Source organism: Arctopsyche grandis, chromosome 4, assembly GCF_051622035.1.
Source record: "Arctopsyche grandis isolate Sample6627 chromosome 4, ASM5162203v2, whole genome shotgun sequence".
Taxonomy (NCBI): domain Eukaryota; kingdom Metazoa; phylum Arthropoda; class Insecta; order Trichoptera; family Hydropsychidae; genus Arctopsyche; species Arctopsyche grandis.
The window spans coordinates 23,061,452-23,205,014 of record NC_135358.1 but is presented as its reverse complement, the minus strand read 5'-3'; the positions used below and the strand labels follow the sequence as shown (position 1 = coordinate 23,205,014).

General features: G+C 33.7%; 17 protein-coding genes across 28 annotated transcripts in view; 7 read left to right on the top strand and 10 right to left on the bottom strand.

Annotated features, from left to right (window-relative positions):
* Positions 1–5,309, bottom strand: part of wdb (serine/threonine-protein phosphatase regulatory subunit widerborst) — a 5,910-nt gene extending 601 nt beyond the window's left edge. Inside the window, exons 1-8 of one of the 2 annotated variants that reach the window (XM_077430135.1) lie at positions 4,737–5,260; positions 4,198–4,682; positions 1,260–1,456; positions 981–1,175; positions 705–895; positions 401–614; positions 211–330; positions 1–125 (exon numbers count right to left, since the gene is read on the bottom strand). The exon at positions 1–125 is cut by the window's left edge and continues 105 nt beyond it. In XM_077430135.1, the coding sequence (XP_077286261.1) occupies positions 1–125; positions 211–330; positions 401–614; positions 705–895; positions 981–1,175; positions 1,260–1,456; positions 4,198–4,348 (1,193 nt within the window). In that variant the 5' untranslated portion in view covers positions 4,349–4,682; positions 4,737–5,260. Of the gene's footprint in view, positions 126–210; positions 331–400; positions 615–704; positions 896–980; positions 1,176–1,259; positions 1,457–4,197 lie in introns of both variants that reach the window. The other variant, XM_077430134.1, reaches the window with a different exon arrangement.
* Positions 5,310–33,441: 28,132 nt separating this feature from the next.
* Positions 33,442–47,431, bottom strand: LOC143910898 (cyclin-dependent kinase-like 1). Its single transcript, XM_077429524.1, has 9 exons — positions 47,205–47,431; positions 35,801–35,990; positions 35,604–35,723; positions 35,325–35,490; positions 35,149–35,256; positions 34,233–34,375; positions 34,061–34,156; positions 33,843–33,980; positions 33,442–33,768 (listed from the first exon to the last, which is right to left on the bottom strand). Exons 1-9 carry the CDS (start codon positions 47,270–47,272, stop codon positions 33,646–33,648), a joined length of 1,152 nt encoding a protein of 383 aa, XP_077285650.1. The 5' UTR covers positions 47,273–47,431; the 3' UTR covers positions 33,442–33,645.
* A 1,307-nt stretch (positions 47,432–48,738) lies between these two features.
* Positions 48,739–70,074, top strand: LOC143910897 (cell growth regulator with RING finger domain protein 1-like). The gene is made up of 8 exons (XM_077429523.1): positions 48,739–50,795; positions 51,065–51,634; positions 54,350–54,507; positions 65,498–65,660; positions 66,762–66,909; positions 67,009–67,116; positions 68,563–68,707; positions 68,789–70,074. Exons 2-8 carry the CDS (start codon positions 51,540–51,542, stop codon positions 68,953–68,955), a joined length of 984 nt encoding a protein of 327 aa, XP_077285649.1. The 5' UTR covers positions 48,739–50,795; positions 51,065–51,539; the 3' UTR covers positions 68,956–70,074.
* Positions 70,075–71,343: 1,269 nt separating this feature from the next.
* HSPBAP1 (HSPB1 associated protein 1) lies at positions 71,344–76,046 on the top strand. Of its 2 annotated transcripts, XM_077429520.1 has the most exons (7): positions 71,344–71,727; positions 73,964–74,100; positions 74,207–74,331; positions 74,409–74,533; positions 74,610–74,723; positions 75,023–75,250; positions 75,966–76,046. In XM_077429520.1, exons 1-7 carry the CDS (start codon positions 71,413–71,415, stop codon positions 76,023–76,025), a joined length of 1,104 nt encoding a protein of 367 aa, XP_077285646.1. In that variant the 5' UTR covers positions 71,344–71,412; the 3' UTR covers positions 76,026–76,046. The 2 variants fall into 2 exon arrangements, with proteins under 2 accessions (XP_077285646.1, XP_077285645.1); XM_077429519.1 differs by lacking the exon at positions 75,966–76,046 and having other exon boundaries at positions 75,023–75,427.
* LOC143910896 (very long chain fatty acid elongase 7-like) lies at positions 75,461–78,352 on the bottom strand. The gene is made up of 6 exons (XM_077429521.1): positions 78,222–78,352; positions 77,832–78,022; positions 77,262–77,402; positions 77,003–77,108; positions 75,745–75,881; positions 75,461–75,642 (listed from the first exon to the last, which is right to left on the bottom strand). Exons 1-6 carry the CDS (start codon positions 78,280–78,282, stop codon positions 75,475–75,477), a joined length of 804 nt encoding a protein of 267 aa, XP_077285647.1. The 5' UTR covers positions 78,283–78,352; the 3' UTR covers positions 75,461–75,474.
* Positions 78,353–80,637: 2,285 nt separating this feature from the next.
* Positions 80,638–88,542, bottom strand: LOC143910893 (1,5-anhydro-D-fructose reductase-like). 2 transcript variants are annotated; one of them, XM_077429516.1, is made up of 6 exons: positions 88,219–88,542; positions 83,169–83,349; positions 82,894–83,081; positions 81,973–82,220; positions 81,416–81,566; positions 80,638–81,336 (listed from the first exon to the last, which is right to left on the bottom strand). In XM_077429516.1, the coding sequence occupies exons 1-6, from the start codon at positions 88,285–88,287 to the stop codon at positions 81,199–81,201; spliced, it is 975 nt and encodes a 324-aa protein (XP_077285642.1). In that variant the 5' UTR covers positions 88,288–88,542; the 3' UTR covers positions 80,638–81,198. The 2 variants fall into 2 exon arrangements, with proteins under 2 accessions (XP_077285642.1, XP_077285643.1); XM_077429517.1 differs by having other exon boundaries at positions 80,644–81,336; positions 81,979–82,220; positions 88,219–88,346.
* Positions 88,247–93,775, top strand: LOC143910891 (N-acetylneuraminate lyase-like). 6 transcript variants are annotated; one of them, XM_077429513.1, is made up of 7 exons: positions 88,247–88,404; positions 91,325–91,454; positions 92,167–92,312; positions 92,386–92,554; positions 92,627–92,772; positions 92,877–93,054; positions 93,140–93,720. In XM_077429513.1, exons 2-7 carry the CDS (start codon positions 91,325–91,327, stop codon positions 93,289–93,291), a joined length of 921 nt encoding a protein of 306 aa, XP_077285639.1. In that variant the 5' UTR covers positions 88,247–88,404; the 3' UTR covers positions 93,292–93,720. The 6 variants fall into 6 exon arrangements, with proteins under 6 accessions (XP_077285639.1, XP_077285635.1, XP_077285636.1 ...); XM_077429509.1 differs by having other exon boundaries at positions 88,353–88,601; XM_077429510.1 differs by lacking the exon at positions 88,247–88,404 and adding an exon at positions 90,365–90,488.
* Positions 93,776–94,423: 648 nt separating this feature from the next.
* Rab8 (RAS oncogene family member Rab8) lies at positions 94,424–100,826 on the bottom strand. Its single transcript, XM_077429518.1, has 5 exons — positions 100,557–100,826; positions 98,788–98,848; positions 98,514–98,718; positions 98,171–98,311; positions 94,424–95,780 (listed from the first exon to the last, which is right to left on the bottom strand). Exons 1-5 carry the CDS (start codon positions 100,678–100,680, stop codon positions 95,673–95,675), a joined length of 639 nt encoding a protein of 212 aa, XP_077285644.1. The 5' UTR covers positions 100,681–100,826; the 3' UTR covers positions 94,424–95,672.
* A 737-nt stretch (positions 100,827–101,563) lies between these two features.
* LOC143910890 (uncharacterized) lies at positions 101,564–104,565 on the bottom strand. The gene has a single exon (XM_077429508.1). The coding sequence runs from the start codon at positions 104,495–104,497 to the stop codon at positions 103,493–103,495; it is 1,005 nt and encodes a 334-aa protein (XP_077285634.1). The 5' UTR covers positions 104,498–104,565; the 3' UTR covers positions 101,564–103,492.
* LOC143910801 (uncharacterized) lies at positions 104,559–108,696 on the bottom strand. The gene is made up of 3 exons (XM_077429397.1): positions 106,593–108,696; positions 104,667–106,551; positions 104,559–104,625 (listed from the first exon to the last, which is right to left on the bottom strand). The coding sequence occupies exons 1-3, from the start codon at positions 108,694–108,696 to the stop codon at positions 104,559–104,561; spliced, it is 4,056 nt and encodes a 1,351-aa protein (XP_077285523.1).
* Positions 108,697–109,821: 1,125 nt separating this feature from the next.
* On the top strand, positions 109,822–113,313 carry prel (preli-like). Its single transcript, XM_077429316.1, has 5 exons — positions 109,822–110,198; positions 112,366–112,473; positions 112,549–112,654; positions 112,783–112,932; positions 113,047–113,313. The coding sequence occupies exons 1-5, from the start codon at positions 110,107–110,109 to the stop codon at positions 113,218–113,220; spliced, it is 630 nt and encodes a 209-aa protein (XP_077285442.1). The 5' UTR covers positions 109,822–110,106; the 3' UTR covers positions 113,221–113,313.
* Positions 113,314–115,350: 2,037 nt separating this feature from the next.
* LOC143910380 (aldo-keto reductase family 1 member B7-like) lies at positions 115,351–117,881 on the bottom strand. Its single transcript, XM_077428825.1, has 6 exons — positions 117,805–117,881; positions 117,113–117,580; positions 116,869–117,036; positions 116,595–116,798; positions 115,798–116,048; positions 115,351–115,719 (listed from the first exon to the last, which is right to left on the bottom strand). Exons 2-6 carry the CDS (start codon positions 117,176–117,178, stop codon positions 115,428–115,430), a joined length of 981 nt encoding a protein of 326 aa, XP_077284951.1. The 5' UTR covers positions 117,179–117,580; positions 117,805–117,881; the 3' UTR covers positions 115,351–115,427.
* A 1,728-nt stretch (positions 117,882–119,609) lies between these two features.
* Positions 119,610–127,188, bottom strand: LOC143910379 (UPF0587 protein CG4646). 3 transcript variants are annotated; one of them, XM_077428822.1, is made up of 4 exons: positions 126,307–126,940; positions 126,119–126,238; positions 125,968–126,042; positions 119,610–120,268 (listed from the first exon to the last, which is right to left on the bottom strand). In XM_077428822.1, exons 1-4 carry the CDS (start codon positions 126,554–126,556, stop codon positions 120,066–120,068), a joined length of 648 nt encoding a protein of 215 aa, XP_077284948.1. In that variant the 5' UTR covers positions 126,557–126,940; the 3' UTR covers positions 119,610–120,065. The 3 variants fall into 3 exon arrangements, with proteins under 3 accessions (XP_077284948.1, XP_077284949.1, XP_077284950.1); XM_077428823.1 differs by having other exon boundaries at positions 119,627–120,268; positions 125,972–126,042; XM_077428824.1 differs by lacking the exon at positions 119,610–120,268 and having other exon boundaries at positions 124,970–126,042; positions 126,307–127,188.
* Positions 120,413–125,783, top strand: Ndfip (Nedd4 family interacting protein). Its single transcript, XM_077428651.1, has 8 exons — positions 120,413–120,451; positions 120,506–120,567; positions 120,665–120,830; positions 122,272–122,413; positions 122,484–122,614; positions 123,763–123,889; positions 123,964–124,149; positions 124,227–125,783. Exons 1-8 carry the CDS (start codon positions 120,413–120,415, stop codon positions 124,328–124,330), a joined length of 957 nt encoding a protein of 318 aa, XP_077284777.1. The 3' UTR covers positions 124,331–125,783.
* LOC143910800 (uncharacterized) lies at positions 126,628–129,607 on the top strand. The gene is made up of 4 exons (XM_077429396.1): positions 126,628–126,693; positions 127,323–127,353; positions 127,397–127,473; positions 127,550–129,607. The coding sequence occupies exons 1-4, from the start codon at positions 126,628–126,630 to the stop codon at positions 127,715–127,717; spliced, it is 342 nt and encodes a 113-aa protein (XP_077285522.1). The 3' UTR covers positions 127,718–129,607.
* A 1,994-nt stretch (positions 129,608–131,601) lies between these two features.
* Acsf3 (Acyl-CoA synthetase family member 3) lies at positions 131,602–135,340 on the bottom strand. Its single transcript, XM_077429504.1, has 14 exons — positions 134,976–135,340; positions 134,763–134,900; positions 134,595–134,687; positions 134,309–134,521; positions 133,812–133,907; positions 133,538–133,728; positions 133,315–133,457; positions 133,131–133,238; positions 132,877–133,054; positions 132,709–132,804; positions 132,482–132,629; positions 132,228–132,406; positions 132,038–132,156; positions 131,602–131,764 (listed from the first exon to the last, which is right to left on the bottom strand). Exons 1-14 carry the CDS (start codon positions 135,094–135,096, stop codon positions 131,689–131,691), a joined length of 1,899 nt encoding a protein of 632 aa, XP_077285630.1. The 5' UTR covers positions 135,097–135,340; the 3' UTR covers positions 131,602–131,688.
* Positions 135,341–139,070: 3,730 nt separating this feature from the next.
* On the top strand, positions 139,071–142,031 carry LOC143910889 (alpha- and gamma-adaptin-binding protein p34). 2 transcript variants are annotated; one of them, XM_077429506.1, is made up of 4 exons: positions 139,071–139,450; positions 139,568–139,758; positions 139,835–140,168; positions 141,081–142,031. In XM_077429506.1, the coding sequence occupies exons 1-4, from the start codon at positions 139,381–139,383 to the stop codon at positions 141,254–141,256; spliced, it is 771 nt and encodes a 256-aa protein (XP_077285632.1). In that variant the 5' UTR covers positions 139,071–139,380; the 3' UTR covers positions 141,257–142,031. The 2 variants fall into 2 exon arrangements, with proteins under 2 accessions (XP_077285632.1, XP_077285633.1); XM_077429507.1 differs by having other exon boundaries at positions 139,154–139,450; positions 139,835–140,057; positions 141,081–141,815.
* Positions 142,032–143,563: the final 1,532 nt, after the last annotated feature.

Genomic DNA, 143,563 nt, shown 5'->3' with positions numbered 1-143,563 from the left:
TTCCAATGCTCTTTGCTGATACGATAAAGTGCCGGGAACATTATTGGCATAATCACATGATTATTTTCTTCGATTAATGACATAATATATTCATTATTCCAAAAATATAGGGCACGTTCGGCTACCTGTAATGTCAATGCACATTGCACACTTGTATCAAAACATTCATTAAAATTTTAACATTGACCCATTCAAGCTTTTGAATGTTACCTGAAAATGAGGACTTGAAACACATCGAGATATTTGTCGGAATAAAGATTCTTGAATTTTTACAAATTGTTGAGGCTCAATAACGTCTAATATTTCCTCTATTTCACCGAGGAACATAACCTGAAAATTTTATTATTATAACAAGGAATTATATCAAAATTTAATAAGGAAATCATTAAAATCTATGTACCTCTTTTTGTGAGCATGTCTTTGGCCAAAATTTGAGTAGACCTCGAACTACTGCTTCAGTGAGGGTGGAATCCTTTTCGAGAAATTGAACTACACAGTAAGCTAGCTGTGCATGGTATAAAGATAAACATTTTACTTTATGTAATGGCAGTAATACTTTCACGAGGAACTGTTTATGTTCCGTTTTCAGCGGTAATGCAAATCCATTTATAATACTGAAATGAAGATTGTAATAAATTTAATCACACGTCATAAAAGCATATACACAATTTAACGAAAGCAATGAATAATCATAAAAATCCAACCTGCCGAGAATTTCCAGCAGTTCCCCAACACCGTTGAAATGCTCCGTTTCATACACGAAACGCAAGAAGATATTGTTTATCTGCTTACGAATAAAAGCTCTCAGTCCCAGAAACTTACCGTAAATACGGTGCAAAACAGTCTTGAGAAAGTCGCGTTCTCTCGGGTCTTCAGAATCAAATAAATCTAGCAACTGCGATTTTACAATAAAAAAAATCGTTTAAAAATTGGTTCCTAGTCACTTGCACCACATGCAAGTGCGAATGGTGTGTACTTACTTGCAATACAAATTTTTGGTCGATTACTCTTTTACCAATGGTAGGTTGAAAATCAGACGACTCTAGAAAACGAAGGAAGAACTCATAGACTAGTTGAAGATGAGGCCAGGAAGCCTCTAAAGTTGGATCATCTTCTTCAGGATCAAAATCGGGATTTTCACTTGGCGGCAACGTACGAAATAGATTCGCAGATATCTGCAAATTAATACAAATATTAGACAGGAATATACGATTAAACGTAAGGCATACGTATGTAATATGCTAAGTGAACGTTCGAACCATTTTAATAATTTCTGGATAAACAGGATCAGTGAGAACTCCTCTCCCACCAGTAATATGCTCCACGAGTTCATTTAGCGAAGCTCGTTTAATTTCTTTGCCTTTTAAGTCGGCCACCGGATCCATAAAATCGAATGCAGTACAGCATTGTCGAAGCTTGCGTATAAACAGTTCTTCCTGTTCACCGCTAGACACATCTGAAAATATACAATAATACATTCTAATTAAATAATCTGCAATAGCTTACTGTGAAATCATATTTATTTATTTGCACATAGGATAATGACAATTTTAGGATAAGTTTTTCATTCTAAGACATGGCACGAGGTAAATATTCATGAACATTGTAATACTGAATAAAGGATAATTGTACCGTTTTATATTTTTCAATATTGAAATAAAAGATACAAATACGAAAAAATAAGAGATAGAAAATTGTTTTATTCGCTCTCTGAATAACTGCTTCCGAATGATTTTTGCATATGTTTAAATGTAAATTATTTCAAGGCCTATAGAGAAACATTTACTGTGACAATCCATTTGTAATTACATTAAGTAGTTTGTTAAAAATCAAGAATAATATTTCTAAATTGTTGTTTGAATATACATTAGTATATGGATTAATAATATGAATGTATATGGATTTTACGAATGTTAAAAATTCATAAATTTGTTCAATAAACTCTTTTTATACAACAAAAATGACTCTTATGTCCCGAAAATTTTATAAATACATTTCTAAAAAATATTTGCAATGATAATGACGATGAGCAATATAACAAATAAATAAGATAACTTTGATTTGGATTATCTTGTGAATATATAATCAAAATGAAACTTCGCAGATATATCGAAGACATTCCAATTTGGATTATTTGAATATTTTGATGTTTCTTTTTTCAAATGATTTAGTTAGTCATTGAAGTTACCTCCAAAAATTTCAATATAAAATTATTTGTTTAGGAGCACAATCATCAAGTTAATGAACTTGAATGATACAGACAATTTCATAACTGTGATCACTTGGATAACTTTATCGATTTGATTTCAATTATCGAACAAGTGCAATTTTATTGAAACAGTTAAAAGGTAAAAGCCATATAGGCTTATTGTAATATTCGACTAGAACATAATAAATCATAATAAAAAAAATAGAAATGACTGATGGGATTTGTATAAATTATTTAACATTAAATTGACTGATTTAAATAATTGATCAAATTTCAAGTATCAATGTATCAAATACATATCATAAATTGTTATCACAGTTATAAGCAATCAATGTGAGTATGAGTCACAGTTTCTTGTATTAAACATCACTATAAAACATCCACATTTTTGAAAAATACATTTATACATGTGTATAATATAATAAATACTGGATTGAAAATTGATTTTGGATTCTATATAAATAAATAGATTGGAGAGAGAGAATATTCTTAGCCCAACATAGTTGGCCAAAACATGAATAAATAAATCATGAAAAAGATAACTCGATCATAATGATATATGAAGAGTATTAAGTTTGGATGCAATCCTAATTTTAGATTATTCAGAATAATGAATAGAAAAATTCAACGTATTCTAGCTTTGTGGTTTTATTTCAACATATTTTATTTGGCAAGCCCTCAACCTGATCATAAGAAAAGGAATACTGAAATTGCACAACTCGTCAAAATGTCAGTATTCGAATAAAATATGAAAATCAATTAGCGATTTTCTAACAGTCAATACAAGCTTGAGGATTACATTAATTTTTCTCGATAAAGGTTGTAACAGAGATCAGACATTATACAGTTTTGCTGAAGCTACTATAATTATCAAAATTTGAGAAACAATAAGAACTGAGTTTAAGCTATGTTGAATAAATATTAAACAAACATTGAAAATACTAAAAGATTAATATACAGTATATCTTTCTACAACTCTCGTGTGGTATAAAGATGTTTAGATTGGGGTTTCTTCTTAAATGATGACAACCAATATAACACTGAAATTGTAGAACAGACTTTAGATTAGTAAATAAAACAGAATGCACGTAATCAAAATTAGGTATAAATAACATATTTAACTCAATTTTAACATACATATAGCTCTATAGGTTTTCATTTATAGAAATGTTGATTTATAATTTCCAGAACCATCTTTCAAAAGTATTTCTGTCATCGTCAATTTTCAGATTGTTCCATTTCAGTTTTTTAATGATAAATAAAGCTTCACCATGCACTAATACTGAAAACCGCTAGTGTGAAAGAATAAATAGGATTAAACATAAAAAAAAAAAAAACCAACCGGCCGTTTTGTAAAACCTCAAGATGATAATTTCAATATTGAACAATCGTGTTCAATATATTATTTAAATAAGAAAATTGCACCGAAACTGAACATATATAGCATTACAATTTTACAAAAAAAATTGACGTTTAAGATAACAGCCTCGATGATTTAATTTCGATATAGTATGATCATCATATTTACCTCAAAATTGATTAGAAGCAAGTTGGATCGAAACGAAATTGTCACAGATGTCAAAAAAAAAAAAGGCGCGTGGGTTAGTTCCGTTAGGCGGAACCTGGTGTAATTGTACAATAGTTGATCGTTATGAAATATTTATAATTTGAATAAATATTCATTTGTTTTTCATCGGAAGGTGACATTAGCGGCGAGGGGGAGGGGAGCGGGGCACGAAAATTGTGCAGTCGCGAAGTGACGCGCGGAGAGGTTAGGTGCGGGGGTGGGGGCGAAGCGAGGGCAGAGGCGCTCCTCGCGCGGCTATAATTAGAACGCGGGGGCGAATTGCGGCAAGGGGAGGCGGACGCTATTTCGGGAAACGTCAGTGGGGCGGGCGGGCGGGCGGGGCTCGGATGGTGGGGAGGGGAGGGGAGGGGAGGGGAGGGGAGCGGGGGGAGGGGGTGCGGGAGCGGCGGCGGCGGCGTACCTTTGAGCAGAGGCAGCGGCTGCAGCTCGACGTCTTGGTTGTTGCGGTAGCGCGAGGAGCCCTGCGACTTCTTCGTCTTCTTCTTGGAGGCGCGCTTCGAGTAGGGGTCTATCCGGTCGACGATGGTCTGCCGGCCGTCCACGGACGACATGTTGGCGGCGGCGGGCGGGGGGGCGCGGGGCGCGGGCCGGACCGGAGCCGCTCAGCGGGGGCGCATCGCCGTTACGCTTACGTAAGGCGCGACACGACCCACGACCCACGACCGACCGACCGACCGACCGACCGACCGACCGACCGACCGACGACCACGATTCGGTGAGCGACTCCGCACTACCACGACCACGACCACGACCACGACCACGACCACGACCACGACCGACACCCGGCGACTCCGACTCTGACGCGAGGTGCGGGGAGGGGTGGGGCGGGGCGGTTCGCTGACGGATGTGTTCTGCCCCGCGCGCGTATTCACACTCGCACTCGCGCTCGCACACGCACACGCACACGCACACGCACACGCACTCGCCTAGCACTGGCACGCGCGCACTCGCACGCACTCAATCCTAGTGGGCTGACGCGTGCCGAGGGGTCGGCGGAGGCGGGGGTGGGGGCTGCGGCGCGAGGCGGAGAGGGGTGCGGGTGTGGCAGCGGCTGTGGACGTATATGTGGGCGTTTGCGGGCGAAGCGCAGCAGCCCATGCCAACGCCAATGGCAACAGCGGTGGCGGGCGGGTGCAGAGGTGCAGAGGTGTGGAGGAGTGTAGACCGTACAATGTAGAGGTGTAGAGGTGCGGACGTGCGCCGCGCCGACTCCTCGAATCGCCTCACTCCCCCGTCCCGTCCCTTCCCGTCTCTCCCCTTCCCGCGGGCCGTCTTTCGCGAGGGCTGCGAGGCGCCCCCGAATTCGTTCGATCTCCCCGCGGCCTTCGATCGAACCCGACCCCACCGACGACACCGACACCGACACCGACGAAACTCCCCGCATATATCGGACCGAAAAATCTCCAAAAACGCTCCCCGCTATTTCCGCCACCGATTGCGATCGGATCCACGCTCAAAATCTCGACGACCGCACGTCGGATTCGATCCGACCGCCAAAAATTTATCGAATCCGAATTGAACGGGTAATTTTTCGTTTTATCGACGCCGTTTCGACTTTTTTTTTCGAATCGTGAACGACGGTGTTTAGGCCAACGCTCGTCCGCTCGCTAGCTGCGCGATTCGCTATCCGCCCGCTATTCGAGTCTCACTTGCGACAACATCCTTTCATCCGGCTTTCGTTTCAAAAGTGAAATCGAAATTTGAGGATTCCCAAACGGAGAAAATTAATAGAAAAATAAATAAAAAAAAAACAATTTAAAGTACTCTTCTGTGGTTTATGTCAGCTACGTACAAGCATGACAAAAATTATTCTATTTTGGTTCGGTGATTATTACGCAAAAAGCGATCTTGCGCACGTCACTAAAATCTCAATCACGGAGCATCTGGCACACAAAAACTCACATCAATCGAAAGTTATGCACGCGAAATATTGTGAGAATTCGAATGCCAAATATTTCGTATTTGCGGTTTTTATGGCAATGATTGTCGTGCGCGCGATCGCAATTTGCGCAATAATCCGTTTACCCTTTAATTTAGGATTCCAACATCTGTGCAATAATGCGCCGCCACTACTCTCAAACTTAATACACACGCCATAACTACATATTAAACGATATATTATACTATATGTATGTACATACTTCGATATGATAAATTCAAATCGAACAATTTATAATATAATTATTTAAGTAAATTCGGCTCTCAATAAAAAAATGCGTAAAACAAATACAAACACCTCATCTACCGAGGACTTAATTTGGCATCCCCCCCAGTTTTATAACAAACAACCACACATTGTCCAATTTTTACCCCCACCCCTTCCCCTGGAAATAGTTAAATAAATAAAAAATGTGTATTATGCCCTTGTCCACTCTCTGCTTATCTATGGAATTATAGGTTGGGGAGGATCCTACAAAAGCAATCTAAATTCAGTAAAAGTTTCGCAAAAAATTATTATAAAAGTAATACTTAAAAAAAACTCTACTTTCTCGACAAAATCGCTTTTTAAACTATTTCCAGTACCAAATATCGATGACATATTTAAGCAAGCTTCCATTATAAAAATGTGTAAAGAAAAAAATAACAAAGAATATCAAGAATTTTATAAACTAATGAGAAATGGAAACCAATTTATTACACCAAATTTTAAAACAACACAAATGCAAAACCATTATATTTTCCAAGCCATAAATAACTATAATAATCTCCCTTCTGAATTGCGCTGTATTGTTAACCAAACAGAACAAGTAAAAAAAATTAAACACTTCTTCAAAAAAAACTTGCACTGAAAAATTTTAATGTAATTTTTATATAAAAAATATTATAATAGATTTTAAGGATTTATAATAGAATCGTAGCTCCCTTATCAGGCACAAGAGCTACTCTTATCTGATAAGGAATACATGTCCAACTTTGAAATAAACATTATATCCTGTAAATATATGTATATGAATAAATAAAAAAAAAATAAAAAAATGACATCCCTGTAGCATATCGAACGGAAAATTGCGACCGTTCCTATTTTTCGAGCTTCTGTTAGTTGTTAATAGTGTTTGGTGCTTCGCGTGGTCAGTTTCTATCAAAACCTAAGACAATTTACCGTGCCAAAACACACATGATGCATTTTATGATTACAAAATGCATACGGCATTTTTGCTGAAGCCGAACAGCGATAGTGTATCAAAAGCATACCTACCCTGAAATCTAAAAAATTTAAATTTAATACTATCTTTTGTGCAAATTATAAACGGCACTGAATAGTAACAACGGATATATTTATATATTTATATATTTTTCAATATTCTAAGCGTTTGTATTCTGTGGTAAATAAAAATCGTTTTAAACAATTAACTCAAATTTATTTAAGACAAATTTAATTAACTCATTAATGAGGACATTGTAAAAACCCGAATTGATTAATGTTTAAGTATTGATTCTCAACTTTGTCATAATATCCTTTACTAATTCTTATTTTCGCATAAGTAAGCAATTTGATGTTACGTATTATATAGCCTTATAGCATAGGATCATTTGGTGATGAAATGATTTCTAATACTCCAACTTTCGTAAACATGAAAATATTTTCTCTTTATTTAATTAATTGTCGTTAATTTTACAAATATATACCTTGTATTCAGCTGATTTTTTTTTTCTAAAATTGATATATAATTAATTGTATTAGTTGTGATCAATTGATAATATATCTTAAAAAATAAATAGAGAAGTGATGGTTTTTTTTCGACATATGTACGAGTAATGGTCAAACATTGGCGTGTTAAGTCTTGGCGCACACGTCATCTGCCGCAGCGGCGTGCGTACGTTTATGAATGAAAATAGTTTTTTCAGCCTTTTATGTCGTCAGATTATATAAACAATTTTTACTGTAAATGCTCTGAGTAAACCTGTAGTTTAACGTGATCGACATTTATCGCATATAAATGTTTAATTTATTTTACGAAGCATAACCTATAAAAGATCAAAACACGTTTAAACTAGCGATCGTCAAACTTTTTATGATAACAATGGATTTACTTATTACTACACAACGAAAAAAACTTTAGTTTAAACAATGCAAATGCACTATTTGAACAATATGCGTTCATTTAAATGCTTGTTTTATTTTGAGATTGAGTGCTTTTGAGCCATCTGATGATAACATTTTAGAATTTGCATTCCACTCACGAGGAAACAACTGAAGTCGCCTATGCCGGAGTCCCTATCGTGAAATGTTTGTGTTTCTCCAAATTATACACACTCGTAGGCAGCTTCTCAATTTGGAATTTCACATTTATCGACCGACGTGCAATAAAAGTAAAGCTCAATTTAAATATAGGTAGGCTATGCAATGCGTGACCTCGAAATAACTGGACGAACATGTGTATTTTATTACGCATTTCAGCGACGTATCTGAATTACATCAGGGGTAGATAAATTATTTTTTTCAAAATTGATTTCAGATTATAGTGTTGTTTGAAGGTTTTTTTAAAGTTGTAGTTTGACTTAAATTACGTTTCCAATGCATTATAAAATCTAAATACTTACTCCATTACTCTCGATTAAGAATGCAAGGTTGGGAAAATTTTCCCAGTTTTTCCTGTCACATCGAAATTATCGTTTTTTTTTTTTGCATCTCCATTCTGGAGGTTTCAATCTTTCAATAATTAATGTAGTTTAAATTCAACACTCATTCTAAAAAAGAGAAGTTGGAAATTAAAAATGTAATCATATGGAAAATTATTTTTATTTCACACTACATTTTTTTTGTGTATCCACTAACTATAGTAGTTACAAGAGTGAGAGATAATATTATACAATATGTATTTAAATTCAACATAGTGTGTGCATTATTATTTAACGACAACTTACAAACTATTGTCGTGACCTACAACACCGAAATACAGTGTGCCAGCGAGCGCAACACAATTTAACATACATATTTCTAAAAATGAATCTCGACGTTGTGTAAACATGCAGTCGATTGATCCATCCATCAGATGAAGGTCGACTCGATTATTTAGTCGCTAAAAGAAAAATGCAAGACGAAGAGCAGAAAAAGTAAAAACTGATTCTCCACTTAAAAATATATATATTATAAATAATATTTGAATTGCATTGCTTGAAAATCATCACTGACGTTGAGCTCGTCAATGACCTAAATAAACTACTCGTACAATATTCAAGAAATAAATGTGTCGATAATCTTTCAGATTGTTAAGATCTACATATATTTTGTGTTAGATATTTAATTTAGTAAATAAATATAAACATTTATTATATTGATCGATATTTGAGAGTTTTGGGAACGTCGACAAGTATGATTTCGAATTAATTTCAATGTGTGCAGAAACCTTGGATCAGTCTCTCAATTGAAATATTGCGAAATTAAAATTGAAACATGCAGTTGTTGGAAATTACGTTAATATGTGATATTGCACAATACTTTGAGATGGTGCAATATCTTATCTAAATAACTTTATATACGCTCAGCTCAATATAAAATTCTCCACATAAGTAACAAGTGTATAATTAAATTATGTATAACCACAAAATAGATTCTCAAGTCATGGATTCCAATATTCTTAAAAGAAAATACTTAATATTACATATACATATGTATGTACATACATACATATATCAATAGGGAATTTTAACATTTTTAAATCTCTGCTTTACATACACAACATTGTCTTTTTACACCATACAATTCACAAGTGAATCAAGTCAAAATCAAAATGGAAAAAAATATGTATGTAGTTTACAAAAAATAAAATCATATGAGACTCCAACAAGATTTTTTTCATCGTTATTCTTAATAATCAGAAAAATAAAAAATGCAATCAAAAACTCAATAAAATTTAAAAATTTGGAAAATTTTCAAGTACAAACTACATCGTCGATCCTCAACCATTTTTGAGTTCCGACCCCTGAGAATCAACTCCCTATACAGTAAACATCAATTATCTTAAAAAAATACTGATTGCTTTTGTATGAAGATGAAAACCTAACGCTAATACAGAATAATCTTGAAATATCCTTTTAGAAGTTGAATTTGCACAATAATTCCTAATTAGACGTTTTATGCACATACATAGACACATACACGCACATATCACGGATCGCACTTATTGTTAGACAAAAAAAGAATACAATGTCCAACAATGGCACTGTGCGGCGAACGAATCGATGGAGACGGCGAAAGCGTTGTCGGTTCTGGTGTTTGGAATGGGTTGTTGTTGTTGTTGTTGTTATTGTTGTTGTTGTCACGCGTGCTGCGGCACTTGCCTAGCACTCTTGATCTCCTTGCGCGTCTTGAATCCCCTGAATCCAGCTTGAATCTTGGTGGCGGCTTCCTTGGCGAGCCGCTGCTGCTTTCTGACCAGGTACCCACGTACTCCAGCCTGTATCTTGGCTGCGCTCCGGTCCTCGACCGTCTCATCTTGCTGTTGCTGGTTCTGCTTCTTCTGGTGCTCCATGTCGTGTGGTGTTGGGTCGACGTCCGCTGATGCAGTGCCGAAGCGACGACCGCGGCCCCCCCAAACCTGACGTCACCACGCCACCTGCTTGGAACCATACCAACTATACTTGCTGTTCAGGGTTGCTGCGCTCGTCGACATTAATCTGAAATTAACCAGAAACATTAAGTCAGACAAAACTTCAATTGCTTAGGATCTCTGCGACTGCACCTGCGCAGTAATTTTTCCCTCGTTCCCGGACCATTTTTTTTAATTACATACATCCAGGGGGTATGACAGCTAAATAAACTTGTCATAATATTGGGCCAACATACCACCCCCCCAGAATGCTTATAATGAACAAATTGTTGCAGTTGAAAATGGTTTAGAACAAGGAAATATTTATTGTGCGATTGAGACTGGGCGCTTATTTATTTATTTACATTTTTTTGCTATGAAAATGACTTTACATATATACATTCTAAGCCCGCTTTAAAGGTCAAGGAATTTTACCCTTAAAGCCCTCAACATGAGGCCACCACCCCCCTAACGAATACAGTCTAAGAGACCCTTTCGTCGGAGAACGAGACGGTTGTTCATGAATATCGCACAAGAACAACCGCACATCACTGTTCTAATAAAAAAACCACACTGTACATAACCAAGTACAAAATAAAAAACAACGCATGAACACATAAAGCGCGCATGCGTTAGAAAATAATACCTGAAATGTGCCTACATAAAAGTAAGTACGTGATATGTTAAAAAAATGAATAATTAAAAAATCATCTTTGGTTTTTTTAACCCTTTGAATGCTGACCAAGCCGATCGGCGTTTTGCCAACAAGTCCACGAGCCTGAAATACGCCGATAGGCGTTGTACTTTGAGTATGTAAAAAATAAACAAGAATACTACCCGCTAAGCCTTTCCAGGTAGCATTGAAAAAAATGCATTGAACATGGGTCGTGTAATCCGTGTCAATGTTTATTTTTGTTTATTTTATATTGTTACAAGATATTGACTTCTTTTGTTTATTTTATATTGTTACAAGATATATTTTAGAGTTTAAACACACCTTTACAAAACTCGAAATCCTCGGCGGTAGCTATTTATGGTAGTGATCTAGGGTTTGTTTGGATTAGCTACACTTTTTATACCTGTTTTCTATGGGATTTCTAAATAATTATATTTGGAAATTTTGGCACTTTTTGGGCTTTCAACAGAAAAAACGTCAGTACTCAAAGGGTTAAGGGCTCAAAATAAGTTTCAGCTTGCTGAAAGAAACTCGTCACAATATTTAAACACGTTGGCATTTAGGGAAAATCACTTTTTACGTGTTGCTTCTGTGTATATCAAACTTCAGACAACAAGTAAATATTATGTTTGCAGATACGTGTTCTAATTTCGATAGCAACATTTTTTTTTTTCATAACCATAGCCAATATTTTTCAATATGTTGCACACTTGTTGCCCCTGTATGGCCCAAGCTCAATGTTTGCAAAGAGAATAATAGATTAAGACAGATGGTTACAAGAATAATCGTGCTTACTGAATCTAAGCACATATTGACCAATATACATATATTGCGTTGCAATCATTGTACATATGTATGTATGTACAGCGGTTTCTTCAGAATTAATTAAATTGACTAGTAGATATATTCATACGTTATTAGTGTACATCGATTTCATGAGCAACGCAATATACATATGTATACGCAATATGTGCTTAGATTCAGTAAGCACAATTATTCTTGTAACCTTCTGTCTTAATCTATTATTCTCTTATATGTTCATCTCTATCTCTAATACACGATTCTCTTAATCTATCATTCTCGTATACACTAAAAGATCAGGACTGGCTTTCTGTCATTTTGTACGAACCTTCGATACCTACCTAATAAAGGATGACAATTTGCTATTCTTTACTAATTATAGCTTAATTCTAACTACGCTTCAATCATCATTTACACTAATTATAATATGAGATCTTGAATTGATAATTTAAGACTTCAAAATAAATAATGATAATGTCTATAGAAAATTAATGATGTCTTAGGTTAACGATAGCTTTATGGCTTCGATGAGAGGAAATTAATCTAATCCAATTGTTTACCAGGTAAATTTATACTTATTGTGTACATCATTGTCAAGATAAAAATGCTTGTTTTGAGCCACCTGTATGACGATGCTTAATAATTACTTATGGCGCGTTAATATACAATATACGGTTGGGTGATTATTCCGCAAAAAGCGATCTCGTGCAAATGACTAAAATCTCGATTGACATTTTTACACAATGTCAAAAGCTACAGTATTACGCCTCACTAATTATAACTCCAACGGAAAATTTGTTTGTTTATATCGCTTTTATGGACAATTTTAATTTTACGAACGTTTTCATCGACGCCATGTCCCTCGTAGACACAAAACAATAATATAAAAGCAACAACCTTGATGATCCAACCGAGCCAACCGGCAAATGGGAAACGTCAAGCTCGCCTACGGAACGCCTATCATCATCGATCAAATCTCGTTGTTACCATTCTTGGACAGCGACGGATATTGCTATATGGCGTACATTAATCGAAAATAATACAAATGTACTATTAAGTATATAGAAAATAATCCACTCTACTATTATTCGAAAATTTCGCATTGTAACGAAAATTGATGAGTAAAGAAATTTACACGTGCACAATGTCGTCAGTGCAATGTTAACATAGCTGATGTAGTATTTTTTAAATGTATAAAATAATGACATAAAAAGTTATTCTAAACCGTCAATATGGTCATATAGACATACATACATACATATGTACATTATATCACAAAATAATGTTCTCCGGTTTTTCGGCGATTTCTTATAAATTTAAAAATTAATAATATCAATACGGTTACTATAGTTGCTTACGATTGTTACTACATAGTGGGCTGGAAGTATTGAGCTATTTTCATTGATTAAGATAGGACTAATTATCTAAAGAAATCACAAAAACAATTATACACATACAATAATGTAGTGTGTTTTAATAAATAAAAAAGTATATATTATATTATATGTATGTATGTATTTATGTTATCAATTGTAACTATCTTCTTCTTCAAACATACTCACAATTCCTTTTAAGTCACTCTAATTGGTACCCATACAGCTCTCAGAATTTTTCTTCTATTTTTAAGCCAGAAAGTGATCACCCAGTATGTTAACAAAATTATTTTAGCGATGAAATCGATAAAATAAGTTTAGTTTAGTTTAGTAAGTTTAGTTTTGGGTAGTCAAAATTGATGCATGTATTATTTCAAGAATATCATCAATCAATCACCGATTGCATACTTTCTTTCTCTTTTTTTTTTACATATATACCAGAAAGGCCTTACAGGTAACCCCAATGCGCCTTCCTGGCCAATTACAAACATTGCAGCATTTTTTTTATTATTATGTAAGTCGTTGAATTACGAGACACTGAAAAACTCGCAAATTAACGAGACATCTATGAATTGTACATAAATTTTAGTGTACATTAGTCAATCTCAAATAGTGGTGACAGTAGGTAGGAAGGATATTTAGCCAATTTTACCGGGAACCGTTTCATCAATGAAATCAGAGAAAATTGGCTAACTCTGATAGGAAACGATCGACCTGGAGTCACAAATATCCAGGTCTGACCAGCAGCACTACAGATATACTCAGAAAAATTCTTTTCAATCGAGGTCAGCTCATGGGATCGAACCCGGCGCCTCTCGACGTTAAGCAGAAGCTTAACGACCGAGCTATACTGATGATTAATGTCTGCATTATAAGAATAATGGTGAAAATAGACTGCTTTTGTGGTGATATGTGTATCATTAAATAAAGATACAATTTAAATTTAAATTAAACTAAGCGAATGCAAACCCTAAATAGTTAAGAATCGTTTTTTTGTATGTTGACGCTTTCCAACAGAATAACAATACTGCGATGCATTCAATGGTTAATTTTAGACGAAATCGTTCAATGTCACCATATTTTCTGTGGGTTTATTGAATCCCCTTTGTCCGGTAATCGGGTGAAAATCCTCATCAAAGCAACGTTCCTTCAGGATGGAAACTTTTCTAAAAATAAGTCCCTCTTAACATTTTTAATAAACTGCACATTTCGAATGTGGCAGACGATACGTCTGGCAATAAAAGTCATAAACGAATACCACAATTCTATTCGAAGATGTTTTTGGCCTATATGTAAAAAAGGTTATAAAAAATAAACAGAAATATTTTCTTGATATTATTACTAGGAGACCAAGAGTTATATTTCACGTTAATCGATGCACTTGGTTAGTAAAATACATATGTATGTTAACCTTTCCTATAAGTAAATAAAATAATAATGGATTATTAATTTATACATAGTTTAGTCCCAAAGTCAAGTCCGACAAGTTTTCCGATTAGAATGTACAAAAAACTTCACAAGGAGCGATATGCTTCGAATGTTTTTTTTTTAATTTCAAATAAAACAAATTCGTTTTCTATTATAATTTCTTATGAAATGAATATTTGACATCACTATAGTTGTAATTTTGAAAAACTTGGCATAATATCAAACGCGTGAAAAGTATATGTTCATATAATTGACTACAAGAATGTGACAATGGAAAATAGTGCAAGGGTAAATAATAAAAAGTATGTATGCAATGCAGTTTCCGTATATTCCGATATACATATGTACATATACACATGTATGTATGTATGTGTCAACAATATTTAATCTTCCTTATATTGAAATCGATACTATTATAGATAATAGTTTATTTATCAGTCTACTGTCAGATAACATCCTCGTGATTGTTTTTATGTTGTCAGTCGCCTATTTATAGCCATGCACTTGGAATTTTTTTCTGGTATATTCAGTACACGTGTCGAACGAGTTAACCACTTAACAACAATCGATTTGTAAATTTAAAAGACACGTTCAATTTATACCAATTTGAATTTCATTTGAAAACGAATTTTAAACTAAATATACTATTTTATTGAATATTAATCAGATAACCATCTATTATAGCACCAGGACCTATGCAGAGTACGCTAAAAAATAAATCTAATACATAATTTCGAAAGAGACTTTGTATGTAAGTATCTTTGGTTGGGAACTTCGTAAACAAAACAAAGTTTCTGTACCGACAATTCAATTGGTTGAATATTATATTTTTTTCGATTCAAATAAATTTAATAAAAAAAAAACAAATGAATATTTACTATTAGATTCGCCATGTTTACGCTGTTCATAATCAAATGTAGGCCATTGTGGCGCATTAGGTTTTTCCTGTGAAGCCACAATGGTCCAAAAGTACTATAAATAAATAAATAAATTACAAATACTGGGCGAAGCCGGGTGAAACAACTGCATAGTACATAATAAAGCAATGTACATATTGATCACTATCAGTGGCGGAGCAAGTAAATATATACAAACCAGTTTAATCTAAAAATTAAACCAACATCAAATTAAAAATTATATGAAATATTGATATATGTTGTATTTACCAATTCCTTCAATTTGGTTTTTTATTTTGTACATACATATGTATAGGTCAATTTCAGCGCTCTGTGGGTAAACTTAATCTTGTCTTTAACTGCAAAGTTTTCACCCGTCAAATTGCTTTCAATTGATTAATTAATCGTCATAATTACACGTCACCAGTTTCTATTAATACAACACAAATTTTTAATCGGCGCCATTGAAGAATGTATACGAAAAACACATTAATTATCTTCTCAGACAAAAAACTTCTAAACAATTCCGAACCATTAGCTATTGTTAGTAGTTTTACTTGATTTTTTTTTCTCTTACGACATGACAACGGTACATTAAGCGAGTGGGTGATATTTATTGATAAACCATTTCCCGTTGAATTCAGCAAAAATTTCGACAACTAATTTTTTGGTTCTGTGAATACATCCCAAATGTTACATCGCTACTTGTATAACCGCCGCCACGAAAATCGCTCGCGCAGGTCTCCTGTCATACGAAAATTCGTCGTAAAGGAAAATGGCGGTACAGAAAACGTAGCGGTGGTTATACTGGTAGCGATTCATATTTGGGATGTAACCCGTTTACCAATTTTTTTTTTATATAATCTGTGCAATCATCTTAAGAGTAATTTTCTGATGCTAGCCCCGGAAAACAATGCTTATCCTGAAAGTGGACGTATGATTTATGCGCTTTCTGACATGGTCCGCTCTAAATTTAAATCGAGTTGACCTAATTATTTTCAAGTGTGTTAACGGCGTATATTGACGCTAACTAAGCATCCTACAACTGTTACTTTGGAAGGAGATACAAAAATAAGTGTATTTAAATTTAAAAAAAAGATCGCGACAAAAATTCTTCCAAAAATTGATGCGTCAATTAATTGAATACCATTTCCAATATAAATGTCGTTTTTAAAATAGGGACTAATACGTGAAACAAATATTCCCATACTATGTATTCATAAAAATAGCTTTAAAATAGGAGAATTTACTACAAGGTGACTGTGAAAAAATAACGTACATAAAAAATATGGAAGCTGTTTATTGTGTCGTCCAGGAAAGAAGTAAAGTGGAATCCAACAACATGGTCGAATCGATCCCAACTAAGGTTTCTGATTTCCCGAAATTTTTAAACTCCCGGGAAATGGGATGGAGCTCGGGGTTGTTCCGGGGATTCTCGGGATCCCGGGACATATTTATGAAGTTTTTTTTTTCAATTTAATTTATTTTTTTATAATGGCCAAAATAATGGATAGGTAGACAAAATAAGAGATAGAATGGTACCCGGTAAAAGAAAGTCTGTAGGGAAGATGTGTAGACGAAATTAGGAATATGTGTGGGGTGAGTTGGATGAGAGCTGCGCAAAACAGAGACGATTGGAAGCGTGTTGGAGAGGCCTTCATCCAGCAGTCGATGGTGAATGGCACTTTAATCGGTTTGTGATGTGAAAAGCTATTGTTCGAAGTCTAAAATTACTAAAGTTTGGTTCATTAAAAGTTCCATTCATCGCTTTAATTATGATGAATGGTGAATCAATAAAATAAAAATGAAAAAAAGAGCTTTTTTCTGGGAAATTTTTAGATTCTCGAGGGAAGTCTTCTCATTCAATCTTTTATGGAAAGTCTTGACAAATATTGCTGAATAAAATTTTTAAAAAAGATTACCAATAACATCCATATTTACAATGTACGTAGGCATTAAAACGTAAATTCGCGAGCCACAGGTTTTCAATTGCTCTTTCATATGCCTCGATTGGTTGATGACGTCTGTTCGTCCGAGTTTTCTTTGCCGACTAACGTCAATGATTTACGTCGGAAAGAAATGATCATTAGATGATTGAAAATTGCGAGAAGTCTTAGTCGATTTGCATATAAATCGATTGAAGGGCATACTAGTGCAAAATTAAAGTTTTCATGACTTAATTTTTAAAGGGTCAATGTTAAAACATTAGGCACTGATACATTATTTCAAAATAAGTAATATAGTTCATGCTACTATAAAAATACTATAAGTTTTGCGTTTCGTTGCAACCAAATCAAAATGAAATAAAAGAAGCAAAGTTACAAATAAAGTTATTATGCGAAATGCTATTATGCCATAAAGAAAACATAGACTATTAATGTAATGTAGAGTAATTTTTTTTATATGGAGAAAGATGAAATAAATTATTTTTGGTGTTTCAAAACATAAAAATATTTAGTTATACAAAAGTATACGTGCTGAACTATGAATAATTCTAATAGTGCATTCAAAATTTAATTATGATTTCAAAAACAAATTTTACACTGCAATGTCGAGGTACCACAATTATTTTGTAGTACGCGCCCATTGTTTCTTTTTACACGTGTGTTTTGCCGCTTTGATTTTTTAAACAGTGCTGACAACGTGAAACTATATACTTATGTACATGATAAAAAATTATACAGATGGGTGAAAGCAAAACAAATAACAAAAATTAGGAGAGGAAATAAATAAAAAGATAATGCTCGCAATCACCTCTTATTGTAACGATCCAGTGACGTGCGATGACCACTTTTTCTAACTCCGTAATGAAGGTAAATTACTTCTACTTCCAAATAAGAAACAGTAGCAAAACGGCATCGAATTCTAAAATCAACAAAATACATTTGTTTTTTGTTCTATCCATTAAAATGAAAAGAAAACGACAGATGAACGATAGCATGATGGAATGTGAACTGTGGCAGAAGCAAGCCTACAAATATGTGCTCCATAATGGTAATGAAGTGAGATTGAATACATAAAAAATGTTTAAAAAGCAATACATATCCGTTTTTTTACAATAAGTAACTACTTAATATGTACATAAAAAAGTACACCAATTGGTATGTATTCTAAAGACAGATAAACGTTACTGATACATATGTAATATAAGCTTTACATTTCACATACTTTATAACCTGATATAAGTACAATATATGAAATTAATTATCAAATAAAAAAAATATTATTTTCCCACAATATTATTAAACATATTGTATTGGTCCTTTAAAAGAAAATCACACACTACTTTTAGGTATATGTATATAATGTATGACTGCTAAAATAATGTAATGGGATTATGTTTGAGTTTATAAAATATAATGGTACACTCGTCCAACCTTCTTGACCTCGTATTATATTTATAAAATGTGTTGATAGTACATATACATATATGCACATATAAGATATATCTACCACTTTATCTTGAGAATCGTTGCGAGTAATATCGTCATACTCCACCTGTGGCGTTTTTGAGAAAAATAAAAACCTATTGTATTTTTCAGACATATGTATGGATGGGGTCTACGTGACGAGCCAGAATGTTAAATTACAGAAAACACAAATATCGGAAGGCAAAGATCGAAAATCGAAAGATCTTAAGTCGAAATATCAAAAAAAAGGGTGTAGATGGAACTGAAACTGCAATATCACACATTTAGTCGTAGACGGAACTGAAACTGCAATATCATCGTCGAAGTCTGAAACTAATAGATTTACTACATCTTCCTTGTAAATCCGTTCTATGTATGTATAACATCTACTATTATTTTCATTATTTAATATATTTTTTCCTGGATAAAGCACTGGGTCGTACCAGTGTTTTCAGAAGATAAAATTAATGAGAGGAATGTGATAAATGCAGCGAATATGTTTTGTTGATTGCCGGTAAAAGTGATAATTTACTGATAGATTACCGAGCTACTTTTCGGGTCATTTACTTCCTAGTACCTACCTATATATGTACTTATTTAATAGTGGAACTGCATATCACCTTACATTGTTTAATGTAACATAATTAATTTGATAAATATGTTATTAATTAATTGATGAAAATAAATGGTTAGAGAAATATTATATCATCACGCGATTGTACTATATTATACTTAGTTTCGCAAATAACAATTCTAGATTTACCGCTACGAAATTATCGGAATACCGGTTTGAAAAAACCCACTTACAGGTTTTTTTAGCGATTAAAATGTTAATTTATTCGGACGAGGATATAAAAATAAATAATAAGAAAAACCTTGTTCGTCGCGTCGTTTAAACTTTTGAACTTTTTAAAACGATCTCGTTCGCAATTCATCTATTATATGTACATATATTGCAAGGAGCAATAAGGTCATATCAATTGAAGGATCACGGTCTGATAATGATGACGTATTATATTTCTTCGATAAAATATACCAAATATGTACATGTACGTAGGTACGTATATGCCTATTTTTTTTTGTATCATTCCATTATCAGTCGACTGCCTGTGATTCACTTTATCTTTAAATAAAAATCGACGCTTCTTTCATAAGAATGATTAGATGCGATTGTACATAAACTTGCTGTTTAATGTACAAACACCCACTATAAAATTTATTTTGACCACCAAAATAACCAATCAGGACTACTGTACGATATTGCATACAAAGCTTTATACGAGGTTGATGTCCTATTGACCAAATAAGTTTCATATTTAGTGACAACCGAATATCTTACTATAAAGTAGCATATAAATTTACAAAAGACGTCACTTGACACTTTGTGTGTCAGTGTATAGTAATTATAGGCAAAGAAAGACAGAAGGGGAAAGAAAGAAAAGAACATTGGCCACGAATGCATGTATACATACTAAATATATATGTATGTACATTTATACTCTCCTCGACGCAAACAAGAAACGATCATCTAAATTTATGGCGCAGCCCAGAAGAACACAAGCCAAAATCGGATCGTGAATCACTAATAAGTACGTAAAAATTGTATTTTGTATTTGTGCGTGAGTGTGTGTGTAGATAATCTTGAGAAAAGAAGCGGATGGCTGCCGAAACGTAAATCTCGACGTTTTAACTTCAACGTGTCTGTATAACATTTCGAATCGGAAACGCTATAAATCTGTAAGCGAAAAGTTCCGGCACATCTAAAACACATATATTAAATTCCAGCAACAAAAAATAAAATTACAAAATAGTAACAGACCGTCATGTCGCATTGACTTTGTATTTGAAGCATTTTTCGATATTTGTTAAATAAATGCATTATTTTCGTTTGTTATTAATATTTGCATATCACCAATGAAAGAAAACTAATGGTATACATACTTTATTATGTACTTATGTAGGAGAACATACCTTAAAGCTTTTCAATTTTAATCAAGAATAACGACTATTGCTAAACAGATCAAGTGAAAATATATGCAAAAGAGTGTTTACTACGTTAATATAATATCATATATCATGCTTTGTCTAAGTTTCATATAATATTATCATCGGAAAAAAAGTTCGTGACAATAAACAAAAGAAAATATATCACATTTAACCACACCACACTATTTTTACATACCTCCTTTACGTTTTTTATTATCCTATGTAAGTGTGACTGTATGACATTTCTGATTCTTCTCCTTGAATTGTTGCGATTACCAATGTACATATTTACATTGTGCAATGACATGCCTATTCACATATGCAACATATCACATCACAAATACAATGCAATCGCTTACGATTATATGTATATGGTGTGTGACAGTGGGGTCTACCTCACGAGCCCGAATGTGAAACGCCCGAAAACGCAAATATCGGAAGGCAAAGTCGAAAGATAAAAAAAGGGTGCATGGTAAACGGTACATACTCACTTAATTTGCGCGAGCAATTTTTTATCTTTCGACTTAAGATCTTTCGATTTTCAATCTTTGCCTTCCGATATTTGCGTTTTCGGACGTTTCACATTCGGGCTCGTGACGGAGACCGGTGACAGTGGTGTGCCGCGGAAATCTCCATGTTTCTATCGCACATCCTCACTTACGCATGCAAGGGGACTCGGTACGACGTCACCTAGTCCCCTTGTATCGTGCTCGCGCACACGTACATAAATAAGGCTGTGGAATAAAAACAGGGATATATCCACGGCACACCGCTGGTATGTACAAACTATTCCATGTTCATTTATTACTATTCCATTGTGTTTATTTCAACAAAATAGACATAAACCGACTTTTATTTTTAGGCAAAGCATTTTAGGCAACACATTTTTGGGCAACGTATTTTGTGCTAAATATCTACATACATACATCATTTGTGATGTGATACACGACATATGCGAATAGGCATGTCATTGCACAAAGTAAATATGTACATATTGGAAATCGCAACAATTCAAGCAGAAGAATCGGAATTGTCATACAGTCACACTTAGGATAATAAAAAATAGCGGTTTTGTCGCTCGCTTAGATATAAGAATATCAGGTGTGGTTATATATGATATTGTTTCTTTTGTATGTACACAGAGCCGTTAAGAGAAAATCCGGGCCTTGGTGTAGCATCTTAATTACTGACCCAAAAAAGGGTATATCTGTAGTGCTACTGGTCAGACTTGGATATTTGGATTGCAGGACTGTCTGTACATAATATAAAGTTGTACTTTACATTTTTTGTTAATAAACTTTACATACAAATTACGTATTGAAATATTTCAATTCTGTGCAAATTTACACATGCTACCGATCAGTGGCGCATCCAGTATAATTTGGTGGGGGAGGGGGGGCTAAACATAATTAATTGTGAATTCAATAAAATTCTTTAACTTTCAATGTTTTTTAATATTTCCTTTCTTGAGGAGAAGGGGGGGGGTAATTAAGGCTCCCTGGGAACGCCAATGATACTGGTGATAACAGAATGTGACTGACATTACATACAGAAAAAAAACCATCGCTGTTATGACAGCAGTAGATGATTTGATCTTTAACTACTTTTCTGAAATTGAGATATCCTTTTAACATTATCTATGTGCATATTAACTGTTTTATGCTGAATTAATCCATTAACTAAATCCTTAATTGACGTTGAATTTGAAAATGTTGTTGAAAATGACGTTGAATTTGAATTCGTTTTTATTCAAATTGCCTTGTTTCACTTAAATTATATTGTATTTTATAAGTTACATTTCTACAAAGGCATGAATCTTACATATTATATATATCGAATTAAAATTTAGAGGCAGATTTAGATGATTTCCTAATTCCTAATTACGCCACTATAAGTATATGCATATGTATCATATTGAGAGAAAAATAAAATTGAACTCTTCATAAGTGAAAAAAAATTTAATAGGATTCGTTTTATAGTTAAAAGTTTCAGAGTGTACTTAATACTATATTATTTATTATTATTAGACTTATTTATTATTATTTATTTATTATAATTATTATTATTATTATATATTATTATTATTATTTATTATTATTATTATTTATTATCAGTAATATTTATATATTTACTTATGTATTTATTTATTTATTTTTTGTTTACTATTTTTCAATACTTTTTTTTATTATCTATATATTATTTATATGGGCGTTGGGGATTGCACTATTCTCCTCATCGTCTGGAATAAAAGCTATTATTATTATTATTATTATTATTATACTTATTTGATATTATTTTGGTTTTGATCTTTTATGTAGAACCGAGGGTTCCACTTCATTTACAAACATTACTGGTATTATACAGTGGTGTCACCCTAATGGTTTCCATAGGTTTCCGGAAACCCGTTGTTAAAAATCAAAAGATTTTGGAAACGCGTTATTTAATCTAAAAATCCATATAATTCTTGTCAAAAATGTTAATGTAATAGTGCGTTGGACGAAAACAAAATGTACTCGTATATATAAAAGAATTTGGAAACCCGTTGTTCCAAAATTGGGGTGACACCACTGTACATATGTATATATACATACATATGTACATATGTGCATGTATAACAATCAAGTACATATATATGTAAAAGCGTGAATCGCTATTGAATCTAAAATAAAACGATAACCTTTGATAAGCGATGTTGATAAATCGGTGTTCAGTATTAAAGCGACACGAGCGCCACCGAAAACACGTGTCGAAAATCGACAAACTTTCAACAGTGCAGTGTAGGCAACTTAAGAAGCCCTCTGGTATATACATACAAAATGGCCACTCGACATTAATATGTATGAGCCGAAACACGACGACTGTGAATATTATTTGACGGCTACAGGTTTAACGTATTCAAATTAACACATTACGTTCTGAATAATATGTGTCCATAGCTCGCAACGCGTCAGCGCTCGTTTGTTGGTAAACCACGGTCGAATCATTCATAAATTATTATTTGTACCCTGTGAGCTGTGAGTGCGGCATATTAACATGCTAATTCTACATCACCTAAAAATAATTCACGTAATTTTTATGCATATGTGAAATAAATGTTGAGAATCGATGAGCACAGATTTGAGACAAAAAATCTTACTGTTGAAAAAAATATATTGCTTTATAAAAACTCTATATTATAAGTATGAATGTAATGAATTATCCGTATTATAACTGCACTACCTTAAATAAATAGTGTATTATATATTCGTTAAATGGTTAAATTGAATGGTGGCTACATATAACAGACTTACTTACTAATATGTATTTCCATTATTTTACAATAGCACACAGTATTTTTCTCCAAGAGGGTATATATGTATGTGTTTATGAATTTGTTTCAACTAATGCTAGAATAATTGGTATTAAATTTCTGGTAGATGTCGGAAAATTAAGCTAGTTGCTATGATCTATTTATTTAAAGGAACTTTAAATGTGTCTCTAAAAATTTGAAACTTTATGACTAAATAATTCCGATACATATCTTATTTCCAACATGAAATTAACCCGTCATAAGTTTTCAAATTATTATAAATATAATCTCAAAGGACGTCACGAAGTGTCTCCGTCACATACTGCCATAATAAGAACATGAAGATATATTTTTTGACAGATTGCCAAAGAGGAAAACTAAATACTGAGAATTTCACATTATATTATCTTCACAATTATATCGACATCATTACTGGTACCAAAAATACCACGCACAATATCCTAGTGTATGTATGTATGTATATGTATCATTGATGAATATGAAATGATAGTCAACTGAAATCACAATACGTACCTTTGGCTATGCTCGTAGACTTTCTTGTGATTTTGGTAGGTAATACGACAGTATCGTGGAACTCCCCAGAATGCATTAAACCTTTATTCTGTTCAGATTCGACAATTAACGAATTAGTTTCTTTGACAATTAACGAAGAATTCAAATTTCGATCATTACGCTTTTTAGGAGAAGATTCCAGAAATACTTCATCGTCTTCTTCGTCCAATACTTGCTTTTCGTCTTTTATGTTTTCATTTTGAACATCTACAGTTTCATTTCGTCGATCTGAAGGTTCAGACGATACGGGTCTACTGAGTCTTATTGGTCCGACAATCACGTCACTGTCATCAGATTGAATGCTTTCATTTTTGAAAATCCTTGGTATGATTTCACGTGTTAATGTAATTTCATCGTCTTTTTCTGTCAATACATGTATATTATTTTCACTATCTTCCACTGTGTTTATACCTTCTTCAGCTGCTATCTAAAAGTTTAAAATATTTTGAGACATATTGCATTACATTTATCTAAACAATTTATGAGAATTCAAAAGAAACAAAAATATAGTATTTTAAGTGCTCAGTGACATCAAATAAAAGCTTAAGGAATCCATAGTACACATTATTTTCAATAAATATAATTTTTAAAATGAAATCTAATTACAAATTGCATTGTATGTATAAAAAAACGAACAAATTGAAATATTCTAGCAATGAAACCAAACTAAACGGTGAAATAAAAAATCATATTCATAATTATTTTTACTTTATTAAGTGTGAAAATCATAGTTAATCACAGTCAAAAATATTGTATTTCAACTTACCGTAACGGAGTCTTCCAATGTGCTTTCTTTCATATTTGTATCAATCATCTGAATCTGCTCTGTAAAATCTTTTTGCACATTGACATTTGTATTAATTTCTGAAATCTGTTGCTCTAGAGTCTGTTCTTTAGAATCTTTTTCTATATTTTCATGTGTATTAATTCCTGCAACTTTTTCTTTGGAACCTTTTTCAATATTAACAATTGTATCAATTTCTTTAATCGGTTCTACAGATTCAGTTTGTATTTCAGAATCGTTTTCAATATTTACATTTATTACAGTATCTCCAATCGATATTTTAAAATCATTTTTTAAGTTCTCATTTGTGTTGGCTTCTTTAGGTTGTATTTCAGAATCGTTTTCAAGATTTACATCTATAACAATTTCTTCAGTATGAACTTCAGAATTCTTTTCAAGGTTTATATTTATGTCATTTTCTCCAACTTGAATTGGGTTCTCAAGATTGACAGTTGTAACAGTCTTCTCAGTCTGTATATCAGAATCGTTTTCAATATTTACATTAATTACAGGTTTTTCTATCGATATTTTAAAATCATTTTTTAAGTTTTCATTTGTGTCAGCTTCTTTGGCTTGTATTTCAGAATCGTTTTCAAGATTTACGTCTGTATCAATTTCTTCAGTATGAACTTCAGAATTATTTTCAAGGTTTATATTTATGTCATTTTCTCCAATCTGAATTGAGTTCTCAAGATTGAGAGTTGTATCGGTCTTCTCAGTCTGTATATCAGAATCGTTTTCAATATTTACATTAATTACAGTTTCATCATGTTGTATTTTAGAATCACCCTCAAGATTTACATTTACATTAACTTCTTCAGTTGGTGTTTTTGAATTGTTTCCAATATTTATATTTGTATTGGTTTCTTCGGTTTCAGTTTTAGATCCATTTTCTTTGTCTGTGTGCATTTCAGAATCGATTTCAAGATATACAATTGAATCAACTTCTTCAGTCTGAATTGCATTCTCAAGATTTACATTTGTATCAGCTCCTTTACTTTGTATTTCAGAATCGTTTTCAAGATTTACATTTGTATCAGCTTCTTCGCTTTGTGTTTCAGAACCGTTTTCATGGTTTATATTTGTATCAGTTTCTTCACTTTGTATTTCTGAATTGTTTTCAAGATTTACATTTTTAGGAGTTTCTTTTGTAAGTAATTCAGAATTTACAATTGAATCAACTTCTAAAGTCTGTATTTGAAAATCTTTGTCAAAATTTGCATTTGTTGTAACTTCACTAGTCAGTTTTTCAGAATCATTTTTCATATCATCTTCTTCAGAATCCTTTTCAACGTTTATTTCATTCGACAGCTGACTTTGTATGATCTCAACAACAGGTTCATAGGAATTTGACACAATTTCAGTAATTATGCTTTGAGCTAAATCTCCAATAGGCTCTTCATCTTCACTGACCTTCTGTGGACTTTCCCTTACGTTTGAGGTCTCTTCGCTACTATACGGAGAATGTAGTTGAATGGCATCTTCCCTCTTAAGACGTTTCCTAACTCTAATACCAGAAGGATCATCCCCATCTCTGGATGTGTCAAATGATTCTAAATTATTACTATCAAACTGTTCAAAGTGTTCCAACTGTTCGGCCAAAATGGTTGATGAGGCAACAATAATTTGGTTCACTGTATCATCTGTGCTGATATGTGATTCAAGAATATTTCCCAGTTCGTCTAAAGATTTACTATCTTCGCCTATGGAAGGTGCTGTTGTATCCGAGGAGTTATTTGTTCTGTTACGTTGAAAATACTTCCTTGTTAAATAGCCTCGTACTCCGGCTTGAATTTTTGTAGCAGCGCTTGAAAATGTCGATGATTCTTCTTCTGTTGAATCTGCAGAGTCATTATTCCTCTCCTCTGATAATGTATATAATGCGGGTTCAATGTTTGCATGAATTGTGTGAATCTCTTGTTCGACATCTTCTGAATCTAAAGAGTTATCCTAAAACATTTAAATTGATTACATAATGAATTTGATATTGTAATAGAATTATAATACGGAAAGCTTACATTTTTTAAATCGTCATCATGTGGTGTTTGACGCTTTAAAATTTTTCTTCTATCTTTCAGCACATCTGACATTTTTTTACGAACGATAAATCCTTTAAAAACACTTTGTATCAAAATTGCAGCTTTTTCAAAAGCATGTTTTTTGGCAATTTCACTATCTTCAACCAAAACTCTTGGTTCAAAAGAGATTTCACTTTCACGAACAGCCACATGATTTAATGCCTCAATTTCATTATCTTTATCAACTTCAAGTTTTTCAATTTCAATAATTTCTGCATTATTGTCATTGGATGCTTCATCTTGCTTATCGCTAATCAAAGGTGATTCTTCTATAATTTCTGTATCTGTTACTACAAGAAATAATTCCTTTATTTTATTTTCATCAGCGTTTAACACATTTTCAATCGCAATATTATCCACAATATCCAATTCCACTAGTTTTTCACCATTTTCATTTTGATCTTCAATTTTCATGTCAGAACTTAGCTCAATTGATCTTTCTTTGTTCAGATTTTCTATATTTTCAGATTTTATCAAATTATCAACGATTTCTTCAACACCATTTTCAATTTGTACAATTGTCTCAACTTTATTTAGTTTAATTTCTTCGATAAAATGTGAATCCAAATTATTTTTTACTTCTTCATTTTTATTTAATTCAGATTTTTGAGTTACCTCATTGATTACAGTTTCTGTAGATAAATCTATTAAGTTTTTGCCTGCTTCCAATTCATTCAAACTTTTATCAATGCTGCTTTCGTTTTCACTATTAATATCATATACTTTTTTTTCAACATGATTATCTTTAGATATTACAATTGGTTCTGATATTTCCGTAACATTATTATCATTCCCCTCAGTATAATTGGATTTGTTCAAACTGTCGTTTAATAATTCATCACATTGTTCACCTTCTTTTATTTGAATTGTACTTTCTTGACCAATTTCCTCAAGATAAGTATCAGCATTCAGTTCTTGTTGGTTTTCCTCAGAATTTTGAATTAAAAAAATTTCACTGCTGTTAATATTTTCGATTTCATCTACTAACACACCATCAATTTTTTGAATTTCATCAATTTTAGATTCCGACTCTGAAATATTTTTATCAATGTCCAGATTGATTCTTATATTACATTCCAAATTATTTATAACTTTATCGGGAGATTCAATTATTTGGTTTTCATTTTTTGACTCCAAAGATTTTTCTTCATTGTTAATAATTTCTATAGGATTAGAAATAATTGTTTTAGATGATTCAATTTTTTTTAAATTTTCAGCTGTTTCTACTTCAACCTCTTTAGTAGTATTTCCATCATCTTTTTGAATATCAGAATGAATTAAATCATTTGATTTTTCATGACACACTACAGTATTATCAAAATCATTTTCTGATTCAATAGTTTGTACATTATTTTCATCCCTTTTTATATTTGTATTGCCTTCTAATGCATTAGCTACGTCTTCTTCTTCGATATTTTCCACATTTAGAGGACTTTCAGTAAATTCTTGATTTTGATTCGCTGTATGGTGTAATTGAGTGTTATTTTTTTCCAACACTGGCTCAACTTCATTTTTTTTCTCCTTCGATATATTCCCATTATATTCATAATTGTTGTTGTATTTAAAAATGCAATTATTGATATCCTTATCCTCACCTAAAATTGGAAACATTTATAATAATATTCAGCAGACCTATGTATGTATGTATGTACATAGTAATAAAAATATTCAATCAATATTTTCTTACCAAAATTTGCATTATTTCGTATTTCGATTAATGTTTCAAAATATTCAGCAGCAAAGGCAAATATATCTTTGGGATTCTTCATTAAAACTTCTCTAACGAGACCTTCCATAGCTGCATTCAAACCCTTGGGAGGTGTTAATCCACCGGGGGGTAAAATTCCAAACTGAGCAGAATCCATGATCGGGTTACTTGTCGAACGCTTGATAAAAAACATTTAACTGAATTAAATTGAGAAAAAATTATCGATCCCCCAATTTGTGGAAACATATTTTAAGATGTGCATAGCAAAATGTAAATTTATTTATCACTTTATACTTGGTTAGTACAATAATAAATTCTACGTACCAATTTCGAGATGTTGTACTGGTGGGTTTACGAAGGTGAATAAGCCAAAATCTTATGGATTATTTTAACACATTTTCACACATTCATTCCTGAGGTCATTGATTGTTTTGAATATAGTTGCCTTAGATACCATGTGCGTGTCTAGCAATCTGATCTGAAATGGAGGTTTTCAATATCTGAATGACTTGCAAATATATTGTATGTATTATATTATACATAAGTACGTATGTATGTGCGTACGTTTTATCATTGGTTGTGAAATTATGTTGAAGGTAATAAATATTGAATTCATTTTAAGTTCATTGTTTAAACTTCATAATTATGTATGTATGTATGTATATGGTCTATCTCATTTTAAAAAAAAGTAACGAAACTTGCTTCTTGTCAAGTTTTTTACTATAAAAAATAATATTCAAATATCATTTAAATAAAATTTAGAGCAGCTTTTCCTATTTTATAGTACTCAAAAACGCCAATATTTCGAATCCATTCATACTTCATCTGGTTCAATAATATCATATTTTATCATTTTGACGAATTATATAAATATGGATTGACATTATTTCGTTTGATTGCTTTTAAAACATTAAAAACACCATGTAAACAGGTGCCAGAGCGCCTTATTCGACAAAAAAGCCCTGGTCTTATTTATAAATATTGCATTCGAATTTTTTAAGTAAATCAAGAACAAACATACAAAACCTTCCAACTTACCAGTATTGTTAGTTAATAAAAATCCCGAAAAATTAATTTCCGATAGCAACAGCAAAATAATCTAATGATATACCAAAAACTGAATATTTAATGGGCAATCGAACTTATAAATATGATATCCATGCATTTTCTAATAAATTCAATTTGTTTGAATGCTTTGTGGGGACCCTACGACATGGTCGAACCTGTGCTGCCATCTTGCGAGTAGGCACTGATTTGGGTATGTTGGTGGATCCACTTAACTTCCTCCCCGCCCGTCATATTAGTAGTCCATTAACAACAATATCGTTAATTCACTTCAAACGGCCTCCCCCCCCCCCCCTTATAGCTTATTAAATGATATAATATTATGTTTGCATATTAGATGAGTAAGGGGAACAGTACAGTTTTTAAACATTGGAAATATAATATACTAGCTGAACCCGGCATGCGTTGCAATGCCACAATAAGAGTGCGATGTAGGCGTGGCGCGATTATTGCCACACTCGCGGCGTGATGCGTGAAGGCGGGATAGCTTCACTTTCGCGTCAGTAAAATCGTAATTACGAATATTATTACTAAGAGGTTTTTTCCCGTTTATTTTTTACAGTAATTTTCCCGTACATGCATACAACAAATCCTGAAAGTTCCATCGTAATCGATTCAGTGGTTTAGGAGCCTATTCGAGACACACATGCAGACATTCAATTTTATATACATGTATATAGATATAGATACATATATTCAGAAAAGTTGGTGTGTGAAATAATTATTGTTCGCAATTACTATTTACGGAAAAGTAAAAAAAATCGTTCATTGTTATTTATTAGTATTTATCGAGATCTCCAGTGGCGTGCGGTGGAAATTTCTCTGTTTCTATAGCACAACTTTGATTAAATTTGCGCGAGTAGGATAAATGAGGATGCTGTGACGTCATACGGTATCCTCTTGTGTCCTGCTCGCACACACGTAAGTAAGGTTGTGCGACGAAAACAGGGGGAATTTCACCACACGCCACTATTATCTACGTGTTTGCAGCGGTTTTTTTTTCAGAAAAAATACATGCTAGTAATTAATCTGATGAATTGCTCGTTTTTGCTTAATTTGTGTGCAAATTGATCGGGGGAGATTTTTTAACCTTGTAAATACTGTAAGCTTGAAGAAAAAGATCTTCGATCAATGTGTTTTGCCAGTGACGTATGGATGTGAAACTTGGACACTGAACGCCAAGATGCTACAAAAAATCCAATGCACTCAAAGAAGTATGGAACGCTGTATTCTTGGCATTATGAGGAAAGACAGAAAGCGGAACACGTGGGTGAGAAGTATGACAAGGGTAGTGGACATAGTGGATAGAGTGAAGAGATTGAAATGGCAATGGGCGGGTCATGTGGCTAGAAGGATGGACGAAAGGTGGACAAAAGAGGTACTTGAATGGTAACCGAGAGAATGCAAAAGGGTAAAAGGAAGATGGGTGGACGAAATTAGGAAAATGTGCGGTGTGAGATGGATGAGAGTTGCGTAAAACAGAGATGAATGGAAGCGTGTTGGAGAGGCCTTCATCCAGCAATGGATGGCGAATGGCTGTAAATGATGATGATGATGATGAAATACTGTAAATAGTTATTCCTTTAAAACATTATTGGGTATTAGACAATTTACGAGCTTTTACGACCATAGCCTAATCAAGGTTATGTAAACGTCAAATATAAATGTCACTTGATCGCTATGTCGAATATCAGGAATTTCTTTAATCGAAATATGATCATAATAGTCATGGGTGGAATCATCGTTGGTTCTCATTTGGCTTGGTATAATCTACAATTCATGGATGTTCTTGTACCTTCTGAAAACCGAGAAGATATGGCAATTATAAAAGTAAGCATACTCAAACTAAAAGAGATACATAGAGGTGAAGCGGTATTATACGGGCGATATATTGAGTAAAGTTTATTTTAATACCCAGCAGACCAACCTTAACCGGAGGGCCGCATCCAGAATAATAAATACAATAAAATAAAATTATTAGAAGGGTATTCGTAATTAGTTTGCCAAATTCTTCAAAAGTTAAATAGTCTTAAGTAACAAAAATTAAAGCTTGTAAACGTTTTTATTGGAACAAAAGACAAACTATAATAGTTGTGTATTTCATTTTAATAAGAAATCTATGGTTGTTCGGCTTAGTTTTAGTTTTAATATTAGTTTTTACAGTGGATTATTTAAATTATTATTTAATTTGGAAGGTTTCCTATTCCCCCAGATGCGCCACTATTTAAAATATTAAAAATTTCATTGAGTTGAATTATTAGAGTGATAACTTATTTACTATTGTATTCTATTGTTTTTTTTTACTTTTCAGGGACGAGTAGTGAAGTCAATTAAGGAAAAACTGGATATTGAATAATCAGTTGATGTTCAGCCTGTTCAATAATATTTGGTTTTAAAAATACTGTGTAAATATGCTAATTATGAGTCTACCTCACGGGACCGAAAGTGAAAAGGTCGAAAAAGCAAATATCGGAAGGCAAAGATCTAAAATCAAAAGATCTTAAGTCGAAAGATCAAAAAAAAAGGGTGCATGGTAAACGGTACTATGTATAATATATATCAGTGGCATGCGGTGAAATTATCTCTCTTTTTTTTTGTCATACAGCCTTGTTTAATGTGCGCGCGCCGGATACGGGAGGAAAAGCCTGTACCTCTTGTTCCTGTTGTATCCTGCTCGCGCAAATTAAGTGAGGATGTACGACGGGGGGAGAGAGACTTTTACCGCACGCCACTGATATATATATATATATATATATATATATATATATATATATATATATATATATATATATATATGTATACTAACCGTTTTTCATATGTATGCATGAAAAACGAATATTTTCGACTTTTTCACTTCGACTCTTTCACCGTCACCCGCTAATTATATATCTAAGTTTTATTTTAGAAAATGTCGTTAATTTGGAAAGCATTTTTATTTCAATTTATGTACACATATTTGAATAAAAGTTAAATGAAATCTAGTCTTTATTATTTATTTTGTACTTATGTACATTATTGTAACATTAAATAAATAAAACATTTATTTATACACTCTCTTTATTATCTTATTTCAATCAATTGTACACATACATACATACATACTTATCTTTATTTACATTTATTTTAAAATTAATAAAATAAATCATATTGATCCATGCATCTATTTGTGTTATTTTATATACATACATAAAATCTGTAATCTATTAAAAAACTTATTTGAGGATCTTCGGATGTGATCCATAAACGTGAAGTCATATGGTCGGTAAATGATCCATTTTATTTTGATTTCGTTTATTTTTTGCCACATGCAATCTATTTTCCTGATTTGGCAGTTGAAGTTGTGGTAAAGATGTTGTATTAATTTGTAACGATCCCTAAAACAATTTTTTTTCTAAATTAAATGTTTTCTATATTTTATAACTACATAAGTTTTAGGTGACATGTGTACTTTAGATTTATCTCTTTTAATTTTTTCAAACTCTTCTAATTCCGAATCAGGTAGTCTGTAATAGAAATTGTGAAAAATTGGGTGACGTAACAATTGTTCACAAGTCCATCTTTTTATCGGATCCTTATCGAGACATTTCTGAAAGAAGCATTCAGTTAATAGAATTCGTATGTTTCGTTTGTTTTATAATTATTAATCCATGTGTGAATATATTATACCTCCATAAAATCTAATACGTTTCTATCATTTGCATATCGCTGTGGTATCTTCTTTGAAAGTGGTTCGATGCTAGAGGGCTCAGGTAAAGTCATTCCCTTTACAAATAAATATATACAGATAGTATTCAACATATTTATATGAGATGTATTTATACACAATTATATATGAAACCTGAAAAAAGTCATTCTGAGAGAATATCAGCATGTGACGAGCCAATAAATCCCCTAGCGTTCTCCTAATTAAGTACAGTTGATCCATATCACTTTTTCCTGGCCATAAGGCTTCTCCCGATATCAATTCGGCAAAAACGCATCCTAAACAAAATATTTAAATTGATATGAATTATGATTAATGCACATATGTATGTATCCGTGACGGGCCGGAATGTGAAATTACCGAAAACGCAAATATCGGAAGGCAAAGATCGAAAATCGAAAGATCTTAAGTCGAAAGATAAAAAAAGGGTGCATGGTAAACGGTACATACTCGCTTAATTTGCGCGAGCAGGATACAACAGGAACAAGAGGAACAGGCTTTTCCTCCCATATTCTGCGCGCGCACATTAATACGGGAGGAAAAGCCTGTTCCTCTTGTTCCTGTTGTATCCTGCTCGCGCAAATTAAGTGAGTATGTACCGTTTACCATGCACCCTTTTTTTTGATCTTTCGATTTTCGATCTTTGCCTTCCGATATTTGCGTTTTCGGTAATTTCACATTCCGGCCCGTGAGGTAGACCCATAGGCTAGCTATGTATGCTAGTATTATTACTACTTGTAAGAAGTGTTTATTTATTTATATACTATGAACAAATTAAGCATATTCAATGACGACGTTTATTCTTATCAGTTTGTGATATCAGAATTTCCAATAAATATGTACATATGTACTTTGAATGAAATTTTATAATATAGCTCCCCAAGTTATCAACAAGGTCGTGTTGTTTTAAAATTGTTTTTCCTTTACTGTAATTTTAAAAAATGGCACAATTTAAGTTATAAAATTCTATATCGTTGTTTAGTTACACTTTCTGAAATGTGTTAATCGCTTCCATTTATTAAACTTAATACATTAGAGAAAATTTAGTTACCTATAGCCCATACGTCGACTGGTGTACTGTACATCGTATCCCCAACTAATAATTCAGGTGCTCTGTACCATCGGGTGGCTACATAGTCTGTATAATTTTCGCCTGGACCTATGTACATGTGTAATAATTACTAAAACAATTTATATACGCTTTATTCTAAAAAAAATTGTACATACTAATCATCCTCGCAAAGCCAAAATCGCATAATTTGACGACACCTTGCGCTGTAAGCAAAATATTTTCCGGCTTAACATCTCTATGAATGCAATTGTGTTGGTGGCAGTAAGCTACACCTTGAAGTGTCTGCCAAGTTATTTGCTTTGTCAGTAATTCAGGACATCCCTAAAAAAAATTCAACACAATTAGTATAAAATTTGATATTTTTATTTAGGAGTCAGACAATTGACACTACGTTTATTAAGTACATATCAATAAAAAAATTATTAAGTAGATACCTGAGGGTATTTTTCAAGTTCATGCAGAACGGTGTGATCACAAAATTCAAAAACTAAATGAAGTTTCCGTTTTCTTCTGAATACTTCAATGAGATTTACCAAATTAGGGTGTTTCAAATTCTACAAATGATTAATAAAAATTACACAATGCTGATATACATTCATATTATCATACTGCAATAAAAAACATTACATACTTTTAACATTCTAATTTCACGTAGAGCAATCTTTCTTATGAGGGGATCATCTTCATTTTCTACGAATTTTTTTATGGCCACTATTTCTCCCGTGTCTCGGTTTTTGCATTTGTACACGAGCCCATAAGAGCCCTCTCCCAACTTCGAAATCTTCTCATATCTTTCCATTAGGCGGCTGCTGGCTCTTGATCTGTTGGGTTGAATTCATTTTCAATATATCACATGCTTATTCAATCGAAACTATTATACATATGTATGTATGTGTGTATATGAAGTGTTATAAAGTACCATACTCATACTTGTATTCACAAGGTCATCAAATTCTATTAGATTTTTATCAAAGACCATTGTAAATGTACGTATATATAGTACAAGAATAGCATAACATTATTGATTGATTACCTTAAAAAATAAACACATTTATGGATAAGTCACACTATCGAGACCAACGTTTTTCAATCGACTTTTATTATATGTATTTGATGATATATAAATGTATGGTATGCTGTACTTTTGTATACCTATTAAAATATATATTTTTAATAGCTACAGTTTATATTATATTATATTATAGTTTAAATAAGAAAAGCTTAATTTGACAAAATATGTTTAAAAAAGTGAAAATATTATATATATTTTTTATCCTTGTTATTATTTTTATTTAGTCATTCTTTCATACATGTATATGTAAATTTATGTACATACATATATTGCTTCAGAACAATTCTGTTGGAAATATAGATTTGTAATTTTTACTCTATCTACATATATAAGGTGACCAGGCGTATCGGATTGTGTGGAACTGTCCCGGATTTGAGTTGTTTGTTCCGCATTGAACATCCTTCCAGAAAGTGTCCCACATTTGGACTTGCAACCTTTTTAACAAGTTCGAAAGAGCACAAAGTTGTTGTTACCTCTTACTTGTGTATAAATTGCTTGGCGCTATGAATAATATAGATAATATGTGCTATTTCTCTAGCATCGGCTGCAGTTTGCGCAGATCAGTATTGCGTATGTGCTTGACTTGCATGAAGTTAGTTTAAAATGTACATTTGATGGTTGATATTGGGGATCTAACTTAATATTATTCTATCCTTATTATACATATATGTAGTGCAGTGGCGGCTCGTCCATATGGGCTGCGGGTTTGCAGCCTCCCAGTACAGTACAAATGCATGCTATTTTTACCATCCACATGGGCCGCAGACCTGCAGCCCCCCCACTATGAATTCTCAGAGATCTTCTATGAATTTAACAGAGATCTTGATCAGGCGGGCGGGACGAGGGATTTTCTTGTGTTGCATCTCATTTTTTTTAGATACGCGTCCCGCATTTCAACGATAAATATTTGATCACTTAGCTTCTAGGGCTTCCAAGCCGGTTTAAACCGAAACGAAAAGCCGGCTTTTTGACCATTTTTCAAAAAACCGAAAACCGGCTTTTTGGCTCGATCAACCGGCTTTTTAAGGTTTTCTTTGATTAATGCTTTTTTTCTCAAAATTAATAATTATGAATTTCAAATTTCTATGCAAGATCAAAATAAATGTATATATACAAACTCTCTTAGGTAAAAGGCATATATTTCTTGGAACATAAAAAAAAGGTACTTGGCGGTTCCTTTGAGATTTGTAATGGACGAAGATAAAATATTATTGAAAGTATGTAGTTTCAATGAACTACCCAACTTCAGGTAGATAATATTCGTGTTTGTGATATGCCATTTCTAACGAAATTTTCAACGGTTTATAAAGCTTTTGGAATTTTATGCTAAAACAGATGCGTAAAAACAACTCAGAGCGAATCTCAGCAGCACGATTCCACAATTATAGTTTTTCTGCGAGGTTACACATTATTTTTTTTATAATATATATTGATAGTAGCGTATTTAAATCATTTAATTATTTGTGCGTATTTAGGATTTGCCATTTTACGGTGTGATATACATACATATGTATATGACAAATTGTGTTATTTGTAATAATAATATATAATAATGATCTTATGAAAGTTCATAATGTTTATAACTCAATTTAATTTATAAAAAAACTATTTTTGCATAATATAATACATGTTTACATTTTTTTTTTCGATTTAAAAATTTTTAACTTAAAAGAAATCTTAATTTTTTAAAACAGTTTTATTTATAAAAAAACCGAAAACCGGCTTTTTCTTTCGGGCGGTTTTTTGGAACCCTTACTTAGCTTCATATACCTATACATGGGCGTCCGCAGGGGGGGGGGGCAAGGGGGGGCACTTGCCCCCCCCTGGATTGATTGAAAATAGTCAAATAATGTTACTTATATTTTAAATCACTTCGTGTTAGCATAAACAAAGTGTGGAGAGACAGAACGTTGGCCAGCCTCTATGTAAAACCTACTACGAAGATTCCTATCGATCTTAAGTATCGTTTGCTAACTGATCCATACAAGCCTCACCCGTCATATGATTTTGAAGGCGACATGTCAGGAAGTGGAACACGTTGTTTCAGGGAATCTTGGCTAACCCAGTATACTCCATGGTTATCATATTCACCTATGTAGGTTGAAAGGTGCTTTTTGCATTTTCTAAACGGTACATACTCACTTAATTTGCGCGAGCAGGATACAAAAGGAACAAGAGGAACATGCTTTTCCTCCCGTATTCTGCGCGCGCACATTAATACGGGAGGAAAAGCCTGTTCCTCTTGTTCCTGTTGTATCCTGCTCGCGCAAATTAAGTGAGTATGTACTGTTTACCATGCACCATTTTTTTTTTGATCTTTCGATTTTCGATCTTTGCCTTCCGATATTTGCGTTTTCTGTCATTTAACATTCTGTCTCGTCACGGAGACCGATTTCATACGCCTAAATACATTTCCATCAATGTATTTTCAAGGATGAGTGCGTGTACGATTGTTCCACATTTCGGTAACTAGGTTACGGAAGACCTTCGTCAACATTTAATCGGGGGTCCTTAAATGAATTAAACGCGCATATTGAACGAATGTGAACGCAAATCAATCGGTAAGTAGCGATCGATTATGAGAAAATTGCACGATAGGTATGACACAAAAACATTAAATATAAATGGGTGGCGTGTCAAGTTCTGCAATGTATCCTGCTATTCATACATTTCCATCTATTATACATAGTTTTTTCCTATGCGTGCTATGTCGAAATTGTAGTAAAAACAATGCGAATTGATTTTCATCTATTGATTGATAGTAAATTAACATTATTGTGTAGGTAAATATGTGCATAATTCAACATGTAAAATATTAATTTTTTTCAGAATTTAAAATTATCAAATACAGACCTATACAATAATATTTTTTTGTAAATATCCTTCAAGATCTAAACACACATACATATGTTACAGTTCAAACACAAATAAAAGAAAATCTAACAATGGTTGAAATTAAGTCAGAGTTTCATTGTAATTTTTTGACGCAAAATGACAACCATTATAAATATTTTCTAGTATTCATCGAGTTTTTTCACGTTTTTTGAAATATTTTATGAAAGCTGCGTTTACTTACAACTAATAACATATATCCCAAACATAAATTTGGTTAAGTGATGGAAAATCCAGCATTTCACGACGAGATATTTTTTTATAATAAAGTTGCCCATCTCTAATTAATATAATATCTATAAATCTAGATGTATTTAAAGTTTTTTCAATCATACAATTTTTATGCTCAAAATCATATATGTAGATGATACATAGGTATTAAAAGGATTAAATATACACATGTATGCAAGAACATTTCGACTTTTCAATTTAAAATACCATGACAATTTCATTACTCGATAATGGTTCATATAAAGTATTATTATTTGGCTTTAGCAAGTAGCAAATATATCTCATTATTATTGAAATGCGCCATTTTTATTCAAATTTTGAACTAAATACTTCTGGAAAGGCTGTATCGTGTATGTATGTTTATGTAAATATTGTATGTATAAAAAAAAGTGTGTTAGTTCACTATGAAAATCCGCAGTGTTCAACTTAGGGCCAACAATTTTGATATATGTATTATCTCGAAGAGATAATATGTACTAGGTAGTAAAACAATAGATGAATCTTTGAAGAACTCCCAAACAAAAGCACCCAAGTAAGCATTTTTCCGCTTTGCAACTCCACAGTTATCCATATATGTAGTATGTACATCATCACATACAGTTCCATCCACTGCTGGATGAAGGCCTCTCCATCACGCTTTCATTCGTCTCTGTTTTGCGCAACTCTCATCCATCTCACCCCACACATTTTCTTAATTTCGTCTACCATTTCCTTGCTACCTTCCTTTCAACTTTTCACGTTCTTTCAGGTACCACCTAGCACTTTTTTTTGTCCATCTTTAGTCGATAAGTACATATAATCGCTATTTTTGGTATACTACCTCATGGTACTCCAACTCAGTATTTACTTTATATTTGTCCCGTATTTACTTTACATTTGTCAATCAATTAATGCATTTCAAATATAATAGGGAAATATTTCACAACTTCAAGATCTTATTATATGCAGATGATCTGAAACTTTTTAGGTGCGTTGAATCTTCATCTGATGCTATTCTGCCATAGAACGATTTAGATTCAATCGTTGTTTGGTCCTACTCAAATTATCTTCCGGTTAGCATTGACAAGTGTCACATTGTCTTTTTTTCCAGATCTCGATCATCTACTGCAGGGTTTCTCAAACTATGTTCCGCGGAACACTGGTGTTACACATTTAAACAAATTTAAACACATTTAAACAAATTCTATCTAAAAATGAAAGGCGAGTGATGGTCAATCTCCACTGATGTTTATGAAGTCAAGAATCTAAGCACATACAGGTTTGAGAGTTTGAATAGAAATTGGATACGGAAATAAAAATTGTGGAAAAAGTATTACAATATAAGTAATTTTGCTATGGGCTCCTTGGGCTTTGACTCCTTAGACGTAGAAATGCTCAACTAGGTAAGCTTTTTCAGAAAATTCTAAGGGGTGAATGTCACCTTCCTGAAGTTCTGTTTAGCCTCAAACTTTAGGTACCTGGGAAGCTGAGAGAATCTCGCTCCAGAACTCTGTTTCTGCCAATTCGGGCTAGAACTAATGAGCGTATATATATATATATATATATATATATAAATATATATATATATATATATATATATATATATATATATATATATATATATATATATATATATATATATATGTGTGTGTGTATGTATTTTGTATATTTATGTATTTATATGCCTGTGTATGTACATACATATGTGTATTTGTGTATACGTGTATATATAGATATATGTAGTATATGTTTATATAATTATCATTGGCCAGGAAAGCGCATTGGGTTTACCTGTTAGGCCTTCCTGGTATTAATAAAATAATAGGTATGCGTTTTCAACATATCTAATATTTCAGAATAATGAATAATTTATCATTCAAAAGATTAATAAACTTCTTGATGCAGTGCTTAAATTGTAATATGAATGATTTTTAATTTGTAATATGAATCGTTAATAACGTTTTGCCTCATAAATTTTAATAAAATTGTCGAGTCGGTATTGCCTTTCTATACAATATTTTATTTATTTGTATCATATCGCCATCACATTTATTTCATCAAATAAATTAATCAACTGTTTATTAATTTATATGAATAGGTTCTAAAAATCAAATATTGTCGTGCCATCTATTGAAAGGGTTCGGTTTAGAATATTTAAGAAGTTGGCATTTTCAGTTTACCAATCAGCTAGCAGTTGTATTCATAACTTTAAAATGTTGTTGCTTTGGTATTATTTGATATGATAGCGTGTCGAAACCGAAACGTTAACGCTGCTGAATGTCGATCTGAATAAAAATTTCAATAAATTAAATAATCCACACGCGAGAAAAATTCAAGAACACACGATCCCACTTAAATGTCAGGAGTGGACAGCTAGTGAACAAAGAACTGAATATATTGTAGGAATCTCGTCATCGCCATCGAAACATCTAGTGCGACGGAGAATAAATTTCTCACGCTCAACCATTGACGTCATCTCAAGTCGAAGAACACCTGCATCCATTAAACCAAATCGAGTGGAACGACGCCAAACATTCGAGCATATTCCACCCCAACAAACCAAGCAGAACGACACGAAGAACACCTGCATCCATTAAACTAAATCGAGTGGAACGACGCCAAACATTCGAGAAACGTCCACCCTAAACAACAAACCACATTCCTCGCATAACTTGCACACGTAAACACCACGTGCACTTCTCGGAATCAATCGCCAAACACAGGTCACGTGGATCCCTAAAAACAATATAAAAGGAGGTCCACCCCAAACAACTTCAGTCGACCCACAGCAACAAGAGTCGACACACAACAGCGAACCAGTCGACATCCAGCATCTGAACAGCTACCACTACACTACCCTACAATGGAAGAACGCTTGCAACATAGCCGAATGCCGAGCCTGCAACACACTGCCATATCCAGAGACATCTGAACATAGCCAAACGCCGAGCCAGCAACACACTGCCATATCCAGAGACCTTCTGAACATAGCCGAATGCCGAGCCAGCAACACACTGCCATATCCAGAGACATCTGAACATAGCCGGATCCAGAGCAACGACACATTGCAGATCCAGCGGCCATCACGACACCAAGTCAACAGCCAATAGCCGCTTCGAGAAAACTTCCTCAAATATTCTAATACACTTGTACAATATTTAGGCAAACAATAAAACAACTTAAAACAAGCACAACAGTATTTCGTTAGGCTGGGATACGGTCAACACTTCCTACCCCGCCTACAATATGAAGTATGTATGTACATTCGGTAATTGGATTATTAGTCACATGGCGATCACCCAAAAGACAATTTTTGCCATGAAAATCGCGAATACGGAATATTTGGCACTCGAGTTCTTTTTAGTATGATAATTATCGTTAATATGATGGACTTTTCGGCTGCCAGATGTTCCGTTATAGAGATTTTAGTGACTTTTGAGCGAGCGCTTTGTGACCAATAATCACCGAACCGTACATTCATATGTTACTAAACTTACATACATACAACATATGTAGATATACAATTTTTAAATTCGAATTTTCACTGATTTTTTTAATTCCAGTTTATTTTCATTTAATTATATTTTCAAAGCTCTTCAAACTTTTCACATTTAGCGTGACTGTAATCAAAAACGCCTCAAGGATGTTTTGTCTTAAACGACAACCAAACACGCAATAAAATAGCCAATGATTTTCCGACACTAAATCTATTTTTAATTTATATCTGATGAATTACATACATACAGAAAGTATTGTTTTACAACAAAGGAGTAAGTCTGTATAAATAATGATTTCGTTCCAAACATTACAGGATCGGATTTTAGATAAGTGAGACCCTAAGCCAGTGATGGCGAAACTTATAAGCTAGGTGTGTCAAAATTCAGAAAAACCTAACTTAACTTTGATGCCGTGTCACATCTTGAAATATCCATGATTTTTGACATTTTTTTTTTTGAGTAAGTCGTTATTTGAGTTTGTATTTTCAATATAAATTTACCAAAATTATAATATCTACGTATGTATGTATGTATGTAGATATATGTGAATTAATATTTTTACGCCTTTAAAATATTGTAGCTTGGGCAAAAAGAAAATTTGGAAGTTGGTGACCGAGCAACATGGACTTTTGTCACTTTTGTGTGGATGGGGGCGATTCTTCAGGAACATGGCATAGGTGCACGTTCTGGGTTGGATGTTGGTCTGCAACAAGATCCTGGGCCACATGACATATGAAGATAGGGCCACCGTAGCAAATTCGGACATTGGTGACATGGGCAACATGGACCAACCACGTGAGAAATTTTAAACTGAAGAAACACCAAATAATGATTTCCACGTGTAGAACATCGGATGACTAATTTTATGTAATTGTTTCCATTGTAACAGCGCGTTTTTGTATTCACTGTAAAGATAACCGCTGTCATTGTAAATGTAACTGTGACTATCTGAGGTAAATGTAGCTTCCACTGTAGATTTATCAGTTATAATTTGTAAGAGGGAGGCAATGTAGCGTAGGTAAAAAGGAGCCGTTGTCTTAATTGGATTCGAGGATTATCTCCCGCCTTGAGTGCAGTCGGGGGGGGGGGGGAACAATGAAGACCCCCAAATTGACTTAGTGGTCGGTAACGGCACTCGGTCATTTCCCGCTAGAGTTCTCAGAACTGAGAGCGGCATCTCCGCTAATTCCTAGAATTCAGACGAGCGTAAAACGGTGAGACCGTACGTTGTACGAGACCGTAGGTGACGAAACAATAGGTAAACAAACGTGTCGAGGACGATGCATTGAGCGACCTGCCCTTTATAAGCTGGTACTTAGGCCATATCAGATAATTCTGGAAGGAGCACTGGCGGTGTGTGAATCTCCTTAATCACCCTATAATTGCTATGAAGCGACCTTGGCCTTTCATTTGGATCCTCCACCCACCCTTACGCAACAATATCTTAAAATTCAAACTCCAAACTATTTCAATTTTAAAATATTTTTATGATTTTTTCATTAATAATTTGGTAACATAATTTATTCTTTCTCGTCTTGGTCATTTATCATCTAGGATCCGGTGGTCGATCTGCCTCCACTTCTTCAGATCCTGTGCCAAGTTGAAGGCAGCGTTTAGAGACGATTCCATCAGCATACTTTAATATTAACCAAATTTATGAGACCCTTTCAAATGAAAGACCCTAAGCCAAGCTCGTGGCTAAATGTGCCCCGTATACATACGTCTTCCAATTTTAATGACTATTTCAAGTTTTTGCTATACATATACTTTTTATTTAGAAAAGTCGGAAAACATGTATGTATAAGTAAATCAATAGTTGTAACCCCATTTTTCGTCCATGAATTCGTACCCAGTCGATTTTGTACTCATTAAATTGTAAATATTATTTTGGCTATTACTGTAAAACTGATCGAGAGTCATTAAGGTTTCGGGCATCGATTTAAATTCTATAAATCGTTTAAAAAGTCAACGTACTCGTACTCAATATATTATGCATACATACATACATATGTATATGTAGTAAAAAAATTTAATAGGTTTTATAAAGCTTTATATATTTATGTACATTGTTAAATGATAAACTGACGGAGGCCGACCGTGACATTTTCAACTTCTCGCCCTTCACTTTCTTCGTTAATTTATTAGTACATAGGAATATATATATGTACACACATATGTACATATTATGTATGTATGTAGATGGTGATTATATTCACATTTGCGGTGGCTAACATAGACTTTCAAGAACGCTATTTGTTTGCCGATCAGAAAGATAACGAATATATTCTACAATAAATTTTCTTGGAGGAGTTTTTATCATAATATCTTGAATTTCACACACGCGATGTGGTTTTGCTTTTTTTCTTAAAATGTTTTCATAAATAATTTTAAATATCCCAACAGCTATGACGCTCAAAATAAGACTCATATACTTATATCCATAAAATATTACATGAATTAATATATAAAAAAATCCATTCAAAAATGAATGAATGCTCGTATGTACATACATCCGTTTACCCACTATATATGTACATATGTATGTTTAGTCATAGTTTTTCCAAACACCAAATTGGGTATAGGTGTACTTAGTATATCTATACCAAAGCACTGTACCATCTCACGGTATCCTTACTACTTTGTTTTACTTTTAGACTGGTTTCAGACCCTGGATCGAAGAGTTCCTAAAGCAAAATCGCTCATGTGGAAGGAAGCAATTATTATAAAGCTAAAAATAGAAAAATTGGGTTTAAGTCTTTGGTCGTAGCGAAATTTTACTTTCGCTATAATCAGCTTTTATTAACAAAACTAACCTAACCCTTAAATAATACCAACCCTAACAATCTAATCTTAAATTAATAAAACCAACCCTGAAAACAGAACTGGTTATGATTTCACTGAAACGTAAGTGAAAATATATTTTCAATCGAAATATAATTTCACTGTGACATATGTATATACATACTATATTTTAATTTAGGTACAATGTGGTGTGCCGTGGAAATCTCCCTGTTTTTATCGCACAGCATCACTTACATGTGCGAGAACAAGATACAAGGGGACTGGTTATGACTAGAGGTAAGACCGGAAGCGTGCCGTTTATTGTTCAATTGTTGTAAATGCTTTGTAAAAAAGGTTCGGCAAACATTTAACAATGCATTTACAACATTTGAACAATAAACGGCCCCCTCAGGGTCCGGGCTTTAGTTATGACCGTCACCTAGTCCCCTTGTATCCTGATCGTGCACTGTGCGATAAAAACGGGGAGATTTTCAAGGCACGCCACTGTTACATTCATACATATGTATATAAATACATTTTAATCTGAAAAGGGCGCGATTGCTAGTTTTCTTTAAAAAATATATAGTTCAAAAATACATTGATATTTTTAGCAAATCAGGACCAATTTAAGCATGTCAATCAAAACAAAATAAATGTACATAAATGTATAATGTTTCAACCGTATTCAACATTGTTTAAATAGATAAATTAGTATAATATCTTCTAGAACACCATTCCCCAACCTTTGACTCGCGTATCCCTTGGCAGCCCATTTCCAAAAGCTGTACTCCTCATAGTAGACTTTTTTTGTAATTTAATTAGCCTTCAAACGCCCCACTTCCCAATTACACATATGGAGCTTAAAAATATTAAAATTCATAGAAAGCTCCCATACATATGTATGTATACAAATGTACTGCCAACCTATTTGAGACAATAGTTTGTCAAAATGCTATTTATTTGAATTTTAAATATTTCTTCGAATGTAGGAAATGTTACTTTATACATCCAGTTTTTTTTTTCTACATATTTCTTATTTCAATTTTGTATTTGACAAAAAAGACGAAAATAATTAATAATCGGCGGGTAGAAAAATCAGAAATTATGATTGCGATGATTTTCCGCCATTCATATTTTTTTTCGTGTACCTCTAAACAACCCCTGACATACAATATAATTTAGCCTTCAATATGACAGTATACAATTACTGAATAAATTTATTTACCCATATTTTAATGTTTACATACTCATATTTTTGAGATTTAAAATATTATCATTATAAAGTAACGATTATAAATTTAGGGGGTGACCGAATTTCAAACACACCGTTTGGAGCCGAAAAATATGTACAACTTCAGACTCTTAATCATACAATTTAATATGATATTAAAGTATATTATAAGAAGTAGTATTCTACAAGAAAAATTAAATTCCATATATTTTTACGTTCAGATTCAATTAATGGAAAATAGAGAATAACAATAACTTACGAATACACAACTTAATGTAATGATTAACTATGTAGTAAATACATAGTTTACTCGATTAATTTCAGTAATAAAGATATGAATGAGTTTGTTTGCCTGCGTGGTAGAAGGGGCAAATGGTTTCCGAAAAGCCACAGCCGCTTTTCACCGAACCATTTCTCCATGCAGGTCGCCACGATGGAAGTCTTTTGCCGCCAATAGTCCGCACCAAGTTCCAGCAGTTATGTCTGGTGGCCATCCGAGGACCAGCTGAGTGGACGACTGTTTTGTTGGTACACACGAGACCCGCAAACCTACACCATCGATTCAGGGGTAAATGCTACGTCACAAACTACTGTGACCACACACTACAACCCCTAGAATAAATAAAAATTTCGTATTAGAATCTAATAAGATTTTATTAACAAATCTATATCAGGTTCTGCTATATATAATATTGATATTCATAAACTACTGGAGATTATAATTTTTCATTATGTTGGAAGTTTAATATACATATATTAGTTAAAAAAATAAAATTTTCTTTTTCAACCCCTTACAAAAAAATATTTTTACCAAAAGCAAGATCAGTATTTGTCTGCGTCACATATGTATGTATATCTAATCGATTATATTAAAAAAGTTATGCTGTTTTCATAAATCTATTCTAATATAATCTATCGTTCAATGTTGCAAAGTATAAATCTTGATTCGTTTCATTTCAGCGAAGAAATTATGGTGAATATGACCTCGTTGTCAGGATCAATAGCAAACTTCTGTAATGTTTTGAACCTCTAGGTCAGCATGACAACCGGGAAACAATCAATTCCAAAACATTCTTTGGCGGTTAAACTTGACAAGTGCTATGTAATTAAACAGCTCCAATTCAACTTGTAAACGACATGTTTGTTTTGGACTGTTTTATATATAAGTCTTCAAGCGACACTTACCCTTGTATTATGTACATTCAAAATCCAAAAAAAAAACAATCGCTTATATACATATTATAAATATGGCTTTATACATGGGTTGATACACATAATATATGCATGACTATGAATAAAACTAATATGAAATGATGATTACCTACTTATCCAATCTTGGATATGGTTTTTTTGTAAATTAAAATAAATTGATTTTTTACTTTTCAGCCACAGACTTAAACTAAAAATATTCTGTAAACTCATTTTAATAAATAGCTTAGCAATTAATAATAATAGTTGAAAAATCTCAAGTGTCTATAATAATTTATAATCGACTATAAACCATGATTATAAGAATATCGTGTACACACTTCCAAGACTTTCATACTACTTATTTTCAATTTCATATTAATAATTTCTTGTTGCACAAATTGTATTCATTCTAGAACTGAATAAATATTTATATTTACAATATTGTGACATCTGTTGGCATAACAAAATATTTCATTCCTATACACAAATCCTGAAATAAAATTAAACTCTGAAATGATTATTTTTTGGATGAAACAATATTTATCAATTGTGAACAATGAATAAATAAGTAATCTTTAAATAAAATTGTACGACTTGGAATACTTCTCTGTAACAAAAATTAAATCAAAAAGACTAGTCTATTATTCATACTTTAAAAAATCATTACAAGGAAAGAATTGAAAAACAATTTCATTAGCTCATAAAAAATTACATTTATTTAATTTGTGAATTTTTAATAAATCTCTTTACACCTGTTCGGATTTTCTTTACGGCTACAACATCATTGTATTCATAATTCCATTGGTTCAAATACTTCAACAAAGTGTCGACACAATGTAACGCTATGCTGTGATCGATGCGTTTACCTTCTTCCTCTTCACTCTCTAGTTCTTCCTCCTCAGCATGATGATTGCAAGCAACATCAACAATGGAAAGATTGATAGCATTCTTTTTATTATAACTAGTTTCACACATATCACTTTTCAGCCATTCATCGACGTTTTCTTTATTTACATATTGAAAACCATCAATATTCTTCATTATGTCAACTATTTCTGTTACATCAGTTCCTTCTTCACCTAAAATGAAATGACGACTGTCTAAATTAGGAAGAAGTTTCTTCCACGATTGGACAAACGCTATAGGGCTAATCTCGGACCACGCAAGAGATACCCCATAAATAGCATCTAAAACAGTTAAATTTTTCCAAAATGATGCGAAACCAGATTCTTTGTAAGCATACGTTTTAAAAAGATTTGCACGGTACTGTTTTTTCAATAATGAACTAACTCTTTGATCTGTAGGTTGAATTAACGAAATAGTATTCGGAGGTAGAAACTTTACAATCACAAGACCATCTTCTGACTCGAGTACATTTTGATAAGAACATGAATCAGTATTGAACAACAATAGAATTGATTTTTGTTGTATACCTTTATCTTTCAAGTGAGATTTAACTTCCGGTACAAAAACATTCTGAAACCAATTTTCAAAAATTTCTCGATTTATTTTCAATCCTTTTTCATTATAATAACAAACTGGTAGATTACCGGTTTCGTTGGCTTTGAACGATCTTGGATTTTTTGCCATTCCGACCATTACAAGTTTCAATTTATGACTACCAGAAGCATTCCCACAGCACATGAGTGTAAATCGATCGTTGAAAGTCTTGGGCATATATTCTTCTTTGACATAGGCATGAATTCTGGTAGGTAAACTTTTCCAATACAGGTTTATCTCATCGGCACTATATATTTGGTCGGGTTGCAGATTTTCTTGCGCAACAAATTTTTGAAAATCAGTGATGAAACTATCAGTAGCTGCAATACAAGAACTAGATTTTTCCCCTTGTCCGGATAGTTCTCGAATACCATACCGTTGTTTGAATCTAGTGAGCCAGCCGGACGAAGCGGAGAATTCGCCTTCTAAACCCAATTGATCGTATATTAACTTAGCTTTCTGAGTACACATAGGACCGGTAACAGATACACCTTGGGTCCGTTGTTGATTGAACCATTGAAGCAAAGCTATATCCAGATTTTCATATGTCGATTTTTTCATGCTTTTCCTTCTCGAAGGGCCGGCACCGTTGTCGCAATCTCTGGCAAACTTTTCCAATTTACTTTTGTTCTTGCTGATGTCACGCACCGTCTGAACACCGATGCAATAATCTTTCGCTAGTTTTGTCGCCGAAATTCCGTTTTCGTATTTTTCGATCAGTTCCAATTTTTCTTTTATGGTAAGCATATTTTTTTTTCTTTTCATCGATATCTTCAACGGATCTTCAAGTTGAGTCGTCATTTTGTGTTTAAATTAGCCACCTGAAAAAAAATTAACCATTAATTGATCATTTATCAAAACGACAAATAAAAATCGCATTTTCATTGTAATTGTTACATTTAATAAAGAAATGTTTGATTGATTAATAGGTTTTCAATTTTTCATCTCTGTTAATGATTATTTGTAAAAATATTTTAAAGGTAAATTATCAATTGTTCTCGAATAATAAATATGTTTATATAAATTCAATTTACAATTATAATGAAAAAAGTTAGAATTTAGAATTTTTTTACTTAATTAAGAAAGCTTTCTAAATGTAACAAATAATTTTTTATTTCACTTTGTATCCTTCCTAAATTTCGAGTGAGAATTTCACAAGGCGACCATTCTGAAAAGTTTCAAGTTCTCCTCACAGGTTAAAGGTCTGTTCATACCTATCCAGCACGACGCGTATCCTGCAGGTGTCATGCAAGTGCGGATAGTATTCTTTGGTACATTATATGGACGTATTCATACTCCATTCGCGCATGCGCATTTACGCATTCATGCGCGTCCATATAGAATGTACCAAAGAATACTATCCGCACTTACATTACCTTAAATCGTAAACAAAAACAAATAACCAGGCATAAAACACGGTTAAAAACGGATAAAACCAGGTATTAAACACGAATTTTTAAAAATACAACACAAAAGCTACATTGTATCTTACGGCGACGACGAACAGACCAAATTCGAAAGCGCGGCATTGATATTATAGAGATATATGTATGTAAATCGAACTTGAAACGGAAATAACCAGATAGGCGGAGGAATAAAGGGGATACCCAGATGTTTTCCAGTTGAAATGAGATTGAAGGCTAAATAATAAAAAAAATTACCGAATTGGCGAGGCAAAATAATCAGAATGAAGTTTAAAAAAATAGCACGGATAATCCGCAGACCGGATAATCGACACCCGGATAATCGGGAGCGAGAGCGGTAGCTGTCAAACGTGTGCGTTTTGACAGTTGACAGTCGTCCAAGAGAGGAAAGTGGGAGGTTATGGGGAAATGCGCGCGCCGTTCGTCACTCGACAGTCGGCCAGTCCGTGTCGGTGCGCGGAGGTGTGTGGTCGTGTGTGCACGCGCGCGGGTGCGGAGTGTGACGTGTGGCGCGTGGGGTGCGGGCGGGCTGGACGAGCGAGTGGGGCGAACAAGTGGGGCGCGCGCTCAAGATGAGCGCTCTGCCCGCCGCCATGGACCTCTCGGCCGCGCTGCCGGCTCTGCTGATGCTGGCCAGCGTCTGCGTCTGCGCTCTCTTGGGACTCAGGTCTACCCATCTACCTATCTATCTATCTACCTCTCGCTCTAACACTACATTCCCCACATATCCCCCTCCCTCTCCCTCTCTTTCTCGCTAATGTCATAATGTCGCTGCGGCATCTGTCAAATGGTCCGATGTGCGTCGTGTTTTCATGCGCGCGCTGAAAATGCCTCAAAATGTAAACAACTTTGTCGAATAGGTGATTCGTATACGCGCTGTTCAAATAAATATCATTCGGCTACGACTTATCGCACGATTGTTTACTTGTAATTTGGAGCGTCCTCGTTTAATCGTTTTGTAATATCAGTTGCTATTATCGAGAAAATTAAAAAAAAAATCGTATTCAATAGATCAACTGTCAATCGGTTGATTCTAATTCATATTACAAACAATAAAATATAAGCCGAGAGGCTGTATCGACGAAAGGTTGACTTGTCACTACACTGGAGACGAGAAGAATAATGGCGACTTAATCGATGTCTTTATAAAATGATAAATAATCATTATAATTGTCATATGTTCAAACTTATTAGGTTCAATGAAAACACTGACAGAAAACACATGTCAGAGGTCGCACTCGCGGCTTCCATAAAGGATAGAATCAAATAAATTGATCAGAGATTGCTTCTTTTCAAACAGGGTATGTAGATTCAGTTTGGGATAGTCTTCCCAACAATGTAGTAAATTCTGAAAACCTTAATATTTTTAAAAACAAGCTTGATATTTTTCTTAAACTTAAAGGATTTTTGTAATTCTTCTTTTCTAAATATATTTACTATATTTTTGTTTTCTCTTAGTTGTATAATGTTACCGGTTCAGGTATTTTTATCTCTTATATCATATTCTTTTTCGTGTTTACTTTTGTTTTCTTTTATTTTATTATTGTCATGAGTATTTTTGTTTTATTTTATTATTTATATGAAGTCACACCCTGTGAACCCTGTCGGCTTTGCCGCCTTCTCCATGTATTCTAAATAAATAAAATCAGTATCAGTCGGTGTTCTCATTACAGCAGATTCTAAAAACACAGGTTGCAAAGGAATATATCTTCTAATATATCTAAGGAATAAGGCTTTCTTCAAATGGGTGTTCCAACTACGAAAAAAAAATCTGTATAATACATTGCATAAATACAATATTTAAAAAAATGTATTCGAAGAGGCTTGTTCTCTGTCAAAATTTGTACAATGTTTTGTTAGGATCGCCTTACTTGCAAGAAGAAGCAAGCTGAAAGACTCGTTTCCGCACTTCATCTACCTAAGACAGTAGTGCAAGTGTTTGTGTTTTCATAAAAGTGTTGTAAATAAAATGCTTTTTTCCTTCCTTTTATTTTAATTTTCTGGAGCCCCTTTCATACATGAGGCTCGGGTGCCTTACATCTGCGGCACTTCTGAGTTGGCTGGCCATGTCTATCAGTATCACGTTTTGAACTAATGCAATGTTTCATGATTCAGTCTCAGTGTATGTATGTATATCTGCGTGTTGACTTTGACATTATGTGTACAAAATATACATACATATTTCAATATAGAATTATAAATATAGATGAATAAGTATGTCTATATTCATGGCCTGGGCATCGGGGGGACAGCCATGGCTCTAGCCCGGATCAGGAGGTAGCCCAACACCGAGATAAATGTTTAAAATTTGTTACGAAATTGAGAAGTGCCTTTCATCTTCATACTACGTAGTTACATAAGTTCAAATAGTAACTTGTCGGTGATACCTTGAAAATTTTTGTTATCACTTATCGGGTGATCCTCAATCTTATTACTCCTTAATGTGTATTGTGAAAAATATTGATGAAATAGGTATGATTTGTTTTGCTTGTTTCATGAATTTAGTAAAGTCCATACATATATACTAATAACGTCTGTAATTTTTTTTTTGAACTAAACCAAATGATATTTCACCACATAAAAAATCTAATTTTCCATTTTAGAAAATCTGTATCATTGTCGTCACCCCCTAATCCGAATTGAAACATAAAATATGTTTTAATTGACATTATCGTCTATTTCATTTTTATTAAAAATATTTGTATTGTTCACATCCCTATTCGGGTATCACACTAATAAAATATCAATATAATTGTAGTCACAAAAAAAAAACAAGTACATTTTGGAAAATATATTGGTTTTGTGTATGAATAACTATATTATAGTCGCAGCAATACAAATAATTACATATATTGATAAAGAAATTGTTAAAACATATGCAAATGAATGCCTATATTATCAAGCTAACTTTTATTTATAAAAAAAAGCAACAGGCTTGCACCATTCTTGAGATAAACAATTTTATGAAATAAGCAATCTCACAAATTGCATGTAACATGAACATGTGTACATACATACATATGTATATTAATTCTCAGATTTATTCATTAAAAAATACCATATGAAAAGTATACAAAAACCAATAACATTGTTTGATATTTGTCTATTAACCTGACCTTAGATTCATACAATATTGCCAAACAAATTATGAAACACATAGTATGTATGTAATTGGAAATCCAATTTTTGCAATAATCTTAAGCCATTATAGCGAAATTTTAACATCTTTACATAACTCGTTTTAAAAGTATGTAATATTAACATTCGAGTTTAATTATCCATGGATCAATATAACATAACCCATCGTTTTATATATATTTTTAAAATAAAATATGTAAATATGTATATCCGATGCTCAATTGATGCTGTTTGCATTTTTCAGAACTATGTTGATGGTGAGGGTGCACGGAGATGACCTGGTGTTTAGAGCTCCAATGCACAGATCTCCGCCACCACATCGAGCGATGCAGATAAAGATGACCAAGGTGCACATACCCTTCACGTTCAAGCTGCTCGACTCATCCAAAACCACGTATGACGGTAAATTTTGTATATGTATGTTTCAACGAGCATTCGACCGCCTACTTTAATTGAACGATTGCAGCCTTTTTCCTGTCTCACTTAAGCGAGTTTTTGTATGCTGTCAATTTTTGTACTGCAACAATACTAGAACATAGAAACCGGTCAATCTGCCTATTACCTATATATAATTTGCAAAGAGTGTAATTTGTCAGTATCATACGCCAATTTTCGAAATTTTAGATGACATCAGTTTTGATTTGTATTTGGTTTTCATTGGGTAGCTATTTACATATAAGTGTATAATAAGACATTGAGGTTCATTAAATCTTCAAACTTATGTAAGCCTCAATTAAAAAAAAAACATATTATTACAAGCTATGCCAATATTATCGGATTTTAACACATTTGTATTCTTGTTGGCCATTTACACCGAAGATGTGTCTCACATATATAAGACTGTTGATTGTGCATATAATCAATAAGGTCCTTGTATGATACGAGCAGAATAAATTACCAATAACAATGTATAGAAATGCATAACGATTTCGCTTATTCATTGTTCGTTTCGACCTTGCATATTCCGAATCTATCCCTGTCAATTTGTCTCGTTGAATATTTTATACACGCGTTATTTTAATGTTATTTGCAGTGATCGAATCTCATTAGCATTTAAAATTTGAGTCGAATGGAGTATACCGTCATATATTCACTAAATTAATGTTTCCCACAATTGCTACATTGAATTGGTTACTGTATTTATGCATGAAAATCAGTTGGTTAGAGAAATGCTTCTCAGAATTTATTTTGGGACCCACCAAATCCAACAAAAAATCATATATATGTAAATATATTGGATGTGAATTTTTTTTCAAGATAAATGTTTTATATTTGAAATGAACGAAAATCTTATTTATGTGTACATATAATAGAGGAATACATTCCAATCGGCACATTGTAATACCTATGTACATATACAGCCTTGGCCATAAGTCTGAAGCACCCCTGAAAATCTCTCATAATTTTTAAATGAACGGAATTTAAAATAAAACAAGGATTGGGATTGATTAAAAATATATTACATAAATTGTTATTAATATTTTGTGGGTCCTCCTTTGGCAAGGATCACTGCAAGAACCCTAGGATATTGTTTAGATGCTATTGAAAGTCAAAGAATTTCATTACAATAATAACATTTAATATTCACATTCTAAGAAATATACTATTCTACAATAGTGTATTTCTCATTCCTTCGGAAAGATGTCTCAAGAAAACTGCTGAGAATAACTGTTATGATTAGACTGCGGATAGAGACCGTGCTTTTTCCAGGAATCGGGGCGGTTTGGTTCTATTTACAAAGCTAGAGTACAAAAAAAAAGGTTGGGCGAACCTTTTACAACAATTGAACAATAAACGGCGCGCTGTGGATCCGGCCACTAGTTATGATAAAGCAAATTCTTGAATTTTATGAATACATATGTACATATATTACAACATTCAAATAATAGTATATTTTTACCAATTACATATGTATGCAAATAATTTTTGAAATCATCGCTATGAAGGATAGAATCTAAATCTTAAGCTGGAAATTCATTTGTGACATGATACTGGAACGTAATATGTATGCTCATAAATTTCTCTCCCTGTATGACATTTTTGGTGCCCATCACTTAGAGAACAACTGGGTCAACACAATCTCGGAATATATTCTTTAAAATGTACGTAAAATAATTCAGGTATTAGTTAAAAGTCAACAAGATTAGGATTTTAAAATTTTGAAAGCATATTTGAACAGTATTCTCAAAGATCTTCGAAACAACCGTTGCAATTTTTGTACGTACATTGTACATGCATGACATTGTTCATATCGCCTTGTTATACCTGTAACCATATGGAAATATTCAGATGTTTCCTCAACTTCTGACGTCTACACTGTAAAACCGTATAAACCTTTAGATTTACTTGATTTATTTGCTCATAAACAGATTTATTTATCAGTTGTGACTGCAAAATACAGAAAGTCGAGGCGATGTCATCTTCACGGGGTGTTTGTCTCGCGTTCGTGCTGTGGAAATTAACCGATATACATACACATTTAACTGCTGCACCACTGCATCAATTTCTACTTGTTCTTAAAAAGAAAAAAAGAAATACATGCTGATAAAAAAGGCTTCGGCGCGATTACGATTTGACCTCGTTTGTCGTTTTGCAACACTCTGTAACATATTCAACCTTCTACTTCTACTTGAATTCTATTCGTTGTTCTTCTGTACGCAGGCTTGGCACTTTTCGCACACGTATCTCCTTCCTGCTTTCTCTTCTCGCACTTTTTCATTAGTTCATTGTCAATATCACTCACATGTCAAATTCAAAAGATGTTAATCGGAAGAGCTATGCAATTTTTTCCCTTTTGAGATGCAATCAAATAAGTTACTTGAATAATATTTTAGTCTGTAAAATTATTAGAACACTTTGATATTTTGTATAATCCAATTTGGAACTCAAAATACATGTAATCTTTAATTGGTTACTGATTCTTAAAGTTATTTTTGTCACTCATTTTAATGGAATCATCAGTGAATAATGAATCTATAAAAATATATACACTGTACATATATATATGTATGTATCTGCATAAAAATGCAGAAAATTCGCGTGTCTTTTTCCTGAGTGAAATCAATTTTTTATGTCTGAGTTGGGCCACACCGGGCGGCTTGCGTTGCCCAAGCGCAGTTTCTCGTGGTCACTTTTGGTCACTCAACTCGGGCAACCAAAAGCTACCGAGAATCTGCTCACTAATATCTATTAGAGTTTTCAAAATGTGACGATATAGTCACACGTGTTCATAGGTTTTTCAGGTTATAGTCACCAGCAACTAATCACCAAGCGTACATTTTGAAGGATTGTGCTGGTCACTCAAGCAATAAACCACTGTTGTCGCGGGTCGACCGATTTTATTGCTTGGGTAACCAATGCGGCATGCTATATGCAACTGCATGTATTTGATCTGGTCGTGCAACTAAGTCGCCGAGTAACCGAGTTGCTCGCCAATCTCCCGGTGTGGGCTGGATCTTTGGGACTTTTGATTTGATTGTAATCAAATTAGTAGAAATGTTTTACCATATCGACAGGGATATACGATAAAAAATATACAAAGTTTTTTATTGGCACCACACCACTAATTACTACTTCCGGTAAATTGATTAAGATCAACTAGAAAGGTGTATATTGGACCAAATACTTTATATGTAATGCGTTGTACGCATGACGTAAAATGCAAGGGACGGTAACAAGGTCATCTCGCTACTGACCAATAATTTCGCTTTTACCCAATCCAACTTGTCTCTTGCGTAATTTTGACCTATGAGTTTTACTTATGTATGTACATACTTACATTGTATACATATTCGAATTATCGATAGTAATGTTTTGGTGAGAAATTTTCATGTCTTGTTTTTACATATGTACATGTACATATGTATATGTACATATCAATTAAGTTGATATTGTGATCGTGCGAAAATTTGACCTCGAGATTTTGACTGATTTATATTTTGTATCAACCCCCCTGATCACGTTTTCACGATGTTTAAAAAATGTTCGTGTATGTATTTTAGAAATAATTATAACACCCTGAATCCTATCACACTGAGACTTTGTATCCTTTAATAAAATGTTAATCGTTGAGTTTTAAGCTTTTTTTTAATTTTCAAAATTCGGTCGAAAGTGGAGTGCCGTAGATATCTCTCTGTTTTTATCGCACAGCCTTAGGATACAGGGGGACTCGGTATGGCGTCACCTAGTCCCATTGTATTCTGCGCGCTCACACGTAAGTAAGACTGCGAAAAAAGCGGGGAGATTTCCACAGCACGCCACTGATATCTCCCCTTATAGGTAGTGGTGCGAAATTTTAAGGTGTCGGAACGCTCGATTTAAAAAAAAAATAACAACAAGTATGTATTTTTACATATGTAATTCATTCCAACTCGACTCAAATACCCTAAGGTCGAAAACTTATTTACGATACATGCTGAAAGGCTCCTCTTTGTCACTATTGTTAAAGAAGTATATATTAAGGGTTCTGTTCGGTAGGGACCACGAGAAGGTGGAAGCCCAACACCTTACCGGAAAAGGATGCGAATGGCAAAGGAAAGTTAATTTGGAAGCTGGAATGTTATTAAATATTAGTAAACATAACGATATTACAAATAAAAAAACAAACTTGGAAACCTATAATTCATAAATAATGCACATAATCTCAAAACTACTATGAAACTAAAAAAAATCTGCCGCAATTATTTACATTACGAACTTAAATATTTGAAGTATTTTGTTATATTTGAAACATTTTAATAATGTCCAGAATTCATTTTCACTGACATCTTTTTTTTTAAACAAATTCTCGTCTAAAAAATATTGCAAAAGTGGTAAAATTTTTATACTATTTTGATATTAAAAATGTGAAATTATTATGCTGAAACGCGTTCCGGTTCGAAAATGAGGTGCCAATACGTCGTTCTGGCCCCACTACACCACTGCTTATACATAGGTATCTACATACATATGTACATACGTATATGCATATCAGTGGCATGCTGTAGAAATCTCCCTTTTTTTGTCGCACAGCTTTTCTTAAGTGACTAAATCTAGATCAGATGTTAAATCGTGGACAATCAGACTAGTGCCTTTGTTCTACCCAGTTTCCCAATTTTGGTTTTAACGGTCACGACCCGAGGAAGAACCAGCTGTAAAATTGAGACAATTCGAGCTAGAGAGTGAGTGGCCGACACGACGACAGCCTAAAAGCGGTCGCTTCGTTTCGCAAAAGGCAACCTTGGAGTGCACTCGTTAATCCGCCGCGTTGGTTTTCGCAACATTTCTTGAGCAACCAGCGACCAAACGGCCAGCTTCGATCTCGCAACTCCTCTCCATTCGATCGGAAAACCGAAGACGTGGTGGACAGTGCAAAACTCACCTAGTTTTAAGAGGAGTGTAGTTTAGTTTTGAATTATTTTTTAAGTGTCCCGATAAGGAATTGATGACTTTGAAATTTTTATCGACTTAGGGCTTGGAGCATCAATCTTCCGAAAATTGATAGAATGATTTCGAAAAATTAATTATTTCGAGCATTTTCTCTTTTTCTTGAGAACAATGGTGGCATGTATCCTCGTCAAAAGTCCAATGATTAAAACCGAGTTTCACACATCTCTTTCATATGTGCAGTGTGCATTTCCTTTCACACTAAATGCCAAAATATCACCTAAATGGGAATTGGGATATGACAACAATGTCCCAACAGTCAAACAATGTACAAACCCACATGCCACCGTTAAGTGAACGCTCTTTGCTAATGTTGTTTTAGTACATTTACTTACATATTTAGAAATGGGTAATTTTCTATTGGAATCGAAGATGCCGCTCTTCCGAATGGCAAGAATTATTTACAATCTACTCCAGTTTATTTATTTATTACAATCTACTCCACGAAGAGTTACATGTCTGGAGGGATAATTGCCACGGAAGAATAAGCTTATTAAATTGAGTGACCTCATTCTAATTTAGGATTAATTATCAAGCGACCAGACTCCAGACGATTTGTTATATGTTTCAGTCGTCTTACATTCCTTCTTCTCTTGCGTATCCAACGTATTCCATTTTCTTTTTTCGGATCGTTTATTCGCTTTCCGTAATTCTTCTTTTAGATACCATTTTCGTACTTTTCGTACCTTTTTTTTACAAGGTTTTTTCAATCTACCAATCACTGCTACTTTATACTCGCTCCACCTTGTTCATGTTTTTCGCTCTCCCTCATGTTTGATTTCCAAGTTTCACAACCATCCATCTTAACGGATCAAAAGTTTTTTCGAATACAACGGAATATTAAATTTTAATATGTAGTCATACTCACAATGTGTCCTAGATATAAATTATCAACTTCTTCCACAATCTAATAATTTACACATACGGTTGATGTGCAACGTGCTTTCACCGATGCGAGATTCTGCGTGCAAAATTGTAAAGATATGTACATACATAAGTACGTACATAGTTACATATATACATATGTACTACCTATACAATAAATGCACGATTGTTCATACTCCCCCCCCCCCCCTTCATTTCTCCTGATATTTTTGAGCCAGGGGTGACATCTCTTTGCTCAGGGGTGACAATACGCTGCAAGGTTTCTGAGCAAAACAAAAAAACCTCGATTCTCTAAAGTAAAAGTACTACTTCCGGTCAAGGTAAAAATATAGGTAGAAAATTTATAATTTCTATTACATGTAAAAAAATTCAGTCTGATTCGGTTAGCGGTTTGGGAAATAATTGAGTTCAAAAACTTATAAAAAAAAGGACACCTATAAGGGGAGGTACCATTTCCGGTCAATTAAATCATATCATAAGAATTTCAGTAACATGTACTAAGTTTCAGTTTGATAGGACCAAAAAATCGGTCAAAAAATCATACATTTTTTTCTAGATCATGAAAACGTAATCTGTGATCGATTTGAGTTCGAATCAGTCAAAATCTCGAGTTAGAATTTTCGCATAATCACAAAACTTCATCTATTATTACTACGTACATAAATAAAATACAACAATCGATTAGTGTTCTGTGCAATCCGCGTGCACATAATAATTATCACATGGTGACGTTCAATTGGCAACTGCATTTTCTCAATGGTTTCAACTGTTATGTCAGTGAGCGGTGTGTCATTAAAAACAGACACGCAATTTTGCAACAAGATTTAAACAGTCGTACGGGTTCGTGCATAATATTTTTCGTATATGCATTCGCTTCTTTATACATATTGTACAAAAGACTTTTCGAAGCTTCAAGAAATTGACCTACAACAGCGCTACGGAATTTGAAATTGCTTTATGTACGAGTATATACAGCAGCAGTCACATAAAACGGAACGCTAAAGCGAAACATGTTTTTGCGTGAAATTTCGGTAATTTTATATAAAACCAAAACCGAAAGTCATTTAAATGATGGGTTGTACCATAGTGAATTCTTGTAACACCAAACGTGAAAAAAAAGTCATAAAAATGAGTTGGGGACAAATTTAATGGAGGGCAGATTTTACGACCGTGCGTTGACTTCACGGTTAAATGAAATTTGAAATGAAAATTAAACTAAAAAAACTATACATATACATTTTTAATTTTATTACAGTCACATATTATTATCTACAAATTCTAAAAAAGAAATTAATATTTTGTAGCGGCTCCTTACGATTTTATAACTTCTTTTATTCGGTTTGGCATAGAATCTACTTAAGTTTTTAAATTTTCGATTGGGAAGTCTTCGTACCATATCTTTTCTATTATTTCTTTCAACGATTTAAGAGTAGTTCTTCCTTATCCTGTACTTGTTACACATCCATAAATTTTCGATTGGATTTAAATCGGGACTATTGCCAGGCCATGGTAGTGTCTTTACACCCATTTCTTGTAAATAGTCCCAAACCTAAAAAAAGTAAAAAAAAATATTTCAGTTTTTTTATTGAAATTTTATAATTTATATTCAATGCTATCAAATAAAATGAATACTCACCAATTTAGCTCGATGACAAGGGGCAGAGTCATCTTGAAAGATTATGTCATCGAAATATGAGAGGTGGTTTTCCATCGATGGGACGAAGCTTTTTTCTAAATTTTTTTTATATTTTTTTCCATCGATGGCACCTTGTAGAAACTCCAATTGTCCAATACTATGGTACGAAAAGTAGCCCCAGACCATTTGACTTGGAGGATGCTTAACAGTTTTAAGGGTACAATTTTCATTATACCTTTCGCCAAATTTTCTTCGGACATACAGAAAACCATCAGGACTATAGAGGTTAAATTTTGATTCGTCGGAAAATATCACTCGTTGCCAATCTGATGGACTCCAATTTTCATGTGCTTTCGCCCATTCCAATCGATTGTTTTCATTCTCTTGGTTAGTAGTAGTTGTTTTTTTTGCAGCTTTCCGACCGTAGAGTCCAGCTTCTCTGAGTCGCCTTCTTACTGTTGAGTCGCTGATTTCCATGGAAAATTGTGAAGATACATCTGTTCTTATTTCTACATCAGTTTTGAATCGCTGCTTTAAAGATAATCTGGTTATTACACGGTCTTGCCTCTTCGATGTGCATCTTTTCAGTCCGGTCCCCTTCTTACGATCAAAACTTCCAGATTCTCCTTTTTTTTTCCAGTATTCTCGAAACAGTCGATATAGAACATCCCATTTTCTTGGAAATTGACCGAAAGGAAAATCCTGAACTCGCTAATGTCGCGATTTTTACACTCTTCTCCAATGAAAACTGGAGCAATCTGCTTGAAAAAGAATTAAACTGAAGTCTAACTAACCAGATTAAGCTGAAACGTCACGGAAATCCCTGTGTGAAGAAGATCCTTACGTCGTAGGGGGTCGACCGGGTGTGCAGTTTTGCATATAAAGAATGACCGCTATTCCGATTGACTCGGCCGGAGTGCACGTGTACATGCCAATATAGCAGTAATGTATCGCCGCTATCCATCACTGTCACTGTTGCATCGAGTTAGAAATAAAATAGAAAGAAACGCTAGGATAGTTCGTGGATGCATCCATGGATGCTCAAATTTTTTTACCCCTTAGACTTAAATCTTTAGAAACCTGTTAGTTTGTCCCTTTGGTCATTTTCCCCAGGACTCGCCACTGACATGTGTATTAATGAAAGAGTGAACCTGAGACAAATTCATAGAAATAACATTTTCCTATTACGCATGTGTTCGTATAAGATCGCAGCTATCAGTTACTAACTTCGTTATCAGTAACCTTAATTTTAGATGCTATTTCTATGCATATTTTCTGTTTATAAAACTCGCCACAACGTAATAGTTGGTAAACATAAACTTCACATAACCCAAGATCTCTGTGAAAGTTGAAAAGTTAATTTGATTATATCCATATATCTATGTATGTTCATATACTTACATACGGGTCTATCTCACGGGACCGGAAGTGAAAAGTCCGAAAAAGCAAATATTGGAAGGCAAATATCGAAAAAAAGGGTGCATGGTAAACGGTACTATGTATATATGAGTGGCATGCGGTGAAATTATCTCTCTTTTTGTCATACAGCCTTGTTTAATGTGCGCGCGCAGGATTCGGGAGGAAAAGCCTGTTCCTCTTGTTCCTGCTCGCGCAAATTAAGTGAGTATGTACCGTTTACCATGTACCCTTTTTTTTTGATCTTTCGACTTAAGATTTTTCGATCTTTGCCTTCCGATATTTGCGTTTTCCGGCGTTTCACATTCGGGCTCGTCACGGAGACCGATAAATACCATATGTAATAAAATATAGATTAGACGAAATCGTCCTTGGATAGTTTTTGTCACTTTTCGCCTTTCCATTTTCGTTTCAACCTTCAAAAAAATGGAAACTGTCGTTTGGGTGACCATTTTTCGTGTAAACTCACGAATCTTTCCTGGCTCGGAACTGGAACCGGTCGAAATGGCCATGACGTAACTGATGTAATGGCAATCCAACCGGTTCCTTGTTCAACTGCACTCTTACCTTCTTTGACGACTTCGAATGCATCCAAGACAAGAGCCCTTTCTCCAGGTTTTATAGTAATTGCGAATCTCCGCAAAGTACCTACGCCTACCACCGATACCGCTTGGAGATACCCAAATGGCCATCATTCACTTATGTAGTACAAGATACGCAGAACAGGGTTCCACTATAAAACGTTCAACGACCAAGTGTTCCCGACAATACGTGTTCGCAGACGAAGTGTCGAAAGATTGTAATATTTTTTTAGATACAGTTATTTGAAATAAAAATTAGGCCCTGACTAGATATTCTAAGTTGCTAACAGTGATTGAATTTTAGAAAAGCTTGAATTAAAAATGTCGAGAATATGGTTAAAATTTGTTTGAATTAGGACCATAGCTGTTTAATATTGTTTCATTTTCTATATAATTGCGTTCATAATAATTTTCTATATATTATTCAATTCCAAATTTTGTATAAAATAAGAATTATTTATTAGAAATGTGATGTCTTCCAAAATATTTACAAGGTTTTCTAGTAAACAGTGATCCTTATAGTTAAGATTAGGAAACTAACGTAAATATTTTTGCCGTGCGTATATCTTTGGTTTTATTAGTTTTGATGTGGTAATAAATTATTTTTAACTTTTTAATCGAATCGCCAATTAAATGAATATATATATAGATACTAAATAATCCTTGAATATTTGAATAATTAAGTCGACTTGAATGTTTCCTTATTTTGCTTTTTCCAGTATACGTATTATTTAGTAGTATTAAATTATTCGTGAATATTTAATATCTGCATTTTTTTATTGCAGGTGTGTTCACAACTGAAAACTATTACCGCATTGTAAATTTATGCCAAAAAACTGTGCATTATAAAATATTTCAACCTTTTGAATTAATTAATAAGAGCGAACTAGTTTTACCTTGATCTCGACGTTAAAATAATCGATAAATATGCACGTGTGTATAATACTACTGTCTTTGTATTAACAATTTTCATACCAATTATATTTACAATTTTCATATCAAAATACAAAATTTGAATTGAATAATTAAGTAAACAATGATTTTTTTTTATATTACTGACAACAAACACAAAATTTGGTATTGATTTGATACCCCAATTGCACGAGTATTTTTACTAACATTATTAATTTATTTTAATGGAAATGCAATTTGCAAAGACCACGTCTTGAAACTTATTACTATAATTTGACATAAACCAATGGTTATTAAAATTTACAACTTCAGAGCCAAAAATAGATTCATGATATAAATAAATTTCGCAATAGATATATAAAATAACAATTTAATTGCAAAAATCTTTAGCTGTATCTTGTAAAGGAACCAATTTAAAAACTTAATTTTCCAACGTAAAAAAAGAATTAATGAATTCGTAGTCATTTTTGTTTTTGAAATATTTCAGTTCCTTCAAAGAAAATTTTTATATCACCATTATTTTTTCTTTTTTTCACAGCAGTTCAGTGTTCAGTTTCATCACAAGTACGATATACACTTAGTGCTTGTTGGGGAGTATCGATACGAGATTTGCACACAGCACTATGGAGACCATGGGAACAATTGCGAAGTGTACTAGCTCGGGACATGCCTCCTTGTCAATATCGTGCTCCAGATATAAGGTAAAACCTCTATTAGTACATAGTTGCCAACCATAGGGGCGTAGATACATAGGTAATATATGTATGTATGTACATACAAGGGGTATCCGAAAGTAACTGGAAGTTTGGTTTTAAAAATCGTATGTTCCATAATACTTTCATGCTCTCCCAGTAAACGTAATATTCTTGTCAACGTTTTTTACAGCTCTCAAAGCAATTCTGAAACCCTTTACATATGTATGTCCTTTAGCTTTTCTGTCGTTTTTTGTTTAATTTCTTCCATATATTCAAAATGATTTTGATTAAGGAAATATGCAAATTTGAGAAGTTAGGTGCTTTAAAACTGGAAATAGTTTAAGGATAAGGGCATTGCGTCTAATGAGGAGTCTTTTTCTATGTATATGTTACACCGAATCCGTGAAATTGTCTATTACACGCATTCGGCAAGAGAATTGCCGAATGCGTGAAAAATGCAAGCATGTTGCCCAGTTCACGGATTCCGTAAATTCTTTGGCGAATGCGTGTATTCGGCAAGAATTTGTCTGCTCAAAGCATGGAGTCGGCAAATAGACAGCAGCGCTCCGGTGTTGTTTTTTTACAACTGCGTGGACAAGTGTCAAAGTGACAGCTGAATGAGGATGTTTAATTTAGTTTAATTTACATATTATTATGTATAATATGACTACATACATATGTTTCGATCATCTCATATGACTTATACATAAATTAATGCCATTTTTATACATTTTGATCAATATTTTAACAGTGAAACATATGTATGTAGTCATATTATACATAATAATATGTAAATTAAACATCCTTATTCAGCTGTCACTTTGACACTTGGTTATAATATAACACGCTGTCCAGTTCACGCATTCGGCAAAGAATTTACGGAATCCGTGAACTGGGCAACGTGCTTGCATTTTTCACGCATTCGGCAATTCTCTTGCCGAATGCTTGTAATAGGCAATTTCATGGATTCGGTGTATCATATATACGTATTTATGATATATTGAAAACAGAAGTTTTAAAAATCGACTTTCTGATTACTTTTGGTTGATGAATGTGAGGAATTTTAAATTTTTGCGAAATATTGATGCATACAAAACTGTTTTACAGGCATGAAGATCACGAAGAGCGAACGTTAATATTGCAACTACCACCACCGTATCAACTAAGATTGGGAACACCACCGCGACTTTATTATCCATTGGTTGTTTTACTTACTAGGGATGATGATCCAAGTCATTTGCAATCCGATGAAACCGTATGCAAAATTTACAGAATTTAATTTAATTCATTCAAATGAAATATATATTTATATATATACATATGTAATTATTTAATAAATTGTTCTATTTTATAGGTAGCATTAGTGAATGTAGTTCATATTAAAGATTCAGTTTGTCCACTTCCTACTAGTATTTTGGCACAGTACCTGAAACAAGCCAATGGGCAATTGTCATGTCTTAAAGTGAGTTTAATATATTTTCTATCACAAATAATTTGTCTGCTTAGATATCGCCTAACATATCAAATTAATATGCATATCATATCTTCAGAGCACAAAGGTGTTATCTTTGCGGTATTAAAATGTTCAACAGTTTTGAAGTTTGAAATCTGTCATATTCGGATGTGACCAACCCATGACTTCATCAATGTATTTGAGGAATGTAAGAAGGTCACAAAACAAAATTCGATAATTAAACATACATACAAGTTCACACATACCGGTTATGGGAGCGTTTTCGATACAAGACAAGCGTTCTGCTTCTGGCTGTCGGATTTTGTTAAAAAAAAATTTATTACTTAAAATCACTATAGTTATTATACACATTAAATATCAAGAAAATAAAAATTATTTAAAAGGTCAAAATAAAATAATGAAATATTGTTTAAAAAAAAATACTACTTTAGTAATTCTCTAAGCTAGTACATAAAGAATTCAAATATAAATTTTCAGTTTGAATCGTTCAGGGGTGTGGACAGAATAGTGGCCACAACATTTTTGACCTTTCTTAGAGGACAAAATCCCACTTCTGATTTATTAAATTTGGTGATTCTATTTTAATTTTATTACATTAATAGAAGAATTATACTTGATTTTTTTCGTGAAGAGCACACATGTTTAACCTTTCCTCCCATGTGATATGTATTTACTACAACTCGACTCTAATAATGGGAATATCGATATGAAATGAAATAAATACGAGGTTCAGAATTTTTGTATTCCTCCGTAATATAATTACGAATTACGTCAATTTATGTGTACAAAATACATATCATCGGAGCGCGCGGATGTTTTTGGCACCGTAAGGGAAAGGTTAAGGGGTCGAAAAAATTAGTGGAAGAAAAATCGAACAAGAGAAAACTGCCACTTCCGGTTGCCGGATGATTACCAAATTGTATACATAACTTGGTATTAAACTTAAACTTCTAGATATGAAATTTCAGTTCAATAAACCAAAAGGTTTATTGAACTGTTTTTTTACATGTAAAATAATTCAGTCTGTTTGGTTTAGCGGTTTGGGAGATAATTGAGTTCATAAACTTTAAAAAAAAGGACACTTATGTATAAGGGGAGGTATCATTTCCGGTCAACTTAAAAATTAAATCATATCGATAGGATAGGACTAACGGTGTTCAAAAAATCCCCAAAGTACACAGACACACACATTTTTTCTAAATCATGAAAACTGATCAGTGATCGATTCTGAGTTCGAATCAGTCAAAATCTCGAGTTCGAATTTTTGCATTATCACAAAACTTCATCTATCGTTAGATAAAGATAAAGTAAATACATATATTTATAAAATGAAAAATAAAAATATGTATTATTCATCTCTCAAGATAAACTTGTTTTAGTAACACTATTTTATATATGTATGTAGATGAACTTAAAAAAAATTATTATTTTTAGCAATTATATTTAGCAACTGGTAATCCTGCCACTTATGAACTCTCAGAACCATCAAACGATCAATTGTGTGCAGTTTGTCAAGTATTTCCCTTGTCAAGAGCGTTGTTACCTTGTCGACATACTTGTGTGTGTGCACAATGTTTTAGTAAGTGAACTATTAACAATTGTTTATTTGTGGTTCTCTAATAATAATTCACCTATTTATTAGTTGTTTTTTTGTTTTCAGATAAATTGGATCGTTGTCCGATGTGTCGTAGTCCTATACTCAGTTATTTTTGCATTCGTGGTGAAGATTATGTTCCTATGGAATTGGGCAGTCCACCATCTAAAGGTCCTTTAAGGTGGCTTGATACGTGGAATGACAGATTAACAGATTTTCTCGGTTTTCGGTAAAAAAAATTATAAGCGTTTAATTGAATCTAAATTTTACACAATGTTATTCAGCAATATGTGCGATGTGAAGACTTATTTTCATTAACTTTATTAAGTGCTCTGAAAATATAGTGTAAGTAGTATTATTATGAGAAATTATTTTTTAAAAAATCAATCTAAAAACAATTAATATAAAGCCTAATGAAGTTATACTTTAAAAAATATATATTTGTACTTTTTTTAGTATGATTGTGATTTTTTTAAAGCTGGTGTGAATTATTTATACATGTATTAAAATTGAATTTTTCACACTATTATATTATCTGTTAATTTGAAATTTAATATTCAAAAACTTTACGTGGGTCAATCTCAATATGAAGAGTTACTTAAAATATAATGCAAATAAATATGTATGTATAGGTAGATAGATGATGCAAATGTAGCCTATTTCAAGATTTATTTATTTTGTATATTAAATATATGTATGTATTATAGGATTAATAGATTTTACAAATGTGATTTATTTATAAGTAGCAAAAAATTTTTGTTTCCTTTTTCTTCCAACCATACATGTGTAATGTACATACGTATGCGTATTAAATTTTTGTAAATATTTTCAGATACATATATTTCTTTTGTAAATTTTATTGTGCTAACAACTTTTTCTAAAATAACCTCTCATTGACCCAAATATACAATTTTATTTTTACTGAATATGTTTGATTGACATTTTTTGAAATTTGATTTAACCATTTGTAAAATTTGATTTAACGTACATACGAAGTCTATGGGATGCAAAATTAGCTCTGAAAATTTTTGTTTCTATAGTATTTGGTTATATCTCATTCGATAAATGTGAACAGATTTTGGCAGTATTTTTTAATATTGTAAATATTAAAAATATAACATAATGTAATATACTGTTTCATAAAAAAAGTTTTTGTTATTATTTCATACAATTTATTCTGTGAAAATTGTGATTAGAAAATTTATTTTTGTATTTCTGCCATGTGTGTAAAAGAAAGTATGTTGTGAATAATATTAGATGAAATAAAATAAAATGATTAAAATGATAAATAAAACAATAAAATAAAATAATAAAATGATTAAATAAAATAATCTGTAAATAATAATGTAATTAAATAAAATAATAAAATAATCTGCCAATCTTTAAATATACATATGTAGAGTTACTAGACGTCCAGAAATGTTTGGCAGAAATTCCAGTATCTCTCTGGTACTCTTGCAAATATTGAAAACAAAATAAGTGTCAATATGAAATTTGAAATAAATCTTTGGAATTACTACATTTACGGGTCATGTTCAGACTATATTAGACCAGAAAATGTAATTCTCCAGGTTGCGGGTCTGCATTAATGGGAAAGAACTTGATCAAAGTGAAGAATTGAATCGGATCGGTGATTACAACGCAAAAGTGAATCGCTAGCAGCATAACCGCCGTTTCGAAAATCGCGTGTGCCGATCCTCAAAACAGTCACAAAAATTTGTATAGAAAGCAGACGCACAGAAGACTGCGCAAATATTATTCTGCGAATGTTTTTTTTTTTTACCAGATTTTTATTATTATCGACTAGACATATGAACTTCTCATGTTGATACGGACATAAATTGTATGTGACCAACCCATGACTTTATCTATGTATTTGGAGAATATAAGATGGTTTCAAAACAAAATTCGATAATTAAACATACATACACGTTCACAAATACCGGATATGACACTATCAACTTCAAATAGCGGTCATTTCGACAGCCAATAGTCAACTATAATTTCTGATAGCCGGAAACAGTGAGGGTACATTTTTAAAGGAAGAGTAGGTAGTTACATTCTTCTCCGAGTAATGCGAATGCTGTCCCTTTTTTTGTTCTCTACTTATATACAAACATGTTTCAGAAATCTGAAACCAATTTTTTTGAGAGGCATAATAGAAATATAATACCTTCGGCTAATGAATAGCATATGCCAAGCATAACATTTTGAGCATAGAATGTACAGTAATCCAAAATTTCTAAATCTCTAATTTAAAATTGTGTAGCACCTTCGACGCTCTAATTTTAAATTTTAAAGCGCCTTCGGCGCATCGAGCTTACTCATCGCCTTCGGGCAGTGCCCGACCCAGCCCCTTCCTAAAACCGGCACATTAGCTATAAAACAAACAATAAAATCCCATATATTCTCATTGCCCTATATTATGGTTCGCTGACTATTGGTCACAAAAGTCCGAAAAGTCCATCATACTAACGAGAACTCGAGTGCCAAATATTCCGTATTCGCGATTTTCATGGCAAAAATTGTCTAAAAATAATCTACTGTAAACCAGTTTTTTGTAAATTTTATTAAAATTAAAAGTGAAACAAAACTGGTACTGGTCGCACATATTACGTGTTACGTCCAAATATTCAAACGATCTGACAACGTGCGGTTGACACTTTGACAGTTGATTGTCACATTTTACTATGGATGCTTCCTACATTGCCAAAATCGTTGAAACAACAACAGTGCCCGTCGTTTTCAAAAAGGTCTGCAATTGGCCGTTGCTGTCATGGAGTCTCGAAGATTGGTGTCAAAATATGCCTCAAAAAGAACTACCGTTTCGAGTACAACCTCCCAAAAATTCTTCAGAAGAGCCGTGTTGGGAGAGAAAGTGCTCAAACAGAATGATGTCACTAGAAAAGTTTTTTGAAATTGCTCAAAAAAATCCCGCCGAGTGGTGCTATTTTGACTATAAATATTTAGAAATGTGGCTAACATCAGATAACGAAGTGTATAAGGTAACTCATTCTATGCCATTTGTGCAATGGTTTTTTTAATTTAACCCTTTGACTGCTAAAACAACGATAAATCGTTGTTTTGAAATCGGCGAAGATTGCTACGACGATCGTTGTTGACGTCATTAATTGTCGTATTTCGATACTTTCTTTGAGCCACCAGCGCATCAGTGGCACGAAACATTTTTTTTATATACGTATTTATATTTATTTTTCAATCAAGCTTTATAAATATTTATCAATTTTTTAAATAAAAGCTCTTCAATTTCGGGTTCATCATCAAAGTAAATTTCGGGTTCGTTGTCAATGTCATATAAGGAGTTATTACTTGGGAATTGATTATTATCGATAAATTCATTTTCAGAATCAGTAGAGCTGCTGATTTGTCGAGTTCCTCGGCGAGGAGCTATTATTTCGCTTTCATCACTTTCACTGTCCGATATCATTTTGCAGAGTTAAAATAAATGGCAAAAAACAATAGAAATCCGCTTTCAATTATATAGGTCACGAGACGTCACGAATTCATGCAATCAATCAAATGCAACTGAAATGCATACAAAATGTTTATGATACATGTTGAAAAATTATTTGATTATTAGAAACTTCGCATCCTTGTGTGTCTCGCTCATACGTACACAATTAAAACCAAGAAAGAAAGAGAGAGAGACCGCTAACTGTTTCGAATATATCGCATGTTGTAAGGATACATCGATATCTAAAAATAGATTATTGAAAAGAATAAAGCCTCGGAAAACAATCGTCAAAACTTATTTAGTGTATATATGTAGGTATCTCTTTCGCACGCACGCATGTAAAAGCAAGACAGAAAGAGAGAGCACGAGTCCACGACTGCTTCTTAAAAATGTATATAAAGTATTATAAAAATTACGAGTGTTCGGCGAAGTAAGTATGTAAAAAAAAATATTATATTAATTTTTTTCAAAATAATTACAAATGTTAGCATTTTTCGCTTGGACATTGAAAAACCTCGTAGCAGCCAAAGGGTTAAGAGAATTCATCCATAAATATTATATATTCATACTTTTTATTTGTTTGGATGAAAATAATTGACCAAAATTTTATCTTAAAATTTTGTAACTTATTTTGATAAAACAAATTATTTAAATCGAAATTAATTTCAAAATTTTCAAAACTCATGTAGGCAATTGTATTAGTCTCATATTATGGATTTATGTCTTATCTGAGACTGAAGGGATTTATTTAGATTTAGGCGCTGTGGCCTTTAAGACTTTTGGATCGCATTCGCCCATCAGCTAGCTTGGGGATTAGTCTCGAGATCTAGATTACGATTCGCGCTCTCTATCTCACCCCTTTTTTTCTTAATGTAATAATGTAAATTCTTAACGATGTAACAATAAATAATTATTTCGATTTCAGCAACCACTTATTATTTAATGAGATAGAAAAGAGATTAGTTTTCCTTTCTTTTTGTTGTCCTGAAAGGTCCCTCCAAGGCGCCGAGACCAGAAGCATAAAACAGAGATAATCCCGGAATACTGATATGCCTGGTAGCTTTATTTTAATAATGTTGCTTTATTTCGTATTAGTACGAAATACGAAATATCAACGATCATTCGAAATATATTGAAAATTTGTGTTATTTTTAATATTTTTAAAAGAATGATTAGTCATTTTAATACATTTTTGGGCGGAGTAATAATTAGACATACAAATGCAATGAAAAAGACATGTAAATGTGAAAAATTAGTAACCACCATAGAATTAGTTATTGATACTAGAAGAAATAATTGATCCAGAAGGTTAACATATGTATATATATAAGTATATTGTATTGGTATCTATCAATACCTTAATAAAATAATCCCTATTTATAATTAGATTTTTACATCATTAGTAAGTAATATTTAAATAGTGTGTACTTGAAAACACGACTTATTACATTTGTGTATTTGTTATTATGTATAATATAATTTTATTTATAATTATGTATTTGTTGTTATGTATAATTTGTGTTGTGTATATTTATTAAATATATTCCATTTAAGTTATATCGTATGTGACTAGACAAATAATTAAAATGTCAATATGGAAATTTTCAACTTCAAATTTTCAAAACGTTAAATATAACAACTACATCATACACATATGTACGTACATAGTTGATTTGAAAAAAAATCACTGTCCTATCCTTACATAAGTAATGAAATAAAAATTTCAAGTTCATTTATAAATAAATTCTTTGTTTTTATATTAACAGCAGATTTTATGGGACTGCTTCGGTTACAATGAACGCGGTGCCGCAGACTCCACTATATGGATTGGAAGCAACGGTGCTCACACTCCATGTCATCAGGATACGTACGGTCGAAATATTGTTGTACAAGCTTTCGGCAAGTATGCACTATCAACTAAGAATGCCTAAAATACTAACATTTTATTGGTTTTGTACATACCTATACGTATATTTTATGTTAACCTAAACATTTTTTTTCTTTTTAAGAAAAAGATGGCTTATGTTCCCGCCCGATTCCGGTGGCTTAAACCCCACTAGAGTGCCTTATGAAGAATCTAGTATTTATAGTAAATTAAATTTCTTTTCACCAAAAAACCTAGACGCTTTTAAAAGTATGATTTGAAATATATTTCATATTATAAATGTATCTGTTTAGAAATAAATGTATACTTTTTTGTTTTGTTACTAGGATTGAGTGGTTGTAGAATGGTTGTGCTAGAACCAGGTGATGCTCTTATAGTACCTCCAAAGTGGTGGCATTACGTCCAACACGTGGACGCGATCGGAATTAGTTTTAATACTTGGATTCCACATGTTCGTTAATTACTTAAACTATTTTTTTTTTCATGTATATCTGTGTTCTTAATAGCTTGATGAATATATTTTTCAGGCAAAAACTGATACTGAAAATCAGATAGACGAAGCGTTGATACGTATGTTAGTAGCACAGATCGGAAAAGATTTAACTGAAAAAGACTTAAAAGATATAGTTAATCCAAATGAAGTGAGTATTACAAGAATATGTATAAATTATATAAAATAATAAGAGTTGTGCTTCCCTCGAAATGCTTTTATGTCTAAAGATGCTTACACCATCAGCATGATGTCAAAATGGGTAGTTAGATTCTGAAAATTAACCAGTGACAAGGAAAATACATAAGAACAGTTTAAATACAGCAAATAACAAAAATATTTCCTATCTATAATTCCATTAATTTAATAACTGATTTAAATATTGCTACAATAAAGTTGTATTGTGATGTTTTTGCTTTGTAATTATGTTAATTTATCTAAATTTTTTAGGAAGACGTATCCGATTTGCCGTTGACTGTATCGATATTCCAAGTTGATGTGACTGTTCAAAAATACCTGGAATTTAAATCCAAAGAACATGAGGATATTTCACAATGTTCAAAATCAGATGACATATCTAAAACGGACATTGCCATTGATACCATTAAAAAATCATGTCATGCAATAACTGTCGAAGAATTAAACAACAATGATTTGATCACAATTTTGCAAGATAATGTGAGTAAATATGGTCAATCAAATTTTGATGAAGCGGTCGATGAAAAGATACCGAAAAAAGATCGTCTTTTAAGTGCCATTGTAGATTCGTTTTGTCATCCGGACGTTATTAAAATAGTCAAAGGTAAACTTTTAGATGAACTTTGCAAATAAACCAACATAGAATTAAATTTATAGAAAACAATTTTTGAAATTATTATTTTTTATTATGTATTATAAATTTATTAAGAAATATTTTTCTTTGAATGATAAGCCCTCAAGTAAAAGTCTGTAAAAAGAATTACTAAAAACAAGTTTTGAGGTATCAAAATAAGCGATGGTAATTTCGGGTATTGACATCCATCTACAATGAAAACCGATATGAAGTGAAAAAATAGCAATCCAAATTGTATCTGAAATAAAAATAGGAACAAACATTCATTATCAAGAACTAAATTATTATTATTAATATCGCTAGTAATAGTTTCTAATGTTGATATATACTATTTTCTTACAATTTGAAGTTGTGTAACATGTTTTTTCCACCAAATTGATTGTTTATACGAGTCGTCAAGGGCTGCTAATAAATAATATCCATACATAATAGTGTGAACGAATGAATTTATAATAATTAACATTATGCCATGTCCACCTGAAACAATTTTATTAATATTATTATATAATATAATGCTTTTAAATCTTAGTGTTTTTGTCAATGATTGTAGATATTTTATAGTATCTAAGGGAAAATTGCAACTGTGATTCATATCTTATATTGAGCCGTCTCCCCAACTAACGAATATGCACCCAAGATCATAATAATTTTCATTTCTTATCGGCAATTCAAACGATTCGTTAATTGGGATCTGACTTTTAGCAAAATAATATATATATATATATATATATATATATATATATATATATATATATATATATATATATATATGTATAAATGTTTCGATTCATATGGACAAATGTCGCTAAAATATATTTGTGCCTTAATTGTGCATAGATAAAAATACTTCTATCAAATAGAATACAAAGTAAAACATGTTGAATTAAAGATATACATTTATAAAAAAAATCATATTGACTCATTATTTATAGAATTAAAGTTAAATTGCATTCCCCCTGATTCATGATTCATGCATGATTCCCCCCTCCTCCTTCCCCCGATAATGATTTCCTGTTTATAAATTGTATTAGTTTACTTTTAGCATTATACTAAATCATTACATGAGCTGCTATGTACATATACATAAGTAGCGAAAGTCCAATTTTCAGCCCCAAAACCCTATTTCTGTTTGACTCAATTCATAAATTGTTATCACTTCCTTTAATTCAATATGTCCAGAATCTTGGAAAAGCAGAATAAACATATTACAGGCCACCAGTATTTTTAAATATTGCTAAAAGCAAATATTTAATTTAACGCATTATATTTAATGTTTTGCGAGATATTTCTCGAAATGAATAAAAGTGGACTTATGCCACTTTCAATTATAACGGCTCATATGTACCTTCTTACAATATTTCCTACACCATTATTTTATTTAGTGAATCGACGAACCAAAGTATAACTAATTTCCATTCCAATTTTTTTTGATTTTCATGCATGATCATATTTCATTGAAAATTAACTACATATATAAAAATGAAAATAAAATACTTGTCTTAACGCATTTGTGAAAAACTTGTGATACAACATAGTTAGCAAACTATTTCATTTCATCGTAGTTAAAAAAGTTTTGATATAAATTAAATAAAATTTACCTGGTAACCATTTGACAATTGACCAAGATAGCATCACCATTCCAGCATGGTGGTACACATGCAAAAATGTAACTTGCTTTTGCTTCTTTCTCATAACGAAAAAAACCTAAAATAATAAAAAAGAACGTTTGCTATCGCAGTTTCAACATTTGGCTAATACTACTAATCAAATAATATTTATTGTTTTTTGAGGTCAACAATTGAACCCAGAATACATTTGCAATAATTTAAAGTGCCAACAATTGGTATGTCCACTTACTGTATCTAACAAATCAATAATTTTTACAATAAAGTATGCATAGCAGACTTTCCACGCAATCTCAATTGAAATTGGATCATCGTTCACCACCACGGGTTCACATAACAATTTATATCCACTTGCCAACGCTAGTATTAAACTCTAAAATAGTAAACAAAAATAAAATATTATATTATTATCAGATAAGCTCATTACATACCTCCTTTATTTTAACAATACATATCAATTTTAAGTTTATTAGGTTTATCTGCAATTAAATTTAATATGAATATTTATACATACCTGTGGGGTACATAGGTGCTGATGTTGGGTGTGCTGTGTATGAAAAATTAATTTTACAAAAGTGAAATTGAAAAGTTCATGTCTAAAGAGCAAAGAATCGAATTAATGTATAAATAATAATAAAATTGGTTTTAAAAAATATTACTTTTTTTAATTTTTCATACACAGCACATCAACACCACCGTACGCAACTGATACATACACATATGTCTTTTTTTTTATTCTACATTAATAATAATAAACAGATATAGTTAATGACAGTAGAAAAATAAAATAAAATTCGTTTACCTGATAAACGATGTACACACATACTATAATTTGGATGAAGTTGTAAAATATCAAAGTATATTTGAGAGAGAATGCTGGTTTTTTAGACATGAGCTTTGGGCCGAAGTCGAATACACTGTACAAGTACAGGGCTAATATTGCCAAACCAGGAAACGGGTTGTTCATCAGGAACCAATCTTGAGTACGAGGATCTAGAATTACACCATATTAAATAAAATCAATCTTATTTTCAAGTCTACTTCAGAACGATGACCAGCAAACACAACTTTTAATAGTTTTCTTCAAACTTAAACTGGTGATTATATATTATATGTGAGTTAATTATAGTCTTAAAAATTTGTTAGATAAAAATAAATGTTGTCTGGCTGTGCTTCATTTAAACGAACTTACCGCTGATGTCGTTATTTAAAAAGTTATACAAGTCAACTAATTTTCCCAAAATTACCGCCATAATAACAAAATTTATTTTCTATAATTATTGAAAAAATGGGCCTTGTCTTGATAGAGAAAAGTATTACACTAAAGACCGCTATAGTGGTATGTATCGGTAGCGATAAAATATTTATAAATGCATAATGAATATGGAAATTCATACAATCTATAGGAAATGACCTCACTTCACCTTTTTTGTTTTTTGACTTGGTAAAAACATACATTTTTGTTATGGAGAATATCAATGCCTATTTAAATTAAAACAAGCAATGGTCAAAAAGTATGTACATACAAAAAGGTAATGTTTTAAACATTATAAGAATCGTTCACCTACAATTTATCAACATGAGTAGACATGTGATTAAAATTAAATGCACCTATAACTTGATTCTAAAATATTCAGAGTTCAAATACTAATGCAACGACAAAAGAGTAAATAAAACTACAATGAGTTTATTGTTCATACACATTTAAATGAGCAATGTATAATAAAATGCTTTTCAATGGCAATGTCAATGAACGAACCATACATACATACATATGTATACAGCGGCAATTTATCATACATTGAGAATAAGCCCGCGCCTGTTGGCCCCGAAATGGGCCTTTGCTACCAAAATTTACAACTTAAAAATTATTATCATTGTCCACAATACGTTCGTAAGTCAAGAATAAATTATATTAATACCGATTTTAAGATATTACCTATTTTATTCCAAAAACTATTAGTGTTTCAAGTACATATAGTAAATAAATAAATAAATATGGTTTTATAAAATCCTAGTGAAAAATCATATACTGAAAAGCATGGTAAAAAACGACGATAGCATTTTTTTTTTTATTGAAGTGGGGCCTCAAATTTTAAATGCACTTGGGGCCTCTCCAACATGCTTCCACTCGTCTCTGTTTTGCAGGTGTTGATGTAAGTAGTTTTTTTAACACACTGTAGGCTTTTTTTTATAAATACTGATGCACATTCTGATTGATTGACTAGAAAGCTTTATTACCTGTGTTATTTTTGATAATAGTTCTTGAGGTGGTGATATATTAACATGAAATATTTTTTAATAATTTTGAGTTTTTATTTTGTGATTTTTACTGTTAATTCGCGGGGTGGTTTCATCAGTCAAAATCAAGTTGAGAATTATTTTCGCGACAAGTGCTTGAAGTTGGCAGATCAAAATGTATACATTCAAGTACTGGCGGCTAAAGAGTCCCTTAACCGATATTTAATGTTTTTGTATTATACTTATTATAATAGAAAACCCGAATATAGCATAAAACATTACCAATTTTCAAACTTTGTAATCGATTTTAAACTTCATACAAAACTATTCTTACATTTCACTAACGCTGTAAAGCCTTGCTTAAATGAAACAGAATATTTAAATTTGCTAGATTATCAATATTTTTTTGAGTTTCTTGGTAGAGTCTTAGACGATAGAGGTTATGAAATAGAAAATGTTGGTTTTTTTATCTACACCGGTGGAATGGAATGTTTAGAAAATAAAAAAGAAATTATATTCACATGCATCAATGAATTCTTAGAGAGACAAATACCAAAGGAATTAGCTTGGTTGGATTATTTTCTTGACTTTGCGACTCAGTTGGACCGCTGTCAAAATTTTAATAAAGTAGTAAAGTGTACTTCAAACGCCATTCAAAATTGTACAAATCAAAATCCTTATGATGTAACAATTGACTTATTGAAGAATAATATTTCCTGTTATTCGCAACCTCAAAGTTATATGGGAAAGAATTGGTGAAAAAAATTGAACATTTTTATGTATGTAATTTAAAATATCCGCAATATGCATTAAAATCTAAGTAAATTTTTTCATTTATGTTTATATGCACATAACTGAAAAATTGTATCTCTTGTACATACAATGTATAATAAATACGATATAGCTAAACAACAAATATTATATAATATATCAAAATAATATTTAGAAATATTTAATATGTATGTACATATGTAAAAATGTTGATAATTTTGTGTATTCAAATCCAGTTTTTAATTTAGGCACGGTTTATTTAGACCTCAGAATTTTGGAAGGAATCAGAATTATTTGAAAGTTTTTGTTTCTAACTTTCATCCGCCCGAACAATGCTAATATCCATTGTATAAAGATAAATTTATGTTTGTTTGATTGTCCCACTGTGCAACTGTATATTTTTGAATTTGGAACCACTAAATTTAGTAAAATATGTCTTCTAATTTAGACTATAGACTGTTTTTGGACCGCAACGGAAAACATGGTCAAAAGAGAAATCATTTTTTTTCATGCACCTGAGCAACGCCAGGTACTTTTGTTATTTATCACATTGAAAAATTTATTTGAAAACTTTTTTACCAATAAAAATACTCAAATAATAAGGTAATACAATAATTATAAAATATTTTATTGTACAGAAAATTTATAAAAAAAGAGCAACTCAATCATACTTTTATTTAGAAATAGAAATTACATGTACTAAATGTTGTATTATAAAACAATTCTATTGTATAAATTAGTAAAATTTTGTCAACAAATAGCATATTAAAGTATATACAGCATATGTATGTATGTGTGTACATGTTTACATATGTACCAATATATGTACATAAACATATGTAAGTATGAATATAGTTATAATATTTAATAAATGAATGTGCCTTTTGCAGTAAAATATCAAAGTTTGGTGTATTTATAATATACATGAATGTAAATAATATTTTCTTATATACTAATTATGCAATATTAACATATATTATATCCAATGAGTCTTTCAGATGCAATAATTCGTGCGAAAAATAATAATATGAAAGGCATATATATCATTATTTAGTTTTCAAAGGTATCTAAATTAAATGACCAGCAAAAAATGAAGTTAATAATATAACTTCTGAAAGACTCAAAATTTATTAAAAATTATGATTGACGAAATTTGACTAAAATGGAAATTCAGGATGTTTGTTGAGTCCTTTGAAGAAAGCAAAATCACATACTCGACCATCTTCTCCCAAATCTAAATTGTCCACTTTTGTAATATCCTCTGGAGATAATTCGAAATCGAATATGTCGATGTTCTAAAAAATTATATCAAAAACGTATTTATGTTTAAACATATTTGTAAAATAATTATTATTTGAAAAAAAGATTACTTACTTGTTTCATTCTTTCTTGATTAGTACTTTTCGGTATGGCTGCAATTCCCCGTTGGACAATATGGCGAAGCAAAATTTGTCCGGCACTTTTTCCATATTTTTTTGCTATCTCCAATATCACTGGGTTGCTCAAAAGATCGGGAAAATCTCGGCTGCAATAGTGAAATTCAAAAAAACAAATCAAAAATACATAAAATATGAAAAAAGTTTACAGAACTATACCAAATACAATTGACATTATAAATTACTTTTTCACTTCTAGTTGCATATAAAACACTTGGAATGTGTTCGTATTTTAACCATAGTTAGTAAAATACAGATTACTTTTAGTTGTTGTCTAAATACATACATGTATGTACATATGTACATATATTTAAATTCAGTACACATGAAGTTTGTAATACACAATATTTAATTTAAATACATTTAAAATATATGCAGTGATATACGTTTTACTAATATACGTACATACATAACACTTTTAATAACATAGAAAGTATACACACAGAACAGTTGAAAATTTTTTTTAAATATTTGGTTTATTATAATATTACTCACTCGAACCCTAATTTTTTCATAAACGAAGTTATTCCTCGGGATCCCAATGGAGAATATGCTGTTATAGTTATGTTACGCTGCTTACAGAATTCAACTAACGGCCTTTGTTGAAAGTAAACATGAAGCTCCACTTGAAGATTTGAAGGTTTAACACGTGCATTGTCACAAATGCGCTTGATCTGTCGTTCATTGAAATTCGAAAGACCAATTGCTTTCGCTAATCCTTCATCCTGTAGTTTTTCCATCTCCTATTAAACGATAAAAATAATTAAATTATGTTTATATAATATATATATATATATATATATATATATATATATATATATATATATATATATATATATATATATATATATACATACATATATATACATATATGTACATACCATATATACTTACACACTATGGTATTTAAAATAATGGTTTAATTATATTAAGTCATAATCGAACTAATTGTAAACTAAATTTTTAGGACATAGTCGAAATAAATCTACTTATACAGTGCATAAATAGAAAGCTTGTATATCTTATCAAGAATGATTCAAACCTGATTTTAATCTATTTATTCAATAGTTTCAAATATTCCTGAAATTCACACTAATACAATTATAAATTCCGATTGACTGTTTCCTGTCAGCAAATATCAAGCTTTATTTGACTCATTTATAGTAATGGTTTGATACAAAATTGAAACCAATATCCTTCCTATACAACAAATATACATATATGTTTATCTATTCTAACTTTATATAACGTTATCCCGATAAAGAAACGAGAAACCACTGGATGTATATATATATGTATACCTTTCCCAAAATGTAAAACATTTGTTTTACAATGAGGTATTTTTATCCTTGAAATTGAGTATAATATCTGTACATTTAATAATGTTCTTTAGTAAAAAAAAGGACTTATACAAACCCTCCATATTGCTATATGATCGGTGTTAATGTCGACTAAGAATTCTCCATCTTCATTAGTTGGATGCAGATTTCCTTCCACATACTTAAAAGCAAACGGTGTATGAATTAAATAAAGATCTAAATATTCCAATTGAAGAGCATCCAATGATTGGGTAAAAAACTTTCGCACCAAACACGGATGATTTCCTAAAGAAAATGATTTAATTTTGGTCATTGTTGATTCTATCTTTTGGTGAATAATATTAATAATAAAGCTTAGTAATGTGCACTCACCGCTCGGTGGAAGTTTTGTAACCACAAATAAGTCTTCTCTCTTTAATCTACCCGAATCTAACCACTGTTTGAGAACTTTTCCAATTACGGCTTCGTTCTCGTATACAAGTGCAGTGTCTATGTGACGATAACCACATTCCAAGGCGTTGTTCAAAGCGCTCTCCAATTCTTCATCTGTTGCCTGAAATTCATGTAAAAATATATTTAAGCTTGAAATAACGAAACAAAATAAAATAAATATGTACTAGAATGGTTTCTAAGAGGTTATATTATCCATACATATGTACATCTACATACATACATATATATAAAATAAGCATGGAAGAAAGAAAGAGTGAAAGACAGATAAATTATATAAAATACATAAAGAATTAAAAAGGGTTACATTCAGTAGTAATATGGTCAATAACGCAACCAGGATTTGGAAAAAGCTAAAAATTTTTATACATTGTTTTTGGTCTTAAAAATATTTATTTCTAATTTTATTTTGTAATGATAAAATAAAATAAAGCAATGTCGTGAAATGGTTAAAACGGCTATGCCCCATCATAATTACGTCTATGATAAAAATAACCCACAAAATTACCTAACAGGTATAAATAATTAAATAACCGCAAATAGTCGGACCTCAAACGAAAAACTAGCATATAAAAAAACAGGTAAATAAGAATGATTTTCATGGTCAGTTTTTTGTTATTTTTTTTGCTAGTCTAAATAAGATGATAGGTTGAAAAATATCATTAAAAATAAGAATGTAATTCTTAGTTTTGAAAAAATATATAATATTATCATTATAACCATCCCATAGCCTTACGAAATTTAACTTATTTACTACCTTCCACATATGTATGTACCATCACTTGCTACATAGAAAAATACATACTTAATATATAAAGATTATCGGATATTATTTTAACATATTTATCTGGTAACCTGCGCTCATCATTATTTTCTTAATTTGAATGTGATGTATGTTTGGAATATTAATCTACTCTCTTCCATTTGGGCCTCGCTGTGATTTTATTTTATTTTACTTTTCCTTTTTCTTTCTCCTTATGTATATTTTTAGGTGCTATTTTTTTTTGTTCGTTGTGAAACTAACAATAGGATTTTATTTATTTGATTTTTACACCTTTGTTTATTTATTCTCTTTTTTGTGTATTATTTTAGTTTTTTTTTTTCATTTTATCATGTTTTTCTGCCTTTGCATTTTTGCTTTTTATTTTTGTTTTTCTTTATCAAATGTAGGCCATTGTGGCGCATTAGGTTCTTCCTGTAATGCCACAATGGTCCACAACTAACTATAAAATAAAAATAAAATAACTAAAAACTGGCACTGACATAAAACTAACTAGTCATGGCTGCCGTTGGATTCGTGACATTTTCATTTACAGGTACATATGTACATATGTACATACACATATAAATAAAAAAATATTTTATATTTTGTTATTGTTTTTTTAATTCGGGAGCGATTAAAAATAACAAGGTTTCTAATTTTGAAGTCAGTAGGTTGAAACAGCCAATTTGTTCCCAGTAATGCAATAATGTTTTCCATTGCATTTGCACAATGGCTGCAATCGGGCAGACACGAAAGCTGTTTCCCCGCACATTTTGATATTAAATCGTGCTCGATTGTTTCGCGCCTGACACACTTCTGTGCCGATTAATTTGCCAATATTTGCATTGAAAACCTCGTGCCGGTTATTGAGTTTAGCGAGACGAAAACGGCCTTGCATTGTGGTGCATAATCACCCGGAAAAGTTACAAAAAATATAAATACCGAAGTAAAATGCACGAAGTTAATCAAGCGTAGTAAAATTTTCAGCGGGCATGATCAGTATAGACTCATAGAATGTACAAAAATTGTGGCATGTTTCATTTAAAATCGAAATTGTACATTAGGTGAATTGATAGCTGAAGGTTTAAACTTTAAATAATAATAAAAGGGAAAACGTTGCAACGATCACGTTCCGCATTGTGCACACTGTTGGTTTCCGATCTTGCGATTTTATCCGCATGATCGTTCAGTTTTAAATCGATTGCCATAATGTACAGTATTTTTTTTTACTCAACCGTTAATAAGCATGGCTTAAATCCGAAAATCAATGAATCATTAACAATTAAAAACAAGAAGTGAGGAGGATGAATGATTCGTTGCGTAGAAATTAGTATTCGGTGTTGAATTAAAGTTAGTGGATGATTAAAGCGATTTGGGGGTCTTGTTCCCAAATATTTTTTTTATTTTAAACGGCACATAGACAATATTTGTTTGCGGGCCACAAAAATGCTGGGATTCTTACTACGAGTTAGTAATCCTTTCTAGAGTGCGTTGGTGCTTAAAATTATTTATGAATCTCTAGTACGTAGCATTCTATAATTTTCACATATGTAGATATATGTATATATGTATAATTGATACAATCAAACAATTGCATTTAAAAAAAGTTTCCAAATTTATACCTTTCACTGTGAACATAAAGATGAAACAATAATTTAGTAAAAATGAGAAAATCACATGTTGCGCAATAATTTTATGCATATGGGTTAATTAACAGTGAAAAAACACAATTTTTCCTGTGAAATTAAAACGGCACGCCATTAATGACATTTGTCGAGTTAAAATTATGCTTTAATAGATTATTACGTGTCGTGATAATCAGAGCAGAAAATTTATAATCATATTTTGACTAAATTTACATATTATACATACGTACATACATATTTGAAGGAATCGATATATTACGCTGAAAGATAATATAAATATACATAACATTGTGTCTCTTTTTTACCAATTTATACATAAGTAAATCATTCTTATTAAAGGTTTTATAAATTTATAACATTCAAAATACTAAATTTTAATTAAACGCGGAAGTGACTGACGCAATAAAAACTGTAATTTCTTCATGCAATTCAATTCTTTTGATCGATACTCAACTTACACTTTTTTAGCTTTGGTTTTTTTTTTTGCATTAATTAACCAACATCACAAGTCACGTTCTCCACAAGTACAAGGACAATGCGATAAACATATTATAAAATTTATAAATTTATAATGTATTGGTAATTAGTTCAATGTGTTGATGAATACATTTTTAATAAGCAATTCAACATGCATATAAAAATCGTATTAAATTTAAAAATGGATAAATTTGAAAATGGTTCAATTTATTAATTCCACAATTACTATTGACCAACTTTTAAATTCGAAAGCATCTACAGCTACAAGAATCTGAAAACACGAAAAAGGAAAAAAAACATATTTACAAGCATATTTTAACATTCCTAACTGTTTCGCTCAATCAAAAGCGCGTATGAGTGAAATGTTTAATTGACGTGCACGACTTTACTTAAAATTTGTTCGAAAAAAAATATATTTTCAAAAAGTTTTAATTTAAATAAAATAATCATACGGTTTTATATCTTTAACCAATATTTTATATCTAAAAATTTTAATAATCAAAAACAAATACCGAATTTATTTTTTGTAGGTTGTTGACCGCTGTTCACATCAATGTCAAATTTACAAAAAATATACCCACATTTATGCAGAGATTTATCGAATTGAAATTTACATTCATGTGTATAAAAAATTGGATACATTGGTTTATTTTTGCATAATTGTTTTATAATCAAATTGGGGTAATCAGTACCTAATTATGTTTACCTCATAATAAGATTATAAGCATTGTGATCGTATAAGTATAAAACCCAAGTAAATAAAAAAAATTGTAAACAAAAATTGAGTTCAGATAAAAGGCATATACTTAAGAAAACTCTTAACGACTTTTACTTTCAAAATAATCATGGGAACATGAAAAAAAAGACGATTTTCTGAAAATAGCGCTTCCCTCATACAAACAATCATTGGGAGCGCGGCGCGCCATGTGGGGACTGGGGGGAATGGGGGAATGGGGACTTTCTAGCGAAACGGCAAATTTGAATTCTCGGTAATCAGTCAAAAATTAACATAATCGACCCAAATAAGATTCAATGAGTGAGTATTGAGTGTATATATTTTTAAAATAGTAAAAAAATCTAAACTATTATTAAAAAAAACCTACTTTTTCTAAATTTTTGTTGAGATAAATCGATTGTTGAGATAAATCGTTTTTACATGTGGAAAATATTACTTTAGAAAAAAAATTGTCATCATGTTCAGTCATCAAAATTTAACTGGCTTTCACGCCTCGTTAAATTTGGTTTCTTTATTCGAATACAAAAATATATATACACAAGAGTAAAAGAGAACCCTCAGTTACACATGAAAAAAAACGAGATGCAAATATGTCGAACAATGAGAGAGGTAGAATATTTTGAGTGATTGAACGTGTCAAAACGTACGGGTACGGCGATACTCTGTGGTGCCCATTTTGCTCTGGACGTACGGGTACGGGGATACTCCTCAAAGGGGTATTGATTTTTTTTTTGTGTATTTGTATTTATAATGTATATTTTGTTTGTATTTATAATGTATCCTATGTACATCAAAATAAATGGACTCACCAACAATCAAGTGCTTCTTTCATTTTTAAAAAAGAGTGATCTGAATTATTTCTCAAACTCTTTTATCATTTTTTTTACATGTACATGTACATTTTATATGTACATGTTTATTGAACTCGGTAATTCCCAAAATATTCATATACTAATGACTAAATAATACTGATAAGCTTCACTATACATACATATAACACAAAAATCTATTTTACAATACCTAATATCAATTAAATACATCACACGGCTTAAGCGAGTACAACACATTTTAACACAATCACAATTTAAAATATTTGTCCAAATACTTTCTACCAATCAACGACGAGGTCGCGTATTTCCACCAATCAGCACACACGCATAGCTATTGTTGTGGCCAATAAACATAGAACGCACAATTTTTGAAATGCATCGCACATGGGACATTTCAAATTCTACAGAAAAGGGTTGTCACAAAATTGTACAACCAAACTCAAATGTAGAAGATGAACGAAATCAATCATTGTTATTATTATTATGAATGTATGTATGCGAACGAGGAATGAGAGCTCACCTGCCAAGTGCCGAAACCCAGGGCTGGCATAGCGGCTCCGGTCGGCAAGTTGACGTTAATTTTGGACATTGTTGCGGTGTGTAGGCGTCTAGATTGGGTGAATGGTTCTGTTCTGACAACAAGTTGTGCGTTCTGTGACCGGCGAGTGACTGTATTCGACCACGTTGACCCACCTACAAGTATACGGTACACCTGCTAGAGCCGCTGGGCGCTGACCCCCAAACCGCACGCCTCTCACCACACCACCAGCCACCATTACACATTACTTATATAGCATAGCGCAGCCCTGTCACTGTCCTATGCTTTCATTATCAATTGGACATTCTTTGACGAGGCAAATTTCGATAGTGAACGAATTGTTCGACTCACACTTGAACACTATTGTATGTATAACCTTGTACAACTGTACTGTTATCTAAAATGAAAGGATTGGAATATGTATGTACTTTTGCAAGGGTTGTCATGGGTCTACCTCACGGGCCCGAATGTGAAACGCCTGAAAACGCAAATATCGGAAGGCAAAGATCGAAAATCGAAAGATCTTAAGTCGAAAGATATTTCTATTGGTGTTTTATATTGTTTATATGTAGGTAGGTAGGTAGTTTTTACCTTTTTTTTCATATTATACAATTAAATATAAATATATTTAAAAGGTATTTGAAAAAAATTCAACCACGTGCGGATCGAACACATAACCAACGACACATTTCTTTTTTTTTTGTTATATAACTTAATATGCCAACACCCATGTGATGATATTTCATCGGGTAAAACACTAGTATATAATATTTTTGTACTTTTTTTTTCGAGAAAATATGGGGGAACCACGGTCCAAAAAAGGTTGAGAAACGCTGATCTAGTCCATAATTTTACAACCAATATATCCAACAGGTTTTCAGAAACCATTTGATTCAATATTAAGATTGCATAAAAGATTTGGGCATCAGCAATGTGTTTATTGAGTTATTCTGGTAATAAGTTATTTTTGAGAAAAGTTAAATAGCAATGTGTTTCAATGGATGATCTGAAGCTTGAATTTTCACTCAATCATTCGGTTCGGTGATTACTGATCACAAAGTCACTAAAATCTCTATAACGGAACATCTGGCAGCCGAAAAGTCCATCATACTAACGATAAATATCATAAGAACGAGAACTTGTGTACCAAATATTGCGTATTCGCGATTTTAATGACAAAAATTATCTTTGTGACCACCGCAATGTGACTAATAATCCAATTACCAATCATTCATAACCACCGAAACTTGTGCTGTGATCATTTATGTATATACAGCTCTATATTTGGTCCGCTGTAGGGCTCACTATGTAAAACATTTTCATGTGTTTTGTATATGCATACACAAACTCGACGATGAAATACGCCGAAAAAGTTGGGAAAACGATTCTTGAGATTTTGCAAATTGGTGGATCGAGGTAGACCAATAACGATCATATTTTATGATAAATTTGGACCCAATAAGAAACCCATTGAACATTATCCATTAAAGCTAGATTTCCAGGGATGTTTAGACATTATGCAATTTAACAATCTAAGATTTATAACTTTTTATCTAATTTCATGTCATCTATGCCTGTCTATAGTACTAAGATTATTGGAATATGTGTATATGTACATATACATAACTGTAAAAAAACTGTTCACTCATAACTCAAACCAGAGTGAACCAACAAAAATCATTATGATATTCGAATTCAGTAGGTTTAACTTAGTGAAGATTGATTAGTTTTCACTCTGGTATTTTTTTTTACAAACCTCCTTTACGTTTCACATGGTTTGTCTTAATGAGACTAAAGTAAAATATTTTTAAATTTTACGTACACCTCATAAAATATTTAATTAAACAAAAAAATATTTAAAACGTAATATTGAAATTAATATTTAGTATAAATAATAATATAGGATAAATTCGAATTTTATTAATTGTACATATTTTGTATTATGCTTCGTTTCTGCCAATCATGACGTCTTTATTGAATTAGACAGTAACTGCAATCGATGGGCATTTCAAGGTCCTAAAAACGAAACGGTATTGATTTTTTCAAACGAAACACGTAAACCTAACAATGAAATCGATGAAAAGTATAAAATATGCAGTTTAATTTGGATTATTCTTGAAAACATCAACAAAAAGTAACGTTGATTTGGTTAATGCACATCATCGATATCTAAAATATATCAAGTAATCAACTAAAGAATGAATTAAAAATATTTACAAATGAATACGACCTCGCAAAATAAAAAAAAGGCTGTGACGTAACAATAATCACTGGAAACAAGTTATTCGTTTTTAATTGCTCACAACTACATACATACATACATTGAAATATTGCTTTAATTGTACATTTCCATTACATAAAAATAAATAGAAATGCCCCAAGTTGTTTTTTATCACTAGATCAAATAAAAAAAAAATCACCACAAAATAATATCCCATTATATGTCTAAATGTCAGTTTATAAGTGTTTTTAAGTTGATAGTATCTTATTCAAATAATGTTATCACTGTGATAACTCCTTAGGTGTCACTTTCAAAATCAGGGGTGAATTGAAGCTCAATACGAGAATTCTCAGAAACTGAATTTTTGAACAATGAATAAACACTAATTATAATTAATAAATCCTAACTATAATTTAATGAACATTAATTATTGCTTATTTATTATTTTAGTTTATAAACTATAAACTTCTTTTACTGTCACATTCAAATGTTACAATAAAAAGAAATAATTTCTGTACTATAATTTTCTGTCAATTACAAATACGTGGTAAAACTTATAATACACAGAAAAAAATTTAAATTATACACATATACATATGCAGGTATAATGAGAATGTCATACGCCACTGTTACATATCAACAAGTAAAACTTTTTACTTTTAAGTTATGTGTAATTAGTTTTCACCATTGCTTTGCAACAATCACACTGTAAACGTAATTATTAAAATTAATCCAACATTTAAGCTTCCAATTAATTCTGCTAAAATTTCATAACTAACATATACATACAAACTGGTGTTCTTTAAACTAAAATTTTCTTTTAAAATCAAGATAAGAAAATATAATCAAATGTATACAAAATTCTAGATGAACTTCACATTCCGCGGCCTTATGTGTCCGGTGTTTACACCATTTAAACCCGACTTTTCTTTAAATCTGGAGAAAATACCGGAGTACGCACTCTATTTGAAAGAAAACAATGTTCATGGTATATTAGGTAAGTTGCAATCAAATATATTTGTGAATATTGGCTTCAAACATCTAAAATATGTAACATATCCCAGTGCTTAATATATGTACACATATAGACATGGTTTTTGCATTAAGAGGGCTGGACACCAGCGCCTTGTCCATACAAACGTATTAGACTTCTTCCTTCCTCAATTATGGCACAAGAGAAATTATGTTTTAATATGCTATGGATATCCACCATTGGGTTGCATCTATCGTTTTATCTTTTTGATTAGTTATTTTTTATAGGAGCTAGGAGCCGCCAAACATCAATAAAATCGCCTCTTTTTTACACCCACGAAAAGAGTTCAGCGTGCTTATTTAACGGTCGATTTAAAAAAAATACGCGTATAGTTGCACAGAAAATATCTTTCTCATACCGATGATGAAATTTTTTTAAAAATTGGTCCAGTTTCGGAGGAGAAAATAGGAGAATACGAAACCTCGATGGTTTTTAACAATGATAGCTTCCGAGTCTTTTTTGTACAATATAATTACGAAATTTAATAACACAATAATTGTAAATGTAATATTGCTGTGCCGTCGTTAGTTTCCTTACATTTCAAACCGTTCCAAAATGTTACTTACATATATGTCGAAGCTCTTCAGTAGAAACACATCATTAACAAGAAATATTAGCATAAAAATATCAGTTTTTGTAATTATTTAAAACACGAGCTATTTATTATATTGCATAGTGAACGGTACCAGTGGAGAAGGTTATTCAATGAACGTTGAAGAAAGAAAACTCGTAGCTGAAGCCTGGATCAAAGAAGCTAAAAAATATAACATGCACATGATGTTGCAAGTCGGAGGAGCGCCATTACCTGACGTCATAACTTTAGTGTGTTGAATAAAATCTAACTGCACTTATTATTTTGTATTCAAAATTTGATCACTGCCTTCTTGAACGATAGGCGAAACATGCGGAAGAACTCAAAGTTGATTCCATATTGACACTACCAGAACTATACATCAAACCGACCAATACAAATGACTTGGTGGATTATTTGGAAATTGTGAGTAAAGCTGCTCCCAACACGCCGCTACTTTATTATCACATCCCAATGTTCACTAGTGAGACATGTAAGTGCAACAACGATTGCTAAAATTTCAAATATTATTTTATATATTCAAATATATTTTATATGATTTCAGTGAGTATGTCAGAATTAATAACGGAAGCAAAAAAATCTGTGAAAACCTTCAAGGGAATTAAGTTCACGTCTAATAATCTAACAGAAGGGAAAGCCGCTTTTTTGGCGAGCGGCAACGATTGTGTTGTATTTCTGGGGGCTGACTCTGTAATTACACATATATTAAATACAAATTAAATAATTCAATAAAAATTATGAACAATGTTGCATTTCAACTCAATATTAAACACTGAATGGTTATTTATATTTAGGTACTTCTTGATGCGTTCATCCTCGGATTTGATTCCAGTATAGGAACAACATTCAATATGTCGAATCTAGGATTCGATATCATGGAACTGATGAAAAGGAAAGACAACACTAAAATGACAGAAGCTCGTGAATGCCAAGAAAAACTAAGTGCAGTAATAACCACTATTTCTCAACATGGTACATTTTATACAAAAATAAAGAAAATATATTTATAAGTATTATGTATGATTTATTTTTTTACTATAACATTTATTTATTTAAGGCAACTGGGTGCAAACAATGAAAGCAGCAATGGGTTTACTCACAAAGATAGACGTGGGGCAACCTAGGCCTCCTTTAAAAAGTCTAACTCGGGCCCAAATTAAAGAAATATCTAATGGGCTGGTAAAATTAGGCCTCAAAGTGAATATATAATGATAATATATGTACACATGTGTAGAGGTACTAGTAAAGAATATCTCTACTATACGTATATAAATAAGCCTTGTAAAAATGTACATGCATTGTATGTACGATTTTGGGAACCAATAATTTTATAGATTTGTACAAGATAAATAAACGTTGATTATACCATTACAGAAAAACAATTTTAATTTATCTTATATATTTCACGATAAAACAAATTCATTTATAATTTAACTTGTGGCAGTAGTACTAGCCAGTACTTTTGATCAATTAACTATAATACTACATATATTTTGTATCTGCTAGCATTTTTATATTATAATCCTACAATACAAATATAAAGCACATGATAGATATGATTGTTAATCATGGCAATATTGTAGTATGTATCTCTTATTTTATATAAACATATAAAATCTTATTACACATGGTGTATGGTACTCACTTTTTCGACTGCGATTTTTATACAAATATATTGCTCGACTTATTCGATAAAATTTGTATAATATTCAATTGATAAAACCATTCCAAATGTGAGCGGACAATAATCTAACAGTTATTTTACAAATCGAATGTCAATATCCTCGATGTTGGTAAATCAGGTTTTAAACATATACTGGATATTCACTGCCGGTATATAGAGAAATAGATCGAGAATAAAATAAACTTTCGACAATCATAACTAGAGATTGGCGTCTGAGGGTGCCACTATAAAATAACAATAAACACAAAGCAGGAGAACAACAAAAAAATGCTGAACCTTAGTAATTGACAATAGTGAACCATTTTTTGTGCATAAAAGCATCCTCGGCCGCCGATCTCTGATCATAACACATCTTTGACACTGGTTAAAAAAGTAACAGCAAGAGTTATTTGGAAAGTACTTTACTAAAATCACATACAAAAATTACATATTGCATAGTATACGCCAATCACACATTGACAAATTCAAATTTATCTTTATCAATGCGGCAATCGTCACTCGTTGACGAATGTAAAAAATGCCAAAAACAACTATATATTATACTGTCATGGCCACATTAACATTTTATTCATTTACATAATATTTAATAGCAAGTACAAAAGTGTGAATGTGAAATATGTTAGTTTTTTTATAAATATTAGCTCGCATATCTATTACTTATCAATTACTGTAGTGATTTCCAATTAAGTCGAGTATTTTTTTTTCACTTTAAAAGCACAGCCTGTTTTAGGTCATTGTACACAATTTTAAGTTTTAGAATTGAAAAAATATCCCAAACAACGTTTAATTATTAGACGCAATAGTAATGAATCAAAATAGCCTCAAAGTTTGAACAGATGCTTCAATGAACATCCTTGAAAGTGTGCAAACTTGGTCGAAAATCGTAATTATTAATAGAAACCGAACGGTATATTCCAATTATGATCCAACCATTGAGGCATGAATGTGCATCCATTTAAAAAGTATAAAGAAACTTTTAATATTATCATTGTATGTATATTAAAATCACTGGTTTTGAATTACTACTAGTAATAAAATAAAAATGATGGTTATCTATAACTAGCTATGGCGCGATTTATACACAAATTGCTAAAAGTGATCAAAGAACACCAAATATGTTATAAAATAATAAAAATACTGTTTCCTTTCGATATTAATTAATTAAGTGTATGTTTATGTAAATAATATACATAAAACCAATCAACTCGATTTCAAAATTATATTATATATAAAATAAAATATATAGAATATGCACAAAATCTTAACGTTATGGATAACAGCATGTTCTATCACCACATTTTATACACCAGATAAAAATTATATAACTTATTTTTATAAAATATTCCACAATCAATTTTGCGAAAGAAGTGCCAACATTTCGAAACAATAGATAAGTACAAAACAGGATTGAAAAAAAAAAGTTTACAGTACATACAACACAAATTAATTACCAATAATTAAACCTCTGCTTTGCGAATAATACAATACAATAAAACAATGGAAAATAAATACTTTAATTCTATTTTAAAGTAAATTTTGACCCTAAGTAGGTTTATATACGCTCTGAAACTTGGATCTGTCGTTTTAAAAGTGGGCGAAAGTTATTTTGAAATAGATCTCTCTTTACATTTCGATTCCGATCGGAGCGTACATAAACACGATAATATGTATGTGTATTTATCAGTGGGATTGTTCGGTGTAAATTGATGATAGAATAAACATGATTGCGGAAAAATCACAGGGCCATCAATATATACGATTTAATAAAGTTTAGAATAAAACATCCATTGCACCAAATACTCGTTTATAAAATTATACTCGATATTATTAAGTCAAAGCACTGCGCGAATGTTGCAGAGCGGATATAGTCTGAAGAATATATAGAGATATCAGTGGAAGGTAGGGGTCAGAGCAGCGAGCAGCGTGACAACCAGCTGGTTGGCCGACGAGGAGGTTCCGATTTCAGTTGTTGTGTTGCACCCATGCCTTTGCCGCCGGTCGGATTGCTCGCTTCCTGTTTGCGAAAACATAAAACAACCATCAGTACAGGAACTTAAATAGTTATTAAAACAAAATAAACTCGTTTTACAACGCGATTATAAACTAAAAACGAAATATTTGCGACTTGGTCCTAAATAGTCATTTTTTTTAAAACCAATGCAAGTCTAAATAAAATGAGATGCAACTTGAGGTAATACATGCAAATGTTACATAGATAAAACAACTATTTGAATATGAATTTTTTTTAGGTGCATGTCGATTACTAAGTTAACTTCATTATAAATACATATTGTAGCGTAAGCGAAAAGTAGCCGCCGTTTTAATTGGTTTTCGAGGATTATCTCCAGGCTTAAGTGCAGTCGGCTAACAATGGAGACCCCGGAATTGACTTAGTGGTCGGTAACAGTACTCCCGCTAGAGTTCTCAGAACTGACAGCGCGAAAGTTTGTAACAATACGTAAACAAACGTGTCGAGGGAGATGCAGTGAGCGACCTGCCCTTTATAAGCAGGTACTTAGTATATAAATTAACTAGTAGATATACATTTATACAGGCAACAATAGAGTTTCACCGGCACTCACCAGTAATTATATATTAACTTTGACAGTTGGGTTTTGACGGTTCAGATTTTCTTACAGAATGTTTTGGGATCCAAAAATGAATTAGTATTAGTTAATATTACAAATTAAAGAAAAGAATTTCAAATCACGATAACCCTAAGAATGTCTTAAACAAAACAAAAATGTGATTTTCGGACTCAGATTACGAGTCGAGGAACGTTTTCACGAAAAGCGAATAAAATAAATCAAATGCGGTTCCGCGACAAATCGCTCACGGATCTAACACTCAACGACATAACGCGCACGACATATAGCTCACGGACATTATACTCACAGATAAATAGCTCACGCGACAAATCGCTCGCGGAATTATTCGTACATACACAAACGTTATTTTTTACACAAAAATTATTCCAAAACTCAACATAACGTATCGTGACGAATTAACACACTATCCTATCACAGATAAATAAATAAAATATATACAAACAAGTTTAATCTCAATCGTATGTCGTGCGCGTTATGCCGTTGTTAGTTATGCGATATGTCGTGCGCGTTATGAGTGTTAGGTCCGTGAGCAATTTGTTTTGTTTTGCAAGACACCATTAAAAGCCTAGGCTCTGTGAATCGTATTCAAAAAGGGGATGAAAGAAACGGAATACAACGAAGAAATGTCATACAATGAGCACTTATCGTTTCTATATATGTTTAGCGGATCATCCGTTGGTGAATACTTATAAATTGACAAATTCTGACCAGTCTGATTGTAAGGCCTTTGTGTCATATGAAATAAATCGGTCTCCGTGACGAGACAGAATGTTAAATTATAGAAAACGCAAATATCGGAAGGCAAAGATCGAAAATCGAAAGATCTTAAGTCGAAAGATAAAAAAAAAAATGGTGCATGGTAAACGGTACATACTCACTTAATTTGCGCGAGCAGGATACAACAGGAACAGGCTTTTCCTCCAGTATTAATGTGCGCGCGCAGAATACGGGAGGAAAAGCATGTTCCTCTTGTTCCTGTTGTATCCTGCTCGCACAAATTAAGTGAGTATATACGTGAGTATGTACCGTTTACCATGCACCATTTTTTTTTTGATCTTTCGACTTAAGATCTTTCGATTTTCGATCTTTGCCTTCCGATATTTGTGTTTTCTGTAATTTAACATTCTGTCTCGTCACGTAGACCCGAAATAAATATATAGTATAAATGAATCATTAAATAACTAGTGAATACACTTTAACTGAAACATATAAAGCATTCCTTTATATAAAAATGTGATGAATATGCATACAATGCATCACCATTGTACAAATCTGTACGAGAATGCACATCATGCTCAACATAAGAAATTATTATGCATGCAAAAGATAAAATATATTTTTTAATTATTATTCTAATAGATTACCAGTGTGTACATATATGATATTTGAGTCAAAAATGCCATATATAAACAATTGAAAATTTGCATCAACATTCTTGAAAAGAACAACACTCTATAAATATATTTTATTAATGTCAACCACATTTTTTCAAGTTCACTCGTGCAATAACAATTTATAAGCAAAATAATCTTTATAAGTGTTACAATAATAAAATCTGGTTTGAAAAACATTACAACAAAGCATTCGTAATATTCAAGCGAAATTCTTGGATGCTAAGGTATACATAATTAATGCCTTTACCTTCTGTAGGTTGCAGAGAAAGGCCAGGAAAATAAAAATAAATAAATACATTAGTCCAATAAACATTATACATAATTAGATGTACATATGATAGTACGTAATGTATTATATATATTATATTGTTTTTTTTTATAGTAAAATAATCTTAACTTACCAATTTTTTTTCAACTTTGGCTTTTATATCTTTAGCTAGAGTGAAAAACGCAAGCTCAACGTTGACCGAAGACTTTGCTGAAGTTTCTATAAATTTTATTCCATATTCTACAGCTAGTTGTTCCCCTCGTTCTTTAGATACCTGTTTTAAAGAGTACATATATATGAAAAATTGTATATGTAAGCAGGTGCGGCTCATCCGTAGGAACTGCAGTACTGCAGCACTCCAATCAAACCAGTTTTTTTACGAAGGAACTAAGGATGGGTACATGCAGTGCTACAAAAACATTTTCTACGAACCGCCACTACATGTAAATGAAACAGTTTTGAATAATTTATCGTACCTGTCTTTTTTCATTTAAATCGTTCTTATTTCCGAGTAGCATTTTCTCTACATCAGCACTAGCATTCTCTTCTATATTCCGAATCCAATTTTTAATGTTTTCGAAACTTTTCTCATTTGTAACATCGTATACTAACATAATGCCCATCGCACCACGGTAATATGCAGTTGTAATCGTTCTAAAACGTTCTTGTCCTGCCGTATCCCTATAAACGATATTTTTGTACAATTCGAAAACCTTGAATTTGTTGAAATGAATATTAAAAAATAATTACCATATCTGCAATTTAATTTTTTTCCCATCGAGGTCTATTGTACGAATTTTGAAATCAATACCTGAAATTATATATTAATACAATTCAATTAATAAAACATCACTTCAACTACTAGTGCAATATTGAAACAAATTCTTGTTCGTTCACATTATTATATGAAAGTCTAGCGCATTTTAATATTCTATATATAGGACAAACTAGTTGTAAGTAGAGTAAGAAAGAATAAGACGGCTGGGGGTGTTTTTCACAGGGGTGTGCTCATGTATAATGCCCTCCCTGAGTGCGTCAGGTCTGCTAAAAACATGGATGCATTCCTGCGAGGTGCGAAGAGACACCTCTGTGAGGGACAGTACATATAAGTTAATTATAAATTTTAGAGTTAAGTATAATAATTAAGATGTATTTTTTTTTTTAAATTAGCTTGATAGCTAAAATATATATAAATAAATAAATAAATATGAAATTAAAGATCCATGCATTGATGATCTGAATGAAAATAGTAAAATAGAGCAGTGTTCTAACTCGATATATATACTGTGATTTTAAAAGACGTTTTTCTAAACTATGTAAACTAAACATATATTCAGTGGTGGATCAAGTAAATGGGGGGCCCCAAGCGCATTTGAAATGTGAAGCCCCCACTTAAAAATGTTATTATCGTTTTTTACCATGCTTTTCATTAGGATTTTACAAAACCATATTTTTTTTTATAACCTATGCTTCACCTGTATTGAATAACGCCTCGAATACTAACCTTTCCAAGCTCCAAGTAATACGAAATAAATCCCTAAAAATAATTTATAATACACCCATATATATTAACTTGAAAAAACTGAATGCCATATATAATATTCCGTTTGTTACAGACATTACTAACAAACTAACCAGTAGATTCTATGACAGAATCACTAATAACCATACTAACACACTTGTGAAGAGTCTTGGTGATTACAACAGAATGTCTATACCCTTCAGGTATAAACACAGATTACCTAAACACGATCTGCTTTAGGTCATCGACTTTAGAGAGTCTTTAATTAATATTATGTATTCGATGTATTATGAGCATTTATAAGAATTGTAAATAGGTTTTTGAGCTCTTTTTCCTATTACGCTGTACATACATATTAACATTATAATAATATAATATTATGATTACTAACAAAATTAATTTAAAATTGTAAAATATAAATTTTTATTTATTTACTATATGTACTTGAAACAATAACAGTTTTTGGCTTATGTATAATAGTACTATGTATAATAGTATTTTTGGCTTTCGAACGTATTGTGGACAATGATAATAATTTGTAAGTTGTAAATTTTGGGGCCCCAAACGCTCGCTTATTTTCATGTATGATAAACCGCCTGCATATATATTATATAAAAAGTATATTATACAAAAAGGTTTCATATAATTTGTCAGTTTTTTTTTTGTATAAAACCAAGGATGACCTCATCTATATACAGTGGTAGACACAATTTGTTTCGTATGCAACATCCATGAATACTGATTTTGAAATATAGCTGTAGTTAAAATCAAGTCGACTGTACAATCAATGTGCTGTTAATTGCAATTGAGTCATCACTGGGGTGGAGGTTATGAGCCACCGCCCTGACGTTTTTGGCGCGAGAAAATTGCGCCAAATGACGAGTGACAAGACGAGGACAAAGGGGGCGGGTCTCGGAGTGGAGATGTGGAGGGGAGGAAAATCGGGGTTGGATTTGATGGACGGGTGGATTTAATTTGACGGGAGGGACGTTCGTACCGATGGTGGATATGAAGGTGGTGTTGAACGCGTCCTCGGAGAAGCGAAACAGAAGACACGTTTTGCCGACGCCGGAGTCTCCGATCAGCAGCAACTTGAACAGATAGTCGTACGTCTTCGCCATCGTGACACACGCATACACCTGCGCCTGCACCCACACACACTCACGCTCAGCAAACGAAAGCGCCGCAATACACGATACGCCCCTACTATTTACTACAACACTGCAATACGCCCGCCCCACACGGCCACCTCAAATCTCCTGTCACTGGGGCTGCCAATCTGCCATATCTTAAATTTAATTCAGACCGAAATCGAAAACTTCGATCGGATCGGATCCACCCGAATTATCGAGCCATTCGTTTCAACATTGAATCGATTAGAAATGTGGTATCACGCGATTTATCAATTTACGACTTTTTAATTAACAATTTTTAAAGGGGTGTCATTTTATTTTTTCCAGGGGAGGGCAAAAGCTTCGACTAGTTTGAGGGTTGTTGTTTTTCTAGAGGGGGAAGTTTTAATATGTTCAAAAATTTTTAAATGTGTGCATATGAATGTGAACTATTTTTTTTTAAACGTTTATTTTTATTTATCAATTGTAAGGCTACGTCCTCCTCATCGTCCCTTCAGTAGGCAGCAGTGCCAATGGTTGGGTTGGCATCCAACCGATCCCCACTCCCCGGACTTGGCTTCCCGGGCGCGCGCTAGGAGAGAAGCACTCTCTTACCATCGGACTTTCTTTCGTATGCGGTCTACATTTATATATCTACTTTAGTATGCGATTTACCTTCACGTTTTTACTTTAATATGCGGTCTCACTGTCTCAGTTCTCGCGTGTGACACTGAAATTTAATCTTAAATTAATAGGGCCAACCTTAACTTAATCTAACCTATCCTGATCCTATAAATAGGTGTTGGCTGCTAAGATATATTTTTTCTTAAGTTTTATTTCATCAATATTAAAAAAAAAAACATATCTTGCGGTTTAACCGACTAGTAACTGTACAGTTCCTGGAGTTCTCGCCCTCTTCATACGCCGCTGTTTACAGAACAGTCAGAAGCTGTCTACATAGAGGAAGAACCTCGTGACCGGGTCTCCAGCTTTTCTCCTGCCAGCTCGTACAGCTAGCTGCGTTTCGACGATCATAGAACTTGGAGAACCCTATGATAGATAACGACACATTCCAGGTTAGTCCACGGTTTCCCTTTAGAACGGGTTCCTGGAGGACGGTTAGGTGAACCAATCAAATGTGAACCGGTCACAGGACAACCGGTCGCTCTAGATTGGTCACACATGATCACCCGTCACAGTAAAACTGGTCACGAGAAAACTGGTCACACCCTAAAACTGGTCACACCCTAAAATCGGTCACGAGAAAACTGGTTGACTGATTTTAGGGTGTGACCAGTTTTAGTATGACAGTGGCGGCTCGTCTATATGGGCTGCGGGGCTACAGCCCTCCCAGTATAGTACAAATGCATGCCATTTTTGCCGTCCATATGGGCTGCAGGTCTGCAGACCTCCCAGTATAGTACATATATATATGCTATTTTTGTCTGCATTTGATCACCGGTATGGTTAACGAGCTATTATATCCCGATTAATCTCTGCAGCCCCCCCTCTATGAATTCTCATGAGCCGCCACTGACTGTGACGGGTGATCACGTGTGACCAATCCAGAGCGACCGGTTGTCCTGTGACTGGTTCACATATGACTAATAGTCCGTTTACCCTGGAGGACACCAGGACAACGTGGGAGCCATTTCGTCAATGGTATTAGTCACAATGTCGTATATAAAAATTTTCTAATGCGTGCCCACTGTACAGACTCCAGGGATGTTCAACTCGAGAGCACCCCGGAAGTCGATTTCGTAGAAGCTCGTGGTAAGCGTGGGCGGGGCTGGTTTCCTCCAAGGGATCCACAGGTCGTCGTCTGCGGTCTGGTCTCTGCTGCTGTCGGCTCGGCTCGATGTATATCTCTCTCTCTCTCGTACAGTGTGCGTAAGTGAGGGTGATACGGGACAAAGGCGGGAAATTGAATAGTAATGAAAACAGGTTATAATTCTGTTTTGTATGGTGACTGTATTTTATATATATATATGTATATACAGAGATCAAGCAGGGGGGACAGAAAAAGGGGGGGGGGGGAGTCCGACTTGAAATTAGCGCGCACGTGTTCAAGAGGTTATGGTAACCTCACTCAACCACGTGGCTCCGTGATCTGACTTCGACGAAGAGAGACCAGGAATTCCTCACTTCTCACCGGACGTATACTGAAGCTGTACTTCCAGTATCGTCTGCCGATCAAGGCTGAGCTGATCGGGACTCGGTGGTGGGAACCAACTCGGTAGCGAACAGAGATGTTCACTCGACCGACGCGGAAAACGAATAGGGGGCGGGTACGCGCGCTCGGCGCCGATCTCCCTCCAAAACGGCTCCTTTGGTCGTAACGCCACGAAAGCTGACCATGAAGACTTGGTCGGAACATACTCCCCCCGTTGGAAGTCAGAGGATCGAATTCCAAAACAAACAAGAATTAATGGTGCACAAGCGACTAATGAAATACACAAAAACCAAGCAAGTAAGCAAAAAAATAACAACAAAATAAAAAACAACACAACAAAATAACCCAGTCAGCAAACAAAATAACATTAGTCCACCGTCAGTTTCCCATCCTACATAAGCAGCTGACTAAGCCGGCAAGAAACAAACAAAAAATAGACAAACAAACAACCAAAACACCCACAAATAACCAACACCAATGCTAGGTAACAATATTGTTCAACCGTTATATGTCCCAATCTATCCTGATAGCTCCATTACAAAGCACCAATCAAACCAACAAGAGAAGCATAAAAGAAAAGCAACTCAAAAACTTAAGTTAAAACACATAAACTGAATCCACAACACAGATACAAATAACGCGCCAACTTTAATGTGGGACGTTATGAACGCTCGCCACTCCGTTGCACAAATTAACCGAATGTTGCTCAACAGGCAGTCGAGCAACTCGCCGAGCTGCTCTTTTGATAACTCCCTTTACTGTGCGAATGGTGATGACTCGCACCACTCCGTCGTGGCCAGGATGAACGGCTAGGATCCGTCCCATGGGCCATTCCAAGGGAGGTGCGTTTTCTTCGGCGACTATCACCATATCCCCCGGCTGCAAGTTGGGTGACTCCCTGGAGCCACTCTTGTGGCGCTGCTGCAGTAGCGTGACGTACTCTCGGGACCATCTCTTCCAGAAATGCTGCAACATCTGCTGCAGGTGCTTGTAAGTTGACACCCTCGCTAAGGGTTGATCGACCAGATCTTCCTGAGGTAGCGCAATCAGTGGCCCACCAACTAGGAAATGACCAGGAGTGAGGGGAATTAGGTCGGAAGGGTCAGATGACAACGGGGTCAAAGGTCGCGAGTTCAATACGGCTTCTATTTGTGTTATTAGAGTATTCAAAGACTCGTACGTTACGGTTGTACTACCCATGACGCGTTTTAAGTGGCGCTTCATTGACTTTACGGCGGCCTCCCACAGCCCACCAAAGTGCGGAGCCCGTGGTGGAATGAAGCGCCAGTTCATTCCCTTTTCAGAACAAAATGAATGTAGCGATTGCTTATGAGCGGTTGATGCTAGCAGTTTAGTGAGCATTCTATCGGTTCCTATAAAGTTAGTGGCGTTATCGGACCAGATCTCAGCCACGAGCCCCCTCCGAGATATGAATCTCTTCAGTGCGTCGATAAATGCCCTGGACGTTAAACTCTGCACTACCTCTAAATGAACAGCCTTGGTAGCAAGGCAAACGAATATGCAGATGTAGGCTTTCAGGAAAGACCGATTTCGGGACGCTTTCTCCTTGATGAGGATCGGGCCGGCGTAATCTACGCCACAATTAAGGAACGGACGTGCCGGGGCAGTGCGTAATGCTGGCAAATCTCCCATTATGGGTTGTTGAAGTCTCGGTATGACCCGGGAGCACCGTACGCACCTTCGAATTTCGCGACTAACGGTGTTTCTCCCCCCGATTAGCCAATACCTTTCTCGAAGGTGGGCGGACACCAATTGTGTGCCTGCATGGAGTAATTGTTCATGAGCGGCTCTAACTAGCAACTCCGTAATATGGGCTTTAGCTGGAACAATCAGAGGGTGCTTGCGCTCAAACTGCCAATGAGTGTGGCTCAATCGCCCTCCCACCCGTAGGGCACCTTCTGGATCCAAAAAAGGTCTTAAGGCCTTCAGGCGATTGTTAGGAATTGGCAACGCTGATTCGAGTAGGGCAATTTCCCTTTTGTAAAATCGCGACTGAACGTGCTTGATGATTTTAGTTTCCGCGGCGATTAGTTCGGTACGCGATAGTGGAACACTAATGGACCCCCTTTTTCTCAACGCCGCGATAAATCGTAGGCAATAGGCAGTAATTCTGGTCAACGTGTGCCACGAAGAGTATCGGGATAATAACTCCCAGTCACTAGTACTAGCGACTAGGGCTACACGCGTCCCTTTAGCCTCTATTTGAGGCTCTTCAATGGGAACCTGGCTCTTTGGCCATGTGTTCCTGTCCTGGAGGATCCATTTGGGTCCATTCCACCACAATGACATGGTTTGTAATTCAGAGGGCATGAATCCTCGAGACAAAGAATCAGCGGGATTGTCCTGGGAACTTATATGGTTCCAGGAATGCTTTCCACTCATTGACTGGATTTTGGCTACCCTATGGGACACAAAGGTCGTCCAACGTGAAGATTCACCCTTGAGCCAAGCTAACACGATGGTAGAATCAGTCCATAAAATCACCTCGTCAATCGGAACGGTGATTGCGACTCTAACTCGCTCTACCAATGTGTGAAGTAAATGGGCGCCGCACAGTTCCAATCTGGGAATAGTCAAAGTCTTTAAGGGGGCGACTCGAGATTTTGCGCAAAACAATCTACAGACGCGATGTCCCAATCGGTCGGTGGACAGCGCATAAATGCATGCGCCGTATGCCTTTTGCGATGCATCGCAAAACCCGAGTAGCGTAATGCTCACCGGGTTAGGTAATAAAACATGTCTGGGAATCATTATGTCCCTCAATTTGGGCAATTGTGATATGAAAATCTCCCATTGGGACGCTAATCTCTCGGGAATAGCCTCGTCCCAATTGAGGCCCCCGCGGAATAGTTCTTGCATTAACTGTTTTGCAAGAACGATGGTAGGGCCCAATAAGCCCAGTGGGTCAAACAACCGCGCTATTTGGGCTAGTATATTCCGTTTCGTGAATTGCGCATTTGTATTCAGATTGATGGGGAAAGCGAACGTGTCACATTTGGTGTGCCAGTTCAATCCGAGAGTGGATGTCTCGTCCTTGCTGATCACATGGCAGTGATCGGTGCCCTGATCGGAAGCGGGTATTATGGAGATGGGTTCAGTGGTGTTGGAAGCCCATTTTCGAAGAGGGAGACCAGCCCGAGCCAGAATATAGTTAATTTGCTCGGCCAGTTTTGTGAGTTCCTGGACGCTACTGGCACCCGAGAGCAAGTCATCGACGTAAAAGTCTCTGCTTAACACTGTGGAAGCTTCGGGAAATTCCGCCCTATGTTCATCGGCTAAGGCCCTCAAACAACGGGTTGCCAAGAATGAAGCACAGGCAGTGCCGTACGTCACAGTGTTTAGCTGATACGTTCGCGCCCCTTTACCCAAACCCCAGATAATGCGTTGAAATGGTTGGTCATCTGGATGTACCCTGATTTGTCGGTACATCTTTTCGATGTCCGCAGTCACTGCAACTGAGTGCTGCCGAAAACGTAATAAAATGTCGAATATGTCGTCCTGAACTCGTGGACCGACATGGAGAACGTCATTTAGAGATGTTCCCGAAGATGACTTTGCCGACCCGTCAAACACTACGCGTAGCTTTGTAGTGAGGCTGCTTTCTTTGGAGACGGCGTGGTGAGGGAGATAGAAATTTGGGACGGATTCTGAATTGCACTCGACATATGCCCCAGATCGATAAATTCCTGCAGAAATGCCTCGTAACGATTGCGAAATTGTTCGTTACGAGCAAATCTGCCCTTAAGCGCACGGAATCTTTTTTCCGCCGCAGTGCGTGAATCGCCTAATAAGTGACTGTCTGCCTTGAATGGAAGTCTGACCATAAACCGACCCGAAGAATCGCGAGTAGTCCCATGTATGAATGACTGCTCGGCGGGATGACCCTCATCTAACCCTACCTTGGAGGTGTTCGGTTCTTCTAGTTCCCAGAATGCTCTGATGGAGCGCATGAGTGAGAGATTGCAACTACGTGCATTGTTCGATGATGCGGGAGCGGCAATCGAACCACCTAAAATCCAACCGTACGCGGTGTTTAGCATGGTTATGCTTCCTTGTCTGTCACCGCGTGAAGGAATGGAAATGGTGCGCCTTCCGTTGCGCAATATGGCATGATAGATGTCGCTACCCATCACCATATCAACCGTACCGGGAGAGTCAAATGACGGATCAGCAAGGGGAAGATGAAGCGGCAAATGGCTCCGTATCTCAGACACATTGCGCGATGGCAGTTGATGCGTGATGTCGGACATGATTGCGCAATCAATGTCCATGCCGGCGCCCTGGTTGGGGAGACGCGGTAGTATACGCACTACCGCGCCATAGGAGATGGACGTCCTATTTAAACCTACTCCCAGCAGGTTGACGTCCATCTTTTTTGACTTCAAGGCGAGTCGCCTTCTTAAGTCCTCGGACATTATGTTGACCTCGGAGCCATTATCAAGTAAAGCCCGCACTTTATGCAACTGCCCATCACGACCGCGTGCTTGTACTTCTACGGTACATAACAAAACGGTGCGGGAATGTGAAGGCGTCGCGTGTCTCACCGAATGTAAAACTGCTGACGGTTCTACGGGTTTGACGTGCTTCGAATTCTGGGGGCTCTGGGAAGTTTTGACCTTGTTTGAAGGTGAAGCCTGATACGCCGTTGCGTCATGCAAGAGCGTGTGGTGCGCCCGACCGCAACGCACGCATCTTTGTTTGGTTCGGCACGCTTGAACCATGTGACCCGGTCTCAGACAGTTCAGACATAACCTATGTTTGATAGCGGCCGCCCTACGCTCATCACCGCTCATACGGCGGAAAGATGTGCATGCTAGTAGCGAGTGACTTCCGCTACAGTTGATGCAGGAGGGGTGTTCCCCTCCCACATGTAACGCGGCCGCCTTTTGGCCACTGACAACTCGAGGTTGGGCATTCGACTCGCCCTTTAGAACGAAGTCGGCATTTGCCACGGCTTGGCACTGGCCCGTTAGGAAGTCCATCATGTTGACAAACGTGCAGTCTTCATACTTGGGAGCCTGAAGCTCCCATTGCTGAAGTGTGTGCCGGTCGAGTTTTCTGGTGATAAACATCACCAGAATCTCGTTCCAGGTCTCGACCCGGACGCCCAAGTTAACGAGCGCACGTACATGCATGTTAGCATCATCTATGAGACGACGCAAACTGACGTGATGGTTGCTCGCGACTGGCTCGGCTTCAAATAATGCCTGAAGATGATGTTGAATAACAATTTTTTTATTGTTATTGCGTTGATCCAAAATGGACCACGCGCGGGAGAAGGCATCGTCAGCTAACTCTAGGCCACTAACTACGCGACTGGGTTCTCCTTTCAGGACTGCCAACAAGTATTGGAAGCGGGCGATTTGCGAATTCTCGCCGGCCATAGCGGCCAAGAAGCGTTGTGCGAATTGGGGCCAATTTTGGATGTTGCCCTCAAACGTGGGCAACTCCAACTGGGGCAATTTGATTGCTGTATTTGATTGCGGTATCGGTGACTGCGGCACAGGTGTGACAGCGGATGTAACGACATCTAATGGCGGAACGTTAAATTGCGGCTCCCGTAAATTGATTGCTTCGGTGTATCGCACGATGGCGGCCATATATTCCCTATCAAATATGTCCACGACGGACTCGGAGGCCTGCGCCTCTTCTTGGTCCAGCTCGTCTATCTGATCTTGGACCGATTCAAATTCAGACAATAGTGGTTTGATCATTTCGAATCTAGCCTTGAGCTCGATGAGGCTTACATTGTCCCCCAATAGATTCGCGTTGCGAGTTAATTTAGCTCGAATACCTTTTCGTGCCTTTTTAAGAGCAATCAAAGCCTCCATTATTGAACTGCGACGCAAAGCAAACAAAGGAAAAAATGGACGCGGAGAGAAAAAAAATAAACAAAGGACAATGGATACGGACAAAACAAAATGGATGCTGGCGACCAAAAAAATAGCAACCACAACAGAAAAATGCAAATGACGACCAACCTGGACTAGACGATGTTGGCAGACCAGCTCTGGAGGATTCGGCTATCGAAGGACCAAATGTACAGACTCCAGGGATGTTCAACTCGAGAGCACCCCGGAAGTCGATTTCGTAGAAGCTCGTGGTAAGCGTGGGCGGGGCTGGTTTCCTCCAAGGGATCCACAGGTCGTCGTCTGCGGTCTGGTCTCTGCTGCTGTCGGCTCGGCTCGATGTATATCTCTCTCTCTCTCGTACAGTGTGCGTAAGTGAGGGTGATACGGGACAAAGGCGGGAAATTGAATAGTAATGAAAACAGGTTATAATTCTGTTTTGTATGGTGACTGTATTTTATATATATATATGTATATACAGAGATCAAGCAGGGGGGACAGAAAAAGGGGGGGGGGGGGAGTCCGACTTGAAATTAGCGCGCACGTGTTCAAGAGGTTATGGTAACCTCACTCAACCACGTGGCTCCGTGATCTGACTTCGACGAAGAGAGACCAGGAATTCCTCACTTCTCACCGGACGTATACTGAAGCTGTACTTCCAGTATCGTCTGCCGATCAAGGCTGAGCTGATCGGGACTCGGTGGTGGGAACCAACTCGGTAGCGAACAGAGATGTTCACTCGACCGACGCGGAAAACGAATAGGGGGCGGGTACGCGCGCTCGGCGCCGATCTCCCTCCAAAACGGCTCCTTTGGTCGTAACGCCACGAAAGCTGACCATGAAGACTTGGTCGGAACACCCACGTTCATGCGTGTGAATTTTTGTTAAAATGCTATTTCTCCCCTTGGAATCGTATATCGTGGAAAGAGACGCGGCATATAGTGGGATTTACGCATATCACTTTTTTTCAAAAAAATGAATAAAATTTTAAATTATTAATAAATTATTCTATTGCGATATTTTACCAAGTGCACAATGCCACTAGTAAATAATAAATCCTTTGAGATCTGTCATCATTCATGGACATTATTTTAAATTTTAAATTATAACAGGACTAATATTAAAAAAAAAGATTGTGAAATCACAGCAGAATATCCGATATCGTATAGATTTTGTCGAGAACGTTTTGTCGGTGACACTAGTGTGGGTTAGTGAGGTGCCGATATCGGTCGTGTGCGGTCGTCTTGCCAGCTGGATATGTCGGGGTGTTGAGAGCGGAGCACCCGGGGGCGAAGGCACGACACGGACACCGACACCGACACCGACACCAACCGAGCACCCACACCCACACCCACACCCACACCCGCACCCACACTCACACACCTCACCCAGATGGCGCGATACTTCGAGAACACCACCGTCTTCAACTTCACGTGGGATCAAGTCGCTTATGGATACTGGAATCGATATCCCAACCCTCACAGGTATACATACATACATATCGTTCGTATTGCACAACATGTCTGACATCAATTCGAATCGTTGTGCAACTCACTTCTATCCTGGTCTTATCACGATTTATGCCAACTTGTGATATAACTGTCTAATGTGACATTTTGACGGCTCGTGCTTCTAACCTTGTACAGCTTATGATGCAGCTTATCCGCACTCACTAAGATCTGTAATAATTATTTATAATATATTTCGAATTTCCTCTTCTCCATTGTCAGTTATTTTACATACTTTATCTCATTGAAGTAATGTTTTTTTTTTTTTTTGATTTTCTCGATATAGAAAGACAAACTCCGATTAATCATATCAGTATCGAAGGTCACTTTTCAACTTGGCTCACTTTTATGACTTGAAATCTTCATCGATTTAGATTATCTACATACATACCATACATAAGCGTCATAAACTTTATTTTATTATTTCAAAAATTTAAACAATAATATAAATCAAATATTTTAAAATTCTTACTCTATAATTTATTACAGAAAATAAATTTGCACCGTATTATATTATAATATACGATAATTTTCCATTTTCTAGAGGCATTTCTTTTAAACACATACATATATTGCTTATTAAAAAAAAACCTAACCCGTTTGAATCATAAATTTTTGTAAGTAATTTTAAATTAAACGATAATTCAGATTCCAGAGAGCACATTTTTTTTCTTTTTCTCCGTATCTTCAAATGAATTCGACTTCGAATGATGACGGATTGTTCCTGGGTGTGGTCTATTACGCCACCGTATTTGCGTTCAACGTTCTGATTATGAACATCATGGTGTGAATCAACCGAGTTGTAGCGACGATTGACTTGCCAATGTTCAAATCCAGTTTGTTCCAATTCTTCAACTGCAATCAGCTTTGTGAGTCTCCAGACACATTCCTCCAAAAATACTCTATTGGCATTACTCTTTCTCTTTGTAAACAAGCTTTCAACGATTGATCTTTTGCCTCGCATCTTCTGTTTGAGTCATTTGTTAAGATTTTCGACGCAGATTTCTCTCATATAGTTGTTCCAGATGGTTATGTTCTTGGTTGAACCCATTTACTCCCTGCGCAATTTCATCGATATCAAATCTCTGGCTCAACAATATAAAAAACGAACAGCTGTTACAAATGGTAAAAGACTGTTGCCGAACCAATTTCCATGTTGGATGTTGATAATACAATAAAAGTTTAATTTTATGTTTTCTTGCACACAGCATTCCTGTTACCAAGATCCCTCTCTTTTTTAAGAACGTCACGTCATCTTCTTCGGCAAATAAGTTATTTTTGAAGTGCAAATTTTTTTTATTTTTTGTTAAACCCTTTGGATGCTGACCAACGCCAATCGGCGTTTTGCCAACAAGTTCATGGGCCTGAAAAACGCTGATAGGCGTTGTATTTTAAGCATTTACAAAATAAACAAGAATACTCCTCTCTAATCCTTTCCAGGTAGCATTAAAAAAAACTGCATTGAACATGGGTCGTGTAATCCATTTCATTAATTTATCAACGTTTATAAAGACTGGTTTACACCGAAATTTCTGAACTTATAACCATAGCAGAATTTCCCGATGCAAATCCCTAACTGCTGAGTATTTTAGATTGTGGCTTGGCATTTAGATTATGAGCATTACATTTTAACAACAATGAAGAAGATGGAACTAGTTTTGGAAAAATAAATTCATTTGTTTATTTTATATTGTTGCAAGATATATTAGAGTCTAAACACACCTTTACAAAACTCGAAATCCTCGGCGGTAGTGATCTAGGGTTTGTGTGGATTAGCTACAATTTTTATATCTGCTTTCTATTGGATTTCTAAATAATTCTATAATAAATGTTGGCGAAATTTTCAGCGTGGTGGGCTTTCAATAGAAAAGATGTCAGCACTCAAAGGGCTAAGAGAATGCCTCCAGATAATGAGAAAATATCATCTATCACCAATACACAATATAAAATAAATTTATATCTCTGCTCATTTATTGCATATAATTTAGGCACTAAAATACATTATTGATAAGACTTTCCATGACTAGAATACGATTAGAAAATCTATTACAATTACTGAAGTATTAATTACTTAGTATTAAATTTACTGTTGGCAACGTCTTGTTTGTAATTATAAAACTTAGCTGATGTTTAACGTTTTCAGCCAACATGTTTTATCTGAGGATGTTGTCAGCCGGGAACTGCGGGAAGGAAAATTGCACACCAAACGTCTGTTGACTAAAACAAACCGAGTACCTAAATGGGGAGAAAGGTGAGTTTTGATTAATCTATTTAAGTTCAAATAGTCTTAAAGAGAATTATAAAAGCCATTTTTTTATTTTTAAAGATTCTTCAATGCAAAATCGGTTAAAATCGTCGAGGAGAGCATTGTCGATCCTAAAAATAAGCTGCTGATAACATATACAAGAAATCTTGGATATGCCAAAGTAATGGTAAGTAGATACATAAATACATTGCAACCTTTCATTAAATAATTATCATTGGTGCACTAACATATTATGAAAAGGTCATAAAAGGGTATTTAAATAAATACACAATCATTAAGTTGCATTTTTTATAGAGCGTCGTGGAAAGAGTAGTGTATCGAGAAATGGCTGGTGGCAGGTGCGAGGCTAAACGGTCAGCTTGGATTGACTCCCAAGTTCTCGGCTTTTCGAGAGCAATTCGAGCTTTCGGCATTGATAGATTCCGCAAGAATTGCAACCAAATGGTTAGTGATTAAATTTTTGAATAAAAATATGTATGTACATATGTACATTTTTCTAGACTATTTAATGAACCAATTTTACATTTTGGCCATAATAAATCCATTTCGTTTGCCTAGGTGATGGGATTCAACCACGTGTTGATGGGGATGTTTCCTCGGCCCATGCCACAATCTACAAGCAACTCCAGTTTACCGCTGACAGCCAGTGCTGCTGCATTGAAAGGCGTGAAAGAAGTCGCTGATCGGGCTACAGCCAATGTTTATGCCAGCGTTCAACCAAACAAAAGTTGATCTAGCTGTTCACCCAGCCATTAAAACCTGATATAAATGGCGGAGGTGATATTTGTATATTTTTGAAAGCTTCTTTTTTTCTCTTTTGGAAAAATTGTGGGTAAAAGTGAGAACGTTCGACAGGAAAAGCGGGGCTAGATGTTGGTTGCCATTATGCCGGCGCCAGACATGTGTTCAAAGATGTGATCAAATAAGTGTTCACATGTGTGGCACGGGCATTTGATACTATTGTCACATATTTGATCACTTAAGTGCGCTTTGCCGTTCCGTGTCGGTTTTTTAGCGCACATCAAAGGGATAAAAGTCCAAATGTTTGTGTGCCTGCCACACTGCGCGAAGCCCACTTGCGCGAGCCTAGTTGATCAAATCTTTGAACATATATCTGGCAGATACAACAATATGTGACCAAATGTGTGAGCAAAGTCATCAAATAAGTGATCACTTCTTTGAACTCATGTCTGGCACCGGCATAATGGCAACCAACATCTAGCCCCGCTTTTCCTCTCGAGCGTTCTCACTTTTACCAAATTGTGATGATAACTTATTTTGTATTTAATTAGTATTTCTGCAGAGGGATATAAAGCTTTGAATTTTGTCGTTGAAAGGACAATATGCTAGGTTTTTTTGTTCGTTGTTAGATTATTAATGTATTTTTTATATGCCAAGTAAATTTTTTGTAATTAAAAATTACAATTTACCATTAGATTATTTGAATGTTGCAAACTAGTGGTAATAAACGTCCTGGATCAATAGATGACGTAATGAATGTACTTTTTGAGGGGAGTTCATTGTTAAATAAAATATTTATAACGAAAATAATTGAAACAAATTACGTATCTGTGCATGTATTCATATTGTTTGCAAATACGTAAAATTATTTTTATTGCTTACAAATTAACTCATCTATCGACTTTATTTAACTAAATACCACTGGATTGAAACGTTTCACATAAATTAATTAAGAATTATACTGCCAATTTACACTGAAATTGTTTCAATATATAATTTATTAATTCTCAACTCAGATATTTGTATGCATAGATGTACTTGGAAATATTTGTTAGTTTAATTATATAAATGGCACAAATATTATGTATCCTTAGATGTGCAGTATCTGAATGTTTACGAATATTTAATAATATAGAATACCCCTTTCATATTATTTGAAATTATATTTGAAACAAATCCACTCCATTAAAAATCAGAAGACGCTACTAAGTACGTTATCTTGTATTGATTTTTGCATCAAACTGTTGGGGGGGTTATATATTCGACTCGAGTACGTCTCTGTGAAGATTTGGTGCAAATTCCATTAATATTTAAGATATTTTTACATATGTATATACCTTTCCATGCACCAAATGTTTTTGTTTTGTGTTTGCGATTCAATCAGTGAATTTTTCAAACGTATATCTAATCTATACGTTTTAGATTATCAAAATGTGCATTCGCTTTGCTTTTGAAATGGTCTTTTAAACATTCTAATTAAAGGTATCATAAATTGTTCAAATGTAAAATAATATGTAATATCTACATATACATTGAATATTCTCATTTATTTATTTTTATTGTATTATTCAAAGTACATACTATATTTTCTGATAAAAACATAACAATAACGATTCTTTATTGTAAATATTGTATATATTATATTTATAGATCGTATCTGCAGTTTTGAAAATGGTTAATCTTCAATCTTTTTTTTATTTATTTTTTTTAAATATTGGAGTTTTATAAAAAAAAGTGTTAAAACATTACATTAATACATTTAATATCAAGTTGCAGTTGTTTATTTTCAAAATACATTGATTTATGCACTCTAAATATTAAATATGTATGTACATATAATATAATATATACAAATCATATTCAGTATGTCATTTTGATGTATTAAATAATGATTTGTCAATTAAAAAGAAGCTACTACTATGAATGTAAAGACACTTGTCTTTTATTAATGTATAATCATATTATAGATCAATACCAAAAATTCCATAACGTATAAGTAATTTGACGTTAGATGATCCATGTGTAAATGACAATGTGTAGTTTCAAGTGTCATATATACTATAATCTGTAATAGAAGTATTACATTATTATGATTATATTACAATAAATTGTAAAACCTTTAAAAAAAATTATTTTGCTCGAGTACCTTGTACATCTTTATTTATTTTTAGCCTTATGTATATGTACATATAATTCATTTAAAATGGATAACATGGATGTTTTTCCACTCCTTTCCAGAAGTAAAAATCTATAATTCTTCCATCGCTGCCTTGATCTAACTGTTTCAGTGCATTAACTTCTTCTACTGTTAACTCAAACTCAAACAAATCAATGTTTTGTACAATTCTAGCTAGATTAGCACTCTTTGGTATAACAGCGACATTGTTCTGTACAAGAAACCGTAATACAATTTGACCTGGACTTTTGTTATGTCTGGCTGCTATGTCAGTAACTATTGGATGTCCAAGAATATCGGGAAAATTTTTCAATCTAGAATGAACATAATAAACATCTTTACATAATTAGCCAATTCTTATTATAATAAAAAGGGAAGACATGACATTTTACTCATAATTGTATTTGTTCATGAAGTGATTTCGGGCCCCGGGACTTCCGAGTGGACTGTATGCCACTACAGCAATATTTTCTTTTGCACACAATTCTCGTATACTTTCTTGTTGAAGGTATGCATGACATTCTATCTGCAAAACTTGAGGTTTCATTTGACAATTTTGATTTATTTTTTTGATTTGAGCTTCGTTGAAGTTTGAAAGACCAATATTTTTTGCTAGACCCTTATTCATCACAGACTCCATTGCCTAAAAATAGAAAGTTATCTATTCTGAATTTTTCTTTACAATGATTAGATATTTAAAGTGGGCATTATCCTGTTAACATGGGTAAAATTAATTTTTTTCATTCGAAAAAATGAACGTCTTCAATCTGCCTCATGTATAAAAAGAAGCCCTTGAATTATTACAACAATGAGGCGCTTTTCCAAACAAGATGGTTTGTCCCAATGGTCACGAGATTAAGCTCTACCATGGTTTGCATGTTTCCTGGAATTTTGGAAAGTCCAAGAGTCGATATAAGGTTAAGTTAAGTTAGGTTAGTTTAAAACAACTAAAGAAAAAATAGTTTTGAATGAAAATACTATATCAAATGAAAAAAAAAAATTGACCCGTGTTTAACAGGATAGTACCTTAAAAGTGTTATAGGAACAAGTTATACAAGCTGTTTCAAGCAATTAATAAGAACATTTATTTATAAAATAGATAATTATATGTATGTATAATATACAGACTCCTTGGGTCATCTATTTTTAGTGAAAAATTTTATTTGGTTTGATAATAATAAAAACATACCTTCCATAAAGAAATATGATCAGTTTCAAGATCTAGTAGAATCTCGCCATTCTCATTCTTTTTTGGAGTGAGAGTTTCCTCGTCATAGTAAAACCCGAATGGTACATGAATTAGATATAAATCAACATAATCCAATTTTAACTTTTGTAGAGATAGTTTTAAAAATTTTTCTACATCGTTCGCACGGTTGGCTATGTGTGGTAACTGCAATGTTATTTTCTTAAATTTCCTCGCATTACAAATAAACAATTAAATTTCATTCTAGTATATGTACCTTTGTAGTTATGAACAGCTCTTCTCTTTTAGCACTATTTTTATCCAGCCATGCTTTTAGCGTATCGCCGATCACATCTTCATTATTATAATTAAATGCAGTATCAATGTGACGGTATCCAGCATCAAGAGCAGATGTCACAGCTCGTTTGGTCTCTTCAGAATTTGCCTGTAATGGTAAGGTTTAAATATTTTGTAGTATACAAGGTGATGCAATGAAATTGTACCTGGGAAAAATTACTTACTTGCCAAGTCCCCAAGCCGACTATTGGCATCGAAAAATTGGTGGTATGCAGCTTTAAGACTTTCATATTTCAAAATCGATAACAATTATTACGTAATTAATATTTGTTCGATCAAAATTTGTAATCAAGTGATACAAACGACGGAAGTTCAAACTGTCAGTTGTTTTGGAGAGCATCCAATATGTGGTAAGTATTATTTTTAGATTAACTACTACACAATTTCAAAAGATTATATCGTCCTTAATTCTGATGTATATACTGTGTGAAGTAAAATCTTAACAACAATCAACCGATGATGCCTTACAATCTATGTATCATTTATGGTTGTTTGTAGTCGGGATCAAACAAGCGATTCCTATTGGTTTGCTAAGATGTTCTGACCAATAGGAATAGTATATTTTAAAGTTAATGTATATTAAAGATTCACAAAGCTTTTCAATTTATAGGAATCGAGATTGAGTTGACCTACTGCAAAGACCAACAAAATGAAATATATTATAATATGTATATGATATTTAACAAATAAGTCTCATTGGCGTAAATATAATAATAAAAATATCTTTCATTTAATAGTATGTTTTACAAGCGTATTTTCCATGTCATACCACTGCAATTTTCTAAATTTAATCAAATAGTTTTTGTAAGGAAAATTTATTAATTATTATATATACTATTTTTTGTTTTAGACCCACCTATTGCATAATTTTTAGGCAATTTTTATCCATTTTATAACAACACACACATTCCACTTTGTGGTTTCTTGGTTACTGAGCTTACACAACACGCTCTTTAGAAAATTACACATATATACATCTATCTAATATATAATTTCGAAAGAGACTTTTTAAAGTTTAATGTAAGGTTTGGGTGGTAAAATCCGTGACGTTATCGAAAAAATATAATTTTCTATGACGACGATTTTGATTCCGATTCATGTTTCAGTTCCGGTTCCAGATTGTTTTTTCAGTTCCGGATCCGGATTCCTTTAATAAAAAATCCAAAAGAAATATTTATCATATTGTTTAATTATTCCGCATCTGATTCATTGAATTCACTGTTTGATAATTCGAAGTTTGAGAAATCTGATCCTTCGTTGATAGTAAAGCGCAACGAATTATCGTCAAACATTTTGTCTATTATGTGGTCATTTTCAATACATCGGCCTTCAATTGTTTTAGATGGTCACAAACATTTTTACATACCTCTTCTTAGCTTGTTCCACTTGTCTTTGATTACAGCAATTTTTTCTAGAACAAACTTTTTAGCGCTATCGATGACCATGTCAACGCTTCTCGAAGCCACATAACTCTTTATTATTGCCCATATTTTCTCAATTGGATTGAATTTCGGAGGATATGGGGGGTAATCTTAGGGCTGTAGCCACGTTGTTCGAATATAGAGTATGAAAGCGATGGCAACCCTTTTTGAGAAGTGGGTAGTGGGTCAAATTTTATTAATTGATTTTTTTTATCCGAAGATTTGTTAACAGAAAAGTTTAACAGTTGATCCTCCAAATGGTTAACGTTTTCTTTTTATTTTACTTTACTTTTACAAATGAAGAGCAAAAAATGAAGGTCAACATCAAAAATTTATATTAGACCTCTTGCCTTTATGAAGTTGATGACATTTATTACAACTGGCATAACATTGGAAAATGTTTTTAAGCCTTGCTTCGTACACAGAACTTGTTGATGTATTATACAATGAAATCCAATCAGATAATGTTTAATAGTTTGCTTAAGCTGCTGAATAAAACCAATATTTTTTCCCACTATATTGGGAACACCTTCTGTTACAGAAAAAAATTCTGTAAGTTGATATCCATTTCTTTAAAAATGTCAAGACCGGTACACTTCCCTTTCAACGTTATTAGTATAGGGGATGAAACTAATGAGACGACTGGCATGTTGATGCACGTGTTTTTATTATAGCAGCCGAAGGCGGAGTGAGGTAGCAACTCTGAACACGGCCGAGTTGGTCCCAACTCGCAGGAAGGTGACCGAACTCGACCATGTCATATAACGAGCCGCCACATCAGTAATTATTTAATTTTTCACGCGTCAACGTGAAGGTCATTCAAAAAGCCTTCTTGGGTCAGTGACTGACCCTCGGGTCATAGGCACCGTTAACAGTAGCGATATCTACACCGTATGTACGAAATTTTCCATATTCAGTTCCCATACTGCAACCTGTGGTTGCAATATGGGAACTGGATATGGAAAATTTCATACATATCGGTGTAGATATCGCTAGTGTTAACGGTGTCATAGGCTCACCATCACTGTTCTATGAAAAACTTTTTGTGTTTGCATTTGTGCTCCAATACAATTTGTAAAGTTTTGCTTTTAAGCTTTACTGTGCTGGTTCAAAAATCTTGCTGTGATACGTCGAGTCTTATAAGTTGAATGAAATAGGCCCGTATAGGTATTTATATTGTAGGCGGGGTAGGAAGTGTTGACCGTATCCCAGCCTAACGAAACACTGTTGTGCTTGTTTTAAGTTGTTTTATTGTTTGCCTAAATATTGTACAAGTGTATTAGAATATTTGAGGAAGTTTTCTCGAAGCGGCTATTGGCTGTTGACTTGGTGTCGTGATGGCTGCTGGATTTGCAATGTGTCGTTGCTCTGGATCCGGCTAAATCCTGCAAGCGTTCTTCCATTGTAGGGTAGTGTAGTGGTAGCTGGTCAGATGCTGGATGTCGACTGCTGTCGTGGTGGCCGCTGCCTGTTGACTGAAGTTGTCTGGGTTGGATCTCCTTTTATATTGTTTTTGGGGATCCACGTGACTTGTTTACTGGCGATTGATTCTGAGAACCGCAGGTGGTGTTTACGTGTGCAAGTTATGCGAGGAATGTGGTTTTGTTGTTTGGGGTGGAATATTCTCGAATATGTGGCGTCGTTCCACTCGATTTAGTTTTTATCGTCCTTTGTTCCAGTGAGTCTGGATGTTTGTTCAATGGGTTACAATGTAGTTGTTATTTGTGCACTTTAATGGGTGCAGGAGTTCTTTGACTTCGCGTCGTTCTGCTTGATTTGTTGGGGTGGAATTTTCTCGACTCAAGATGACGTCAATGGTTGAGCGTGAGAAATGTATTCTCCATCGCAATTTTTCGATTGCGGTGACGAGAGCGATTTTCGATTGCCGTGACGAGATTCCTACAATATCAAAAGTTTAACTGTGTGCTATAGCTGTACATAAATATTTAAAAAATATATTATTTATATGTCGGGGACTTAACATATTGTACGAAAGAACGAAGGTACATCGTCTCACCTCAAAATTCGAAGTGGTACTACTGTATGTATTCACACTTATACTCTGAATTTGGTCTCTCTTTCGTTGAACGAACTCTAATAGCAACGATTGTGACATTTTGTCTAATCTTGTATTAGCTACAATTGAATTTAATTTCACGGCGCTTTGTATCGGAGAGAGAAATATGCGATCTCTATTGGTCAGCTAAGATACTTTGATCAATAGAAATCGAGAATTAGAGTTTTCTTGTTGAAATGAAATGAAATATATAAATAATCGTATGGTAATGTTGGTAGCGTAGCCGTCACTTTAGTTCAGTATCGATCGCAATTCGTGGGCTGTCGACAATTGGCAATATTGACATATATCGCTCTGGTCCAGTTGGATTTTTGGGAAATAAAGGCGATAGGAGTTGCAGTTGGAGTGATGGAGCCCCCTCGCGCCTCCGCCCCCAACGGCCAGGTAAATTTGGTGAATTCAGCCGATTTTGCGTCCTCACTTGTTGACATCTTCTACCCAACGTCAACCCAAGGCCGCTCCCACCCTTGAATTCTAAAATATTTTTGTCACGCGATTGTTTACGTTTCACACTTTTTTTTCCTTTCGATTTATCGGCTTATCCTCAACCCTCAATTAGTCCGACAAGCCACTACCGACCGCTACATAATTATGATTCATTAGAGAATTCCACACACTTAGCAACAGTGTATCATATTTTCCAAAAAATGATGTCAGTTCGTATATTTCAATCTCTTTCTCTTTTCCTCACCTTATTATTAATTGATTCTAGGCTTCCATAATTGCCGATCGGGACGTTTGGGAATTGAATGATAGAAGATATAAGAGCCGTTATATTTGAAATTAGCCCACCTATCTTCATTTCGAGAAACATCTCGAAATGAAGATAGGTGGGCTCATCATATATATATTACATTTAATGTTTTGCATTTTATAATATTTAAAAATGCTGGTGGCCTGTAATACGTTTATTCTGATTTTCCGAGATTCTGAACATATCGAATTAAAAGTAGTGATAGCAATTTGTGAATTAAGTCAAACAGAAATAGTGTTTTTGGAACTGAAAATTGTACTTCCGCCGCTTTCAAATATATATGACTCTTATAATTAAAAAAACTCGCGATTTAAACTACAAATTTGCAGTTTTCTTTACACATTTTTAACTCGCGAGTTATTAAGACTAAGCACCTATGGTTTATACGTCTGAGATCTACAAACCTGGATATGTTCCAGTCTACCGGGACATACGGCAGCCCAATTCTAGTCAGACAAGTTACATCCTTCTTCACGTTAAAATGGTGATGGATGATTTTTAATGTGTATGTTTCATCGTATTACAAATCGTTTTAAGAACATATCAAGCCACCTAAAAGCTTTTCTATATTTAGAATTCACTAAATCTTGTGATGACTCCACATATTTTATTTATAATCAGCTTATTGAAGATGACAACATAAATTTCATTAACATGCATAATACTATCTATCACCAATCGTTTAAAAGATTTTATAGAATTTGATCAAAGATTTTGTGTACACTTGATTTTAAAATATCTTTTGAAGGAAATTTCATAATTGGATTAAAATATATCATGATAACTTCTGTACACATAAAAGAATTAAATTGAAATAGAATTATGTACATATGTACAATTTCGTGCTATTTTTATGTATAATTTTTGATTTCACTTGAATTTTGAAAATACAATTACATACATGTATGACTTTTGATAGCTATTCAAGTCGACTTTGGCTTAGTTTGCAAGTACTAATTGGCACTAAAGATTATGTTAATCGATGACAATTCAGCCTCACATACATATAGATTAAGTCGTTCAATATTAAATAATTCCATTTATTATTGGTTTTTTTTTGTATGGTAACAGAATCTAGGGGACAATGACAACAGTCCTGTTTTACCTATCAACACAACTTTAACCGTGATTATGCCTCCGCCAATGTTGACGCCGTCCGAGATTTACATACGAGATCGTGCTGATATGGTAGCACAATATATGCACATTACTGGTACGTTCTAATGGTAAAGTTTAAAATAATCTTAAGCCTGCGGAAAGTTGATATACAGCTTATTTTCCAGATAACGACATTCCTCCTCCGAAAGCCGACTTCTCTGCACCACCCCCATACGATGTAGCCGCTAACAGTAAACTTCCGACGTATGAAGAAGTCCAACGTGAGAAGCACTTGCTGGGGGAGAACTCACCTAGAGTTAGTAAATCGTCATGTAATTTATATATTTCTACATATTGGTCAGTGGCAGATTTACTTCACTAGGAGTCCGAGGCGCTACAAAAATTATTTTATGTTTATACAATATATCGATGCGGTGCAAACGATCGAAAAGCGCCAGACAGACTGAACCACAGATTAACGACACGTGTACCTTATGCGTGCGCACTGCTCGCACTTACTAGTGAAATCTACCCGAAGTCCCGACATACCTGCCCTGTATACGTTCTGTGCTTCTGATACTTTAGTTCTGAATTTTGCCTTATTAAACTCGCCAGAATAATCCAACTCAATTTTAATAATTGCATCTGTGCACATCGAAAGTTTATTCGTCATCTGTTGTACAATCTATCATTCGTGAAGTCGAGAATTGCGTTTAAAGCAGCCATCCAGTTAATCTGTGGTTCAGTTTGTCTGGCGCTTGTCGATCGTTTGCACCAAACCCGCAATATGTATAGTAAATGAAAAATGTTGGTACTTACTGAATACATTACTTTGTATTAACTTTTGGACGTCACAAAGGAATGACACGTTTGATTAATGTTTAAATATACGAAATTTTATTATGATAACTTTGCAAATACGCCATCTTCAGAACGAATGTTTGATTAAGACTTATTTAAATCAACGGTTTCAGCATTCGTTAAAAAAATATCTTCACCAAAAGGCGAAAGCAATGTACTTATTCTCAGAAATATTTTACATGATTCGTTTAAGCGCGCACATACGTAATATGTATGAATGAGCGTGAATCGAGTTTTTATTATCCTCGGCGAGATTAGAGGAAATCTTAAATTTAATAAATGCTATTAAAAAAGGTCACGCAAATTTAGTAAAATAATGAACGCATTTTTGTTTGAAGAAAGTGAGTCAACTTTCATGATGTATAGGACTATATAAAAACTATAAACATTCATCAAAAAAGCCTTGTAAAAATGCTAGGGGCCCCTGTCCAATCGTGGGGCCCAAGGTGGCCGCCTCCTCAACACATATAGTCGATTTATAAAAATCGACTATGTGTGTTGAATTCTGATTGAGTTTAGTTGTGTTCACGTTTCGAATTTACAAAGAACCTTTTAGTTTGATCTCCATTATGACAGTATGCATATATTATATGTAAATTTCAGATGACAGCGCAACCTCCACCACCTATAGGCACATTTCTCACCATAGATTCTGTCGAAAATCAACCAGATTATGAAGCAGATAATAGTCTTTTGGGAACAGATTTTATGTTTTTTACTGCGTTTTTCTGTAAGTTATTTTTAAAAATGCTACGATGCTAAAAATTATATAATTTATATATAGCACATATTTCATCATTTCAGTTGCGTTCATTTTCAATTGGATCGGCTTTTTGTTGCTAATGTGTTTCTGCCACACTATTGCATCCCGCTATGGAGCACTTTCTGGATTTGGTTTGTCATTGGCTAAATGGACGTTAATAGTTAAACATTCCACTGAACTAGCCAGTCATGATAATTCCTGGCTTTGTTGGCTCATAATGGCATTCGGTAAGCGATAAATTTTTATCAATAAAAATATGAAAAACACCAACTTATCAATAATATTTTTTGTTTGTTTTATGCAGGTGTGTTGATATGCGTACGTGCGATCATTCAGTACCTGAATATTAAACGAGGTTGGAGACTTTTATCGGGGACCGCACAAGAAAGGCTGCTTTTCTTCCATTGAAATTAGCTTTTCCAAAAATGTATAAAACATTACATATATTATATTTATAACTTCCATTATTTTTCATGTGTGCGAGTTCGTGTGCGTATGTCATACTATACTGTGATAATCTCATTCGGTAGACACTAAATATTAAACCAATAAAACAGAGGTGATAGTTATATTGCAATTTCATTGATTTTTAAATTTATTCGTGCAATCTGTTGATGTTTTAGTTGTTGAATCGTAATGCATAGTAATAGCAGTGTGATTAAAATGTATATAGGTATATTTATTCAAAATGATAATATTTGACTGGTTATATCTATGTATTTATACCCAGATTTATTTTTACTTAATTTTTCCTAATGTTGATTTTTTTTTAGATATTAAATAATTTAATACTATTTTATATATCTTATAAATTTTATTCAATATTTATGTGTGATTTTACTACTCATTACTTTAAACTCAAAGGCTCTAACTAACTTTGTGTGGAAAGTGCAAATCCTAGTAACGCATTCCAATATACATACATACATAAATACATATGTAGCTATATCAAAACTGAGTGTTTTTATAAAAACTATTTATGAATATTCATAAGTAATGTAAAAACAGTGAAAGTTATATTTTAAATTGTCATTTAATTATTTTTTTGTCTTGCCTATAGACTACAAATATTATATATTGTTATTAGGAAATTACTGAGTAAATAATTTAACTTTTGTAATTTAGATTTATAGTTAAACGTTATTTTTTCCATCAAAAAATGACAGTAGAACTTTATCTTTGACTTTTTATTATTTCGAAAGTGTCTTAATTATATTTATAATTGAAAACACAGACATTTTAGTGAAAGAGCACTATTGCAATCGCTTGCATCGTCTAGGGTTAAGGTTGAATATATATCCTCCATATTTGCTTGCTAATATAGAACTTATCATAAAAATGACACCATATGCTGAAACTATATTGAGTACTGCTGTTTATTTTTTATTTATGTAATCCTCATTCCATACAAAATTTCTAAATGGTTATATATATGGGTGTGGGTCACTGCATCAAAAGTCAAAGACGAAAGATCAAAAAGAATGTATGCATGGTAAACGGACTATTTCACATATTGTCATAAAAATCGCGAAAAATCTTGGTTTTTTGACTTTCATTGCAGTGACGGCCACCGTATATATATATATATATACGATATTTCAGTTTCAATCAATAGTTATTTTTACCATACATATACATACTTAATTTAAGAAATATCGCATGTTGATTTTGTCTACTGCAGTTATGTACGTTGTCACTTATTCCACGAATTTTCATCAGTTGATATTTTATTAAAGTACATTATTACTATTGCAAATAAGTGTAAATGTACAATGTATTTTAAGCTTTCACTGTGCATATTATCGATGCAGAATTTGCGCACAATGTGCTGTAATTTTTTTATTATAAATAAAAAATGCTTTAAATTAATCCATTTTCGAAAGTACTACCTTCCCCATTTCCAACATTTTAAGTTTATCATTATTGTTTTTAAAATTTTAGTTGTAAAGGGCAATTGATTACAATAAAACTTGAAATTAAAAACCAATTTTGAGTTTGCTACGATTATTTTATTTTAATAAATTTTGATTCAAAGTCGTAAATACCTACGCTAGTGTTGTTCTTCTCGTCGTATTCCACCCACTCTTTTTCAGTTAAATCAACATCGTTGAATTTTGTACCTGTAACGAAATTTATTATTAATAAATTGAAGGATAAAATCACCAAAGTACGTATATTTGTAAAAATCTGACGAACCATTTTCTTCACTTACAACGTTCCATCCTTTCCTTGGGGAAAAATCAACCGGTTCGATGCCTCGGCATTCAAATACAACAATCGTTTTAAACTTTCCAGAATCGCCCGATAGATATTCACCTAAAGATATGATAGTGTTGAAGTTACAGGAATGGGATTAGTGAATAGGCGAATGAGTAAGTTGGTACCATTGGTGCCTTGAAGAATCTCCAAAGAGTTTTCTCTGGAGCAGAGTTTGCATTTGGCCAGGTAGTTGGTGTCGGAGCGTCCGTGTTTGTGGGAAGTGCGCTCGTCTTCGGTGACGTCATGCCAAGTGGGCGAAGTCTCACCGCAGCCGTTACATCTCATTTGAAGGAACCACTCATATTGTGGGTGACATGTGGTCACGCGCTCCACACACTCCAGATTCGCTTTTATTTGGAGAGCTATTTTCACCATTTCGCCGATTCGCACTTTGTTATCGTTCACCAACTGTCAATCACTGACACTACTCTCTTGAGGTTGTTGTTATGTCAAACGCAAAATCACCTCAAATACAATACTATTTCGGCCATATTCCAACACCCAGTGATTGGGTAAACGGACTACTAGTCATATATGAACTAGTCACAGGACAACCGGTCGCTCTAGATCGGTCACACGTGATCACCCGTCACACTAAAACTGGTTACGAGAAAACCCCCTCAATTTTTTTTAATTTATCATTTGATGTTAAACAAAAATTATTAGTTGAACAATTAATAAGACTCTCACATGCTCACAATAACGCTCTCGTTCACTATTTTTAATAATTTCAAATGGACAAACACTATACATATGTACATCAGAGTATGCATATATCCGTAACCTCCACGGAATTGTCATGCTACTACTCGCCACCGGTGTCGCGTCGATAGCTCACACACACACACACTAACAGACATTTGTTTACGTTTTTACATTTGACATTTGACGTGTGTGCATTCATACCTACCGCGACATATATAATCCATTCATGACTCACTTTTCAGTCAGTCAGTCACTTTTCTTCGAAGCCGCTGATATAGCTGAACGCATATCTAACATCTACTGCCCCTCCTCTATCATCTCCAACTTTTATAAAGAATACAAACATAACCCCGTGGGTTCCACATCAGATGACGGCTTATCCATAAAGCTTTTTGCCGGGATGGATTTCATTGTATGCTGGTCTAACAAATTCAAGGTGGATCGTTTCCAAGTCGATAAACATTCCCGTGATTGGGTTCCACTGATTTCAATGCTATTTTCATAGTATAGTGGATGTGGTGGAGGCAGTTCAACAGCATGCTGCATTTTTATATGAAAGAGGTGGAAAAATGACTAGTATGATCAAGGTAATGAATATTATGACAATGAACATTTTATAAAGCTACATATGTACATAATAAATTTAAAATTCTTTTCTTACAGAAAATATACATTCAATGTATAGGGAGAATAGGAGGCGCCAAAATTAAATTTATAGAAAATCCCTTTACTGTAATAATCACAACTCCGCTAATGAAGAGAGACCAAACCATAATAACATTATATTTATTGACTCAACGTCATCCTGTGATTTGCAACAACACACTATAACTTTTGTTCTGACAGAAAGTATAGCCAGCGCTGTTCCATTAGCAGTTATCACTACTAAAGTCTAACAACTTTTGAGAATTTTTCAGCATTTGCTCTTTTGAAAGATTTCTGGGGAACATAAATCCAAAATATATAGTGACTGCCGATTCTCATGCCGAACGCTTAGCTCTCACTAATGTTGTTAAGGATTTGGAGATGGATCTATGATTGGAGTTTTAATAGTGGATAGACAGATATTATATAGATTATTTAAAAATATAATTATTTCCAACTCATCCCATCTCATGAAGCTGAAATAAACTTTATTATATTTAATAGTTCAGAGGTATGCAGAAAATACTTAGACTGGTTTAAACTTTTGTTTTCCATAAAAATATTGTTTATTTATGGTTCCAAACTGACTTAAATATCACGATTAGATTATAACCTTGTTTTCACATTGTTCTACCAGAACTTAAAATTGATACATAAATTTTTTTGTATATATGTATGTATCTTCATGTTTTTTAAATTATGTATGTATGTTTTTAACTTTTCTAAATAATTAATGTTTTACATATATTGTTTGTTTATAATGTTTTACCTTTATTACTTATTTATATTGTTAAAATCAATTTTTCTTCAGATGTGTAATTCTGTTATTCTCATAATTACATATATGACTTTAATATTAATCAGCTAATCACTCACCATATAAAGTTTATCTCTTTTAATTCAAATAATTTAATAGTTGTAATCATTGTCTTGTAGGCGGGGTAGGTATGTGTTGACCGTATCCCGGCCTAACGAAACACTGTTGTGCTAGTTTTATAAAGTTTTATTGTTTGCCTATGGTTGTACAAAGGTATGGTATTTGTGGGCAAAAGTATGTCGTTCAGCGGTCTCTGGATATGGTAGAGTGTCGCTGGCTCAGCATTCAGCTATGTTCAGAAGGTCTCTGGATGCGGCAGTGTGTTGCTGGCTCGTTGTTCGGCTATGTTCGGAAGGTCTCTGGATACGGCAGTGTGTTGCTGGCTCGTCCGGCTGGTTGATCTTCCAAGTCCGCGTAGTGTAGTGGTGGCTGGTCAGGAGCTGTATGTTGACTGGTCTGCTGCTGTGTGTCGACGCTTGCTGCTGTGGGTCGACTGGCGTTGTTTGGGTTGTACCTCCTTTTATAGTGTTTCTGGAATCGCCTGACCGATGGTGGTGGTTTGTTGATGCGTAAGAAAGGAATGCACTTTTGTCGAGGCGTAGAATTTTCTGGAACGATTGATGGAAGTGGTTGTTGATGCGTAAGCGCATGTGGTTGTTGATGCGTGAACGAGGAATGCACTTTTGTCGAGGCGTAGAATTTTCTGGAATGATTGGCGCCGTTCCGCTCGATGTGGTTTAATGGTGGCGGCGTGTTTCGACCGTTTTGGTTCCACTCGACTGGTAGGGGCGTTCCGCTTGAGTTTAATATAATGACTGCAGGTGTACGACGTCTGGTTTTCGGGAATGTAGTTTGTTGTTGCGGAATATTCTCGAATGTTTCGATGACGATGACGACGACGAGATTCCTACAGTCTTTTACCTATTCTCTTGCGAAAAGTCCATTATCGATATTGTGTCTTAAAACTCATGAAAAGAATTCACCGAAGAACGGAGATATCTGATTTTTTTTTATTTGGTGATTCTTCAATGATTCAATGTTGAAATCACTTATTTCATGTGTCTTTTTTGTGTTTTACATTAATGAATATATATTTTTTGTTACGATTGTTTTAAATGTTATTAAAATTATATTTTAATGCTTTTATATGTATAAATGCTATTCTGTTGCTTGAGTGGCCCGTATTTAAACCCAATTACCTGACTCTTATTTCAATTTAAAACCGAAAAATCAAGGTGGACGAGAAATGGTCAAGCATCAAAAAAAAAAAAAAAATAGCCAATGTTTGGGAATTCCGAGTCATATTGTATTTACACGATCAATCATAAATTGGGATTTATTTCAGTGAATTAAGATTTCGAAACATACTTAAGTAATTATAACTCTATAAAATTGCATTATGATACAGTTATTTTCTTTCTTAAATATAACATGTAAATTAAAAAGCAGAAATAGTAGATTGTAAGCAGAATATACTACGATGACAATTCATATGTGTGTAGCGGCTGGCGAGCTTTTCTGAAATAAAATTATTTTGTGGAGCGAATAGCTTGTTACAGGGACGAGGAAGAGATGATAAAAATTATAACAATTATTCTCAAATGCTTATATTATATTTTCCAAATAGCAGTTTTGTGTAAACAAGATTTAGGTAGACAAGTTTTGAAATTTTGAAAGGAGTATCTATACAATCAGAATGATATTTGACAGTTTAGATTTGAATAGGATGTGTGATTGTATTGTGAGTGTTGAAACAATAAAGGTTTTATTTGTTTATTTAAGATATAGCCAAGCTTAATAACTAATTATATTCAATCACACAAATAATAATGTATTAATATATACACATACATTCACATATGTACATAGATACATACACACTGTTTGAGATGTTACCTTACAGCTACCATAAGTTTATCAATATTACAAGTATATTTGTAATTTCATCTGGCAGCTTATTATAAGTAACAACACTTCCATACATACACATTTTTCCTACTCTTATTTAATTTTTAATTCTGTGATTTATTGCTACCTCTAATCCTATATTTATGTAAATGTAACCCTCTGTGGTGACCGCCGGGGTTCTGACAGTACCAATGCGATGCACGGTCAGTCATCGTTTTGCGGGAAGCATTCTCTTCGTCAGAATAAACAACACCGTCACTGTTGCACTCGCCTTCCCCCATACCTCTAATAAAATATCTATCGAAATACCTAGGTAACATTTTCTTATCTAACTTATAAATAAAAACCGACATATATATTTTCAGAGTATCATCAAATTTATTAAATACTTTAACACGGATCTTATACTAATATACCTATTTATGTGCATCTAAGATACTCTTCGTGGCTCTATTCTGTAATTTTTGTAGCCTATCTTAGCCTAGCCTACAGAAAAGATCCACAACACGTAAAATGTGGTCGGACGATTGCATTATATATGATAACTGCCTCCACCACATCCACTATGAAAATAGTATTGAAATCACTTGGAAACGATCCACCTTGAATTTGTTAGACCAGCATACAATGAAATCCATCCCGGCAAAAAGCTTTATGGATAAGCCGTCATCTGATGTGGAACCCACGGGGTTATGTTTGTATTCTTTATAAAAGTTGGAGATGATAGAGGAGGGGCAGTAGATGTTAGATATGCGTTCAGCTATATCAGCGGCTTCGAAGAAAAGTGACTGACTGACTGAAAAGTGAGTCATGAATGGATTATATATGTCGCGGTAGGTATGAATGCACACACGTCAAATGTCAAATGTAAAAACGTAAACAAATGTCTGTTAGTGTGTGTGTGTGAGCTATCGACGCGACACCGGTGGCGAGTAGTAGCATGACAATTCCGTGGAGGTTACGGATATATGCCTTGGCCCCCTACTCCAGGACTAAAAATGAAACAGATAAACACTAGAAGTCTTTCCAAAAAACCACAAAGTAAAATAAGAGCTTTATAATAAGAATAGAAAGTTTAAGTCTACCTTCTAAATATTACTTCTTCAGTGCGGCACTGCACCAAGGCGTTTACTATGGTTCCCTTCTACCTATGTATTATTAACAATTTCTGTTATTAATTGCCTACTACGATTAATACAATCGGTATCCCTTTCCTCTTTCACGAATTTGGTTAGTCTTAATTTTTTGATTGTTGGAAGCATACATATGATTGCGGTTTGTGATTTTTATGAACTGCTAATGTTATAGCTTCGGTCGTTTATACCCATAAAAAGTCATAGACGTTATTTCAAAAATAGTTTATTTTATAACAAATAAAAACAGAAAAAAATATTAAAATTAAAATAGATAATAAATTCATTCATTAGTTATTTCAGCTTCGTTTGTTCTTCACAAACTTTTGGCATAGTTCTTTTTTATTTACTTTTCCCATTAAATTCCGAGGCAATCTGACAATAAAAAAAATGGGTAAAGCAATATTTTTTATTCTGCATTCAATTAAATTAACGCCATTGCGGTTTAAAGAATATGTTATTTGAGAAATTTACAATTTGTTAAAAAATTAATAACGTAATTTTATAAGCATACATGATCTATTAATCGCTAGCTAAATATAGCAAATTTATCCTAACAAATCAGATAAAATTTGTCATTTCTAATTTGTAAATGATCTACATATAATACACAATATTATTTTAAAAATGAATTCAAAATATACTTACTTTTCTACAATAAACAGTTCTGTGGGTAATTGATATCTAGGTATGAATTTAAGTCCCCAATTTTGTAATTCTTTTAGAGTGAGAGAAGTTTCATTTTTTAATTCAACAATGGCAACAACCTGAAATAAGATTTCATTTAAATTTTCAAAAGCACGTAAATAGTAAACATTTACTTTTCTTCAAATCTTACTTTTTCTCCCCAAGTCAAATCAGGCATCCCCACTATAGCTACATCTGCAATGTTGGGATGTCCCAAAACTAACGTTTCCACGTCAAGTGCCGATATTTTATATCCACCAGACTTAATGATATCTACTGATGTTCTGCCAAGAAGTTTTATAATTCCCCCATCAAACGATGCCGTGTCACCTAAACAAACGCATTATAAAATTTAAAAAATATATATTACACAATTATAAATAATAGACAAAGCGAAAATATTACCAGTTTTGAACCATCCATCCGGAGTAAACTCGGATTTAGTTTGCTCTGGGCGATTCCAATATTTATTAAATACGCTGGAACCTCTGACTAACAACTCCCCAGATATTTGATTTTTTCCACTTTTATTGTCCATGTAGGTGATTTTACACTTCAAGTTGTTTTAAACTAATTAGATTATTTTTTTAATTTTTAAAAATAAGTAGAGTAAATTAATTAATTACAATAACCTTAGGCTCATGTCTCTTTTCTTCGTTTCTAAGAATAAATAAATTTTTACTGGGTTCTTCAACTTTTAAACAATAATTATAATTGCTCAAATTTATCTGCACAACAAACAAAACGTGTATTAATATAAATTTATAGCTATATTTAAATGTAAAAACGTGTTTACAAACTTGTAAATTAGGTGGTGGCGTTTCTAAAATGATCAAAGGTGTAATATTCTTTTCAGGATCAATAGATGCTATTTGAATAGATACACCAGGTAGAGGTAGTCCTATAAAACCAGGTATTCGCTTGTTCATAGGTTCATAGGGATTACTAATTGCCATACCAATTTCTGTCATTCCATATCTACATAAATATATCATACATTTTTATTAAACATCTCCTTTATTGAAATACAGTTTATTTTATCTCATATACATGCCTTTCCAATAATTTATGACCAGAAATTTCTTCCCAACGTTCATAGATTGGAACAGGTAATGGTGCGGATCCTGATATCATTAAGCGCATTTTGGTCACTAGGAGATTTCTTGAAGCAGAATATTAAAATGAATAAATCCATGTAATATATGTACATATGTACACAAACTGAATCGTATAAATACCTAATATATTCTTTTTGTGTGACCTTTTTGGCTAATACTTTATCAAATTCATCAATGAGTTTAGTATACATGGTTGGAACGCCCATCAAGACATTAACACGTCTATGATCACCTTTTTCTACACCCAGAAGATGAGACCAAATCTAAAACAGACTGCATATAAGTTATTCTTATAAAATAACACGTTCTTTCGATGAAATAGATAAATTTACTATTTACTCACAATGGTCGGATTAAAATTAGGAAGCATACGCAGCATTGCACCAGCAGCTAGACCTGCAGCAACACTATTGATTTGCCCGTGTACATGATGTAATGGTAATGTATGCAATAAGACATCGTTGCATGAATACTTCCAAGCAGTATGAAGTGATGCTATTTGAAAAGCCAATTGCTTAAATCCGTGTACAACTCCTGCAAATAAACTAAATTTATATTTATCAATATACATATGTATTTTAAAATATACAATACTCTGAAATGTAATAAAATATAACCCTTAGGTTTTGATGTCGTTCCACTAGTGTATAAAATCAAAGCATCACTGTTTGCATAAAATTTTCCATCTGGCAAATCTTCAAACACATTTTCGTCTGTAATATTTAAAAACGTATTCATAAAGATATGAAATGAAACGCAATAGTAAAATATTGAATATTTTGATAATATTTAATGATAAAAAATTCTATGTCGGCAACCTTTCAGGTGACTGGATAAATTACAAAATTTAGGTTTGAAAATTTTATATAAATTTAATGGAATTATTATATAGTATAAGGAAATTAAATTGACATTATTAACAACATGGGTAAATACTAGTAGCAGCCGTGGAAATCTCTGTTTTTCCCACTCTCAGCCTCACACTGTAAGGCTGTGCGACAAAAACACAGAGAGAAACACGGCATGACACTGGTACATACATATGTGTGTATATCAGTTAGCTCAATTACCCGTGACTCATAAGTTGCTGAACACATGTGTAAATAAAATATACCCATATTATCGTTATTCCTAATAGCCTGTGAATCAGATTTAAATACAGCTTCTGCATGTAATAAAACTGGAAAATCAATTATTTGGACGTTTTCTTTGCATGAATTCGGTAATATATTAACAAGTTTTTTATCACATATCACAAGTGCAGTGCCGCTGTCTTCAAGGAAATATTCTAAAAGAGGCGGTGGATGCTGTGGACTGAGTGGTACAGCTGAAAAAATATTACACAGTTGAAAAAGAAATTTGAATGCACTTGGAAAATTTAGAATTTTGTATGGTCATACCTATATTGCCACTCATCCATATAGCCCATTGAACGAGTACATGTGTGGAGTCTCCTTTACAAAGATATGAAATTGTCTTTTGTTTTTGGCCCCCTACATATTACAACATAATTAAATATCGGAAGCGAAACTTTTTTATTTTTCTATTTAATAAAATGCACCACTTACCGAGGACTTCACTGAGTTGAATAGAGAACTTTTTAGCGGCTCTGAATAAATTGTCATATGTGAGTTTTCCATAGCAGTCTTGAATTGCAATTCTATCTTTATAAACAGGTGCTAGTTTGAAACCAGGCACTATACCACCTTGAGTTAAAAATTTTGTCAGATAAGTGTTTATGGCTGATAAAAAAAATATCTTAAAAATTGTGGGTTATATACCATTGGCTATTTCTGCATTGAAATTTTGTATAATACCGGATGAAAAAGTCGAAGACAGAGATCTGGCACTTGCTGATAGATTTAAATTATTAAAATATTGAAAAGTTTTCAAAATAGACATATTAATTGAAGCGAGTTTATATCATCCACACAACTGTCATACGTAAGACCAAAGTTCATACCATGTACTATATCTATAGCAGGCTGCCATCTTCTCAAATATGTTTTATAAAAATACAGTTAGCATTTTATTTATAAGTGAAACGTAAAAGAGGTTAGTAAAAAAGCATTGTAGGAATATAGTACAACTCGTGCTATTATATCAAAACGAACAATGATCTCATCAGGCCACTGCGACACATATCCTGAAAATCATTAAAGGTCTGTTCATACTTAACAGCACTGCACGGCTTCAGCACTGCACGACTCCGTTTCAAATATGTCATTTTATTACATTTCTATTCATATCTACCTACACGTCGCGGTCACGTCACGTTCACAGCACTTTGGCCGAGTGCAAGGCAAAATCGGCTTACTTATACATTACAGGCCATGACGATACGGCGCAATATTGCTTACGTCGTATCGTCGAGTACTTACAACATGAATGCATACACGTGCATTCGTAGCTACGCGTCAGAATACAAGTCAACAAAAATGTTTCGGCATTTATCGAACGAAAAATTATGTATAATCGCGATGTTGTTGAAAGAAGAAGCTCAAGAAGGCAATAAAAAAGCACGGAGGCGTTTTGATGTGCATCCCATGTTAAAAAATAGAAAAACCGAAGGAGAGTTTTGGACACTGTATAAGGAGCTTGTGGATGATGGACAAATTTTTTTTAAATATTTCCGTAAAAAAATTAAAAATTTTTTAAATATTTGCGCCAAAACCATGTCGAAATATTGAACAGCTGTCAATTGTCACCTATCGATAATTGGTCCAAAACAGCAAAGCGGCTGACTCATGGCACGTAATTCGCGTGTATATTTCCACGATGGCCAAAAAAACGGATACGATACGTTGACGGATGTTGCTGTAAGGTATGAACAGGAAATGTCGGGTACTGCTGTAAGCCTGCCGTGGCGTAAACGTGACGGTTGGTATGAATATACCCATACAAAATGTACCAAATAATACTTTTCGTACGGCCGGATACCTGCTGAAGTCGGTACGTGCTACGTGAAGTCGGTAAGGTATGAACAGACCTTTACTCGTGGCAGTCATTAACACGTGCTTCTAACACGTGTTTTGGAAACAAAGAAAAAGCATTTATGTGTGGCGCATGAACCCATAAAACCACGAACGATGTCCTGGCACGCTGACCCCGAGCACGTGCCTTGAATATAGGTCAAACACGTATGTCCGGGAAACGAAGAACAAAGCAAATGCACACGCCATGCTCCAACCCAAAAGGTATATAAAGAGCCACGGCAGCCCCAACACCAGAGTGAATTACTGGAGATCGACCAGATCACATCTCCAGAGAGTAAATCTCTGGAGTTCAACCAGATCACATCTCCGAAGAAACCTCTTCGTACATACAATAACCATTGTACCAATTGAACACAAATAAACGATCCTATTTCAAAATCTGAATTTCCATAGGCCGGGAAACGGTCGAAACCTTTCACCCGTCCTATAATTGGTGACCACTGACTACTAAATTGGCGATCACTAAACTGGTGACCCCTATAGTTGGTGATCACTATAGCATTCATTAGAAAAAATGGAAAATAAATTATTTTCACGCATTTCACTGTCAATATTGTGTGATTATATTTTACCCACCTAAAACCAAACAAATAAACGCTTACAACATGCCGGATCTTTTCAGAAATAGATTAATAGTGTAGCATATACTAAAAAGAGCCGCCGGTTAAGTGCAATCGGATTATGCCGAGGCGCATTCCTGACACTGTGTGACTGTTATAATTGGTTTCAAGGATTATTAAGTGCATGTAGGCTAAACAATGGCCACCGAGTTGGCCGTTATTGGACCCTTCTCAGAGCGACTGATACCGTGGTACCGTGGGACTGAATGTCGTGGGAATACATATCCGAGTACGTGACCATAACAATAGGTAAATAAACCGGACGTGGAAGATGCCTCGAGTGACCTATCTGTTATAAGGCGGTACTTAGGCGATATCAAGACATTCTGGACGGAGCACTGCCAGTGCGTGTATCTCCTTAATCACCAATAAATGCTGTGACACGACTTTGGCCTTTTACTTGGATCCTCCACCCACACCTACGCAACAATAGCATTAATTCGATTCCATTTCACACAAATAAGAAGTGTAATGAACGATATTACGCGCGTCTTTATGCAGAGGGCGTGATATCTCGTTATTCTTCCAAAGAGTCAAGTTAGGTGGAAACGTGGACTAACCTTGGGATATTTGTATAACTGTATATAGTCGGGGAGGTTCCTGACGGCAAGTCGTGTGCGTTGATAACAGCTTCCTTGTCGTCTCACGGCTGAGGTTTCTCCGGAAACAGCGTGAGGAATGCAGGGGAAGTTGGGCTGGAACTCAGGGGAGGGAGTGATGCTACACTCGACCTCGTGGCGGTTCTTCAGCACGGATGGCGGTGATGAATCTCTCGGCCCCGTCTCCCCCTGGAGACGTGCACAGAGAGATGTTTCTTCGACGAGAGTTCGCGGGTAAGAGACCGCGCGCCACCTGAGCGTGCGCCTATATAGCTTTTCCCTGGGTGGCCACTCGACATAAAGGGCGAGTGTTGCCCTATGGGACGATGGGAAAACGTCGCGTTACAGAAGTCTAAAAATGCAAAGGTTAATCTGACAAAATTGGATACTTAGAAGCAGAACATATGTCTAAACATAAGAAAGCCAGTTTATGATAAATTTATTTGAATTATGAAAGGATTTACTCATTCAAGTGTCAAGTATCATCTCAACTATTCATGATTTTAAATTTTAAAATTGATTAAACTGGATGTGAAAAATTGAGGCAGTTCTGCGTAAAACCAATTTCACTCACAAACACACAAACACAAACTAGCTAAAATGTTGAAATGACGCGTCCATATATTAAAAATATAAAAACATTATATCAAAATTGTTTTGCTAGACACAATTTAAAAGTTTTCAGTATTTCATGTTTCTTTTATATTTCACTTCGCTCATTGATCTGACAATATATTATTTTAAATCACATTATTCTCGTGTAAATTAAGTTTATTTGTATGGAATCCAAAATACGCATACGTATTTGCTACACACGGGCGATAAATCGCAGCAATTTATCGGATGATCTGACTTGATTTGCTCTGCTTACACACGGCATATTTAAAAATTAATATTATTGGCTACGTTTACACTACCGATATCTACACCCGATATTTTTTCCATAACCAGTTCCTAAATAGCAACCGCGGGTTGCAATATGGGAACAGGGGGTTTACCTCACGGTACGCCCGAAAACGCAAATATCGGAAGGCAAAGATCGAAAATCGAAAGATCTTAAGTCGAAAGATCAAAAAAAAAAAGGGTGCATGGTAACCGGTACATACTCACTTAATTTGCGCGAGCAGGATACAACAGGAACAAGAGGAACAGGCTTTTCTGCGCACGCACATTAATACGGGAGGAAAATCCTGTTCCTCTTGTTCCTATTGTATCCTGCTCGCGTAAATTAAGTGAGTATGTACCGTTTACCATGCACCCTTTTTTTATCTTTCGATTTTCGATCTTTGCGTTTTACATTCGGGCCTGTGACAGAGACCGGGGAACTGGATATGGAAAAAATCCTAAATATCGGGTGTATCGGGTGTAGATATCGGTAGTATAAACGTAGCCATTAGTATGTCAAGAATATTTCTCCGATGAAGTAATTTTTCCTAGCAAATTTTGGTCTTTTTACACCATATCATAAAAGAATTCACATTTAATGTCAACTTTTTGTCCCAAAATTAACATAGTTCTCATTAGTAGATTAATTTTAGATTCTTAAATGATTTTTGATGTGTAAAACGAACAGAGGAGAAAAATCTCTTTGCATCAGTGGACGGACAAATCAAAAAATTGAAAAAACGGGACGAACACAAAGCACGTAAAAAACGGAACGTATGTTCGTCCTACTACGTACTTACTAAGTAGGTGCGAAGTGCCGATATCTGCCGATAATATTACACAGGAAAATTCGATCGCTAACTATTTATTGCGCATGACAAATCGCTTCAAAATTCCAAGAGAATAGCGATCCGTCGTTTGCATTCGACATCTAGCCTACACACAGACGATATTTAGCCAATCGGCCGATTCTGGAAAAATCCCACCGATTCATCGATCGTGTGTGGTCATCTTAAAATAGAACTGTCATTTTGACAGTTAAGCAGTGAGCAGCCTGTGTGACACGTTAGAATACCACTTGACATCATGTTGAAGTCTCAACTTCCTTGTGCTCTTTTCGTCAGCGATTTCACCGATCCAGATGACCTGATTTACCGTATTTTTACAAGCTTTTTATTATTTTATTGCAAATGACAGTCATGAATATTACACGAATTTTGGTTTTAGGCAAAAAAAATTATATTGATCTTTTTTTAAACTTTGAATGTTTCAGAAATTCTTCAAGGTAAAATTTTGCCTAATTGCACAGAAATCGAAAATAACGTCTATGGACATCCTTGGAAAATTGATACAAAATACTATAACACAACCATCAATTTGTGCCCGATTAAAAGCGATATCGCTCCATCTGAGAACCTTCTAAATCTAACAGAAGCGCTCGTTTTGTATTTTGACAGCGGATGTGTTAGAAAATTACCATAATTTTTCACTATCTAATCGTGTTTCATATATTCTAATAAAAGATTTTTGTGACTTTCAGAAAAATTCGTTCGAAACTCTCAAAACATGGACGGAAGACCTAAAAGTGGATCTTCCTGAGATTTTACTACTCGTGTGTGAGACTTTCAAAAATGTTACTTCTGATGGTGTCTCTCAGAACACTGCTTCGGAATGGTGTCTGAACAATGGGTTTGAACTTATAGAATTGAACGATTGGGAAAAAGAAGAGATTGATGACTTTGACATTATTCCTGACAAAAAAGGTATCGAAAGAGTTGTGGAAGCCTTGCACACCCACACTTGGTCGAATCTCGAATTGAAGAGTGCATCGAATAGAACGAAAACAAATAATGAAATTAATATATTATCAGACGGTACTAATTCATTTACTTTCATATACATATTTATTTATATATAGCGTTTTTAAAGTGTAAATGTGTTAACTTCACAATTCCTCATTGTTCAGGTCACCGTTTTAAGATTGCGGTAAATCAGGTGGACAAATATAAAAATAATAATTTTTCAATTTAACTTTTTACTGGTGGTTTGCCATATTAATGGGTGGTTTCAGAAAATAATTAATACGTGATTTTTAATAAAGTGAAAACTAAACTGGAAGTTGTATTGAAAATTTATCGATGTGTTTTGTTAGGTTGATTTTATCCGCTATGTGTTTTGCTAGACTTTGTTCGACTGATTCTGGTTTAACCGACTCGAAATTTCTAAATTTCTCGTCTGCTTGAACAGGAGTTTGTATATTTTATTTTATTTTAAAAAATCAATACCACAGAGACTTGACAGGTTGCCCCAAAGCGTCAATGTGATTTTAATACAAATAATAAAAATCATAAAAATTACAAAAAAAACATCATAAAAAAAATAATAAAAATCATAAATAAAAAAAACATAAGAAAATAATAAAAATCATAAATAAAAAAAAACATCATAAAAAAATAATAAAAATCAATATGTACAAAAAATTACAAATACATCTGCGTAATATCTTTAATATACGTAATATTTTCACTGTGATAAACATTTTTGTTTATGTTTTTTGTCCCCAATATCAAGCAGATGAGGAATTTATAAATTCCTAGAGTCGGTCGAATTTGAATTGGTCGAACCGGGCGCACCGTTTCGTTAGAATATGAAAACAGGAACAAAACTAAACTACTAATTTAATTTAGCCAAATTGTGAAGTTAATATTTGCGCTCTATGAACGCAATGTGAAATATAAATAATTCTTATTTATTCAAAACATTTACAATATTTTGTTTGCTTTTAGAACTAGAAGATAGTTCAGAATTTTGCGATATTTTCTCACAACTGCATTCCATAAGAGAGAGTATTACGTCACTTCCACTGCGAGATCGTCGTGCTTGTGCTGAACAAATAGTTTCCTCATTTTGGAATGCGATCGGTGGAGAAGATGCAGAACTCGAAGATAATCCAGAATTGTAAATTTTCTTTAATTATGCAATGTTATTTTTGCCTCATCTATATTATTTTAATAAATATCAAAATGATGAGTGTTGAGTGTGTACATTGAATTTTATTTCATGTAATCATAAATAATTTTCTGTAATTCATAGAAGCTATTCAAATATGTTACTAATTTTACTGTATTATTTATTATACAAATTTTTCCATAATTTAAATATTAAAACTTAGAATAGCCACAGTGTAGCTTGCTGGTTAGACATTGTTTGATAGTAGAGGTTGTGGGTTAAAATCCCAGCCAGTACACTGCTGGCGAGATCTGGATTGTTAATTAATCCAGATCGGCCATCTCCTGTTACACTTTACAATTTTTAGCTAACGTAATTGTTGTGACGGCTCCGATAAAATCGGCATTCTTCCCCTCAGTTTCTCTCAAATTCGTTGCATATGTGTGTGTACCTACTTACATTTGTAGAATGTGTTTAATACTTACAATACTTATGTATGTCAATGTATAACTATGGATGTGTAAAATAAAAATGGGTGTATACCTGTATAAATAAATAAATAAAATATTCTCATTAAAGTTATTTCAATATGTATTCTCTGATTTGAATATTTTATATTATACATTTAACAATTTTTGAAAATGGTTTCAAAATTTCTCTTCCTTTAAACCGTCCCGCGGTTAAACTGTTGAACATCGCCAGGGGCCGGCACAATTTTCAAAAAAAAACTTTATATATATTCGCATGTACATAAATGAAATAAAATAAAAAAAATGTTTCCCGTTTTCGTTCCCGTTTTTGGACGATTTTTTTTCACAGTAATCTTTCCGGACATGCATAAAACAAATCCTGTAAGTTTCATCGTAATCGATTGAGTAGTTTGGGAGCCCATACGAGACAAACGGACACAGATGGACATTCAATTTTATATATAACTAGCTTTATTACCCAGCTTTGCCCGGGGTGTATAAAAAAAATATATTAAAACAATCAGAATTTTTTTTTTAAATAAAATCAAAAAAAATAAAAAATTAATAAAAATTGATAAAATGCCCTCCTGAACCTTTGCCGTCTAGGGCTACGCCACCTGCGCCCCCTGGCATTTTCCGTCTAGAGCTACGCCACCTGCACCCCCCTGAGCATTTGCCGTCTAGGGCTGCGCCCCCCTGAGCTAAGGCGAATCAACGCCTAATCGAATCAGCGCCAAAATCGAATCGGCGCCTATGAATCGAAAAAAAAAATCGAATCATTTGTTCGATGACGTCACGGATCTACGAACGAACGAACCAAGACGAGTTATTTCCACCCAACGATGGACACAACGAACGATCGATGGTTGATGGACGTAACTACGACCACACAAATAAAGACGACCACACAAACAAAGACGACCAACCATGACGACACAAACATTAGTGTTTTATGTAGTAGATATATAGATTACAATAAAAAATTAAACATAATTTTATCATCGACCAGAAACGATTGACGAAAACGTAATACAAAAATATATCAGCGAACTGAAGCAGTTCGCGCAGTCGTGAATCATATATGCATCAGCGGCCAGTAAGCGTTGGCACCAACATGATGCAAATATGAGTCAGCGGCCACCATTGTGTTAAGAGTTTTCGGTATTTTTAAACATGTCATTAGTCTTATATGAAATTGTCCTGTGTCCATCTGTCATGCAATGAGAAGGATAGATGAAACTCAAAATTGCCCATCAAATCAAAAATGAATATTTGAATATAATCTCAACATCTGACATCGACAATTTGGTATTTGACTTTGGAATCTTATTGAAGCCAAGAACTAAATATGACATTTTGTTTTCTACAAGTTAAGAGTATTGTGAGGAGTGCACACTGTAAGTATCTATGTACTTAATAACAAGTAATTGACACTTGTTTTATTTTTATAATAAATTATTCTCGGCCAATTTTATGTTATTGGCTCTTCAAACGCAAATTATTTTATTTACCAGGGCTATAGTCAGCACGAATCCACAGGAATATTATACAACTGGTAATGAAGTTTAGGAATGAGGATCCGGAAATGAAAATGACGTAAATAAATTTGATGTTTATTGAGAAATGTATTTGTTGTGGTACAAAATATAGTTAGGTTGTAGGTACTTATTTTTAGGATACAATACATCATGATAATTGAAATTCATGCTTGTTATATAATATATTTTAAATTATAAATTAATTAATATTACATTTACGATTTAATCTAATCATACACAATAACTGCCGTACAACATTGTTTTAAAACCAAGATGTTTCATAAAAAGAGAAACGTGCAGTCGGCGAAACGC

Coding starts and splice junctions, on each gene's coding strand:
- LOC143910898 (XM_077429524.1), bottom strand. CDS start 47,272: ATGGAGAAATGGTTCGGTGAAAAGCGGCTGTGGCTTTTCGGAAACCAT. Junction 35,491..35,603: donor AACTTGAAAAATACCCTCAG/GTATCTACTTAA, acceptor AATTTTTTTTAG/GGATGTCCTGAATTACTGAC. Junction 34,157..34,232: donor CTCAGAATGACTTTTTTCAG/GTTTCATATATA, acceptor TTATTTGTAAAG/GGAATGACTTTACCTGAGCC.
- LOC143910897 (XM_077429523.1), top strand. CDS start 51,540: ATGAGCGCTCTGCCCGCCGCCATGGACCTCTCGGCCGCGCTGCCGGCT. Junction 51,635..54,349: donor TGCGCTCTCTTGGGACTCAG/GTCTACCCATCT, acceptor TGCATTTTTCAG/AACTATGTTGATGGTGAGGG. Junction 67,117..68,562: donor GGCAATTGTCATGTCTTAAA/GTGAGTTTAATA, acceptor TATTATTTTTAG/CAATTATATTTAGCAACTGG.
- HSPBAP1 (XM_077429519.1), top strand. CDS start 71,413: ATGGATGCTTCCTACATTGCCAAAATCGTTGAAACAACAACAGTGCCC. Junction 74,534..74,609: donor TTAATACTTGGATTCCACAT/GTTCGTTAATTA, acceptor TATATTTTTCAG/GCAAAAACTGATACTGAAAA. Junction 74,724..75,022: donor ATATAGTTAATCCAAATGAA/GTGAGTATTACA, acceptor TAAATTTTTTAG/GAAGACGTATCCGATTTGCC.
- LOC143910896 (XM_077429521.1), bottom strand. CDS start 78,282: ATGGCGGTAATTTTGGGAAAATTAGTTGACTTGTATAACTTTTTAAAT. Junction 77,403..77,831: donor GTGTGTACATCGTTTATCAG/GTAAACGAATTT, acceptor TTACTATTTTAG/AGTTTAATACTAGCGTTGGC. Junction 77,109..77,261: donor TTATTGATTTGTTAGATACA/GTAAGTGGACAT, acceptor TTATTATTTTAG/GTTTTTTTCGTTATGAGAAA.
- LOC143910893 (XM_077429516.1), bottom strand. CDS start 88,287: ATGTCCAAAATTAACGTCAACTTGCCGACCGGAGCCGCTATGCCAGCC. Junction 81,567..81,972: donor ATGAAAAAATTAGGGTTCGA/GTGAGTAATATT, acceptor TCACTATTGCAG/CCGAGATTTTCCCGATCTTT. Junction 81,337..81,415: donor ATCAAGAAAGAATGAAACAA/GTAAGTAATCTT, acceptor ATAATTTTTTAG/AACATCGACATATTCGATTT.
- LOC143910891 (XM_077429509.1), top strand. CDS start 88,518: ATGCTTTCATTATCAATTGGACATTCTTTGACGAGGCAAATTTCGATA. Junction 88,602..91,324: donor ACTCACACTTGAACACTATT/GTATGTATAACC, acceptor ACAAAATTCTAG/ATGAACTTCACATTCCGCGG. Junction 92,555..92,626: donor AATGTTCACTAGTGAGACAT/GTAAGTGCAACA, acceptor ATATGATTTCAG/TGAGTATGTCAGAATTAATA.
- Rab8 (XM_077429518.1), bottom strand. CDS start 100,680: ATGGCGAAGACGTACGACTATCTGTTCAAGTTGCTGCTGATCGGAGAC. Junction 98,719..98,787: donor AAAATTAAATTGCAGATATG/GTAATTATTTTT, acceptor TATCGTTTATAG/GGATACGGCAGGACAAGAAC. Junction 95,781..98,170: donor CCAAAGTTGAAAAAAAATTG/GTAAGTTAAGAT, acceptor TTTCGCAAACAG/GAAGCGAGCAATCCGACCGG.
- LOC143910890 (XM_077429508.1), bottom strand. CDS start 104,497: ATGGGAGATTTGCCAGCATTACGCACTGCCCCGGCACGTCCGTTCCTT.
- LOC143910801 (XM_077429397.1), bottom strand. CDS start 108,696: ATGGAGGCTTTGATTGCTCTTAAAAAGGCACGAAAAGGTATTCGAGCT. Junction 106,552..106,592: donor GCTTAAGGGCAGATTTGCTC/GTAACGAACAAT, acceptor GCATTTCTGCAG/GAATTTATCGATCTGGGGCA. Junction 104,626..104,666: donor GCTAAAGCCCATATTACGGA/GTTGCTAGTTAG, acceptor TACTCCATGCAG/GCACACAATTGGTGTCCGCC.
- prel (XM_077429316.1), top strand. CDS start 110,107: ATGGCGCGATACTTCGAGAACACCACCGTCTTCAACTTCACGTGGGAT. Junction 112,474..112,548: donor GTACCTAAATGGGGAGAAAG/GTGAGTTTTGAT, acceptor TTATTTTTAAAG/ATTCTTCAATGCAAAATCGG. Junction 112,655..112,782: donor TTGGATATGCCAAAGTAATG/GTAAGTAGATAC, acceptor CATTTTTTATAG/AGCGTCGTGGAAAGAGTAGT.
- LOC143910380 (XM_077428825.1), bottom strand. CDS start 117,178: ATGAAAGTCTTAAAGCTGCATACCACCAATTTTTCGATGCCAATAGTC. Junction 117,037..117,112: donor TCGGCTTGGGGACTTGGCAA/GTAAGTAATTTT, acceptor TTACCATTACAG/GCAAATTCTGAAGAGACCAA. Junction 116,049..116,594: donor ATCATATTTCTTTATGGAAG/GTATGTTTTTAT, acceptor TTCTATTTTTAG/GCAATGGAGTCTGTGATGAA.
- Ndfip (XM_077428651.1), top strand. CDS start 120,413: ATGTATTCACACTTATACTCTGAATTTGGTCTCTCTTTC. Junction 120,568..120,664: donor GAAATATGCGATCTCTATTG/GTCAGCTAAGAT, acceptor TAATGTTGGTAG/CGTAGCCGTCACTTTAGTTC. Junction 120,831..122,271: donor CCTCCGCCCCCAACGGCCAG/GTAAATTTGGTG, acceptor GTATGGTAACAG/AATCTAGGGGACAATGACAA.
- LOC143910379 (XM_077428822.1), bottom strand. CDS start 126,556: ATGGTGAAAATAGCTCTCCAAATAAAAGCGAATCTGGAGTGTGTGGAG. Junction 126,239..126,306: donor GATTCTTCAAGGCACCAATG/GTACCAACTTAC, acceptor TCATATCTTTAG/GTGAATATCTATCGGGCGAT. Junction 120,269..125,967: donor GAAGAACAACACTAGCGTAG/GTATTTACGACT, acceptor TTGATATTGTAG/GAATCTCGTCACGGCAATCG.
- LOC143910800 (XM_077429396.1), top strand. CDS start 126,628: ATGTCAAACGCAAAATCACCTCAAATACAATACTATTTCGGCCATATT. Junction 127,354..127,396: donor CCAAGTCGATAAACATTCCC/GTGATTGGGTTC, acceptor TTCATAGTATAG/TGGATGTGGTGGAGGCAGTT. Junction 127,474..127,549: donor AAATGACTAGTATGATCAAG/GTAATGAATATT, acceptor CTTTTCTTACAG/AAAATATACATTCAATGTAT.
- Acsf3 (XM_077429504.1), bottom strand. CDS start 135,096: ATGTCTATTTTGAAAACTTTTCAATATTTTAATAATTTAAATCTATCA. Junction 134,688..134,762: donor TCAACTCAGTGAAGTCCTCG/GTAAGTGGTGCA, acceptor TGTAATATGTAG/GGGGCCAAAAACAAAAGACA. Junction 132,630..132,708: donor AAAAGAGACATGAGCCTAAG/GTTATTGTAATT, acceptor AACAACTTGAAG/TGTAAAATCACCTACATGGA.
- LOC143910889 (XM_077429506.1), top strand. CDS start 139,381: ATGTTGAAGTCTCAACTTCCTTGTGCTCTTTTCGTCAGCGATTTCACC. Junction 139,759..139,834: donor TGTATTTTGACAGCGGATGT/GTTAGAAAATTA, acceptor TGTGACTTTCAG/AAAAATTCGTTCGAAACTCT. Junction 140,169..141,080: donor AATTAATATATTATCAGACG/GTACTAATTCAT, acceptor GTTTGCTTTTAG/AACTAGAAGATAGTTCAGAA.